At 38.6% G+C, this 130,994-nt stretch overlaps 1 protein-coding gene and 3 pseudogenes across 1 annotated transcript; all 4 read right to left on the bottom strand.

The window, feature by feature from the left end:
* Positions 1-19,570: 19,570 nt before the first annotated feature.
* SMC5 (structural maintenance of chromosomes 5) lies at positions 19,571-116,603 on the bottom strand. Its single transcript, XM_086684979.1, has 25 exons — positions 116,304-116,603; positions 113,782-113,923; positions 99,485-99,537; positions 91,576-91,738; positions 90,452-90,586; positions 88,578-88,718; positions 87,022-87,183; positions 85,953-86,024; positions 65,877-66,132; positions 63,328-63,482; positions 59,387-59,500; positions 56,809-56,903; positions 56,048-56,180; positions 53,480-53,653; positions 53,216-53,385; positions 41,561-41,684; positions 41,076-41,198; positions 28,611-28,736; positions 25,847-25,891; positions 25,333-25,428; positions 24,788-24,892; positions 24,466-24,585; positions 23,463-23,642; positions 23,288-23,383; positions 19,571-21,913 (listed from the first exon to the last, which is right to left on the bottom strand). Exons 1-25 carry the CDS (start codon positions 116,495-116,497, stop codon positions 21,773-21,775), a joined length of 3,315 nt encoding a protein of 1,104 aa, XP_086541105.1. The 5' UTR covers positions 116,498-116,603; the 3' UTR covers positions 19,571-21,772.
* On the bottom strand, positions 46,357-48,029 carry LOC147574718 (circadian locomoter output cycles protein kaput pseudogene; annotated as a pseudogene).
* On the bottom strand, positions 47,773-49,488 carry LOC112868512 (circadian locomoter output cycles protein kaput pseudogene; annotated as a pseudogene).
* On the bottom strand, positions 104,621-110,648 carry LOC147574717 (complement component 1 Q subcomponent-binding protein, mitochondrial pseudogene; annotated as a pseudogene).
* Positions 116,604-130,994: the final 14,391 nt, after the last annotated feature.

The raw sequence follows: 130,994 nt of genomic DNA, 5'->3' as shown, positions 1-130,994 counted from the left end.
TTGAGATCGAGCCCCGCGTGGGGCTCTGTGCTGACAGCGCAGAGCCTGCTTGGGATTCTCTGTCTCCCTTTCTCTCTGCCCCTCTCCTGCTCACTCTCTTTCTCAGAAATAAACATTTTTAAAAAATATTTTTAAAAAACTACATGGGGAGAGGAGGTAAGACACACTGTTGTAGGTGGACTCCCTGGGTCGGAAGGGAGGCTTACATAGAAGAGATCGCTAGGTTGCTCACTACTGAGGTACCAGTTTTGCACCACAGGCTGGCCTGTGTCTTGAGTTGTGCCTTTCTCTGTACTTGTCAGTGTACCTGCTGTGGCCTCCGAGTCCTGACTCCGGCATCACTCTAGGCTTGTGAGTGTGGATGAGCATGTGTAATCTCTGTGAATGGCCATCTTCAATGTAGAGGACATTCATCTTCTGGAGTTTGTATCAAAATTAAAGGAGATATGTGAAAGACCAAACATTACCTGAATGGGAAGCAGAATCAATATTTTTATGTATTCTCTGTGGAAATAACTCTTATGCTTTCCCTCCACTTCCTCTATTCTTAGCAGAGCAACTGTTCCGGCTTTATTATGCATCTACCTGCTTCCTGTATCTTTATCACATGTCCTTGTTTCCTTCCACCGAGTCTGATGGTCAAATGAATCATCTTGGATTTTAGTTCTAGTTGTGTTACTCTCCTGAGTTAACAAAATAAAAAGAAAGAAAGACCAACAGAAGGATGGATGGGCAGACAGAAAGACAGAAAAAGACAATATAAGAAAATTCTGTGCCTTATTCTGTGATCTAGCTCCACCCGACCCTTCCAAGCAATTTCCACCGCTGCCTTTGGCCACTGTTAAATATAGAAGTCCTTTGAAATGTTCCCACCCCGGCACAGTGATCTCCTGTTCCAGGTTAAATGATCCGTGCAGCCAATTGGCCTAATCAGTGTGTACCTGAACATTCTGAACAGAAAGCCCACACCAGAGCGGCAGCTATGAAAAGTGCATCTACTATCCGTATATCGATTAAACCCAGACAGATGCTTTGTTAATCAGCACAGAGTGTCAGAATTGGTTTTTTATTAAATTGATAGCTTGTAATAAACATGATGAGTGTTAGAAATGGGCTCTCAGTGAGAAATTAAAGGCATTCGGGATATGTGTTAATAGCTTAGCTAAAATGCTCAGATACTCGGTATTATTTTTATGGACTGGGTGTAAGAATTCAGCAGGTTCTAGATGTTTTACTCTCAGAGATGGTTCCCGAAGCTTAAATCCCCAGCAGTCTTTGGACTAGAAATTGGTCTAAGAATTTCTTGTTGGTTTCCATCGGAGGGAAGATGGCGGCGTAGGAGGACGCTGGGCTCACAGCATCCTGCTGATCACTTAGATTCCACCCACAACTGCCTAAATAACACAGAAAACCGCTAGAAGACTAGCAGAATGGATTCTCCGGAGCCAAGTGTAGACGAGTGGCCCACGGAAGAGGGTAGGAAGGGCGGAGAGGCGGTGAACGCTACACGGACTGGCGGGAGGGAGTCGGGGCGGAGGGGCGGCCCGCCGGCCAAGCAGAGCCCCCGAGTCTGGCTTGCAAAAGCGGAGGGGCCGGACGGAGTGTGTTCTGACAGTAAGCGGGTCTTAGCATCTGGGAGGTCATAAGTTAACAGCTCTGCTCAGAGAGCGGGAAGGCTGGAGGACAAAGGGAGGGAGAGTTGCTGAGCCCCGGGAGGACAGAGCTCAGTTTGGCGGGGAACAAAGGCGCTCGCCAGCGCCATCTCCCTCGCCCATCCCCCAGCCAAAATCCCAGAGGGAACCAGTTCCTGCAAGGGAACTTCCTCGCTCTGCGCAAACACCCAACGCTGTGCTTCTGCGGAGCCACCCCTCCGGCAGCGGGTCTGACTCCCTCCCGCTGCCACAGGGCCCCTCCTGAAGTGGATCACCTAAGGAGAAGCGAGCTAAGCCTGCCCCTCCTGCCCCCGTGCAACTTGCCTACCCACCCCAGCTAATACGCCAGATCCCCAGCACCACAAGCCTGGCAGTGTGCAAGTAGCCCAGATGGGCCACGCCACCCTACAGTGAATCCTGCCCCTAGGAGAGGGGAAGAGAAGGCACACACCAGTCTGACTGTGGCCCCAGCGGTGGGCTGGGGGCAGACATCAGGTCTGACTGTGGCCCCGCCCACCAACCCAAGTTATTCAAGACAGCACAGGGGAAGTGTCCCGCAGTCCCACACCACTCCAGGGACTATCCAAAATAACAAAACGGAAGAATTCCCCTGTGAAAAGAATCTCCAGGAAATAATGACAGCTAACGAACTGATCAAAAAGGATTTAAATAATATAACAGAAAGTGAATTTAGAATAATAGTCATAAAATTAATCGCTGGGCTTGAAAACAATATACAGGACATCAGAGAATCTATTGCTACAGAGATCAAGGGACTGAGGAACAGCCAGGAGGAGCTAAAAAATGCTATTAATGAGCTGCAAAATAAAATGGAGACAACCACAGCTCGGATTGAAGAGGCAGAGGAGAGAATAGGAGAACTAGAAGATAAAATTATGGAAAAAGAGGAAGCTGAGAAAAAGATAAAAAAAATCCAGGAGTATGAGGGGAAAATTAGAGAACTAAGTGATGCACTAAAGAGAAATAATCTACGCATAATTGGTATTCCAGAGGAGGAAGAGAGAGGGAAAGGTGCTGAAGGGGTACTTGAAGAAATAATAGCTGAGAACTTCCCTGATCTGGGGAAGGAAAAAGGTATTGAAATCCAAGAGGCACAGAGGACTCCCTTCAGATGTAACTTGAATCGATCTTCTGCACGATATATCATAGTGAAACTGGCAAAATACAAGGATAAAGAGAAAATTCTGAAAGCAGCTTGGGATAAACGTGCTCTAACATAGAAACGGAGACCGATAAGACTCGTGACGGATCTGTCTACTGAAACTTGGCAGGCCAGAAAGGAATAGCAGAAAATCTTCCATGTGATGAACAGAAAAAATAGGCAGCCGAGAATCCTTTATCCAGCAAATCTGTCATTGAGAATAGAAGGAGAGATAAAGGTCTTCCCAAACAAACAAAAACTAAAGGAATTCATCACCACTAAACCAGCCCTACAAGAGATCCTAAGGGGGATCCTGTGAGACAAAGTGCCAGAGACATCATTCCAAGCATGAAACCTACAGACATCACAATGACTCTAAACTCCTATCTTTCTATAATAACACTGAATGTAAATGGACTAAATGCTCCAACCAAAAGACATAGGGTATCAGAATGGATAAAAAAAAAAAAAACAAGACTCACCTATTTGCTGTCTAGAAGAGACTCATTTTAGACCTGAGGACACCTTCAGATTGAAAGTGAGGGGATGGAGAATATCTATCATGTTACTGGAAGTCAAAAGACAGCTGGAGTAGCCATACTTCTATCAGACAAACTAGACTTTAAATTAAAGGCTGTCACAAGAGATGAAGAAGGGCATTATGTAATAATTACAGGGTCTATCCATCAGGAAGAGATAACAATTATAAATGTCGATGTGCCGAATACGGGAGCCCCCCAAATATATAAAACAATTACAAACACAAGCAGCCTTATTGATAAGAATGTGGTAATTGCAGGGGACTTCACCCCACTTACAACAATGGATAGATCATCTAGACACACGGTCAATAAAGAAACAAGGGCCCTGAATGATACATTGGATCAGATGGACTTGACAGATATATTTAGAACTCTGCATCCCAAAGCAACAGAATATAGTTTCTTCTCGAGTGCACATGGAACATTCTCCAAGATAGATCACATACTGGGCCACCAAGCAGCCCTTAATAAGTATACAAGAATTGAGATCATACCATGCACGCTTTCAGGCCACAATGCTATGAGACTTGAAATCAACCACAGGGAAAAGTCTGGAAAACCTCCAAAAGCATGGAGGTTAAAGAACACCCTACTAAAGAATGAATGGGTCAACCAGGCAATTAGAGAAGAAATTAAGAAATATATGGAAACAAATGAAAATGAAAAGACAACAATCCAAATGCTTTGGGATGCAGTGAAGGCAGTCCTGAGAGGAAAATACATTGCAACCCAGGCCTATCTCAAGAAACAAGAAAAATCCCCAATACAAAATCTAACAGCACACCTAAAGGAAATAGAAGCAGAACAGCAAAGACACCCTAAACCCAGCAGAAGAAGAGAAATAATAAAGATCAGAGCAGAAATAAACAATATGGAATCTAAAAACAGTAGAGCAGATCAATGAAACCAAGAGTTGGTTTTTTGAGAAAACAAACAAAATTGATAATCTTCTAGCCAGGCTTCTCAAAAAGAAAAGGGAGATGACCCAAATAGATAAAATCATGAATGAAAATGGAATTATTACAGCCACTCCCTCAGAAATGCAAGGAATTATCAGGGAATACTATGAAAAACTGTATGCCAACAAACTGGACAACCTCCAAGAAATGGACAAATTCCTAAACATCCACACACTTCAAAATCTCAATCGGGAGGAAATAGAAAGCTTGAACAGACCCATAACCAGCTAAGAAATTGAATCAGTTATCAAAAATCTCCCAACAAATAAGAGTCCAGGACCAGATGGCTTCCCAGAGGCGTTCTACCAGACGTTTAAAGAAGAGATAATACCTATCCTTCTCAAGCTATTCCAAAAAATAGAAAGGGAAGGAAAACTTCCAGACTCATTCTATGAAGCCAGTATTAGTTTGATTACTAAACCAGACAGAGACCCAGTAAAAAAAGAGAACTACAGGCCAATATCCCTGATGAATATGAATGCAAAAATTCTCAATAAGATACTAGCAAATCGAATTCAATAGCATATAAAAAGAATTATTCACCATGATCAAGTGGGATTCATTCCTAGGATGCAGAGTTGGTTCAACATTCGCAAATCAATCAACATGATACATCACATTAGTAAAAGATAAGAACCATATGATCCCGTCAATGGATGCAGAAAAAGCATTTGACAAAATTCAGCATCCTTTCTTAATAAAAACCCTCGAGAAAGTCAGGATAGAAGGAACATACTTAAACATCATAAGAGCCATTTATGAAAAGCCCACAGCTAACATCATCCTTAATGGGGAAAATCTGAGAGATTTTTCCCTGAGATCAGGAACACGACAGGGATGTCCACTCTCACCACTGTTGTTTAACATAGTGTTGGAAGTTCTAGCATCAGCAATCAGACAACAAAAGGAAATCAAAGGCATCAAAATGGGCAAAGATGAAGTCAAGCTTTCACTTTTTGCAGATGACATGATATTATACATGGAAAATCCGATAGACTCCACCAAGTCTGCTAGAACATGAATTCAGCAAAGTTGCAGGATACAAAATCAATGTACAGAAATCAGTTGCATTCTTATACACTAATAATGAAGCAACAGAAAGACAAATAAAGAAACTGATCCCATTCACAATTGCACCAAGACGCATAAAATACCTAGGAATAAATCTAACCAAAGATGTAAAAGATCTGTATGCTGAAAACTATAGAAAGCTTATGAAGGAAATTGAAGAAGATATAAAGAAATGGAAAAACATTCCATGCTCATGGGTTGGAAGAATAAATCTTGTCAAAATGTCAATACTACCCAAAGCTATCTACACATTCAATGCAATCCCAATCAAAATTGCACCAGCATTCTTCTCGAAGCTAGAACAAGCAATCCTAAAATTCATATGGAACCACAAAAGGCCCCGAATAGCCAAAGTAATTTTGAAGAAGACCAAAGCAGGAGGCATGACAATCCCAGACTTTAGCCTCTACTACAAAGCTGTAATCATCAAGACAGCATGGTATTGGCACAAAAACAGACACATAGACCAATGGAATAGAATAGAAACCCCAGAACTAGACCCACAAACGTATGGCCAACTCATCTTTGACAAAGCAGGAAAGAATATCCAATGGAAAAAAGTCTCTTTAACAAATGGTGCTGGGAGAACTGGACAGCAACATGCAGAAGGTTGAAACTAGACCACTTTCTCACACCATTCACAAAAATAAACTCAAAATGGATGAAGGACCTGAATGTGAGACAGGAAACCATCAAAACCCTAGAGGAGAAAACCAGAAAAGACCTCTCTGACCTCAGCCGTAGCAATTTCTTACTTGACACATCCCCAAAGGCAAGGGAACTAAAAGCAAAAATGAACTATTGGGACCTCATGAAGATAAAAAGCTTCTGCACTGCAGAGGAAACAATCAACAAAACTAAAAGGCAACCGATGGAATGGGAAAAGATATTTGCAAATGACATATCAGACAAAGGGCTAGTATCCAAAATCTATAAAGAGGTCACCAAACTCCACACCTGAAAAACAAATAATCCAGTGAAGAAATGGGCAGAAGACATGAATAGACACTTCTCTAAAGAAGACATCCAGATGGCCAACAGGCACATGAAAAGATGCTCAACATCACTCCTCATCAGGGAAATACAAATCAAAACCACACTCAGATATCACCTCATGCCAGTCAGAGTGGCCAAAATGAACAAACCAGGAGACTATAGATGCTGCAGAGGATGTGGAGAAACGGGAACCCTCTTGCACTGTTGGTGGGAATGCAAACTGGTGTAGCCGCTCTGGAAAACAGTGTGGAGGTTCCTCAAAAAATTAAAAATAGACCTACCCTATGACCCAGCAATAGCACTGCTAGGAATTTACCCAAGGGATACAGGAGTACTGATGCATAGGGACACTTATACCCCAATGTTTATAGCAGCACTCTCAACAATAGCCAAATGATGGAAAGAGCCTAAATGTACATCAACTGATGAATGGATAAAGAAATTGTGGTTCATATACACAATGGAATACTACTTGGCAATGAGAAAGAATGAAATCTGGCCCTTTGTAGCAACGTGGATGGAACTGGAGAGTGTGATGCTAAGTGAAATAAGCCATACAGAGAAAGACAGATACCATATGGTTTCACTCTTAGGTTGCATCCTGAGAAACTTAACAGGAATCCATGGGGGAGGGGAAGGAAAAAAAAAAGGTTAGAGTGGGAGAGAGCCAAAGCATAGAGACTCTTAAAAACTGAGAACAAACTGAGGGCTGATGGGGGGTGGGAGGGAGCGGAGGGTGGGTGATGGGTATTGAGGAGGGCACCTGTTGGGATGAGCACTGGGTGTTGTATGGAAACCAATTTGACAATAAATTTCATATATTTAAAAAAAAAGAATTTCTTGGTGGTCCATTTGAAGAAATATTATCACATCTGGTACAAGTGAACCTTTCATGCAATGTATGATCAAATCACCCAAAACGATAGACCTAGAACTTCACTATGTTTAGAAAACAAGGTAAATGAACAGTTTTATGCTTACCTATAACAGATGCATAACTAATGTCTATGATTGGCAGAATTATCTAAGACTTTGATTGTATCCTGTAGTCAAGGTCGTGGTGGAATAGCTAACTCTTATCCATATTAACCTTAGTTTTTTTATGAACAAATCCCTGGGAGTTGTGTGTGACAGAATTAGCTTGGATCGGCTGAAAATAACTGGACATATACTTTTAATGACAGGAGTATCTTTCCATTTTTATCAACAGCCTACAAAAGCCTGCCTACATGTTCTTTTCACCTTTCTGGAAGGCCCACTGTGAAAATCAAATTCTGTATCTTCATGATATCCCATTTCTCAGATTCCATACCCTCTTAATTTCAGTAGTGTTCAATCTGCACGCCACTTAGCTCCAAAATACCTCTTTGTGGTACACTTTAAAGCATCTTCATAGACCAAGTTTCATATAGATAGATAGATAGATAGATAGATAGATAGATAGATAGATATAGATAGATAGATATAGATACAGGTATAGTTATATATAGATATATATTATAGATGTAATATATGTAATATTACATGTATATATGTACGTGTATATTATATAAATAATATATATTACATATATAATATATAATACATTGTATATTATATATGTAATTATATATATATTGTATATGTATTATATATGTAATTATATATATTATATGTGTATAATATATATATATATATATTTTACCTTTTGATCTCATTCTCCCATTTCTCCCATCCCCTACCCCCATCTGTAGCTATCGCCAGTCCTTTCTGTATATCCATGAGGCTGTTTTTTTTTTGTTTAAATTCCACATATAAGAGAAATCACACAGTATTTGTCTTTCTCGGTCTTACTTCACTTAGCATAATGCCATCAAGTTCCATGCATGTTGTTATCAGTGGCAAGATTTCATTCTTTTTAAAGGCTGAATAATATTCCATTATGTATATATACAATTCCTTTATCCATTCATCTGTTGATGGACACAGGTCATTTCAGTATCTTAGCTATTGTAAGGAATGCTGCAATGAACACAGGAGTGCGGATATCTTTTCAGGTAAATGTTTCAATTTTCTTCATTTTCTTTGGACAAATACCCCAAAGTGGAATTGCTGGATAATATGGTAGTTCTATTTTTAATTTTTTGAGGCGTCTCCATATTCTTTGCCATAGTGGCTGTGCCATTTTACATTCCTGCCAACAGTGCATGACGGTTCCCTTTCCTCCATTTCTTCACCAACACTTGATTCCTTCTCTTTTTGGATACTAGCCATTTTAATAGACTTGAGGTGGTCTCTCATTGGTGTTTTGATTTGTATCTCCCTGATGATTTATGATGTAGAGCATCTTTTCATGTGTCTCTTAGCCATCTGTACGTTGTCTTTGGAAAAAACGTTGAGTCACAACTTCGGCCCATTTTTTTAAACTGATTGTTTTCATTGTTGTTTGGTGTTGAGTTGTATGCATTCCATATATATTTTGGATATTAAACGCTAATTGGGTATATGATGTGTAAACACCTTCTGCCATTGCCTTTTCATTATGTGGATGGGCTGCTATGTAGAAGACTTTTAGTTTGAGGTCGTCCTACCTGTTTATTTTTGCTTTTGTTGCTTTTGCTTTTGGTGTCACATTCAAAGTATCACCACAAACACCTATGCCTTTGTTATTTGGGAGTGTGTTTATGGTTTCAGCTCTTACATTCCAGTCTTTAATCCATCTTGAGTTAATTTTTGTGTATGGTATAAGATAGTGGCCCAGTTTCATTGTTTTGCACGGGGCTGTCTGGTTTTCCCAATCATATATCCTTACCTCCGTCATAAATTAATTGATCATATATGAGTGGGTTTATTTCTGTTCCATTAACTTAGGTGTTTTTATGTCAATGTTATACTGTTTTGTTGCTATAGCTTTGTGATACAGTTTGAAATAAGGGAGCATGATGCCGTCAGCTTTGTTCATAAGAGTGCTTTGGCTACTGAGCGAGCATCTTTTGTGGTTTTATAACATTTTAGGAGTGTTTCTTCTAATTTTGTAGAAAATGCCATTGGAATCTTGATAGGTATTGCATTGAATGAAGATTATATTGGGGTGCCTAGGTGGCTCAGTTGGTTAAGCATCTGACTCTTGACTTTGGCTCAGGTCATGACCCCAGGGTTGTGGTTTCAAGCCCCACCTCAGGCTCCCCACTGGGCATGGAGCCTACTTGGGATGTGCGCGCGCGCTCGCTCTCGCTCTCTCTCTCTCTCTCTCTCTCTCTCTCTCCCTCTCTCTGCCCCTCTCCTACTTGTGCATCCACTATATCTCAAAATAAATGAACAAACTTTTTTTTAAAAGATTGTTTGGGGTAATATGGATTTTTTTATTGTTAATTCTTCCATTGTATGAACATTGGATATCTTTCCCTTTTTTTCCTGTGTCTTCAATTTCTTTCATTAATGTCTGATAGTTTTTGGTCTTTTACCTCCTGGGTTAAATTTATTCCTAGGTATTTCATTCTTTTTGGAGCAAATATGAATGGATTGTTGTCTTAATTTCTCTTTCCGATGGTTCATTATTAATGTATAAACATGCACCAGATTTCTGTATATTGATTTTACATCCTGCAACTTTACCGAATTCATTCTAACAGTTTCTGATGCAGTCTTTATGGTTTTCCATATATAATATCATGTCATATGCAAAGAGCTTAACTTCTTCCTTTCCAATTTGTGTGCCTTTGTTCATTTTTCTTGCCTAATTGATCTAGTAATATGGCATTTCCAGTACCATATTGAATAAAAGTAGCTAAAGCAATCATACTAGTCTTGCTCCTGATTTTACAGGAAAAACTTTTAGATTTTCACCTGGTCATATATGGCTTGTGTTAGATTGAAGAGAATTCCCTATTTATACCCATTTGAGAGTTTTTAATATAAATGGATGTTGAATTTTGTTAAAGGCTTTCTCTGCATCTGTTGAGATGATCATAAGATTTTTATCTTTCATTTTGTTAATGTAGTATATCACATCGAATGATTTGCAGATGTTGAACCATTTTTTCGTCCCTGGATTAACCTCCACTTGATCATGGTATATGATACTTTAAAGTATTGATGGGGGCCCCTGGGTGGCTCAGTCAGTTAAGTTTCCAACATCAACTCAGGTTGTGATCTCACCATTCATGAGTTTGACCCCCACATCGGGCTCTCTACTGACAGCTCAGAGCCTGGGGCCTGCTTCTGATTCTGTGACTCACTTCCCCTCTCTCTCTCTCTCTCTGCCCCTCCCCCACTCACACTCTGTCTGTGTCTCTCAAAAGTAAGTTTAAAAATTTTTTTAAATTAAAAAAAAGTATTGATGAATTTAGTGTGTTATGTTCATCAGGGATATTGGCCTATAATTTTCTTTAGTTGTGGTGTCCTTGTTTGGTAGTAGTATCCATGGAATGCTGGCCTCCTAAGATGAATTTGGAAGCATTGCCTCCTTTGCAGTTTTTGGGAGAGTTTGAAAAAGATTGGTATTAATTCTTCGTTGAATGTTTGATAGAGTTCCCTGGGGAAGATGTCTCATCTTGGACTTCTGTGTGTTAGGTTTTTGATTAAATCTCATTACTAGTACTGGCCTGTTGAGATTTTTTATTTCTTCATGATTTGGTCTTAGTAGGTTAGATGTTGCTAGGAATTTAGACATTTCTTCTGGGTTGTCTAATATTTTGGGATATACTTGTTCATAATAGTCCCTAATGATCCTTTGTGCTTCTGTGGTATCAGTTGTAACATCTTTCTGATTTTATTTAATTTCCTCTTTTTTTTAAGGATAGTTGACATACAATATAATGTTAGTTCCAGGTGTACAACATAGCGATTTGAGAAGTTTCGACATTCTGCTCTGCTCACCACAAGTGTAGCTACCATCTGTCACCATACAGTGCTATTATAATATCATTGGCTATGTTCCTTATGCTGTGCCTTTTATTCCCGTGACTTATTCCATAAGACGAACCTGTATCTCCCACTCACCTTTACTGGTTTTGCCCTTTCCCCCAACCCCTTCCCTCTGGCAACCATAGTTTTCTGTATTTACAGATCTGATTCTGCTTTTTCTTGTGTGTTTATTTGTTTTGTTTGTTTGTCTTTCAGATTCCACATATGAGTGAAATCGTATGGTATCCATCTTCCTCTGTCTGACATATTTCTCTGCTAGGTCCGTCTGTGTTGCCAACAATAGCACCATCTCCTCTTGATGGCTGTGCAATATTCCATTGTGTATGTATGTTTGTGTATAATATATAGATCGGCCATCTTTTTTTATCCATTTGTCTGTCAACGGACACTTAGGTTTTGCTTCTGTATCTCAGCTGTTATAAATAATTCTGCAATAAATACAGGGGTTCATAGGTCTTTTCAAATTAGTGTTTTCATTTTCTTTGGGTAAATACCCAATGGAGGAAATATAGGGTCATATACTATTTCTGTTTTTAATTTGTTGAGCAACTTTCATACAGTTTGTCCATAGCGGCTGTACCACTTTTCATCCCCACCAACAGTGCATGAAGTTTCCTTTTTCTCCCCTCACCAGCACTTGTTATTTCTTGTGCTTTTTATTTTAACCATGCTGACGGGTGTGCAGCGATCTCTCATTGTGGTTTTGATATGCATTTCCCTGATGATTAGTGAGGTTGAGCATCTTTTCATGTGTTGGCCACCTGGATGTATTCTTTGAGAAAAAATGTCTACTGAGGTCCTCTGCCCATTTTTAAATTGGATTGTTTGTTGTTTTGGTGTTGAGTTATATAAGACTGTTCTACATTTTGGTTATTAACCTTTTGCCAGATATATCATTTGCAAATACTTTTTCCAGTTCAGTAGGTTGCCTTTTTGTTTTGTTAATGGTTTCCTTCACAGTGAAAAAGCTTTTTATTCTGATAGGGTCCCAATAGTTTATTTGTACATGTGTTTCTCTTACCTTAGGAGACATCTCTACAAAAATGTTGCTATAGTCGATGTCAGAAAAATTACTGCCTGTGTTATCTGGCAGGAGTTTTATGGTTGCAGGCCTCACATATAGGTCTTCAAACCATCTTTAGTTTATTTTTGTGTATGGTGTTAGAAAGTTGTCCAGTTTCATTCTTTTGCATGCTGCTGTCCAGTGATCCCAACACTATTTATTGAAAAGACTTTCTTTTCCCCATTGCATATTCTAGCCTCCTTTGTTGTAGATTAATTGACCATTTAATTATGGGTTTATTTCCAGGTTGTCTATTCTGTTCTATTAATCATTGTATCTGTTTTTGTGTCAGAACCATACTGTTCTGATTACTATAGTTTTGTAGCATGTTTGGTAGAATTCACCTGTGAATCCATCTGGTCCTTTTTAATTACTAATTCAATTCCATTACTAGTAATTGGTTGATTCAGATTTTATATTCCTGATTCAGTTTTGGAAAATTATTTTCCTAGGACTTTATCCATTTTTTTCTATTGTCCAGTTTGTAGGCATATGATATTTTATTGTAGTCTTTGATGATCCTACATGTTTCTGTGATGTCAGTTTCAGATTTTATTTCTTGGGGTCGTTTTGTTTTGTTTTGTTTTGATGAGTTTGGCTAAATGTTTATCAATTTTATTTATCTTTCAAACAACCAGCTCGTGGGTTAACTGATTTTTTTTTCTTTTCTTTCTTTTTTCTTTTTTTTTTTGTCTCTGTGTCCTCTATTTCTTCCTTGATTTGGTTATTTTCTTTCCTTTTTAAAAAAAAAATTTAATGTTTATTTTTGAGAGACAGAGGGTGAGCAGGGGAGGGGAGGGGAGAGAGGGAGATGCAGAATCTGAAGCAGGCTCCAGGCTCAGCCTGATGTGGGGCTCAAACTCACAATTGGTGAGATCATGACCTGAGCTGAAGCTGGACGCTTAATCTGAGCCACCCAGGTGCCCCATGTTATTTTCTTTCTTATACTCATTCTGGGTTTTGCTTGGTCTTTTTCTAGATCATTTAGGTGTAGGGTTAGATTGTGAATGTATATTTTGTTGTTTTGGGATGGAATGTTCTGTGCATATCGGTTACATATATGTGGTCCAATGTATCCACTATTTCCTTATTGATTTTCTTCTTGGATGATCCATCTATCCATTACTGTAAATGGGTGTTGAAATCCATTATTATTGTATTACCATCAATTTCTCTCTTTATGTCCACTAATATTTGCTGTATGTATTGAGGTACTCCAAGGTTGGGTGTGTAGATATTTCCAATTGTTCTATCCTCTCGTTGGGTTGATTCCTTTATCATTATGTAATGCCCTTCTTTGTCTCCTGCTATAGTCTTTATTTTGTCCAATAAAAGTGTTGTTACCGTGGCTTCCCCCCCCCCCCATCTCCATTTGCATGGGAAATTTTTTTCCATCCCTTCACTTTCAGTCTGAACGTCTTTTTAGGTCTGAGGTGAATCTCCTGAAGGCAGGATATAGATAGGTCATTGTTGTTGCTTTCCAAACAATTCTGCCACCTTATATCTGTTGATTAGAGCATTTAGTCCATTTACGTTAGTAAATTGAATAAAGCAATTGACAGGCAGGTACTTATTGCCATTTTGTTATTTTTTTTCTGCTGTCATCTTTAAGTCTTCCCTTCTATTAACTGTAGACTTCATCTTTTTCTTCTAGTTCCTTGAGGTATAAAAAGTTTGGTTGTTTATCAGATGTCCTTGTTTCTTCAGGTAGGCATTTATTGCTGTGAGTTTCTCTATTAGTACTGTATTTGTAGCATCCCATATGCTATGTTTCCATTTTCATTTGTCTAAGGGTATTTTTTAAATTTCTCTTTTGATTTCTTCTTTGATCCATTTGTTGTTCAGCATCATATTATTCTTTACATATTTATTGATTTTCTGGTTTTCTTCATATAATTAATGGGTAGTTTCATACCATTGTGGCCAGAAAAGATGCTTGATATATTAATCCTTATTGTCTTGTTTTGTGGCCTAACATATGATCTATCCTGTGCACTTGAGAAGATTGTATATTTTGTTGCTTTTGGTTGGAATATTCCAGATATATCTGTTAAGTCTATCTGACCTAATGTGTTGTTGAAGGCCGATGTTTCCTTATTGATTTACTATCTGGATGATCTATACATTGATGTAAGTTGGGTATTAAAGTTCCCCACTTTATTGCTGTCTATCCATCTAATAATTGATGTATACATGCTCCTTTGTTGGGTACACAAATATTGACAAATGTTACATCCTTTTATTGAATTGATTACTTTATCATTATGTAATGCCCTTGTTTTTCTCTTACAATAGTCTTTTTTGTTTTAAAGTCTGTTTTGTCAAAGGTAAATATAGCTACCCAGCTCTCTCTTGGTTTCTGTTTGAATAGAATAGATTTAGTCATCTCTTAACTTCCAGTCTCTGTGTATCCCTACATCTAGAGTATCTTGTAGGCAAAATAGAGATGGGTCCTGTTGTTTAATCCATTCCATCATTCTGTCTACTGAAAGTAGAATTTAGTCCATTTACATTTAAAGTGATTAATGATAGGTATGTGTTTGTTTCCATTTTGCTATTGCTTTCTGGCTCTGTTGTAGTTCTTCTGTTCCTTTCTTCTTTTGTTCCTTTCTTGTGTTATTTGATAATTTTCTGTAGTAGGATGCCTAGATTCTTTTCTCTGTGTTTTTTGCTTGTGGTTACCATCAGGCTTACACATAACGACTTAAATCTATTCCTCTATTTTATGTTGGTAACACTTAACTTTGAATGTATTCTAAAGTACTCTCTTCCCCACATTTTAGGTTTTTAATGTCACATTTCAGGTCTTTTTATCTTGTGTATTCCTTAACTAATTATTGTTATCATAGTTATTTTTACTACTTTTGTCTTAACCTTCATACTAGCTTTAAAAGTGATTAATCTCCCTTACTCTGTATTTAGTTTTCTAGTGAGATTTATTCTTTTATATGTTACTAATTAGAACCTTTTCTTTCAGCTTTTAAAGAGGTCCCTTAGCATTTTTTTGTAAGGCTGGTTTAATGGTGATGAATGCCTTTAGCTTTTCTTGTCTGGAAAATTCCTTATCTTACTTTCAGTTGTGAATGATAACTTTGCTGAGTAGTGTATTCTTGGAAGGTTTTTTTTTTTTTGTTTTTTTGTTTTTTTGTTTTTTTTTCTTTTAGTTCTTTGGATATATCATGCCACCCTATTCTGGCCTGCAAAGTTGCTGCTGAAAAAAATCTGATAGTCTTCTGAAAGCTTCCTTGTACATAACAACTTGTTTCTTCTTCTGGCTTTGAAGATTTTGTCCTTACCTTTAACTTTTGACATCTTAATTATAATGTGTCTTAGTGTGGGTCTCCTTGGGTTCATCTTATTTGGAACTTATGGGTTTCCTGGATTTGGATGTTTGTTTCCTTCCCCAGGTTAGGAAATTTTTCAGGCATTATTTTTAAAAAAGAAGACTTCTGCCCCTCTCTCTGCTTCTTCTGGAATTCCCATAATGCGAACATTAACTCATTTGTTGTTGCCCTGTAAGGCTCTTAAGCTATCTTTACTTTTTTTAATTTTTCTTTTTGCTGCTCAGATTGGGTGAGTTCTACTGCTTTGTCTTTGAGTTCACTGATGCTTTCTTCTGCTTCATGTAACCTGTTGTTAAATGCCTCTAGTGTGTGTTTTAGTTCAGTGATTGTATTTTTCAGCTCTACGACTTCCATTTGGTACTTTCTCATACTGTACATCTCTTTGTTATATTTCTCACTGTATTCATCCATTTTTCTCCCCAGTTTAGTGAGCTTCTTTATGACCATTACTTCGAAGTCTTTAATGGGTAAATTACTTACTGCCATTTCATTAAGTTTTTTCCCTGAGTTTTTATCTTGTTCTTCAATTTGTAACCTACTTTTTTGATGTTTCATTTTGTTTAACTCTCTGTTGGTTTCTATGTGTTAGATGAAGCAGCCACCTCTCCTAGCTTTGAAGAAGTGAATTCATGTACAAGATAAGCCACAGGCTCCTAGATGTGTGTGTTAAATGTGATGCCAGGTTCTCAAGCTGGTGCTTTAACATAAGGAGATGAGGCTCTGCGTATTGTGTAGGCACAAACAGCTGTGTCTGAGCTGGGTCCTGGGGCAGGTGAGTGCAGGCACACAAGCCCTTGCACAGCTGTTTCTCAGATTGCTAGTCTTGTGTGTTTGGGGGATTGCAAGCCCCATTGGTTTACAAAGTTAGATGTCTTGGGGGCTCGTCTCTCAGGTGCACATTTTAAAATTTGGGGTGCCTGATGGGTTTGAGCTGAGCCCTTCACTACTCAGGGAGAAGCTCTGGGCTTGCAGTTCCGTCCTAATTGTAGGTCACTGCACCTGGGGTGGGGGGTTGTGGCAAGTTTGTGTCCCAGCCTCTCCTACTCTTGACTTGTTCTCTCTTTTGTCCAATGTGTAGGTGTTGCTCAGTCAACTTTTTTTAGGTTATTCTGAGGACATTGTTCCTTATGTAGCTGTAGGCTCAGTGTCTGTGGGAAGAAGGGAGTTTGAGATCTTCCTACGTCCCCATCTCGAATCAAATCCCTACCCTAGGCTGTTTCTTGAGAGAGGAATTGTATGCAGGTCTGATTTTTTTCCCTTAAAATACATACGCAAGTGTTTTGCTTGTAGTACATGCAAATGAAGATTGAATATATAAATAATGGAATATGCGCAAATCCATCAGTGCTGGGAGAGAGGGCATTGATTGGCTCATGATATTGTTACTGAGCCGTAGTCCTTCTCCCCTTTTTAACAGAGTGGCTGGAGTTTAACTAGGAAAAGAGACACATAGCTAAAGATGACCTAGTCCAGTGTCGCACAGGCCATGTGACTCCGTTCAGGAGAAGAACAAAAGTAACATCGGCCGCTTGCATGTGGTTCTCTTAAAAGGGGTGACTGTGTCTTCCTCTTACCCCTTTCTCCCTACTTGATCATTTGGATACAAATGGTGGCAAGAGTTGAAGCAGCTCCACCTTGGACCATAAGAAAGAACCCAGTTTCGAGGATGGCAGAGCAGCAAAATGGGAACTGGTTGAGGAATCCCAGACTGCTTATGCTCTGTTAAGAAAAGAATAAACTTCTACCTTATCTAAGCTCTATCTGGGTTTTTGTTACAGCAGAACTTGCACCTGAACTAAGGTATAAGTATTGATGGGAACGGCAGTGTCTTAGCCCTAACAACGTGCATTACATAACCGGAACAACTGTTTACGGGGTAGCTCCCAACAATCCAGAAGGCAAGGTATCTTGATAAAAAGGCAGCATGGTATCCTGGAAAAAAAATTAAGCCTGTTTCTTCAGCCTCACCTCTCCCATTTACCGATAGGAAAAGTTTGCAGAAGTCTTACCATTGCTAAGTTTCTGTTGATCTACAGTTAAAGGGTTGTTGGGTGGAAATACTTGGAGAGTACAATACAGGTTATAAACAGATTATTACTCCATCTAGTTTACAAAGTAACTTGAGGCTTACCAGGGCTAGCCTAATCACTCCAACGATTCCCCTTCATGATTTAAGACTGTGAAGAGAATGATCTAAGCCACTTGGAAGATTGTTTCCAGCCTAGCAGCTAATACTTGAAGGTGAAGAATGACCGGTCAGACAACACTGGCTCTACGTGAAGATTGTAAATAATATGAAGAGAACGTAAAATTTATTATTCTATCATAACACTGGACAGTTTGTCCCCAAACTTCTACACTGAAATGATGTGTCTCAACCTACTCCCCAGTGGGTATTTGGCAAGAATGAAGGGACCCCCTGGCACTGTGCCTTCCCCCACCCCTCTTCACATGTGGGCCTGGATGCCACCCGAGTGTGGAAGCTTGCTCCCAAGAGAATAAAGGAAATAACGAGTTTCTTAATGGGTGGCCAGAAAGGTGAGGCACAATTTATGGCAGTCTGCCCCCAAACAGCCAGCCTGCGTCTCAGTGTCTCAGATGAAGCTGGGGCCCAGAGTCCGAAAGCTGCTCATAGGCCCCTCTCAGCTTCTCCAAACCCTCTAGAATGAATCTAGGCAGAGCAGTCATGCTCTTCCTCTTTGGGGTTAAACAAAGCTGGCTACAAACCAAAAGAAAAACCTAAAAAAAACAAAATCTTCCAACCAGTCGCCAATTAACTAATTTCAGAGCAACGAGGGCATAGTCCTATCTCAACAACAACCCCCCCAAAATCCAAATTTTCCCCCGGGAATAAAAAATAAGCCCGAATGGTCAATAGAGTCAAATCTCCCCAATGTGCAAAGCGTATTATTAATTAGAAGCTTTCCAAAATAGATGGTGTGAGTATACAGTAATGAGACAGAGTGGAGTATCTTGAGGGTAGCTCATCGACCGGATTCAAATTTCATGAAGGTGTAAGAAAATAATTTTCTCTCTACATCAAAAGTCTCCCTCAAAGCGTACAGGTGCCTGTGTCCTTTGAAAAACTGACACAATCAATAAAATAGAACTCTACGTTAACTTCAGTTGAAAGGGAATTCTCAGACCTCGATGTATAAAATACACCGTATATTATGCTTTTTAAGATTTAAATTACAAAACTGCAATGAAGCTGGAGAAAAAAATGACGCTGATGAAGTGCCACTAGGATGCCGGGTGCCGTTGACGCCCCTCAGCTCATCTGCTCCCTCCCACAACTCTGTGCATGAAGTATTCTCATTTCACAAGGGAACTGAGTCGAGACAGGAGCTTAATGTATGAAGACAAAATGATTCTTGTGAACGTTTTTAGCAAATCTAGGGCTTCAGGCTAAAAACTGTTGCCACTCGTGTTGTAAGGTGGCTTCCTCAGATGGTTGAAACCTTTTTTCATGATGTTCATTGCTTCCGTTAGACTGTAATCTCCTTGCAGGCAGGCAAAGAACTAAATATTTGATGGCTTTTGAACACGGACAGGCAAAAGCACACCAGACAGACTGGTTTTTCACTAAATGCGAAAAACAAAATGACTTTTAATAAGGTTGAAAGTGTGAAAACAGTTTTCACTTAAAATAACCTACGCTAGTGGTGCCTGGGTGGCCTGGGTCAGTTGAGCGTCCAACTCTTGATTTTGGCTCAGGTCGTGATCTCACAATTTGTGAGATCCAGCCTTCTGTCAGGCTCCATGCCTAGCACAGGGCCTGCTTGGGATTCTTGCTCTCCCTCTCCCGTTTCCCCACTCATTTGCCCGCATATGTACTTTCTCTCTCTCTCAAATAAAAAACACTATACTCCAAAAGAATATGAAAATATGCATTTATTACCAACAAAGCGTTTCCCACAGAGGTCTTTTTCCCCAGTGATACACACGCACGCACGCACGCAGATACACACTATGGCAGGACAGAATTACATTTTTCACAGACTAAAGATTCATACTCCAAAGAAAACAAGCACGTGTCCAAAAGACAGTCAGAAAGCAAAAAATCTTTACTTTGAACACTAAAAATCTTTGAATAGAGACTCTCTCCTTAGGCAAATTAATGAGGATTTTCTCATTAAAAATACTTGTCACCTTCAGGTTTTGAATATTTTATTCATCAAATCAGACTTTCACTTGGCGTTTGTACAATTTGTATGTAATTAGAAATCAACCCTTGCAGAAAATATATGAAGTTTTAAGTGGCTGAGAATATAATGTGTTAGACTTATTCTCTTAATATGTTAAAATGATACATAATTTTTCATTTACAGTTCAAAATCCAATGTAAAACTAAATATTTGTCCAGTAGAGAAATATAAAATGCTTACAAACAAAGTATGGAATAATTACTGGCATATGTAAATTGCAATAAACTTGACCATTTGATTTGCAAACACAACTCATCTTCAAGCTCTGCCTGCTCACGGGTCACCTGCCTGCAGAAGGAACATGGTTGGCACTCAGACACAAAACACAGGACAGTAAGCGTGTATCAGTAAAGATATTTTGGTGGAAAGCAAAGTATTAAACAACAGAAACATTTGGGAGCACTGTCCCTTTAATAGGTTACCAAGTTTTTCAATGTTTACGTGAGTTGTTACACCAGTAAAAATGTTTTTTAAAATATTTTCATAATACATGCATTAGACTGAGAAGGCTCTTTTAAATTTTTTTCAAGAAAAAAATACCTTTTTAAAGAGAAAATGTCCAAGTGAGAGGATAGATTTGCAGTTCATTATTTTTTGACCTAATAAGAATATAAATTTCCATGGCTATTGATGAATATACAAAGCCCAAACTGAATGCAATTCTGCAATTTATTCAAGCTACCAAGTCAAAAAATAATTCTGTCATGACTGGCACGGATCCAATCCGTTGTTCAGAGAGACGTGTTCTTGGATTCGTCCATTATCTCACAAAATTTATCTTTTAAAAGAATAGAACTGTTTTGGCACTGTTAATTAGTGTAACTCAGAGATAAACAAATGATTCCCTAATTCTTCCCTGCTCAAAGAAAATAGTTCAAACTAGATTTTCTAGGACAGTGGGGTAGGATCAACATGGTAAGGAAGGACCTCAAAGCTTAAGTTCTAGAAACAGTATGTTTTGAAACAAATCAATGCTTTCCCTCACTCTTGACATAACACTGAGAAATTTCAAATATAAACTGTAGAAACCAGTATATGAAATCTTAAGAAAAAACCCTTCTAAAAATAATTATAAAAATGCTTTTAGAAATTGAAGATGTAAAATACAGTTGACTTTAAATTAAAAAAAAACAAACCAAACCCACCCCACACACACTTTACAGGGTTTTTCTTTAAAAACTTGATTTTCTTCTGTCAATCTTTTGCTGCATGTTGCATCATCTAGTGGCCACCTTGTGGCATTTCAAACAAGTCCTACCGTTTTTGAAGCCCAGCATGTTTTTCCCTTGAGATACCAATACAATTAGAGTGTCAAGTTTCATAAAGTTTTTTTTAAAGGCCCATAAAATCACATTTCCTAGTGGAGATAAGGTAATCCTTTTTAATAGGAAGAAATGAATAGACTTGTCATAAATTATTATACATTAGTCTAGACATTTCCGTATCAATTTTTAAAAAAATTAAATAGAACACTGGGAGCAAACTATGACTTGAGCTGCAGAGTCCTCTTTAGACTCTGACAGTAATTAAAGTTACTCTGGAATTCTAGCTGGAGGTTAGCAGGCCCACCACACTTCCCCCTGCACCTGTGATGTAACACAGTCAACACCTTTTATCGTGGGAACCCCGTGACATACGGCCAGAGGGCCAAGGACTCAAGTTCAACAAAAGCTGAAGACTAATTTCTACTACCGGATAATGTTCCACAGACAGAAGTTACTACGGTCTCCAATCATCAACCCGTTTGTGTTTAACAGGTTTCCAAAAATGACTGATCTCTTAGTCTTTAGTGAATCTCCTTTTATTCAAGCGAGCCACACTTAGAAACAGGATTTAACCAGAGAAATGTCACAGCTGTCGCCCTCTACTTTCACTGCGGTTGAGTGAACGTGATGCGCCGCCGCCGCCTCTGGAAAGCCTTTAGGTTCCACCTGTTAGGTTCCAACATATGAGGACCGTTGTAGACAAACAACACAGTCATCTTTTCAGAATAAGGAAGATTCTGCAGGAGCTGTGTTAAAACAAAGGGGCACATAATGCCGTATATTAAGCACGATTTACCGGCCTCACGTGGTGGGGTCAAGTCAAATGTTACTTTATTTCTAACATAAATGAAATACTTCTGAAGTTCTCAGTTCAACATAAATCCTGCCAGACTGTGATCCTTCCTTGAGCGAGCGCGCCTGAAGCCCGGCCTAATGAATCAACATGCCTTGTCAGTATTTCCCAGGCCAAATAAGATCCTACAGCTTCCTAGGTTGACCCTGGAAGTAAGTCCTTCAGAACATCCCTGGGATCCATTCTTTCACTCATTTATCCACAGACACTTCACAAGCAACTTGTACGGTCGTGGAAGATTGGTAGCCTGAAAAGTGTGTGACAGAGGGGTGGGTTTTTAAGGGCAGGGTGTTTGGTAGACAACAGAGCATTAACAGGTCTGGCTATTCCAGAGAGTATGTGCCAGACCCAGAAGACAGATTATACTCTTCAATAAAAGTGTGCATTTAAGATGGACTTGCCAATAAAATTTTTCATGCATACTTAGTTTTAAAAAGAAGATCCAGTAACGTTAATAAACACAGCTTTGAGTTTACTGGTCTTACAATTCACCTACAGCACAAGATGTAACAAAAGACAATTTCCTGTTGTAATGGTTCTAGCTTACGGAAAATTCTCTGTAAGGATGATTCTGCTTTTATCGAAGTTAATGTGAGAAAAGAAGACGTTGGCTTAATTTGCGATTTCCTCTGGGTCAGGGCAGTGGTGCTGGTGAATGGTGACGGGCAGTGCATCCCTGGACGGGCCCTTCTGGGGACATGAGCATCTCAGGTCTGAGTGTGGAATCCCCTGCCGCTTGTAAAAAAGTGCTAACAGAGAACTTCTCTAGAGAAGGAGTAAGTGCCAAAACCAGGGAGGAAATCTTGGTTCTAGAACATAATTCTATGCCTCCTACGTTTCTTCTTGCAATAATAAGGTCCCTGATTAAGTATGTCACTGGAGGGGCGCCTGGGTGGCGCAGTTGGTTAAGCGTCCGACTTCGGCCAGGTCACGATCTCGCGGTCCGGGAGTTCGAGCCCCGCATCAGGCTCTGGGCTGATGGCTCAGAGCCTGGAGCCTGTTTCCGATTCTGTGTCTCCCTCTCTCTCTGCCCCTCCCCCGTTCATGCTTTGTCCCCCCAAAAAATAAATAAACGTTGAAAAAAAAAAAAAGTATGTCACTGGAACTTGTCCCCTATAGTAATGTAAATACTACTGTAATCCTTGGAGTTCCTTTTGTGGGAGTATTTCTGCTCACCTTTATGTATTGGGCCATAAAATCTGCTACATGATGAAGCCACAGGGGACTTCGGAGTTACATGAGCTCTTTAAGATTACTGATTACCCACCTTTGGTGTAATAAAGAAGTACTGAGATGTATTTTCTTTACAAGCAGTATTTACAACCATTTCAAACACTCTCCGTTCATTGATCGGGTCCATTCCCTAAACAACAATGATACTGATTACATTTAGATCCACCACAAGATGCAATAAAACCCAGGTAAAGGAGTAAGCTCCACACCTGATTGATCTCATCAACTACTCTGAACGGACATCGATTGAGTTCCTGAAGGGCCATCAAGTACAACATAGTGGACACGCTTCTTTCACCCCCGCTCTGGTGGTGTGGAGTTAACTCATGCAGCTGCGTGCTGCTGCGGAACTTGACTCGAATCCGGATGCCGTACTTATCATAGTCCTCCTGTGAAACGTTCACATACTTGTTGGAAGGTTCCAGGTTTCTCGGGCACTTACATACTACTATTTGAAAAGAGACTGAATAAATCCATTAGAAGAGGAAAAGCCGTAAATTTAGTGACTGTAGTTTTATTTCAACAGATCTGCGAAGATGCCTAAAGGCCTGTAGACGGCAACTAGTTCTTTGATACTTTGTTGTTGCAGTTTATTTGTAAATAAAAAAAAAAAAAAAGAAAACTGAGGTATAGTACCTGCTTTACAAAATAACTGTGAGGATTAAACAATCATCCTGTTTCTCATCTATAATTCCCCCAACTCCTTTTTTCAATTATTTTAAAGCAAATCCCAGTTGATCACTTGATGTATTTCTGAAAGGAAATTATTTTACCTATACTTGCAATGCCTTAACTTACAACTCAAGAAACTAGTAACAAATTTGCAAATATTTTCATTCCTGTGTACTCTCTCTTGCTAAAAACGGAAACCACTGATAGACTGTATTTCAGTCAAGTTTGCCAATCTGCTTAGGAATGTTGTAATGTGGACAGTGGTGGATTTATAAATCAATTCACGCAGAGCCAAATAACCATTACCTCCCCGGATACAAAAAGTCAGTAAGATGCTAGCGACTGATCTCAAATGTCACACACACACACACACAAACACAAGTGACTGCGATGGACTCCCGCAGTGGTATTTTCCTTCCTTTGAACGATTTTTTAGTAAGCAAAACTGTCACAGGCCTCATTCTAGAATTAACAATTCACACGTACTCTCAGCACATAAATAAAACTACTCGCCAGGAAACACGTGAAATGCAGTTTTACCTCATTTTCTGTATGCAGATCAACTTCACCAGCACACTGCATGGAACTAAAAAAATTGCTGAATTTTTCATTAATTTTTTCTACGAGCTCTTTTAAAGGATTAAGCCACCTTTCTTTTACCTGCAAATAAATTCAATATAAAAACACAAAAGAAGTATTACTATATTGATAGAAAACTGTCCCTAAGAAATGTAGTATCAATCTAGCCACGAGGACATGTGTAACTATTCGTTCCATGTAATTTCACTTTGCGCCGTTCTATGTGCCCGTGGGATAAATGGTGAGCACGCAACAGAAGAAAAGATAAAGGTTAAATAACTACCTGTGAAATGTTTTCCCTGTATTTATCCAGTTCAACCTTCTTTATCTTTAGTTCCTCAGTTAATTGCTCTATTTCTTCTTCTCTTTTTGTGTATTCCTCAACGACCTGCCAGGGAAAAAGAATATTGAAGACAAATCTACCAAAGGATAAAATTACAGGGAATTGTGCATCAATTAAAACGTGAAGTGAAAATGCCCATTGTGTCACACTGTTTGTATGCAACTCATTTATGTTCTTGTACTGAAAGTGTTTTTCATCCTCAAAAAAAAATAGACGCTGCAGTATTCCAGGTTAGCCCCACTATTCTTTTTATAAAGGAAAGGCACAGAACAGTGTGTTCCTTAGGAAGAGTCTATTTAAAATTCTAATAGATTCAGAATCTGGCATTTAAAGCACATTGTTCCTGCTGTCTAGCTTATTATTACCAAGAGCTCTAGTACAGAGTGGGAGGCCGGCACTGGAGCGAAGTGTGTGCACGCGCGTGCGTGTGGGGTGTGTGGGGAGAGTGGCGGTGCCTGAGGGAGGCCAAAGGGGAAGAAGCATACTGTGGGATTCAGTCCTGTGAAGCAAGAAGCTCTTGATCTTTCTTCAGTTAATAAAGCATCAATTTCATCCAACGTGTTTGGAAGATCCTGGAAAGCCTAAAGAAGAAAAGAATGGTCTATTATTAGCAGACAGTACAGCAAAGGCAGTTCAATTTGAATAAATATTCTGCTGAGTATCTACTATGTGTTCAACAGCATGCTAGCATACAAGAAATCAAAGGAACTAAACAGGGCTTTAGGCCTTCAAATAGCTTACACTTTAAAAAATGCGAAACATATTGACTGAATAACACTGGGTAACACCTTAAGGCGGAGTATCAATGTTGAGTATTACAGTAAGCAGTACATATCATACAGACTAAGGGAAGTATCAGTTCATGCTAGAGGAGCTACAAGAGAGTTAAGAGAAGGTAAGAGGCCTCAACTTCATCTCTGGGCCTTAGAGCAAGTAGCTAGGGAAAAGCAAGGCAGAGGGGAGACAGGAAGCTTGGAAAAAAGAATGAGTGCTGCATACCATGGGGGGTGAGGAGTTGTGTCCATTTGGAATGGTGGGTACTTGCTGAATTGGTAGAATGGGTCCAGAATATGTGGGGCATTGAAAGAGAGCAAGAAGTTAGAACTTTATACTGTACTTATGAAGAACGACAAAAGCATCTTAAGAATCCGGTTACTTTGACGGCAGAATCTCACCGTAGTACAGCTGACCCTCGACCGACACAAGGTTGGGGAGGCCGACCCCCACTGTGAGTCAAAAATATACGTATAACTTTTGACTCTCCTAAACATAACTACCCACAGCCTACTGCTGACTGGAATCCTTACTGATAACATCAACAGTGGATCAACACATACTGTGGATAATACATGTTTTATATACTGTACTCTTACAATAAAGGAGGCTGGAGAAAAGGAAATGTTAAGAAAAACATGAGAAAAACATAGCACTGTTATTTACGAAAAAAAAATTTACACGTAAGTGGACCCTCACAGTTTAAACCCTGTTGTTCGAGGGTCACCTGTACGACCTTTGGAGTCCAGGCGGTAGAGACAAGTCCGGGCAGCCCCCTTCCTATCTGGGAGGAAAATGGTACACTGTGCTGTAGCACAACCTGCAATGATCGCGTGGAATGACGTACAAAATGAACCTTAAAACTCCGAAAAAGACCTTGAAATGATACATTAATACCTATGTCTTTTAGATATTGTTGAACCGAAAGCAGTTCAACATCTACAGCCCTTCAGATAGGAAGTATCCGCTGTCGACGTGACTTGTCCGCTGGGCTTTCACCCTGTGCTTGACTTAAATGTGCTGGGTGTCTTCACCTGACTCCCTAACGGGCATCCTAAATCCTAGATGGTCACGCAGAAATCTTCACTTCACACACCCTCCCTACCAATGTGAACAAACCTATTTCTCCTTCAATCTTCGTCATCTCAGTCAATGGCAGAATGAAGGGGTTGGTCTTCTCTCTCACCCTCCACCTCCAATCCATCAGCAAGTCCTGCTACTGTCAGTAACAGATCCGCAGATTGGCACGCTTCCCTCTTCTCCAGCCTCCTACCCCGATCCCTGCTGCTATTATTTCTGGCCTGGTCCAAAGCAATAATCTTCTGAACGGTCTCACTGCACTAGTTCTGTGTCCCTACTTGATTCTTCACCTGGCTGGCAGTTACAGTGCTTTCCTACATGCCCGTCAGCCACATCCCTCTTCATAATCTTCCAGTGGGTGCCATCTCAAAATACAACCCAAACTCCTTCTGTGGGCTGTAAGACCCGACATGGTGTGACTTGTGCCTTCGTTTATGCCTGGATTACCAAGTTTCAACCGACTGAGATTCCTTCCATACTGACACATGACGCATACACTTCTGCCTCGGGGCTTCATGAGGAGCAATTTCCTCTGCCTGGAACACTTTTCTCCCCAAACACTCACTTGACTAATTTCTTCTCTGCATTCAGGAATCATCTAAAATAGTTATCTTCTCAAAGGAACCTTCTCTGACACTCTATCCTCTTACCTTGTTTTATTTTTCTTCTCAGCACCTCTCGATAGCCGACATTATCTATTTGCTTTTTAATTCGTTTGTCTGCCCCACCCTCCACCCTCGGATGTAAATTTCAGTAGAGAAGTATCTGTCTTGTTCAAGGCCTGATAGATCAGTAACATTTTTAATATACGAATTATCTTCTAATTTTGTTTCTTTCGAAAACAGTACAACTTATCAAGGGTAGAACTGTACTGCTACTCTGAAAGAAACTACAGACATTGGACTAATATTTACTTCTTTTGTAACTAAACGTACTTAGGAAAAGTTCTAGTATATTTTTATAGAAACAACAACCACACAATTTGTCTCAGAGCTACTAAATCCCCATTATGTACCCTAATCCGTTCTCTGTGGTGTCTGTGTCTGATACAGTAGAGTAAAATCTTTGAGGATTTGAAAATTCTAATCTAAATGAGTTTTTTTCCAGTTCTATTTATATCTTTAGTAGACATTCATTAGTTATTAAAATAGAGATTAGACATTAATTATTTAAATAGGGAAATACATATTTCACTACCTACTGAAATTAAGATAAAGTATTTTATCTAAATATTTTAAAAGTAGTTTTCTATTTTATTTAGACATTACTCTGCAAGAAGTAGGTATGTTGGACAAGGTGTGATCCCTACTTGCCAGATAAAGCTTAGGGTCACGGGGCCCCAAGTCATGGTAGAACGTGAACTACGGGCAGCGTCTCATTTATTAACTGAACTGAACAGTATGTTAGCACATAAAATACAAGGAGGAAAGGCTCTTTTCTCCTTTTCTTACCAACAGATGTTAGCCCTAAAGATCAAACCATAAATAAGCACCCTCATTTCCAGAAAAATATGTTCACTTTGCCTTTTTCTAAACATCCTCTATTTACTGTTTCTTATAAACTAATTACCAATGGTATGTGTCCATAAAAAATTACACCCCACCTCCTGCCCCCACCTCTTACAGGTAGGTTGGGGGAAAAAAGCCTTTTGTCGCAAGAATGAATGTTCTGGTAGTGGTAATTGGGCAAGGAGACAGCAACAACCGACAACTGGTGCCCAAGTTTGAAGACAGTAAAGAAAATCCATTAAGCTTGATGACATACACATTCAGCTTAAAAATGGGAAAATCCCATTATTTCTTTCAGCACATTATGTTTCTTATGGCACATTACAATGACTACACACTTTGAGCTTAAAAATAACGTGTTGAGTATATAACTTGTAGCCGTATATACTTTTTATACTTACTGTCTGGTATTCTTGAGGAACCGTCTGCTCTGCGCCCAGGTTACATACTTGCCTAGCTCTCTTCATCAGCTCCTTGCATTTCTGCAGTAATCTCTGTCTGCTTTCATCCAGCTCAATGAAATGTTGCTAAATGTAAGGAAACATTTTTGACAATTTGTAGGTTACTGTTAGAGGATGACTTTATGAAATGACCACATTATACATGTATCTGGGAGGCACTGTGGATTCAGTTCCAGACCACCTCAATCAAGTGACTATCACAATAAAGCAAGGCAAATGAATTTTTTGGTTTCCTATATAACCAAACATATATATATATATATTATATATATACACATATAAACATGTCATATATATAAAAGTTATTTACTATACTGTAGTCTAGTAAGTGTTCAACAGCATTATCTAAAAAAACAATGTACATACCTTATTTAAAAAATAATTCTATTGCCAAAAAAATGGTAACTACCACGTGAGCTAGTAGCAAACCCTTTTGCTTACCACAGGTCACCATAACAAATATAATAATGAAATATTATGCAATATCTGAAGAATTGTAGCACGTAAAGAAATAAAATGAGGTATGCCTCATATGAAATAAATTAGGGAATTTCAACTGATAAATCATCTGAAAACCATACCTCAAAAATCCTGACAGCTTTTGTTAGAGAGTAAATTTGAACTTAAACTTTAAAATTTATCAGCACATAATGTGACATTTCTCTAGTCCTTAAGACCTCTGAAATTTAAATTCGCTTTCTCCTGAAACAGTTTAACTTAGCTATATATAATCATGCTCGAATAAAATTTGAAATACACAGTACATAGGTTTCCTATCTGAAAACTCAGTACTCAAATGTAAAGAGAACCTTTCAATAGTGTTTGGTAGTCTTCCAAGTGCCTTTCATGTACTTATCATTTATTCATGGACCCATTCATTCCTTCACCAGATAATTACGGGGAATCCATTATATAAATGTCAGTATTTTATTATGCACTGAACAGAGAGAGGTGAATAAGGAGAAAGCTACACAAAATTATTATCATAAAAGAAACAGCTACTATTTATTGAAAGCTTATGTGCTGTGCGCTTCACATAGGATTCCCTCCTCACAATACCGTACAATGATATTATTTCCCATTTTGCACATTAAAAAGAGAATTAAAGCATCTTGGCCAACCTCACACATTTAGTTGCAGGCTGTCAGGATTCACATCCTTGCCTGCTTCTAGAACTCCTGCTCCTTTCATTATGGCACCATGCCTCTCAGGGGAAAGCAAAGCCAGCATGTGAGAGGGGGGAGGGAGGGGAGAATGCAGGAAGGGCAGAGTGGTCACAGAAGCTATGACAGGTGAATGGTCTTCAAGGACAAGTAAGAAATGACTAAAGAGGAAGCAGCAGAAAGCATTCCTAGGACAGCTGATTACAAATGATGGAAGGAAAGCCTCCTTAGAGGCTTATTTAGGGAATGACAAAACTACCATAGCTGGAGAGGAGGTAAGGTTGTAAATATCAGAGTGGTAAGGTAGGCAAGAGCCAAATGTTAAGTTTCTGGGTAACGAGGAGGGCGGAGTGGAATGCCTTCTGTGGGCCAAGTTGGTTATAACCACTATCCTGTGTGTTAATTGATCCAATCATCCTTACAGTCTTAGAGAAATGCATTATCTTTTTTACATGTGGCTCAGAGATACTAAGAAACTTGCTCAAGGTTATAGCAAGCAAACAGGTTCCTAAGAAAACCGGTCTAGTTCGCTCTTTCCACTAAACCTCAAACTTTGGTCTGCCCACACAAAAAAACTAGAGGGGTGAGGGAGGGGGATGGTGAAGACTGTTAAAACAGTATTGATGCCCAGCCACGAGACGGATCTCCTGATTAAGATCTCTAGGGCAGAGGCCTGGACATTTATATTATTAACAAGGTACTCAGGTGATTTTTGTGCATATAAGTTGGATAGCAGATAAATTCAGGAGTACATACTGAACAGAACTCAAAATACAAAGCCAGCCTGACACGAATCAATGGTACTATGGTCTCTGTATCTGAGAGAAAAGAAAGAGAATGTTAAAGACTCCCTATCACCCTTGCTTTGCTCTCAGGGCAGATCACACTGAAGCAGTATAAACAAGGGCCAGGTGGAAACCAAACACTCCTCGAGTCTTCCACTCCTTTGTATTCCTCTGGGCCTTGACAAAGGATCGCAACAGTACAGCAAAGAAATACAGGAGTCGAACATCGAGGACTCTGGGCTTCAGAAGACAAAACCTCACTCAACAGTTGCCTAATTAAATCTTTCCCAAAGAATAATGTTCTTTCTGGACATACATGCTTTTGACATACCTCTACATATAGCACCTGTTTTTCCCCCACTCCAAACCAGAATTCATGGTGAGCTTTTTTTGTGGGGGTAAGGGGCAGCAAGAAAGAGAGCATACAATTATGTAAGATAATGTCAAGTCAGACTAGTGAAGAAGGCTTTATTAATAATTTTGCTTAGAGTCTACCCTTTAACAGTTAATAGGCAACAAACTTCATCTGTGTAAGACCTAGGGAGAGAAAAAGGCAAATTTACCAACTATGGCTCACCAACATCTCAGAAAGAACTACTCTGTGGGTATATATTCTGAAAGAATAAGCATTAGCTTTTCTCTGAAATTCTTTTTGAGAAAGTCCAATGGTCATGAACCACGGCCAAGGACATTTCACAAGGAAAAACCTCTCTAAGAGGGCCCTCTAGTGGAACAAATCAGAATTGTTCACAGCATTTCTTGTAAACTATAAATAGGATGTTGCACACAAAATCAACACAGTTAAGTATTCTACTTGACAATTTATTAAAAGAAGAGTCAAAACGAACAATTTTCTGTATGAAAAAAATTGGAGTTCTAGGTCTTATGGATTTCTACTAGAATATTAGTAAATAAAAACATTTCTACCTCAATTTTCCTCTACTGTAAATATAAGCATCACATTTCATAGCAATTTAACAGATTCAAATTTAAACATTAAGTTTTAGTTCATATCACATAGAATACATAACTTAGAAATATGGAAAGAAAAGATAGTGATCTTGACTAATATACAAGACTACAAGTTGTATTTCAATCAAATAGTAAAAACAAATGAAGTAATGGCGATAATACTATTGACTTGTTAAATGATCCCCCCTGGCCCCAAAAGAGATCTCCCTTAAATAAAAAAAAAAGTCTGAAATCGTTTTGCAGGAGAGGTAAGCAGGTAGCCACAGAGGGCAATATTAGATGAAAGAACAGAATTTCTAAATTTAGTAGGAGGCTAAATACATTTAACAATTTCTAATTCTTATCACTAATTCTGATGTAAATCTATATTTTTTAAGGAAACTGTCTTTGTGCTAGACAGTATATTTAAGCATCTTGATCTATATTCAAGTGAATGAGGACGCCTGGGTGGCTCAGTCGGTTGAGCGTCCAACTTCGGCTCAGGTCATGATCTCACAGTTTGTGAGTTCAAGCCCCGTGTCAGGCTCTGTGCTGACAGCTCAGAGCCTGGAGCCTGCTTCAGATTCTGTGTCTCCCTCTCTCTCTGCCCCTCCCCTATTCACACTCTGTCTCTCTCTCTCTCTCTCTTAAAAATAAATAAACATTAAAAAAAAATTAAAGTGAATGAGCACAATATTCCCACAAGTCAGTCAGGTATTTTAATACCTATGGCTGTAAACAAACAAGAGACATGGAGTAGAGTTAGAAAACCAGTGCGTGGTTTAAAAGCAACTAAAAACCCAACCAAGTAATAGGTATATCCATTGTGTCCACCTCCACATTTAGACGTACAGCTTACAAACTTGTCCTGACGATACTCCAGACGTCATTACCAAACAGGCTCACCACCATTCGCCTCCCTTGGGATGTCTGACAGGTCCGGAATCCTGCTGCCCTATTTGCCTTCCAATAGTTTGAGGACTTCTCAAACTACATGATGGTTAAGTCACCTTGGGTTCCCTCATGGACACAATCTCTACTGAAACTCTGTGTCAATATTCTTTTGTGAACATGTTTTCATGAGGAGGCTAAAATGGGAAGTGGTACTAACGGGTCCTTGGTGTAACCTGCCATGTGTTCAAGGGGACAAGCAGAAAAAACACCCCACTAGTTCTCCTTGTTTCAAATGAAGGAGGAAAGCAAGACAGAACGGTAAGAGCATCTGTGGGTCAATGACAGCCAGCAGAAGAAAGAGAACAAGCGAAAGAGAAGGTGCACTGCCACACATCGTACCACATATTCTCTCACTCATTGGGTGATTCAAGATGTGGGCTCAGGGAGCACGGTCAGTCAGCAACAAACAACTACTACTGAGGACCCAGCGTAAAAAAATCAAACAATCTTACAAAGGAGATGGAGAAAGCAATTTTCAGATCAACTCGTTACAAAGAGAAACAGAATGGTGCAAGATACTGCTGAGGAAATGCAAACTCAAGTTGGCTAGCGTCGAGTAAGATCGGTGTGGAAAAACCTGTGTGCGTGCAGGCATGTCTGCGAGGGGTGAGGAGGCTGACGGCTGAGTGGCTAGTTCCAGGTAACAAAATCTAAAAGGATAAGCAACAAACCAGAGATTATCTGTCTGGACGGTATAATGGGGCCATCTTTGTAAAAAATTACTGACTCAAGGACTGAAAATAAAACCTCCTCCCAAGAGGCTTTCCTATTCCCTAGAGTAGTCCACTCTGCTCAAAGTATTAACACTGCTGCTGCTACGAACACAGAAAACCCTGACACAGAACGAAGGCTGGAAGAGCAGCTCTATGTCAAGAGTAGGGTGAAGTCTGGGAGAACGCTTCCCCCAAGCCATGGTGATTTCTGATGCTTCTGTAAACAGGACACAAACCCATAGGTTTCTTCAGCTCATTAATGCTTAATTCGAAATTAAAACTTGAGGCACAAGGATCCAAGACTGTATTGTGTGACTGGACTCTGTCCACACAGCACTGGCATGATGGGTCAACTTCTTCATGATACCATCTATGATACCACTTCCCATCCTGAACAACCAGGTTCACAGGCTCACTCAGCGTAGCACGGGCTCTATAATTATTTATCGACAGAACACATGAGGGCAGATGACTTCCCTCACACTCCATGAAATAAATACAGATGAGGCGAGTTCCATATCCAGTCCCCCACCCCATTTGGGTACTATCTTTGTTTTTGTCTTTTTTCTCCTGGATCCCTTCCACATGTTCAGAATGACTATGGCTACTCCTGCTGCCTTCCTCCCCCTTTTTTGCTTGGGAGGGGAAGAAGGGAGGGAAGGACTTTCCCATCTTTTAAGACTCTGGCTTTGGCTCTAAGTGAACTAATCAATCCTACTATATCAAACCTGACCTTTAGCTCCTTCTGGCTAGGTGTGTTTATGCTTGCTTACTACTCTCAGATGCTTATCTGCTAGCAAAATCTTGTTTCTTCTGATTTCTTTGAGCCATAAGCTTTTTCAGGAAGTGGAGTCTGAAGAAGCTGCCTTCCAAATAATGAAGCTGCAAGTCTGCTCTGATTTAATGTTCCCACTTCTCTGTGCGGTCCTGTATTTCTTAAAACCTATCATCTCAGGCTGTTGCTGCTGACCGACACTACAACACTTCACTACTGCACAACACGAGTGTTCTTCAAGAGACAGGCGTAAAGTGAATCATCTACAGACCCCGCCAGAGCGTAGCAGACCCTGGGAAGGTAGGAGCGTGGATGACAAAGGGCACAAGGGGACTTCAAATACATGACAAGCTTTCAAAAGCCGCAACAAATATGGCAGTGTTACATCTGTCAGGGATAAGGGGCACATGGAAGTTATGTTACTCCTCCTACCCTGGTGTAGCTTTACAATTTCAGACTTGAAAATATTCGAAAAATAGACTTTCTTTAAATGTGTTTTCAGAGTTGAAGTGTAATTGGTGAACAAACTACACGTCAAGTGTACAACCTGATGAGTTCTGATGAACATACACAACAGTGAACCTGTTACCCCCAAGATGACAAATATATCTATCACAGTCAACACCTTGTCCTGCTTTGTAATCCATCCCCTCTGACCCTGCCCAGGCAACTGCTGACTGATTTGTTACTGCGCATTCTACGTTCCATAGAATTCGTACAAATGGAGTCAGTTTTTTTGGTCTGGCTTCTTACACTCAGCATTAACTGAGAACCATCATGCTGGGTCTCAGTAATTCATCCCTTTTAATGGCTGAGTAATATCCCCTTATGTGGACAGACCATAATTTGCAACCACTTACCGCTGCTGGACATTTGTTTTCAGCTTTTAGCTGTTACCATACTGCCACACGTTCCTGTACCCATCTTTCATGGATGCAAGCTTTCATTTCTTTTGGGTAAATACTAGGAAAGGAATGGCTGCATCATATGGCATACAGACGTTTAGCACTTATGAATCTCTCCAATGATTTTCCAAAGTGGTTACACTCTTTAAGTCTCTACCAGTATGTATGTGAGTTCCAGGTGCTTTACTTCCTCACCAGCAATTTGGTATGGTCCGTCTTAAAGTCTGTCATTCTAGTGCATCTGTGGTAGTAGCTCATTATAAGTTTAATTCACACTCTCTAGTGACTGACAAAGCTGAGCATCTTTCCCTGTGCTTATTTGCTGTCTGTGTATTTTCTTTAGTGGAGATCATGCTAAAACCTTTTGCCCATTTTCTGAGTAGGTTGTTAGTCTTCTTAGTATTGATAGTTGTATAAAAGTTCAGGGGTCAGCAATCTTTTTCTACACAGGGCCAGCAGGTAAGTATTTTAGGTGTTGAGGGCTTATATATAATCTTTTTAAAAAAAATGGAAAAACTATTAGCTTGTAAGGACTGTGTATAAGCAGATGTTAGGCTAGATATGGCCCCTGTGACAGCCCTTCATCTTGATACACTTCATTAGTTGTATGTGTTACAAATATATTCTCCCCATTTGTAGCCTGCCCTTTAACAGCATCTATTGAAAAGCAAGTTCATTTTGAAGTAAAACTTCTGATTCCTTTTCCTTAATGTAGTTCATGCTTCTTGTGTTCCATTCTATTTTGCTAAAACTAAGATCACTAAGATTTCTTTTCTTGCCTTCAAAAAGCTTTTAGCTTTAGTTCTTACTTAAGTCTATGACCCATTTACATGTGGTATGAGGTAAGGGTTGTAGCTCATTTTTTGTATATGACTATTCTATTGTTCTAGCTCTATTTGTTAGACTATTCTTTCTCCATTGAATTGCCTTGATATTGCCTTGCCAAAAAACAACTGACTATATATGTGTGAATCTATTTCTGGACTCCCTATTCTGTTCCACTGAGCCATATGGGTCTATTTTTACCCCAATACAATGATGTCTTCATTACTGCAGCTTTCTTTATAAGAAGTCTTAAAATTAGGAAGGGTGAGTCATGGAACTTGTTCTTTTTCAAAGTTCGAATAAGCTTGTCAATTTCTAAAAAAAACCCTGCTGGGAATTTCATTAAATCTATAGATTTGGGAGAGAACTGACATTTTAACAAATCCTGATTCTATTATCCATGAACACAATGATTCTCTCCACTTACTTACATCTTATTTTAACTTCAGCAAAATTTTGTACTTTTCAGTATACAGACAGGTCTTATAAATGTATCCCTAAGCATTTCATATTTTTGAAGCTATTAAACACAGTGTTGTTTTTAAACTTCGATTTCCAACTGTTCATTGCTAGTAGACGGAGCCACAACTGATTTTGAACTTCTGTATTGAACTTATCAACCTTGCTAAATGCACTAACAGAACTTACAGCATTTTTGTAAATTCTTTAACATTTTCCACAGAAATGATGTCTGTCTGAAATAGGTTTTTGTTTCTTCCTTATTGCATTGGCTAGAACAGTGTGGAACAGAGGTGAGTAGTGAGCATTTCCTTGTTCGCAATCAGTAGGAGAAAGCTTCCTTCCATTCCTTCGCCAAGGGGTACGGTATCAGCTAACGGTTTTGGGTGAATGCCCTTCATAAGCTGGATAAAATGTCCTTCTATTCTTAGATGCAGAAAGTTTCTATCATAAAAAGGATGCTAGATGTTGGCAAATATTTACTCTGTATACACTGAGATGATCATCTGGTTTTTGTGTATTGTCCACATAATGAACTACACTGATGACTTTCCAAACGTGAGATCAACTTTGTATACTTCTGGGATAAACTCATTTGGTTAGGATGTAATACTCTTTTACATGCTGTTGGATTTCATTTGCTAACTTTCTAAATCTGCTCACCTTTTTAAAAGAATTTTTGCATCTAAGGTTCATGAGTGATACTGGTCTGTAGTTTCCATTGTGTGGTTTTGATACTGGGGAATGCTAGCCTCATACAATGTGTTGAGAAGTATTCCCCTCCTCTTCAGGTAGAATTGCTATTAATTCTTCGGTTACGTGCTTGGGCCTGGAGCTTTCTTTGTGGTAAGGTTTTTAAGTACAAATTTAATTTCTTTAGTAAAAAGAGGGCTATTCTAATTGCTCTTCAGGAACTTTTGATAGTTCATGGCTTCTAAAGTTTGCCCATTTCTTCTGAATTGTCAAATTTACTGCCAGAAAGTTGTTCACCTATTCTCCTGACACCCGCTTACCACATCTAAGAACTGCAGTGCTATGTTAGATCTCCCGCCGGCTTCCTTTTGCCTACATTGTGGCCTGGAAGCTCTCCCTGAAGTAAGCTGAGGGAGCCACAGGGCTCACCTCGCACTGTTCCTTCTCCCCAAAATCACTGTCCTGTGCTGCCTGTTATCCAGTGTCTGCACATCACTGTTTCATATATTTGGTCCTATCTTTTAGTGGTTTAAAGTGACTGGGTACATTTGGCCCCTGCTATTTCATCATGGCCAAGAATGGAGGCTTTTTGGTTTTTATTGTGGAAAATTTCAACAATGTACGAAAGCAGAGAGAACAGTATAATGAACCTTCATGTACCTATCGTCCAGCTTCAACAATTATCAACCCGTGACCAAGACTGTGTCATCCATGCTCCCTTCCTAAACAGCCCCCTTTCTGGAAGATTTTGAAGGAATTCCAACATTCTATTTCCTTCATATGCCTTTCTTAGAAAAAAAAAATTTTGCAATTGCTTTGTTCAAATCAAGATCTAAATTATGTCCACACATTGTATTTGGTTAATGTTTTAAAATACTTTTTAACTTCTAGGTTCTCTATCTCCTTTTTCCTTTTTTTCTTAGATACTGCACTATCCAGTAAAGAAGGAACAAGTCCAATGCAGCCATTAAGCATTTAAAATGTGACTAGTGTGACTGAGAAACTAAATTTTTAGTTTAACTTAAAAACAAATACTCCAGCTATGAGAAAATGTTTAGTTAGAACAACTTGAGTATATACATTTACTTTTTTAACTATAAACTTCTTTTGAGGGGAGGGGAGAGGCAGAAGGAGAGAGCGAGACAGACAAAGAGAGAATCCAGCAGGCTCCACGCTCCACACGGAGCCCAAAGCAGGGCTGGACCCCACTACCCTGGGATCATGACCTGAGCCGTAATCAAGAGTCAGATGCTCAACCGACTGAGTAACCCAAGTGCCCTTCAACTGTAACTTTTATAAAATCAAAATACGATCAAATATTTCTGATGACAATTTATCATCTAAATTGAGATGTGAGTATTAAATGGATTATTCTGAAGACTAAACTGGTAGTTTTAGGGCGGTGGTTCTGAAATGGGAGCCATTTTGTTCCCCAGGGTACATCTGGGCAATGTCTGGAGACACATTTGGTTGTCACAATGGAGTGGGGAGGGGTACACTACTGGCATCTAGAAAGTAAAGGCCAGGGATACTGGGTTTAAATTTCAACATCCTACAATGCACAGCACAGCTCCCACAGTAAGAATTTTCCAGTATAAAATGTTGACCGTGATGATGTGAACACACCCTGTTCCAGACGCCTAATCAGAGTGGAATTTTTTCATAAAATAATTTCATATTATGTCTTTTCATTGGCACATACATAAATATCTGGGTATTTTTCTGTGATGTCAGCAGCTAATGTGAGCCACCGATTCATAAGCAGCTGCAAGGGGGATATTCTAATACTATCATTCCTTCTGCATTTATTTTCTGAAATGCTTCTGTAAAGAGGCACTTCTACTTGTTTAACCAAGACAGTAGTTCACACAGGGGCACCTGGGTGGCTCGGTAGGTTGAGTGTCCAATTCTTGATTTTGGCTTAGGTCATGGGACTGAGCTCAGAGTTGGGCTCCAAGCTGTGCGTGGAGTCTGCTTGGGATTCTCTCTCCCTGACTTGTGCTCTCTCTCCCTCTCTCAAAAAAAAAAAAAAAAAAAAAATCACCTAGGAAGTTCTGGATAAATGCTTGATTTTTTCTTTGCCATTTTTCAAAATAATGAGCTAGTTCTCCAGTATCCTCCAAAGGTGACCAATATTAAGTATCATTATGATTTCATAAATTTAGATATTTTTGAGCCTTTGTGATTTAAAAAAAATTCCTTGGGCTCTTCGTCTTCCTTTTTAAACCTTTATGAATCCCTTTCTTTTTTATGTCATATTTATTTTCATGTCATATATGTATATATATAAAATATCTTCAGTGACATGATCTGTTCTATTATCTCCTTCCCCTTTTCTATCTTTTGGTATTTAGGAAAGTTTACACAAATACCTTATATAATACCCTTATGTCCTTTATATCTTTTTTAGAATACTGTCTGTTGGTTCCCACTGTAAGTAATACTGAAATTCTCCCTTACTTCCATCTCCCAAAGTACCCACTTTGAAGTAATATCCTTTTATTTCCTTACGATTCCTATAGGACAATCAGGAAGTATATTCTATTTTACTTCTATTGTCTCCCTTCCCCCATTTTAGTGTTGTGTGTTACCTACCCTGTCTGCCTTATAACCATATAAATACCAATTCTGTGGTCTTCCTAGTCTATCACTTCTCAGTAGAAGTACTGAGTACTCAGTAGAAGTATAGGTCTACTTCTCAGTAAGCAGCGTGCTTCTGCACAGCAGTCTAGGCTAATTTGAGAGTTCGCCAAGCCTGGACCTCCACAGCACCATCGACCTTCCTAGAGTCGACAGTCGCCTTCAGCGGTTTTCAAACTGATCTGCAGAGCTTTCCACACCTAGTGGGGCCTCTTTCCTTTAGAAAGGAGAACCTGCTGGTGACCTCATTTTTGGCTTCTCTGAGCTTTCCCTCTGCTTAGCACATACTTCCTGATACCACGCTAGCTTGCTGCTGACTTAATCTTACCTGCTGATATTCTGGAGTTCGCAGGTGTTGTGTAAGAAAGAATCAGGCCTTACTCCCTGGTTCTTGGGAAGGAGACTGTAAAGCCCTAGGAATTTTCTGAGTGATAGGAATGTCTTTGTTATTCACGAGGAGCTACACTTCTCCTTCAATCACACCTACACTCAGGCTTAGGAGATGACTCAAGATGGGGATAGGCAATGCCAGAAGGACAAATCCTGTGGTTAGAGGGTTGGGGTTCTGAGTCCTACGACTGTCTTACCTTTTTTTTTTTTTTAAGTTTATTTATTTATTTTGAGAGAGAGAGTGCAAGTGGGGGACGGGCACACAGAGGGGGACAGAAGACCCAAAGTGGGTTCCATGCTGACAGCAGAGAGCCTGATATGGGGCTCAAACCCACAAAGTGTGAGATCATGCCCTGAGCTAAAGTCAGAAGCTCAACCAGCGAAGCCACCCAGGCACCCCCGGACTTATTCTTGAGCCTTCCGGGTCTTGCTGAGTCTTGCTGGAGACCGTGCCCTTACCTTGTCCAGTCGGACGCTAACTCTGGGCGGGTGGTGGGAGAGTGTACTGTGGACCAGCAACAGGGATACTCTGAAACTTAGTTTTGCTCTATACGCTGTCCATGGGCTTGTGGCTGCTATCCTAGCTGCTCTTCTATTTTCTGGAAAAGGATTCCGAAGACTCAAAAGACGATGCCACTGTCACCATCATTTTGTTGCCAGTTCTTCTTGGGGATTTTCATGACCTTAGTGCATCACATTTCACCCTCTGCATGCTATTTTAATATTTATCATTTCACAGAATGATATTAACAGAAGATTAAATCACCAAAACTGTACACTAAGGCCACTCTCAGTGTTGATTATAACTCACCTGCAGTTGACTTTATGAGACGTACAAACCGTAATAAAAGCTACTAGTGGCTACGTGGTGACAGAATGACTGAAGTTTTTATGGGTTAAGGGAACAGATAGGAGACTTTGCCTGTCAAGTGACTAAGATGCTCTCACTTCTCACATTACCACACCTCCTCCAATCAATAACGTAAGATGCATCGTACAGTGTTTCACACAGGGCTTCCTCATCAGCAGAATGCATTAAATTTGTAAATTAGAGAGCATAGAACAAAATGCATATTTCAAATGATGATACAGGTTTTCAAACTGGTCTGAGGCTGGCACCCCATAATCAAAAACTAAAAGCAAAAATTGTACCTCTGTGAGACGGAGCTGTGATGAAGCAGCCATGTAATCTGATTCTAATTTGTTCTTCTCAGAGATCACTGTAGTATTTTGAAGAATTAAATCAACTTTTTGTATATGCAAAGAAGTACAAATCTAGGAACAAAAACCCCTGAAAGTTTAATTTGTTTTTCAACTAAGGAAAAAAAATATATAGTTTTTAAAAAATTACAAACCAGGAGAAAAATAACATTTTTCTAATCTGATACCTCAAAGAGTTCTTTTTACAACTATTTCTTACAAGAGACTTTTAAAATATCTTTCTCTGGATTTAATTGAATCATCTGGAATAAAATAATTTAGCTTAATGAGTGCTTTTAACCAAATTATTGACCTATAATGAGAAATATCAAGCAAAGTTAAAACTGTCGATGGTAAAATCTTAGCAAGAGTTTTTTTAATCTATGTACTTATCTACCTGCCATAATAAAGTGACCAAAATTAAGAAAATGCCTTACCTTTACAAAGTTTGTTAATTCAGTAACAAGTTTTGCTTTTTGAACATTGATTTCCTTGATTTTGGTACTTGCTTTTCGCTCTTCCTCCTCAAGGTTGCAAGTATCCTGTTCCATCAGCTTTAAACTATATGAAACACATAATCGTGTAGAAATCGGAGTTAACACAAGGACTGCGCCCAGGTCTCCTGCCGTTTCATGGGCTTTTTAGCAAAGCTACTCAGACATAAACTACTGGCTTCTGGACTAAACAATCATGTGACCATGCAGGATCAAAATGTATCTGTTGAGATACTATGTGCCCAGCACAGTTTAAGTAATGATGCCATAATGGTGTAGGACCTAGGGTCAAAAAGATGGATCTGAATCTCCTTTTGCCAATAATGAGCAGTGTAACCAGACAAGTTACTCTTCTGAACTTTAGTTTCCTTATCTATAAACTGCAAAAAATAATACTTCTCCTATAGGGCAATGGTGAAGCTTTAAAAAAGGTAAAATATGCAACACACTTAGTATACTGCCTGGCCCTGAACTGATTGATAAATATTATTTACTACTGTTGTTATTAATGTTGTTTACACACAATCACTCACCTTAAGGAGCTTAACTGGGAGATTTGATTAACAGATTCAAAATATATAGTAAAAGGGTAATACAACAATCCTAAAAATTAATACTTTGTTATCTGAGATGAAACTAAGGATCAGAAATTAATTAAGTTACATAAGATCATGTATAGTACGTGGTAAGAGGTGTCTGACACCAAAGTCCAAGTACTTTCTACTCCGCCGCGTTGCCTCCAGGGCAAAAGTAAGGTAAAGGCAAGAACACACTTTGGAAGCAATAATAAACAAGGATGAACAAGTTCAGCAGATGTGGCAGAGAGGGGCTTCAACAGAACATGGAAGAGAGTGTGGAGGAGGCTAGGGAGCTGAGGTGAAATAGGTCAAGTGAAAGGAGACTGGGAAAATTTGAAAGTCAATCTAAAGGAAAGGAGTGTTGTAACTATAGGTGGCGGGGTGATGGGTATGAAAGGCCATTTCACTACAAAAAACAACATTATACAGAGAAAGTTGAGTTTTAGACCATGGGTCCGACAGAACGGTCAAACAGAAAAGGTTAAGTGTCTTATAGATGATTAAAGATAGAAATGATGCCAAAGGTGAAGGCTGAAAAGAGGCGTAGAGATGAAAAACCTGGGCAGCCAGACTAAATAATATCTTGCTTTAAGCAACCAAGGTACATTATTTGTCCAGTAATAGTTAATGGACAATTGTTTACTTAAAAAAAATTCTCTTAATGCATTTCATATATGATTCAATTTACAAATGTATTTAAAACCACATACTATATTAGGTCAAGGTAAACAGATAACTAAAGGCAACGAATGGTCACTTACTATCAAAGATTGACTATGTCAGTCATATCTAAATCTTTACAGAGAAAGTCATAAAAGAATAATCACAAAAAGGTCTGAGGCAGGACACGGGGAACACCTTTAAACTGGAAGCCATGTTCCTTTCCCCTAGAAAGAACCCCCAATAGCTTTTATACCCCCTTCTATATTCCACTTTCTATAAAATATCCAAATACAAAACAAAATATATAGTCAGTTCTGAGAACGGTTGCAGGGACATTCACAGTAAGCTGGCAGTTATCTTTTAGGAAAAGACTTGTGAAGACTATTCACATCTTTTTATAGGATTCTGTGGAATCTGTGTCCATTAAGGCCAAGCAAACGTAATTCTACTTGTAATAAGGGAGATTACAATTGAAGGAGATACACGCCCCAGTTGCCCATCCTCTTCTGTGAAAATCAGCATATTCTCCTCCTTGCCTATTACCACTTTCAGAATCGGTGAGAAGGCGCATAGCCTAATAGCTTGGATTGATAATCTCCCTGCCTGTACCTTCCTCTCTCCTCTCCCACCAATCCAAATTCAATGGATACAAGTCTAGGTCAGTGGTTCTCAAAGCGTGGTTCAGAGACCTCTGGGGATCCCTGAAACCATTTCAGGCGAATCATGAACCATTTTCACTGTTGTAAGATGATCTCAGCTGCCCTTTTCACTGTAGTAATATTTGTACTGATGGCACACCAGCAGTGCTGAATAAAAATGCAAGCACTCTAGAATGAATCTGGGTAGTAGCCCCACAGTGTACTTATAGTTAATAGATATTTTAAAATGTCAAATTCATATTCTTGATGACAGTAAAAATTAATTTTATTAAATCGTGTATTTTGAGTATGTTATTTTTTTACTTCAAGTATAATTGACCTAACGTTGTATTAGTTTCCAGTGTACAATGTAATGATTTGATATTTGTATACATTGCAAAATGATCACCACAAAAATCTTGTCAACGTTTGTCACCATAGTTGTAAGTTTTCTTTCTAGTAATGAACACTTTTAAGATCTACTCTCTCAGCCACTTTCAAATATGCAATACAGTATCATTACCCGTAGTCACATGCCATACATTACATTCCCATGAGTTTTTATAACTGCAGGTGTGTACCTCTTGATGACCTTTACCCAAGTAATCAGCCCCCCAACACTCCTCTCTCTGGCAACCACCAATCCCCTTTCTGTTATCTATGCATTGTTTTGTTTGTTCATTTGTTTTTTCAACTACAGGGCAATCAAATGGTATTTGTCTTTCTGACTTATTTCACTTAGCATAATACCCTCAAGTTCCACTTCTGTTGTCACAAAAGATTTCATTCTCTTATTTTTTTTTAAACGCCCCCCCCCCTTTGTTTTAACATTTATTTATTTATTTTTGAGAGACAGAGAAAGAGTGGGAGAGGAGCAGAGAAAGAGAGAGACAAAGAATCCGAAGCAGGTTCCAGGCTCTGAGCTGTCAGCACAGAGCCTGACGTGGGGCTTAAACTCATGGACTGTGAAATCATGGCCTGAGCTGAAGTCAGACGCTGAAACGACTGAGCTACCCAGGTGCCCCAAGATTTCATTCTTTTAATGGCTTAGTAATATTGCAGCGTGTGCACGTCTCTCACATCTTCTTTACTCATTCATCCATCAGTGGACACTTACGTTGCTTCCATGTCTTGGCTTTTGTAAATAATGCTGCAATGACCACAAAAGGTATCTTTTCAAATCCGTGCTTTCATTTCCTTGAATGAACAGCCCGAAGTGGAATTACTGGATCGTATGGTAGTTCTATTTTTAACTCATGTGCCTCTTGGTCATCTGTAGGTCTTTGAAAAAATGTCGATTCAGATCCTCTGCCCATCTGTTATAGATTGGTTTTTTTGCTATTGACTTGAATGAGTTCTTTACAGATTTTAGATATTAAGCCCTTATCCAATATATGATTTGCAAGTATCTTCTCCCATTCCATAGGTTGCTTTCTTGGTGTGTCGATGGTTTCCTTTACCGTGCAGAAGCTTTTTAGTTTGATACAGTCCCATTTGTTTATTTTCGCTTTGTTACCGAGGCCTTTGAAGTTGATTCCAAAATAATTACTGCCAACATCCATCCATGTCAGGAAACTTACCGCCTGTCGTTTTCCAGGAGCTTTATGATTTCTGGTCTTACATTCAAGTCTCTGAACTCATTTTAAGTTGATTTTTCTGCATGGTGTAAGAGAGTGGTCCAGTTTTCCCAGCACCATGTATTGAAGAGACTACCCTTTCCTCATTGTATATTCTTACCTCTTTTGTCACAAATTAATTGACCATAGATACATGGGTTTATTTGTGGGCTCTCTGTTCTGTGGTAATGATCTATGTGTATTTATGTCAATACCCTAACTGTTTTAATATAGCTTTGTGATATAATTTGAAATCAGGGAATGTCATGCCTTCAGGTTTATTTTTTCTTAAGATTGCTTTAGTTATTTGGTATCTTTTATGGTCCCCAAAATTTTTAGGAGTTGTTCGAATTCTGAAAAATGCCACTGGAATTTGGAAATGAATGGGACTTGCGCTGAATCTACAGATGGCTATGGGAAATATGGACATTTAAACAATCTTCTGATCCATGAGCACAGAATTACTAATAATAGTAATAATAATTACTAATTATTTATGTCCTATTCAGTTTATTTCCTCAATGTGTTACAGTGTTCACTATACAGGTCTTCTACCTCATTGATCAGAGTTACTCCTTTGCATTTGCTTTTTCATTTTCTTTTGTAAATGGGGCTGTTTTTTTCTTTTTTTTTAATTATTAATGTTTTTTGTTACCTATTTTTGAAAGAGAGACACACTGAGTGGGGAAGGGGCAGAGAGGGAGACACAGAATCTGAAGCAGGCTCCAGGCTCATAGCTGTCAGTATACAGGGCTCGAACCCACCAACCATGAGATCATGACCTGAGGTGAAGTCAAGACGCTTAACCAACTGAGCCACCCAGGTGCCCTGGGACTGTTTTCTTAATTCACCTTTCAGAGTACCTTGTTAGTATATAAAAATACAACAGATTTTTGTATGGTGATTTTGTACCCTGCAACTTTATCGAAGTTGTTGATTAGTTCTACCAGTTTGTTTTGGTAGAGAAAGGTTTAGGGTTTTCTATGTAAAATCCTGTCACTCACAAATAGTGACAGTTTTACTTCTTTTGCTTTTTCTCTCTTGCCTAATTGTTCTAGCTAGGCTTGCTTGCTTTTTTTCAAGCAGAGGGACAGATTTTTTTTTTTTTTTTTTTTTTTTTTAAGAGAGCACAGGACGGGGAGAGAGGCAGAGAATCTCAAGCAGGCTCCACATTCAGCACAGTGCCCAACAGAGCCCCAACGTGGGGCTCAATCTCAGAGTTCAGTTCAGCACAGAGCCCCAACGTGGGGCTCAATCTCACAACCGTGAGATCATGACCTGAGCTAAAATCAAGAGTCTGATGCTTAACTGACTGAGTTACCCAGGTGCCCCTAGCACTTCTAATACTATGCTGAATAAAAGTGCACAGAGTGGCCTCCTGGCCTTGATCCTGATATTAAAGGAAAAGACTTTAGCTTTTCACTGTTGGAATATGAGGTTTGCTATACACTTGTCATATACAGTCCTTACTATAATTTCTGACACTAACTACTGTTCTATCCTTATCTGGAAAAGGAGAGGAAGAGAGAAAGGGCCTACTGAGTCTTCTAGACTACCTTCATGGCATTATTGTAAGCAAACCAAACACGACAGTGATGTGTCCTCTAACACCTGAAAACAGGCACAGAACCACTAAATTACTAATAATGTTGGTGCCTTTCTGATGACTGAAGATCATGTTTCACAGCTGAGCTTGACATTTGGCAATACACTTTTCTCCATCGAAAAATAGATGGGCAAGTAGAACACTGTCAGAATTGGCTATGGCCCCAAGATCATCTCCTGTTGGCTGGTATTTAATGTGTATTTGGAGCAATAGGCAGCATTTTCCCTGCTAACTAATTCCAGGAACTAGAACATTCAACACTGCTGCTTGCGAAGCTGCCAGGACTTCTCCTAGCTTCAGACCATCTGAGCAACTCTTGATGGCCAATCCCCTCCTTCCTGGAGGTCAGAAGAGGCATATGTGCTACCGTGGGTGAACCCTAGAAGAACAGGTCAAACTGTCAGTCCTGTGCCGACTCAGATATTGCTGTTGCTGAGACCGGTATTGCTGGTAATGTGATCGTGGGGAAAGTGCTCTGTTGTAGTGGAAAAGCAGCAGAGAGGATATGCTGATTTCAAGGATGCTCCCTGAGGATCCTTCAAGTCTGTAAAAACTGCTGCAGTAGTTGGGTGAGCTGAGCCGGAGATTCCTGGGAACTGTGACGCGTGACTGACAAAGTCTGTGGCTGTGGCTGCGGCTGCTGATGCTGTGTAGCCAAAGTAGGGCAGGCAGTCACCACCTGACCCGTAAGCATAGTGCTAGGTACCAAGACGGCCCCATAAGCTACAGGAGCAGTTAGTAATTTAATCTCTAATCACAAACTGCTGACCTTGAGAAAATCTTGTCTGTCCTGAGTGAATGCAGTTACTGCAGCACTTTGGGTACGGTTTTGTGGCATACTAGGTGGAATGGGGACCATGCTTCTAGCTACGAAATCATAATAGTGTCCATACAGTGGGGCTGTAAGAGTGCTGTGACTGGAAAGAGGTGTTTACGTTCTGTGCCAGCTCAGTATATTCTGTTGACTCTGACTTGATGTACTTTTTAAAGGCTGCTGTCGTGTCCTATGCAGAGTGGAGCCAATGTGTCCAGTATTCATTCCACTTTGATTTTGGTTAAACAACCTGGTCATTAATATTTATAGATACAAGCTGCAAGATGTTAGATGAATTCAGAAGAAAGCTGAACAGAATCAATATTCAACCCAGGGGCTGATCACTTTAAAAAAAAAAAACAAAAAAAAACTGCAGCCCTTGGGGTGCCTGGGTGGCTCATTTGGTCGAGTGTTCTGCTCTTGATTTTGGCTCAGGTCGTGGTCCCAGTGTTGTGGGATTGACCCCTGCCTCGGGCTCTGCACTTAGTGTGAAGCATGCTTAAGATTCTCTCTCTCCCTTATACCTCTCCCCTGCTCACTCCCTAAAATTAAAAATTAAAAAAAAAAAAAAATCTGCAGCCCTTAACCATGGACCGTTTGAAGCTGTTCTTGAATTTTTCTTTTCTTATATCTTCTGGCTGATGAATATTTGCCTCTATCATCCAAGTCTGTTGCTCTGATTGGTCTCTCCAGATGCTGCATGGCTCATAACTGAGCTAAAAACTGACACGGAGACATGTTTTAAGGAACTGGTACAGATGCAGCTTGAGACATCAAGCTGTATTAATGACTGAACAACAGATGGGGAATTTATGGACTAAACAATGACCTCCTTTGTGTCATCTTTTTAGGAGCTAGTACATACTGTCTGGGAGGAGTGCAACTATCTGCTGGGTCTTGGTTGGTGTTGAGGAGTGGTCTGAGACTGCTGCGTGAGATGATTTTCTTGAACTCTGGAAGGAAGCAGAAGGGGCTGGGCTATGATCACACTTTTCCAATACTTCGTTGAGACTGGGTCTATAGGATTATCAGACACAGAATCTTGGCCTTTGTCAGCAGTTGTCTCAGAAAGAGACTCTTCAATGCCAAGTACTCATCTTCCAGTCCCACCTACTGAGTTAATTTACTATGGTGTGACTACCAACAACAAACTCTGGCCTTGAATTCCACTGATGATAAACGATATGATGACTGTGAAGCCAAATCCACTGTGGACCTTTGATCAGTGAGCTATAGCCACATGACTTGCCTTTCCCAGACTGCATTAGGTGCTCATGACAGTTTTGCCAAATGTTCTAGACCATCCACATGATGTAATCCTACCCTGATGTCCCGAGAGCTTCAAATGACAAATGCCCTATCACAGGTAATTCCTTGTAACCTAGAAATAGAATTCTAAACTACGTCTAGATGTCTAAAACTCTTCATTAGGCTCTTCAACAGTACACATCCTTGATGAACTGAGGTGTAGCTCATCTGACAGTAGTTACAATACAATCTCAATCATCATAAGGCCTATGACAGCTTGTATAGTTCCTTCAAAACCCTTCCGTGGTGAAGTGTTTAATGATTTGAAATTTCCTATAAATTCCACATATTCATAAGTGTATTACTCCTTTGGGTCTACTGTTCCTCAAAGCATATGAAAAGAGAATTCTAACTGATTTTAAATATTCAGGCATTAATGAATCACTTTCAAGCAGATGGGTAGAGAGCATTTTATAAACCAGTGAATGTTCCCTCTCTGAGATAAAATACTTTGATTCCTAACATCAGATGGTACACATTAAAGTGATGAAGTCACATACTCTCAGACACAAATAATATGCTCCCATCTATCAGGGATGCTTAAAAATGAAACACCAAGAGCCCTGAACATTGTGTAAATTCTTCACTACTGAGGAATGCCGGTTTCCAGTACTGTCAAATGTCACTGGCATCTGACTGTAAAGTGATTTGTTTTCAGTAAAAAAAAAAAAAAAAAATCATTGCTCTTCTGCAGAAGAGATTTCCTCTTGTGCTCATGTGGAACTCTCTGGGCTTCCTGGATCTGGATGTCTATTCCTTCCTGAGGTTAGGGAACTTCTCAGTTATTTATTTCTTCAAATATGTTTTTCTGCTCCTTTCTCTCTTTATGCTTCTGTGACTCATATAATGCAAAAGTTACTCTGCTTGATGTTGTCCCTTAAGCTATTTTTACTTTTTAAAATTATTTCTTGTTGTTTTTGGATGAATTCTACTACCCTGTCTCCCACATTACTGATTTTTCTTCTGCTTCATCTAGTCTGTTGCTGGAATCCCTCCAGTGTATTTTTCGTTTCAGTTACTGTGTTCGTCAGCATTGTGAAGTCTGTGTGGGACTTTATTTGTATTTCTCCTTAGCAAAGTTCTTGCTGTATTCATTCCTCTTGTTTTAGGACCATTACTTTGAATTCTTTTTTAGGTAAACTATCACCATTTCATAATGGTTCTTGTTCTGGTGTTTTATCTTGTTCTTTCATTTGGAACGCACTCTTTTGTCTCTTCATTTTGCTTGATTCTGTGTTGATTTCTTTCTTTCTTTCTTTCTTTTTTTCTTTTTTGGTCCTGTGTTGATTTCTAAGCAGCAGATGAAACAACCTTCAACCCTCTCAAGCTTCAACAAGTCTTGAACTGGCCTTATGGAGATGAACCCTGTCATTCAACTGTGCTTAGCTCTTGGTTGTCACATGAACCTTTGTGGTCTAACCAGCCTGATTGATCCTCGATACAGCCCAGTTGCTGAGGGACTGCCAAGCGCTGTGAGTGTTCCTGAGGATGGGATCTCAGTCTGCCCCTGGTTTCAGGCTGAACAGAAGCTAGAATAGAAGCCAGAACTTCAGGCAGCAGCTTTTAAGCTATGCAAATATATAGAGAGAGTCCTACGGGACCACAACCATAAACCCTGTTGGCTTACACACCACACAATCTGGAGGGGTCTCCTCGGAAACTGCTGCAAAAATGAGGGCTCCAGAGGAGCCCTTTCTCGGAGGTACTGGTGGGCTTTGGCAAGGCCAACACACAGTATGACAGAGATGACATCTCCTAGACCATGTTGCCTGAGGACAATTCTGTAGCCTCTAGATGTGTGGTAGTCCTGGAACCCCTGAAGCTGTGGTTCTAGGACGAAGGGGTCTTTTCCACAAGAAGACTGGAGAGTGTTTCTGATTGCTGTCTATGCAGGGCCATGGGATAGTAGCTTGCCAAGAACTGTCTCTGATCATTTCAGAACCTTGGCCACCCAGCTCTGGCGGGGATGTGGGCATGGCATACACCCACCAGTGCCAGCAGATTACAGGCGGAGTGCAAAAATGGTGCCCACCAGTGCCTCTGTCCCAGGAGGAATTTCCATTAGGCTCCTGCCTCTTGGGTGGATACTTTAAGATTAGCAAATGAGGGGCGCCTGGGTGGCTCAGTCGGTTAAGCGTCCGTCCGACTTCGGCTCAGGTCACGATCTCGTGGTCCGCAAGTTCGAGCCCCAAGTCGGGCTCTGGGCTGATGGCTCAGAGCCTGGAGCTTGCTTCCGACTCTGTGTCTCTCTCTCTCTCTATCCCTCCCCCGTTCATGCTGTGTCTCTCTCTCTGTCTCAAAAATAAATACACGTTAAAAAAAAAAAAAATAAAAAGATTAGCAAATGAATCTCCTTCACATACGGGCTAACTACTTTTCAAACGGTTACTTTGCCCAGGGTCCTGTAGTCTTTGAATGAGCCCTTTAAGAGCAGAACCTGTATTCTCTACTGCTGTACCTTTCTCCTAGATATAAGACCCTTGGTTTCCAAAGCCAGATGTTTTGGGGACTCATCTCTCTCGTGCAGGTCCCAAGGGTTGGGGTGCCTGCTGTAGGCACAAACTCCTCAGGGAAGAGCTCCATATTTGTGATATGGATCACAACACTACCCGAGTATTGGTCACCACACTAGCGGCGGGGTTTTGAGACCCTATCTCTGTAGTTCCTACCCCCCTTGATGTGGACCTTACATCCCTTGTTACAGAAGAGCAGTTCAGCTAGTTTTCTGATCTTTTTCAGAGCAAATTGTTTCATATGTAGCAGCTGATGTGCTGTGTCTGTGGCAGGGGGGGAATTCAGTATCTCCCTATGCTGCCATCTTGAACCACCTCCCCATGGTAACTGACTACATACATCTTTATAATAGCGTGATGAAGTATACAGTACACAGTACTTCTAATGTATACCAAAGTATGATGGCGGCCTCAAGGAAAAGCATTTGCATGACTGAGTTGGGAGCTGGACTACTTTTTTCATGAAATACCAGTTTTTCTTGAAAGAATAACAGACAAACTATGGTTAGACTCAGGTATTTGGCAGACTGTTCCTCCCAACCCAAAGTGAATGAAGTGAGCCTATCACTTCAAGAAAAATAACTGATAATATTTGCCCCCAATGATAAAATTCAACTTTCAAGTGAAAAGTAGAATTTGGAAAATCTTTATCTACCACTGTAAGCTTGATAGCTTCCCAATTCTTAAAGATCCTTCTGATGGGATTGGAAATCAACATAATTATTTTCTTTACACACTAAAATGTCAATATTTGAAAGACCTATAAATGACCAATGCATGATGGAACAAGATCACTGGGTAAAAGATCCAATTACAATACAATGAGTTTTAACATAAGAATAATCTACCTCACTAATTGCAGACTCCACAGTGCAAATAAACTTTAACAAACCACAATCTTGGCAGGTTTTGATGCAATATTAAACAAGACGATATAGGTAACTATCTGAAAATTCTACCAATCTACTTCAAAGCAACCTCTCACAATAGACTGAAAGTAAAATAAACAAGTAACTTTATCAAAAGAGGTTGATAAAAATGCAAAACAATGCCACTCTTCTTGCTAAATGTATTTTGTTTGGAAAACAGTGGTTTTCATAAATATTTTAAACATTCTGTTTTAATTACTAATGTGGTATAAATATCACTAGATATATAAGTGAAACTTCCTCAAGGTCCTCAATAACTTTTAAGCATGGGAAGAGGTCCAGCGGTCAAAACAGTTGATCAAAGGACAGAAGAACAGCACTTAAAATTCACCAACCTTTGCCCTACAATTTTATTTTGGGCAGTAGGATTAAAGTTTGAGGGAAATTATTACAAAACGTGTTTTTGGGAATTGCATCAGCCTTACAGGGTACAGGCATACCTCAGAAATATTGCAGATTTGGTTCCAGACCACTGCAATAAAGCAGGTCAAAAGAATTTTGTGGTTTCCCAATGCGTGTAAGAGTCATGCTTACACTATGCTATAGTCTATTTAGTGGGCCACAGCGTTGTATCTAAAAACAATGTACGTACCTTAATTAAAGAATACTTTGCTGCTTAAGAATGCTAAGTTATCTGAGATTTCAGAGTCCTAATCACTGATCACAGATCACAACACATAATCAAATAGTTTGAAATAATGTGAGAATCGCCAAAATGTGACACAGAGGCACAACATAAACAAAAGCTACTGGAAAAATGGTGCCAACAGACTTGCTTGACACAGGGTTGCCAGACCTTCAATTTGTAAACAAAACGAAAGAAAACAACGCAGCATCTGCAAAGCGCAATAAAACGAGGTATGCCTATGTAACTCATAATAGCCTCGCAGTGCTTTGTGCCCGCCCCCTCTACCCAAAGGGGCTGAATGGTACCTTCCTAGTTTGGAACTAATTTTTTGCTCCAGTTGTCTTTTCTTGGTTTTCCTTTCAAGAAGCTCCTTCTTCTTCTGTCTAAGTTCATTGTCTTTGTGTTCTAGATGCTTGTTTCTCTCATACAGGGCAATCAGCCCTGCTTCCACGGCTTGCAGTTTTCTATTAATTTCCTATGAGATATTCAAAATTATTTTAAAAACAGATCTACTTAAAGTATTACAAATCCAGTTAATATTTTCTAATACAGTACTCAAAATAACCAACCTTTAGCTGTTCTTCTAAGTGTCTTCTTTGCTCTAGGTCCACGGTGACTGTGAGAAACTGGGCTACTTTCAGGGATGTGTTGCTAGAAATAACTTTGTTTGAATAAAAGGAAGTTTTCACTACGTACTTTTCTTCTGCTGTGTACATTTGTTTTAACCGGGTTTCTTGTATTACCTGTCAAACAATGTCAAACAAGTATTAGTGCACATGTAATAGTAATTAAATATTTTTAAAAGGATTAAACCATTGAAAACACAGACCAAGTCCATTTTAGAAGATCAAAATATATTTTCTTTTCTTTTTTTTTAAAACTTTTCCAGGTACATCTCTAAAAAGGTGGCTGATACACTTCAGATTATTATTATGGAAAACACTGAAGAAGAGAGAAGGGAGAAAACCAAAACATCTGTAGCAAAGGTGGCTACGTTTCTACCTGACTTTACAATCTCTCCTATGTAAGTGTCCTTTTGGAGTTTTGCTAGATCTACGGAGGAGATACGAGGAACCAGCTGCCCGAGAGACAGAAATGTGGGGAAGCTCAAGTAAATCATTTACTCTCACCTTCCCTCAGTTCTACTGTTTAGAGACACATGATCATATTCAATTCCTGTATATTTGGAAGAATACTTAAATGGAAACACTTTACTTCAAACTTTTTCTTTGCATTTTTTGGAGATCTTGTCTCTCAAGAACTTATACAAAAAGTTCCGTAAACTAAAGCACGTTCTAAACACAAAAGTGTTACTATATTTCTGTATATTAGTTAAGAATAGCCTTTTGTAGTACAGTTTTTTCTGATCTCTGCAGCCTCACCACCAATACTCTTGTGGCTTGCTTCTAACCAGAAGTTTATAGTCTAAGTAAAGAAATTAGACATACTTAAGCACCCTCAGTTCAACAAGGTATAACGTGGCATCTATAAACTGCTGAATACTCTGGAATGAAAGGAAAGCCTAGAAGAAGTTAGCCTACTCTAGTTCTAATGAATTTAAACTGATAGAGATGGTGAGGGAAGGGCACTCCCAGCAAAAAGGACACCCTGAGTTAAGGCTGGCGGGAGATCCTTTAACCAAAGGGGAGAGTCCTGGAAATTAATGAGAACAATTCCATGTATGGTCTTATCCTGTTTTCATAAGATAGAAAAGAGGTGTACCTACATGCAGAGTTCTAGTATTCATGTCCCCAAATATTTCCCAGAATGTAATTTTTAATCAAAGACACGGGCAGCTTACTATAATTAGCTTGGTGAGGTGTCCACGCCCCCTGGCAAAATGCATTGGTAAGGAGCCCTCATTTCTTATCTGCTGTCAGTAAAGTACAAAGAGTCCCTATATTACAAATAAATTGTCTTAGGGATACTGATACATGAGGTGTTAAAATTTTAAAACATATTTTTAAATAAATCCAATGTAATAGTAGTTAGGTCTCTAGCTGGGTCCTAGATACTTACAAGCAAAAATATGCAGCCTGGTGTTATGAAAAAAACCTGTTTTGAATGAAGAGATTTCTTTCCTGTTTCTGTCTGTAACAGAAGCAATGAATGTATTTTGGAGTCTTGGAGATTTATATGAGGAGTAGAGAACTCCCAGCAGCATTAGCAGAATATGGGAGCTATGAGTTTGTGTGCTATGCTAGCCAGGAAAATGAGATCCTAAAATGGAGGTCATTCATATAGAAGATAATATTTTTTTTAAGTTTATTTAGTTTTGTGAGAGAGAGACAGAACGAGTGGGGGAGGGACACAGAGAGAGTAGACAGAGATGCCCAAGCAGGTTCTGTGTACTGACAGAGCAGAGGGCAATGTGGAACTTGAACTCACAAACCGTGAGCTCATGACCTGAGCCAAAATCAGGAGTCAGATGCTTAACTGACTGAGCCACCCAGGCGACCCTCATATATGAAATAATCTTAAGCAGCAGCTTAAAGAAAGGGCTTACCGAAACAGTTCTCTATCCCAGCCTATCATCCTAAAGTGTAATGTATCTGAAAAATAATCTAGAATACGAGAACTTAAATGACAAAACCATTAATATAATGTCTCAACATAGGTTTGTCAAGCAGGAAAAAAGTAAGGTAAGAGTGACAGGTGTCTCTTTACAGGCCTCAGCTTTCTTCAATAAATACAGATCTAGAGTATTTACTCTAGGGGCCTGCACATCACACCTGTCATAAAGTATTAGTCAACAGTTTTCTGTTGTATTAAAAATGTTTTGTGTTGTATTAAAAATGTAAAATACAAAGAATCTGTGTGGTTAAAAACAACAGAATGACCTACTTCTTGAATATGCTAAGAAGTTTTTTTTTTAATTTTTTTTTTAATATTTATTTTTGAGAGAGCATGTGAGAGCATGCACACATGGGGGAGGGGCAGAGAGCGAGGGAGACAGAGAATCAGAAGCAGGCTCCAGGCTCCGAGCTGTCAGCACAGAGCCCAACACGGGGCTCGAACTCACGAACAGAAAGATCATGACCTGAGCCCAAGTCGGACGCTTAACCGACTGAGCCACCCAGGTGCCCCAAGAAGTTTGAACAAAACAAGGTTTGGGTACTGATTCAGTACTTCCTTACCCGTTCAATTTTTTCTCTGGTCCTTTCAGTTCCTACAGGAACTTCATGAATATGATAATGGCAGCAAAGAAAGCTCATGACGGGATCAGGTGCATCAAATAACTCTCGCAAGTAAGAGAAAAACCCATACTGTCTGAAATGAAAAGCACTTCTTAGATTTTTCTTCTTAAAAATCATTTACAGAAATCTGACAGTCGAAAAGTGGCAAATAAATAAAATGTAATTTAATGATAGTACAGAAAAAGTTTTTCTTGGTGTCTTTTAAAATCACTTAAGTGATTAAGACTTCTTTGTCAGAAAAGTTTATTAATATATTCATGATTACAAACTATTTTAATCTTTTTCGTTTCTTCCATTGTGTTTACATTTAGAATGTCTACTTATATCCAGAGTTAATTACTTATAGCTGTTCTATAATTGCAAATTTTCCATTTAGTCCTTCTGGAATTATTTCTGCGTTATGAAGTGATGATTTGTTTTATTTTCCCAATACCTAACCAACTATTTTAGGATCTTTTAGTAAACAGTCCAATATTATTGCACTGATTTGAAACATCACCATCATATAGTAAGTATTCCATGGTTTGTCTGTTCTTAGATATTTCCTTATTTTAGACTTAAGTAGAGATCCTAAAAAGGAATAATACAGCCTATAACATCCATATTTATGTGAGAGATAATTAAAATATATGTAAGAGCTAAACATGGTTATTCAATTTTCAAAGTAACAGGTTAGTTCTAATAGTATTTTTAAGACTTACTTGAGGTCATTCAGAGATCTTGAAGGGGCTTTGTCTGCATATGAACTCTTGGGAGCAATAACAGCATTTACTCTTAATTTTTTATTGTCACGAATCTGAATATAAGGAAAAGAAAATATTTTAATTACCATATACTATCAATCAAAATGATTTTTTAAGTTACATTCCTCCTGGCATCCATGGGATGATCAGAAGCTGGATATTTAACGGTACTTACTTTTTTTTTTTTTTTTAAAGTTTATTTATATTAAGAGAGGGAGCATGGGAGGGGCAGAGAGAGAGAATCCTAAGCAGGCTCTGCACTGACAGTGCAGAGCCTGATATAGGGCTTGAACTCATGAACTGCAAGATCATGACCTGATCAGAAACCAAGAATCAGAGGCTTAACTGACTGAGCCACTCAGGCGCCCCTTTAATGGTACTTACAAGGAATTTTTTGTGTGAAAATGATTATTACACTTCCATGTTTTTAAAGAGTTTATCAGTGAAAATAGTGAAAGAGATATGCTCTAACAGATAAGCAGTAATACCAAAACTCGTTCAGACACAGGAAGAATGGAACAGGCATTTCCCAAATCCTTTTTATAATTCCAGCACAATCCTGACACCAACACCTGACAAAAACAATATCTCTCATGAATACATATGCAAAAAGCCTCTACAAAATATTAGTACACCGAATCCATTAATGTAAGAATAGTACACATGACCAAGTAGAGTTTATCCCAGAAATTCTAGATGTAACATTCAAAACTCGATCTAATTATATCAAGGGACTAAAGTACAAAAGCCATATGACCATCCCAGCAGATACAGAAAAATAATGATAAAAAATTCTCAGCAAACCAGAACTAGAAGGAAACTTCTTTAACCTGATAAAGGGTGTCTATGATAGATGTATAGCAGACATAATACTTATACACAGTATTGGAAATGGTACTCTAGTAGATATGAGTACAGGAGGCGGTTAAATACATTTCACAATTTAAAATACAAAGTCATACATGTATGAGGGCGTTCTGGTCCTGTTGAGGAGAAGTTATGGAAAGTTAATTATCAGAGCACACACACAAAAATACAGGTCAAAGTTTTAGGAACCCACGTCACATTATCGATATGAGATTCAAATCCTTAGCACAGACGAAGCACTGAGTTTTTGACTCAAAAAAGGTATTCAGTGTAGGCTAAGCTGGTCATTTCCAACAGAAAGCATCTAATTACACCCGACTGAATGCCCTTTGCAGTGTGTCCTCCACTTGTAATCCAAATGCCCTACTTCTCACACTGGACCAAAAACTCACTGGTTAAGCTTAAAGAATTCTAAACTATACACATGTCTAACTTCTGGGAGTCCATTCTATAATTTGATACATGCGACTTCTCATCCAGTTACCATATATTCACATTCCCTGCCAACTCCCAAACCAGGAGGGCACTTCGATAAAAGCCAAAGAAAGTAAGGGATTCTTTCCAATCACTAGTGTACCACACAAAGAGGACCACTGCAGCTGATTCAGGATCCTGTCCTCGCTCACACTTGTAGCGAAAGTTTAACCAAAACAAAATCTAAACATGATCTTTAGGGCTTTTAAAAGAAGCAGAAGGTGTATGTAAAAGGAAAGAAATCTTACCATAGCAAATAACAGCTAACAATGTATGTTTTATAGATAACCATAACCCGGGTGGCTCAGGCAGTTAAGCATCTGACTTCGGCTCAGGTCATTTCACATCTTGCGAGTTCGAGCCCCATGTCAGGCTCTGTGCTGACAGTTGGGAGCCTGGAGCCTGCTTCAGATTCTGTCTCCCCGTCTTTCTACCCCTCCCCTGCTTGCACTCTGTCTCTCTCTCTTGCAAAAATAAACATTAAAAAAATTACTTATAGATACCCATATATAATAAAAATATTTGCAAGCACTGTTCTAAATACTTTTCCATTGATTAATAGAATTAATCCTCACAACCATCTTGTAGATAATGGATCTGCATTTTACAGATGAGGAAATTATGGCATAAAACATACAGGAAACTTGACCAATTTAGTAGCAAAACCAGAATTCAAATCTTGGCAGCCTACCTGTATGTAGGTCTATGCTTCTAACTACTAAGCCATCCACATTGCCTTTTAGTGCCTTAGATTCTCAGTGGTGTTTCTGTAGCCAGATACAGAATTCTCATCCTTTTTGAAGAGGTTTTATTGAAAGCAACAACATATTGATTCCCACGCTCCCGGCCAAAGAAAAACCGAGTTCATTCCAATACATTTCCAAAAAGGATTTCTAAGACCAAAGGCCCTTCATTACATTTTTTTCTCTTAAAAGAGTGTGACAGAATTATTTTTACGAATTCCAAATAACTTCAAAACACGTTTCAGGTGGAATTATGGGCTGTTTTTTCTCTTGCAAAACAAATTCATTCCCCAGTAATGACACAGATTAAAAAAGAAATTAACAAAATTGAATGATTTTACACAAGAGTTACTGCTGGTATTAGTCACTATTTTTGTTGTAGTTTGAATTTAAAAACTTAAGCACTAGAGGGTAAGCACCAGATGAATCAAAGTATTATGATGGTTACTTGCCTCTCTGAGGAAAACCTCCATATCTTCTTGACTTTCAAATACAAAAGCTCTTAAGTCATTTGATGAAATATGATTTTCAATATATTTGGCATTTTTATTATCTTTCATATTGATCTAAACAAAATGAAAAGAAAATATAAATTGATTTTCATGAAATCCAAACTGATTGAAAGAACATTAGTTTTACTTAGATGTATTTAATCAGATTAAATACTTAAGGGAAAAAAATGAAAAACACTTTGTACTGAGACAACATTTCAACACCTCTATAAGTTAGTACCGGGAAACATTCAATACATAGTAAAACAAAAGCCAACACACGAATGAGTACCTGAAGCTTATCAATTTGATACTATTCAAGAAATAATGAAGTTCCTTTCTAGTCCACTCATTAAAAACCTCTGCAATAGGCTTAGATTGTAATCTAAGAGTATAAACATTTCTCCTCTATCCCCACACTTTTAGTATTTTTCTTCTTAATCTTCAAGAGGAATTCACACTATACACGGCAATAACCAATCAGTTCAAAAACAATGAAAAAAAAAACTTGCTCTGAATGAATTTTAACAGTGTTTGCAAGAGAAATCCTAGGCTTGTACCACTAGAACAGAAACTTTAAGATTTATTTTTAAAATATTAACAAATAAGGCACTTCTGCATGTGACACTCAATGCTATGGAAAATACTAAGATTGGTCAAGAAAACATTATTTCAAAAAGACTACGCTATTATTTTTTGCAGATGGTAAGTATGTTGAAAAGCAGAACACAAGATAAAGCTCTATAACAGAGGTGCATAAAAAGTGCTATCTATGGAATTTTGGGAGCTGGGATAGATTACCTTCAGCAGATGGAAATCAGTGTTCTTGAAAAAATAAAGATTTATGAAAGAAAAAGTATATGTACTATATATAAAATATAGCATACTAGTTAAGAGCTAAGTCTCTGGGGTCAGACAGATGTTGCTTCAAATCAGGTACAACTTAAATTTCTTAAAATTTTAGTTTTTTACCAAAATGGGTATAGTAAAATAGTCTGTATCTCAGGAATAAAAGGATTAAGACAGAATAAAAAATTTAGTGCAATGCTTATCATGTAAATGTTGGCAAATATTAGTATTTTAAATTATAAAATACCAATTAGCATAAGAATGGGAAAACTGATGAACAAAAAAATTAATACCATCACCAGGACATAGACACTATACCAAGTTAGTGTTTACTGTTTCACAATATTTTTTGGTACCAAATTACTTCATTAGAAGGAATGGTATAAATGAAAGAAAATTTAAGTGGGCGTTAGCTATAACTTTTAGAAAGGGTTAAAGTAACCCCAATGTGACTGCTGGAAGTCACCTTTTTAAAATAGTTGTGGATAAGCCAGCCTAAGACTCAGCTCTCCTTATCACTCTCTCCTGTAACAGATGTCACATCTTTGGGCCTCCGTCTTGTGTGAGTTGGTTACGTGGTCATTCATTTCTTTGAAGAATTTCACTTGTTCATTTAGACAGCGAGTCTCAAAATTAAGTCACACAGGTCGGGGGTCATTTCTATCCCCACCCAGTTGGTGCACTTCCAGGAGTGACTAAGTCACACGTTTCTCCCCAGGTAGAATGCAAACTGCATTGCACTCATTCTGGCCTCGTGACATCCTGAAGGAAGATTTCATCATGTTGTCACTAGCTTCTTTGGTAAAGAAGATACCTGGCTAAGTTCTTCAAGGCCACGTCTTTGCGACGTAGTAAAGACACAGAGAGGTAGACAGAGGAGGCACAGCACTCCAAGGTGATGTGGTGGCTGATGGCAGACTTGTGTTTCAGCTCTTTAAAATGCACTCTTTTTCAGGGTGCCTGCGTGGCTCAGTTAAGTATCTGACTTCAGCTCAGGTCATGATCTCAGGGCTGGTGGGCTTGAGCCCCTCGTTGGGCTCTATACTGACAGCTCAGAAGCTGAAGCGTGCTTCAGATTCTATGTCTCCCTCCCTCTCCCTCTGCCCCTCCCCAGTTCAAGCTCTTTCTCTCTCTCTCAAAAACAAGTGAACATTAAAAAAATAAAATCTTTCTATACATCCTATCTTATAACCTGCTTTATAATTCATTAATAAGTCATAAATGTCCTTTTATATCAAGAGACCTAGAACATTTTTAATGGCTGCATAGTATTCCATTCAATGGATGTACAGTAATTTGCATGACCAAACAACAGCTTTGGGAATCTCATTCTCTGTCCCACCACCATTACAGTATTATAAACACTGCTGTGAGGAACAGAACTATAAACAAATCTTTGCACACTTCTCCCATCGTAGATTGGAATGGTCAGAAATAACGCTTGGAAATGGACTGCCAGTTGACAACTTCTATGACTAAAATTTTAAGTTGATATATTGTTAACTTGCCTACCTTGATGACATTTCAACTAGATATTGGAGGGTTAGGTGTGTGTATCGGGATGGGGCTAGGGGAGCAACACAGTTGGAAGAAGGTGGTAGGAAAGGTGAAGGGTTATTTCAGAAAGGATAAAAAAAAAAGAAGGGTATATCTTTTCATCTCAAAGATTCGAATGTAATTTGTAATGTAAATATATGCCTGCTAGTAATCCCTCTTGGTGACAGGCTACTGATAGGAGATGAAATGATAGAAGGATGGCAAATTTACTAACGTTGTGAATTATAATTTTGAGGTTGACATTTTAACAAAAATCTGTTGACAATTATTTGCATTATAATTTATTAAGGATCAAAATATTTTCTTATATTTTCTTTCAGTCCTTACCAGATTAATCAAAACAATAATGTCTGCATCCAAAACAGATATTCCCTTCTTGATCTGGCAAAAATACTCTAATAATACATACCTGAGCAAGAAGAGAATACAGTATTATGCATATTAATTTTGCTAACATAATCTAAGATATAAAAAAGAAAACTACATGAAATGATTTTAAATAAAGGATAACACAAACGAATTACAGAAAATAGAAGTTTTCATGAATCCTGCAAGGATCTAAAGAAAAAAAAAAAAAAATTACCCAGCAAAAACAATCCTTAAGTCATTTTGGTGTAAGTTTTACATTCATATTATACCTAATATATCGCTACCAAAGACTGTGGTGTTTACTTTCTTTTCCCTTTCCACGGCCAAAATTATTATTTTAAATATTTTAGATGGAAATTGTCCTAGCCATTCCATCTAAATTCCAATGAAGCCGGGGCGCCTGGGTGGCGCAGTCGGTTAAGCGTCCGACTTCAGCCAGGTCACGATCTCGCGGTCCGTGAGTTCGAGCCCCGCGTCGGGCTCTGGGCTGATGGCTCAGAGCCTGGAGCCTGTTTCCGATTCTGTGTCTCCCTCTCTCTCTGCCCCTCCCCCGTTCATGCTCTGTCTCTCTCTGTCCCAAAAATAAATAAACGTTGGAAAAAAAAAAAAAATTTAAATTCCAATGAAGCCACACTTCATTAAATGATTTGCTAAATATAGCTTACCTTCTTCTTAATGACCCATGATCATCAAAAAGAGCTATCAAAGGTTTATGCTGGTTTCATTCTCAGAATTCTCAGAGTGCTAATATTTGTAGGTAATTCTCTTCTGTCTTCTATCAGTTCCCCCATATCAACATAGTTATTTACAATAGTTTCCAGCCCTTTGGCAGCATTTAATCTATTGCCTGCTACCTAACCTAAGAACAACAACAGCCAGAAGGAACTAGCTAACCAAACTAATTTTATACATGATTTCTGGTCAATAAGCTAAGTTTCCTACTTTTCCTATTGTTGGTCAAGGGCCCTTTAGAAAACTCAGGTATGGATTCAGCAGCCTACCAACTGCCACAAGTCTGATAATGGAAAAGCATGTTGTTAATAAAACTAAGAATTCTTAAAACAACAAAAATCTATAACGATTGCAATAATAAAACTAACAGATGCTACCAAGACAAAATTTCTTACCGTGAGCATTATAGGTTCACAGACCCTTTGCTTAAATTTGTCCCGGTTATTTCTTAGCCATAAAACAGCATCATATGTGTCACGGTATCTCTGTCTCAGCTTATCTTCCTTTTGATTCATAAGATTGTCAAATCGTACAATATTATCACCCACGCCTAAAAAAGGAAAACAAAGTGTATCTTTGAAAACCTGCATTAAATAATACAAAAGGGTATCTTAGATCTCAAAGTTAGCACCACTCAGCAAGTACCCAACACAGTGAGAAAGCAAAACCCTGGAGAAATTATTATCAAATTTCCAAACACTTGGGATAAAAAAATGATCTTTAAGCTATCAAAAACAAATAGGCCACATAAAGAAGATTAAGAAATCGCTATATCTCCTAACACGAGGTGATTGCAATAGGCCTTCAAACTTCAGAGAGAAAAATTATTTTCAACCTAGAGTCATATATACAACAAAACCAGGTTAAAAGGGGACCATGAAATGAAGGTGTTGTCATTAAATCCCAGATATCTGTAATTAAATTCCAAATATCTCTTCTTACAAGGTTACCCAAAGATGTATAATGGAGCAATGCAAGAAAAAGACCCGGAATAGTTTTATCCAATACAGACAAGGATCTGTGATAAATCCCAGATGGCAGACACACGGAGGCTTTGAAAACAATCCATTTAGGTGGAAGGAAGGGGATAGGGGGGCTCGAGAACTCACAAGAATGCCTAATTGTTTTTGTTTTTTAAGTAGGCGGCACACCCAACATGGAGCTTGAACTCACAACCCTGAGATCAAGAGTCACATGCTCTACTGACTAAGCTAGCCAGGCACCTCAATTGTTTTTTAAGGAAACGATACAGCAAATGTTTTTCTGTTTTTGTTTTTGTTTTTGAAGGAAAACTAAAACCTTTAAAAAAGCTATCAGGGTGCCTGGGTGCCTCAGTCAGTTAAACATATGACTTTAGCTCAGGTCATGGTCTTGTGGATCACGAATTCAAGCCCCATATTGGTCTCTCTGCTGTTAGCGCCTAACTGTGCATACATAGCCTGCTTCAGATCCTGTCTCCCTCTCTCTCTCTGATCCTCCCCTGCTTGCACTCCCTCTCAAAAATAAACATTTTAAAAAATAATAAAATAAAAAATATCAATAAAAGGAAATCAGATCAAAATGTACTACCTGGCTCTTCTGTGAATAAGTTTCACTGTTGTAGTAACAAGTAATACTTGATATTTCTAGCTTTTAGAATTAACCCATAAACAGAGCCCATAAAACTTGATATGGTGTTCAATAAAATGTTTTCAGCCTTGAAAGAAATTTCAAGAGACCAAATTAGAGAACTTAGAGTGTCAGAAGGGTGAAAAGTAAACAGGATGAAAGTATCGGTATTTTTAGCTGACAAAGTGTGCACTCAAGCAATACTGACAATTGTTAAATGACAAAAGATTTAAAGATACTACAGTTAACCGATAATAAATGTTAAAGATTAGTAATTAGTATTAATACAATAATGCCACTTGAGGAATTACAATAGGGACAGGAGATGTTATGAGCAGGAATCTAAATACAAAGTACAAAACATCAAAAGATAATGTCTAAAGTTGATTCATCTAGCCAGGGCAAAACAAGAACATGATAAAAATATAAATGAAGGTCTATTAGAAAACACTGCCGAGGGGCGCCTGGGTGGCTCAGTCGGTTAAGCGGCCGACTTCCGCTCAGGTCATGATCTCGCGGTCCGTGAGTTCGAGCCCCGCGTCGGGCTCTGTGCTGACAGCTCAGAGCCCGGAGCCTGTTTCGGATTCTGTGTCTCCCTCTCTCTGCCCCTCCCCCGTTCATGCTCTGTTTCTCTCTGTTTCAAAAATAAATAAACGTTAAAAAAAAAATTAAAAAAAAAAAAAAAAAGAAAAAGAAAAAGAAAACACTGCCGAGGGAGTTAAACATGCTTTGTCCTGAGAGCAGGTCTGGAGGTTTGAAAGAGGTTGGGCCACACTTTTGTTCTAGTTTTTCTTTCTTTTTTTTTTTTTTTAACCACACACATCTCGTACTTTGATAAACAGACCAAGTTAGGGGTTTTTGTTCTTTTTTACTGATCTTAGTTGTATACACTGAGCAGATAGAATTTAAGACCTGTTTTATGTGACTCGTGTTATAAATCTATTTTCATGGTCTACAGGAAAGAAAAGCAAAGATGATTTGGGACAGGTTTGAAGGGGCAAAGTTAATGGAAGGTTATGAAGACTAGAATGAAGAGCTTAAATCTGATCTGATAAACAATGGTGGAGGACTTTGTGAAGAAAATAAAGGAAAGCATTTTTGGAGAATTAAATCAACCACCATTATCTGACATAAGACAGTGGTAGCCAGTGGCAAAGCACGGTATATAATACATCTAGGTAATTAAGGCATCAATTTGGAAAACCCTAAGGGAGATTCCTCAACAAGGGGATTTGAGCAGGTAAAGACCTGGTTCCAGGGGAAGAAGAAAGTCCATCAACAGAAACAGATCTCCATTTTATAAACATCTTTTCACACTAAGTTTAATAAAACTTACTCTTTTTCTCCTTCTCTAGGGTTTCCTTCTCTCCTCGCTTATCGATCACCTCGCCTTCACATGATGCCTTTTCATCTTGAATTCGTCTCAAATCATTTGTGATGGCATCAATTTGGGGCTGAAGATTCTCACAGTTTTCTGCGGTCTTCAGTTCATTTTGCAAATCTTCGATCATCTTCCGAGTGTTACTTATCCTCCTCTGGCGATCGTGTTCTTCATTCTGTTTTACTGTTAAAGCCTGCTGCAGTTCCTCAATCTAATAAAACAAAAGTAGGTTAGTACTGCTTTACAACACTTTTATAGTAATACAGTCTTTAAAATGCAAACTAAGTACATAGGTGTTTTCTTCACTAAAAGGTATTGTGTTGTGGGCTGTTATTCCTACCAGACCACCTGGGTTATCTTTATTTGTTCACTAATACATCCTACCTACCTAGAGCAAAGCTTAGCTTACAGTCAGCACTCATTAAATATGTGCTCAATGAACAAAATATTTATAAAGCCAATGAGAGATTTCTAAATACAGACAGAAAGTCAATGCATACTACACACCAGAAGACTGAAATTAAAACAGCATTTGTATGGTATATGACAGACTTTCAATTAAGCAGGAATATAAATGATGATTATGATTATGTAACCCTTAATTTTAAACTGAAATTAACTATTGTCTTTCAACAAAATTATTTACTACTATTACTTGAAAATAATATTTTGAGATTTTAATTGTCAATCTACATGTTTACATTTGCTGACTTATATTCAGGGTAAATTATTAAAAAACAAAAACAAAAAATCTGCTAGATTTTTATCAAAACCATATAAAGCCTACCTAGAGCTAAGATTTTTAAGACACACACACATGTACATGTATACAACCTATTGTTTTTTTACAGAAATAGAATTTCATATTATAGTAATTAAGGTTAACATATCACATAATTTGTTAGCTTGCTTTCCTTCCAAGTCATATTTACTCCCTTACCTCCTCCCCATTATAAAAGTAGGAACATATTCATTATAGAAAATATGGAAAACAGAAACTTAATAAAAATCATCTATAATCTCTTTTTTTTTTTTTTTTTTTAATTTTTTTTTTTCAATGTTTATTTATTTTTGGGACAGAGAGAGACAGAGCATGAACGGGGGAGGGGCAGAGAGAGAGGGAGACACAGAATCGGAAACAGGCTCCAGGCTCTGAGCCATCAGCCCAGAGCCTGACGCGGGGCTTGAACTCACGGACCGCGAGATCGTGACCTGGCTGAAGTCGGACGCTTAACCGACTGCGCCACCCAGGCGCCCCAAAATCATCTATAATCTCAATGTCCTTAAACACTTCCATTTTAATACCTACTTATTTACATGTTTCTATAGAACATGTTTTATTAAATGACACCACTAAATATGTATTGAGAACAGTTTCTCATTTCTCCCATGTCCTTGGCAAAACAAAATTTTGGTTTCTGTGTAATGTTCATTGGATATAATATCTATGGATATTTTGTCCTATTCCCTATTGTTGGACATCTGGGTTGGTATCAACTTTTTCCTTTCTAAAAATTTAACTTTGACAGTGTCATGATAACAAACTGAAATATGCCAAAATCACCTCTCCATAACAAACATGGAGAAGATGGAAATATATGAAAAAATTAAGAGACATATCTGTGCCTGAAAGTTCACAATGTTCAATAGGATTAAAAGAAGGAAGGAGACAAGAAGCCACACCGTTGGGCTGGAAATCCATGAAGTCCAAGGCAATGAGAATTAACAGGTACAGAATTAAGAATCACCAAATACATGAGGCAGTCCAGCTCCATGAAAAAGGGACAAGAAATTTAACAAAACCTTTGCACTCCCAGCAAAACAGACCCACCAAGCTACCAAAAATCACTGGACTACTAAAGAAATCTGTACCAAGAGGTCTTTGTCTGACTTGAAAAACTGGGAAGCAGCCCAATATCCCTGCCCTTCCAGCTAAGTTTTCTGAACTCTAATTCATGTGTCACTCTCATCCAAGAAACTTCCATGCTAATCCCATACTCATCATCTTCAATTTCCATGAATGTTCTCTATTGTTCCAACTGACACTTGGCTATTCCTGAAAGACACTTCTAGAGCCCTCTCTAGACCTTCTCCTGCCATAATCCTTCAGACTGCTTCAGGACTCAGAGGTGGGGAGAGGGTGTTAATCTTCATGAATCCCCATTATACTATTTCTTCCATTAACTGAGCCCCACTGGAATTCCCTTCAAGACCATGGTATCAGGCTTTACCACCCTTATCTCTGTTGCTGTGTTAACTTCCTCCCTCAAAAAACCTTCATCACTCCATTCGTTGATGATTGTAGCTCCCCACTCACTGCTTTCCTATCATTATGCCCATCACATATATAGAAAATCAATCTCTTTGGTCCTTGTGTTCCTGGACTTCAACTTCAACCATCTTTTCCTAAACCCCTCTGCAGCTATCTTCTCCTATGGTTATACTTCAAATCATGTAAATCACCCAAAATCATCCACCTGAAAACCATTTCTACAATCCTGTTCTTCCAGTCCCCTTTACTTGCATTTTATTTACTGTGGTATTATTCACACTATTCTTTGACCCCGCAGAGTCCTGTAATGCAGTGACCCTACTATCTTTTCACAATCCATCATCCCCTTCATTTCTTTTTTTAACCTCCTGAGGTTCCACAACCCAGTACAGGACCCACTGCAAAGACCTGTTGTTCCTCCACCATTCCTATGTCACATCAGCCAGGAAAAAAAAGCATAGTCTCTATCAAACCTAACTACATACCTTCTGTCTATCTCTATCCAAGAGGCTGAACTAATTGAAGAAACTCTCCAAAAAGGCATCTCACTTTGAATTGACGGCCACAAAACTTAAATACAAACTCAAAACTACCAGACACACCTATCACATTTCTCTAATCAATGTGTGCTATTCTCAAGTGACTTCACATCTTGTCTTCCACCTTCCTCAATCCTTTATTGCTGCAGGCCCTCTGCTCACTCAGCTGATGACCTTGCCTCACACTTCATTAACAGCATAGTTAAAATTCCTGCTTTAAAACCCATCACCGTATCTCCATCTATACTCACTCCATTTTATCTTGTACAAGGACAGTCCTTGTAGCTACCTACATCTAAAGGAGGCCATTTCAAGCAGTGTCTTCTCTAATTACTTATGGTGAAGGACCATGTTTTAAAAATTCCAAGCCATCAAAAGTCAACTTTTATCAATGACAACTACAATAAATTACAATCATTTTGGAAAACAGGTTGTTAATTCCTTCAAAAGTAAAATATATACCTATGATATTCTACTCTTAGGAAACTACCAAAGAAAATTAAAGCATATATTTCATACAAAAACTTGCACAAGAATACTCATGGCAGCTTTACTGGTAATAGCCCCAAACCAGAAACAATCTTAATGTCCATCAATAGGTGAATAAATTGTGGCCTCAAGAAAAGTGAAAAAGTACATCAAACTAAACAAAAATAATAATACAAAGTATCAAAATTTGTGGACACATCTAAAGCAGTGACGAGAGGCAAGTTTATAGCATTAAGTCCATACACAAAAGTCTCAAATCAGTAATCTTGAGATTTCACCTCAAGAACCCGGAAAAAGAGCAAAATAAACCCACATCAAGCAGAAAAGAGGAAATAATTAGGATATGAACAGACGTCAATATAATTAAAAAGAGAACAACAAAATCTATGAAGCAAAGAGCTGGTTCTTTGCAAAAACCAATAAAATTAATAAACTTCTAGCAAGATTGCCTTTCCTCCCCAAAAAGACACAAATTACCAATATCAGAAATGAAATAGGAGTATGACTGTATCACTACAGGCATCAAAAGGATAGTAAAAAACTCTGCACAAATTTGACAACTTAGACACAACAGATCAATCCCTCAAAAAACACTACCACAACTCATTAAGTATGAAATAGATTATTTGAATAGCTCTTAATTAAATTTAATTCATAATTTTAACTCCCCTCCCTCCGCCAAAATCTTAAAGACCCAGATAGTGTAATTTAGAATTATTCAGAATGTTTAAAGAATTAACACCAATTCTTCACAGTCTCTTCTATAAAAAAAAAAAAACAAACAGAAGAGGTGAAACACTTCCGAATTTATCTTATAAAGCTAGTTAGTATTCTGACACCAAAAACAGATGGTACAAAAAGAAAACTACAGAGCAATATCCCTCACAGACACAAAAATCCTTTAACTGTTAGTCAACAGAATTCAACAATTATAAAATTATATACCACAACCAAGAAGGATTTTCATGGATGGAAGGTTGATTTGATAAAAAAAAAAAAAAAAAAATCAAGGTCAAGGTAATGCAATGCTAAAGGTGAACATGAACACTATCATATCAACAATGCCAAAAAAAAAAAAGCACTTAACAAAATCCAACACTCCATGATAAACACTCCCAGAAACATAGGAATAGAGTGAAAATTACCAAACTTGATTAAAAAAATCTATAAAAAAACCTACAGTAACAATACACTTAATGATAAAAAACAAACTGCTTTCCTCTTAAGATCATGAATGAGGTAAGGATGTCCACTCTTGCTGTTCTTATTCAACACAGTGCGGGAAGTTCTAGCCAGTGCAGTAAGGCAAGAAAGGAATTAAAAGGCATACAAATCAGAAAAAAAAAAAAAACAAAAAAACAAAAAAAACTGTCTCCATGTGTAGATGACACGATTGCCTATGCAGAAAATCCCAGGGACTCTATTTTTTAAAAAGAGAAAGGGAGAGAAAAAAATACTTAGGTGTAATCTCACAAAACACAGAGAACTTGCATGCTGAAAACTACACAGTGGTCACTGAAGAAATAAAAGATCTAAATAGATGGAGACATACCATGTTGAAAGACTGGAAGACCCAATAAAGTAAAGGTTTCAATTCTCCCCAAACTGATATACACGTTTAATGCAATTCCTATTAAAATCCCAGCAACATTTTTTATAGATACAGAAAAGATTTCGAAATCATCAGGAATGGCAAAATCTAACTGAAAATCCTCTCCTCCAAAAAAGCAATGAAAGCACTGACAAAAGTTGTCAAAATTAACTTTTTTTGAAATTCTGGAATTTAATCAAAGGCTTATAATAACCTGGAGACTGTTTATTCAAGAAAAATGCCTGAATCTTGGTAAAAACAGCAAGATATATGGGATTAAAAAAAATTTTTTTAATGTTTATTTTGAGAGAGCGAGAAAGAGAGAGAGAGGGAGACACAGAATCTGAAGCAGGCCCCAGGCCTCGAGTTGTCAGCGCAGAGCCCGATGTGGGGCTCCAACTCACAAACCCTGAGATCATGACCTGAGCTGAAGTAGGACGCTTACCCGACTGAGCCACCCAGGCGCCCCAAGATGTGTGGGATTTTAAACATGTCCTATTCCCTTCCAGTTTGCTGGCAGCCCTGAAAATCAACTGCCCACCATCACAGTGAAATCAAATCAGCTACTTAACGGCCACTGTAGAGGTCAGAACAAGGTTAGAAAGTTTTCAAGCTCTCATTCTCAGATAGGTGCCATTATCTGATCCGTCTGCACTTACTCGAAAACCTTACCTGCAAAGGTTGTCTTTTTTTGATGTGACTCCACCACAGCTGGAAGTCTTTCCCCTGAAGGCATTTGTCAAAGACAATCAGTGGCCAGTGTTTTAACACCACAGTTGTTTCGAATAACAGTTGTGGCAAAGCTAACCAAAAAAAACTTAAAAAGCTGGAGAGGACACCCATAGGAAACTCTGGAAGCTCCTGAGAATCTAGAAGGCTATATGAGTAGGACAGTGTGCATGCCTAGGATGGTACACATTCTCCAGAAAGACTGGAGGAGATCCTAAGATCTCACAGAGGCTCTGTGCAAAGAATGTTTCACCTTGAGGCTATGTGCAAGTAGGAAGTGAAACCCAAAACAGAGCTGTAAACTAGCACTGGATATTAACCAAAGTTTGCAACAACCCAGGGAGCATTTACTGAATCTTGGTGGAAAGTAAAAACACTGCCCTGCTATGTGTTGAAGGTGTGACCCAACATGCATGAAGAGACACTCAACAAAGACTGGGAGACATAGTGGTTGCAATCATTTAAGGAAATATCTGCCCAGTATGCTAACTCAGCACAGACTTCCGTTGTCACACACAACAAAAACTACAAATTTCAAAGCATCAGTTAGGAAAGTAACTAAACCAACAGCAACAAAAACATCATCAACAAACAGCAACAAAAGCCTGGGGAGGGAAGGACAAATGATTTCAGTTGCCACATCATGCTATTTAAACTGCCAGTTTCAACAAAAACAAAATATAGGTCATACACCAGAAAATTAGCAGTCAATAGAAAATATCCCCAAGGAAGTCCAGAAATAGACTTACAAAGTAAAAACTTTACAACAACTATTTTAAAAATGTTTTCAATGAACTAAAGAAAACCATGTCTAGATTACTAAAGACAAGGAAATAATGTCTCAATGAATAGAGGATTAATAGAGGAATCAAGTATAAAAAAGAGCCAACTAGAAATTGTGGAGTTGAAAAGTACAATAACTGAAATAAAAAAATCACTAGTAGAGCTAAAAGCAGATCTGAATAAGCAAAACAAAGGGAAACTGAACATCAGTCACTTGAGATTCTCCAGTTTGATGAAAAGAAAACAAATGAATAAAATGTGTATCAAAGTGTACCATCATGTAGATCGAAATACGCAGAATAGGAATCTCAGGAGAGAACAAAAACAGGCAGAATGACTACCTGAGGAAATTAAAAATCCCAAACTTCCCAACTTTGATCTAAAACATTAATCTGCATATCCAAAAAGCTAAATAACTTCCCAGTAGGATAAAGTGAAAAACATCATTGTTAACTGCTAAAAGACAAAACGTTGAAAGCAAGATAAAAGTAACTCATCAAGTACAAGGGATCCCCAAGAAGATTAACAGCTGACTCCTTCCTCATCAGAAACCAAGGAGGCTAGAGGGCAGCAGGATGTCATATTCAAAGCGCTGGGGGAAAAAAAAACAAGAATTCTGTATCCAGTAAAACTATCCTTCAGAAACAAAGGATAATTTAAGACATTGCTAGATAAATGTGAACCGGGATAATTCATCACTAGCACACCTGCCCTACAAGAAATCCTAAAGTCAGTCTTTCATGCCAAGATGAAAAGACACTAGACAGTAACTTGAATCTATACAAAGAAACAAAGAGCACCAGTAAAGGTAACTACATAATTAATATAAAAAATAGTTAAAATGTATCTGTTGTTTGTAACTTTTTTTCTCTTTTCTGATTTAAAAGATAAATCAGTCCTGGTACTGATAAAAAAGATACAGTTGGTCTTACTCCCTAGTTCCTGGTTTGGAGTTCTTAACATCCTTGAAATTGCCTGAGTGACAGGAGTATCTTTTGTTATTGATACTGAGCACGTTTGAACATGCCTGATTTTATGCCAATAAGAGGATTCTTGGAAGGGCCCCGAGATCGCTTCAGAATGAGGACTGGTTGTCTGAAGAATCAACCACAAGATCAGAGGGCTGGAACTTTCAGCCCCATGCCCTGACCTCCTGGAGGAGAAAAGAACTGGAGATAGAGTTCATTTACCAATGGCCAATAATTTATTCAATTATGCCTACATAATAAAATGTCAATAAAAACGACAAAGTTCTGGAGCTTCCGGGTTGGTGAAGAGGTCAATATGCCGGGAAGACAAAGCACCTAGTAGAAGTGAACGTAAGCTCTGAACACCCCACCCCCATACCCTGTCCTACGCATCTCTTCCATCTGGCTGTTACGGAGTTGTATCCTTTATAATCAACCAGCAGTTGTTAGGGCACCTTGGTGGGTTCAACTGATAGAGCATGAGACTCCTGATCTCAGGGTTTTGAGTTCAAGTCCCACACTGGGTGTAGAGATTAATTAAAAATTTAAAATTCTTGGGGCACCAGGGTGGCTCAAACGGTTAAGTGTCCGACTTCAGCTCAGGTCACGATCTCACGGTTCAAGAGTTTGAGCCCACGTCCGGCTCTGTACTGACAGCTCGGAGCCTGGAACCTGCTTCGGATTCTGTCTCCCTCTCGGCCCCTCCCTGGCTCACTCGCTTGGTCTCTCTTCCTCTCTCATAAGTAAATAAACATTTAAAAAAATTTTTTTAAATTAAATTTTTTTAAATTAAAATTTAAATTAAAAATTTTTTAAAAACCCCAAAAAACAAAAAAATGGGAATTGTTAGGTGTAACATTTTCCTGGGCTCTGTGAGTCACTGTAATGAATGTAGAACCTAAAGGGGGACCGTGGGAATCCCTGCACTTGTAGTCAAGTCCAGCAGAAGTGCAGGTATCAATAACAAAAGATACTCCTGTCACTCAGGCAATTTCAAGGGTGTTAAGAACTCCAAACCAGGAACTAGGGAGTAAGACCAACTGTATCTTTTTTATCAGTACCAGGACTGATTTATCTTTTATCTTGCCCTGGGTCCTGGGTCCTTGAGACTGATATATGAAGCAAAGGCTGTCCTATGGGACCAAGCCCTTAGCTTATAGTCTGCTCTAATTCCAGGTAGTTAGTATCCAAACTGAATTGAATGTAGGACACGGCTGGTGTCAGAGAATCAAACATCATTACAAAAACAAAACTGCATGAAGAAAGAATTATAAACTGTGCTAACAGGCTTATACTAATTAAAGTACAATTTGTAGGACAGTAACAGCACAAAGGAGGGAAAATGGAATGGAGCTATATATAGGGGCAAAGTTTTGCATACTACTGAAATTTAAGTTGGTATTAATATAAATTAGATTACTATAAATTAAGATACTGTTATCCTAAAGGCAGCCACAAAGAAAATAGCTCAAAAAATACATGGTAAAGAAGGGAATTTAAATGGTACAAGAGAAAATGCTTATTAACATAAACTAGTAATGGAGAACTAGAGGAACAAAAAAGTCCTAAGATACACTGGAAACAAATTAGCAAAAATGCTGCCTTGCCAGTAATTACATCAAATGGATTAAATACTCCCAATTAAAGGCAGGAAGAGGCAAAATGGATACAGAAGATGGCTAGGTAGGAGGATCTTGAGCTCATTTTGTCCCAAAGACACATCAAGGTGACAGTAACATCTATGAATCCAACCCTGAAAGCAATCTGAAAGACTAGCAAAACACATCTTCCACAGTCAACTGAAAAGAGGAGGCCACAGAGAAAATGATGGGAAGGGGACACGTGGGTGGCTTAGTTGGCTAAGTGTCCAACTTTGGCTCAGGTCATGATCTCACAGTTCATGGAGTTCGAGCTCCCTCGTTGGGCTCTCTGCTGTCAGCATGGAGCCCGCTTCAGATCCTCTGTCTCCCTGGCTCTCTGCCCCTCCCCCACTCGTGTGCATTTGCAAGTACTCTCTCTCTCAAAAATCAACAAACATTAAAGGAAAAAAAAAAAAAAAGAGGAAGGGCAGAGACACTTCTGGGAAGTAAAGCCCTGGAGGGAGTAACCACAAATGGCAAAGACCCTACAAGCACAGAGAAGTGAGAGGATCAGACTCCACACGAGCCAATCCTGGCACTGGGAAGACCGTAACATGTGGCTTTAAAAATCAGCAGAATTTGGGGCACCTGGGTGGCTCAGGCGGTTAAGCGTCCGACTTTGGCTCATGATCAAACAGTTCGTGGGTTTGAGCCCCATGTTGGACTCTGCGCTGACAGCTCAGAGCCTGGAGCCTGCGTCTGATTCTGTCTCCCTCTCTTTCTGCCCCTCTCCAATTTGCGTGTGTGTTAAAAAAAAAAAAAAAAACAGCAGAATTTAACTCTGAAAGAGCCAGAGGGCAAGAGGAAATTCAGCCTGTGCCCTTAAAGAGCCAACATAACAAAAAAACTCTGCTCAAGACAGTACAGAAGCAGCAGTTTGAGAAGTACCTGGGATGTAAGACAAGTGAATTTACTGACCAATCTTAGAATGTGTACCAAAGGGGCAGGGATCTTCAGGAGATCTCTCCAGGAACAAAAGTGCTGGCGATGCCGCAGATGACGCTGCCCTTCCATTCCCTCCTTTTAGGTAGCTTGTCTGCTGGCATTAACACTCCATCTACCTTGCTAGCATCACATGCTCCGCCCAAGCAGTCTCCTGGGGGCCAGCCCACCCAAACAACTGCCCCTAACCCACCATATGCTGCAGACAGCCCCAGCAGTTAGTGGTGCCACTCCAAAGTGACTCCCGCCCTGGGGGGACATAACCCCACACACCCGCACATCCGCAGTTCCAGCAACCCAGACTCTTGGCTGGCTGTGCAGGGAGCCAGTTATGGCCTTTGACGCTCCTGCAAGTATGGCATCGAGGCTAACTGCAGACAGCTAGGCTGCCGGCAAGTCCTGCCCACCAGCAAGCCTGAGGCAACCTCAGGCCTCAGCGCAGGGACCAAACCCCGCCTAGTGCACCCACACCAAATATCTGGGGTCACTGCAGCCAGCAAGGCCAGAGGTGAGAGAGGCTCAGTCACAAGAGCAGGGCATACACAGCCCACACAGAGGGCACTCCTGGAACACCAAATTCTGGAGACCAGTGGGTGACTACGCTATAGGGTACCACAGGACCACCTTCTACACAAGGCCATGACTTTCAAGACTAGGAGATGTAGCTGACCTACTTAATACATAGAAACAAAAGACAAAATGAGATAGTGATATGTCCCAAATGAAAGAACAAGACAAAATTCACAAAGGTAAATGCAGAGGAGATAAACAACATGCCTAATAAAGAATTTAGGGGCACCTGGGTGACTCAGCTGGTTAAATGTCAGACTCTAGGTTTTTTTGGCTCAGGTCTCATGGTTCATGAGATCGAGCCCGGCACTGGGCTCTGCACCGACAGCATGGAGTCTACTTAGGATTCTCTCTCTCCCTCTCTCCCTGCCCCTCCCCTGCTCATGTCTTTCTCTCTCTCAAAATAAATAACTTAAAAAAAAAAAAAACCCTCAAAACAAAGGTAACAAAAATTGGGACTTCAGAAAACAGATGATCTCAATGAGAACTTCAACAAAGAAAATATGACAGAGTAGAAGAATTTAATAACTGAAAAAATATACTAAAGGAATCAACAGATTAGAGGATGTATCAATGATCTGGTGGGGTAATGGAAAGCAATCAAGCTGAATATCAAAAAGAAAAAATAATACATAAATGAGGCTAGGTTAAGGGAATTCAGCAACATCATTAAGCATAATAACATTCACATTATAGGGATCTCAGAAAGAGAAGAGAGAGTGGGGCGGCTGGGTGGCTCAGTCAGTTGGGTGTCTGACTTTGGCTCAGGTCATCATCTTGTGTTCTGTGGGTTTGAGACCCACGTGGGCTCTGTGCTGACAGCTCGGAGCCTGAAGCCTGCTTCAGATTCTGTGTCTCCCTCTCTCTCTGCCCCTCCCTCACTTATGCTCAGTCTCTGTCTCTCTCTCAAAAATAAGTAAACATTAAAAAGAGAGAGAGAGAGAGAGAGAGAAGAGAAGAGAGAAAAAAAGGGGGCAGAAAACTTATTTTAAAAAATACTAGCTAAAAAATTTCCTAATCTGGGGAAGGAAAAACATTCAAGTCTAGGAACCACTGACAGCCCCTAACAAGATAAATCCCAGGAGGACCACACCAAGATACATAATAATTAAAATGCCAAAAAGTAATGATAAAGAGAAAATTTTTAGAGGAGCAAGAGAAAAGTTAAACACAAGAGAAACCTCCTAAGGCTATCAGGTGATTTTTCAGCAGAAACTCTGCCTGCCAAAAGGGAGGGTCAGTGATATATTCAAAGTGCCGATAAGAAAAAACTCACAACCAAGAATACTCTACCCAGCAAAGTTATCATTTAGAATAGGAGGAGAGATGAAAGAGTTTTTCACACAAACAAAAGTTAATAGAGTTCTCACTAAACTTAACAGGAGCTCTTTAAGTTGTAAGAAAAGGCCACAACTAGAAGAAAATGATGAAACGAAAAAGTCTCATAGGTAAAAGCAAACATCTACTAAAAGGTAGATTAATCACTTATAAAGTCAGTATGGAAGTTAAAATACAAAGGTAGTAAAATCAATTACACCTACAAAAATTAGTCAAGGGATACCCAAATAAAAAGATGTAAAGTACAGTATCATATACATAAAATGTGAAAGGGGGAGCAAAAATGTGATTTTAGAATGTGTCTGAATTTAAGGAACCACTAACTTAAAATAGACTGCTACACACATATGATGCTATACATAAACTCAGTGGTATCCACAAATCAAAAACCTAAAATAGATACACAAAAAAACACAGAAAGGAATACAAGCATAACACTAAAGAAAAATTTCAACCATAATATAAGAGCAAGAGAAGAAATGAACAGAACTACAAAAAGAACCAGAAAACAATATAAACAAAACAACAATAAGTACATACCTGTCAATAATTACTTCAAATGTAAATGGATTAAGCACTCCGGTCAAAAGACATAGGATGACTACATGGATTAAAAAAAAAAAATACCCATGTATATGCTGCCTTTAAGAGACTCACCTCAGACATCAAGACACCTACAGACCAAAGTGAAGGGATGGAAAAAGATATTCCATGCAAATAAAGCAGAACAACAAAAAGCAAGGGTCGCAGTGTGTATATCAGACAAAACAGACATTAAAACAAATACTAAAGCAAGAGACAAAGAACTACAGCACTACACACTGATAAAGAGATCAGTCCAGCAAGAAGATATAACAACTGTAAATAACTATGTAACCAACAAAGGAGCAACTAAATACATAAAGTAAATATTAACAAACAAAGTGAGAAATCAATAGTAGAGGACTTTAACACTTTGATCATCCAGACAAAAAAAAAAAAAAAAAAAAATCAACAAAGAAACAGTAGCTTTGATCAACACTTAGATTAGCTGGATCTAACAGATATATACAATACATTCCATCCAAAACCAGAATACACATTCTTTTCAAGTGCACACAGAACATTCTCCAGAATAGATCACATTGGGCCACAAAGTCTCAATAATTAAGAAGACTGAAATCATATCATATCAAGCACCTTTTCTGATTACAATGGTATAAAGTTAGAAATCAATTACAAGAAAAATCTGGAAAGAACATAAGCACATGGAAGCTAAACAAAATGTTACTTAACAATGAACGGGTCAACCAAGAAATTAATGAGGAAATAAAAAAATACACAGAGGCAAAAGAAAATGAAAACACAATGGGCCAAAATCTTTGGGACGCAGTAAAAGCAGTTCTAAGAGGGAATTTCATAGTGATACAGGGCCTATCTCCACAAGGAAATCTCAAACAACCTAACCTTACACTGCAAGAAGCTAGAAAAAGAACAAAGCAAACCCAAAGCTAGTAAAAGGAAGAAAATAATAAAGATGAAAGTAGAAACAAATGAAATATAGAAAGATAAAAAAAGATAAAAGAAACCAAGACCTGGTTCTTTGAAAAGATTAAACAAAATCGATAAACCTTTAGCTGGACGCATCAAGAAAAAAAAAAGGGAGGACTCAAATAAAATCTCAAGTGAAGGAAAAGAAATAATGGACACCACAGAAATATAAATAAGAAAATATTATGAAAAATTATAGGCCAACAAATAGGACAACCTAGGAGGAATGGATAAATCCCTAGAAACCTATAACTTCCCCAAATCAGGAAGAAACAGAAAATTCAAACAGACCAAATACTAGTAATGAAATTGAATCACTACTCAAAAATCTCTCAACAAACAAGGCCAGGACCAGATGGCTTCACAGGTGAAATCTACTACACATTTAAAGAGTTAATACCTATTCTCAAACTATTCCAAAAATTGGAACAGGAAATAAAACTTCCAAATTCATTCTATGAGGCCAGCATTTCGCTAATACCAAAACCAAAGATACTACCAACCAACCAACCAACCAACCAACCAACCAACCAAAAAACTACAGGCCAGTATCTGATGAATACAGATGCAAAATCCTCAACAAAGTATAGTATTAGCAATCCAAATTCGACAGCACATTAAAAGGATCATTCACCATGACCAAGTAGAAGTTATTCCATGGATGCAAGGTGGTTCAATATTCGCAAATCAATCAATGTGATACTCTGGTATAAAAATCCTATCACCATCTCAATATATGCAGAAAAACACATGTGACAAAATACAACATCCATTCATGTTTAGAGAGAAACATAACATAATAAAGACTATCTATGAAAAACCCATATCTAACATCACACTCGATGAAGAACTGAAAGCTTTTCCTTTAAGATCAAGAACAAGAAAAGAACATCCACTATCACCACTTTTATTCAACATAATACTGGAAGTTGTAGCTGCAACAACCAAACAAGAAAAATAAAAGACATCCAAACTGGTAAAAGAAGTAAAAATTGTCACTATCTGCAGATGGCGTGACACTAACATACAGAAAACTCTAACGCCTCCACCAAAAAACTGTTAGAACTGATAAGTGAATTCAGTAAAGACGCAGAATACAAAATTAATATAAAGAAATCTGTTGCATTTCCATACACTATTAATATAAGGGCAAAAAGAGAAATTAAGAAAATGATCCTATTTATAACTGCACCCCCAAAATAAAAAATACCGAGGAATAAATTTAACGAAGGAGGTGAAAGACATACACTCTGAAAACTACAACACACTGATAAAAGAAACCAAAGGTGACACAAATGAAAGACAGACCATGCTCATGGAATGGAAGAATTAGTATCATTAAATTGTTCTGTTGTCCAAAACAATCTACAGATTCAATGCAATCCCTATGAAAATACCAAGAGCATTTTTTCACAGAATTAGAATAATCCTAAACTTTGGATGGAAACAGAAAAGATCTTGAATAGCCAAAGAAAATTTGAAAGAAAGCAAAGCTGGAAGTATCTCAATCCCAAATTTTAGGATATACTACAAAGCTATAGTGATCAAAACAGTATGGTACCAGTCCAAAAAAACAGGCACACTGATCAGTGGAACAGAACACAGAGCCTGGAAATAAACCCACACCCATATAGTCAATCTACAACAAAGGAGGAAAGAATATACAATAAAGACAAGACAGTCTTTTCAATAAATGCTGTTGATAAAACTCAATAGCTACGTGTAAAAGAATGAAACTGGGCTGCTTCCTTACACCATACACAAAAATTAACTAAAATGGATTAAATTCCCTAAATGTAAGACCTGAAACCATAAAACTCCTAGAAGACAGCATAGGCAGTAATTTTTTTGACATTGTCCTCAGCAAGGTATTTATGGCTATGTCTCCTCAGGCAAGGGAAAACAAAAGCAAAAATAAATATTGGGCCTACTGGTATACCAAAATGAAAAGCTTTTGCACAGTGAAGGAAACTATCAACAAAACAAAAAGGCAATCTAGTGAACAAAAAGATGTTTGCATGCAATACAAGGTTAATATCCAATCTGGTAAGAAGTTAATATACAATATATAAAGATCTTATGCAACTCAATACCAAAAAAAACTACAAAAAACAACCAACCTGATTAACACATGGGCAGAGAACCTGAACAGACATTCTCCCAAAGCAGACATACAGATGGCCAAAAGATAAATAAAAAGGTGCCCAACATCTCTCATCACTGGGGAAATGCAAATCAAAACCACAATGAGTGAACACTTAGCACCAGTCAGAAAGGTTAGTATCAAAAAGGCAATTAACAAGCGTTGGCAAGGATGTAACCATTGTGTTCTGCTGGAAGGAATATAAAATGGTGCAGACCATTTGTCACTGTGGACAACAGTATACAGGTTCCCTGAAAACTTAAAAATAAAAAACAGAAATGCTGCAAGATCCAGTAATTCCACTACCCAAAGAAAACGAAAACACCAGTTTGAAAATATATATGCACCCCTACGTTTACCGTAGCATTATTTACAACAGGCAAAATATGGAAGCAACCTAAGTGTCCATCCGTAAATGAATGGATAAAGAACACACACACACACAACCAGAATATTACTTAGCCATAAAAAAGAATGAGATCTTTCCATTTGCAACAACATAAATGGACTTAGAGGAATTATGCTAAGTGAAATAAGTCAAAGACAAATGCCATATGATTTCACTTATATATGGAATCTAAAAAACACACAAATGAACAAAGACTCTTAAGTACAAAAAACAAACTGGTGGTTGCCAGAAGGGAGTGAGTGGGGTGATGGGTGAAGTAAAGGGGATTAAGGAGATAAAAACCTCCAGTTATAAAATAAACCAGAGATGAAAAGAACATAAGGAAACAGTCAATAATATTGGAATAACACCATATGATGATAGGTGATGACTACACTTATGATAAGCAAGGAGTAATATACAGAACTGTTGAATCAGTATGTGGTACACCTGAAACCAGCATAACACTGTACGTTAATATTTATTTCAATTAGACAAAGGAAAAGCCGTGATCCACCAGAAAAACATTTTAATTTTTTTTTCAACATTTATTTTTGAGGGACAGAGAAAGAGAGACAGAGAGAGAGAGACAGAGTGTGAGCAGGGGAGGGGCAGAGAGAAAGGGAGACACAGAATCCAAAGCAGGCTCCAGGCTCCCAGCTGTTAGCACAGAGCCCAATGTGGGGCTCAAACCCACGAACAGTAATATCATGACCTGAGCCGAAGTTGGATGCTTAACCGACTAAGCCACCCAGGTGCCCTAGGAAACACATTTTAGATTTGAAGACACAAACAGGTTTAAAGTAAAAGGATGAAACTTTCTATAGTCAAACAGAACTCTTCATTTCCCCCCTCTTCACAATCCTCATTTCAGTACAAGGAACAATTATCCATCCAATTGTGAAGTGAAAATGTTAGATATGATCCTTGATTCCTCCACAATTCAATCCTTTTATCTACTCCCTCAGCAAATTTTGTGGTTCAGTTTTCTAATTAGCTTGTCAACTGCTACCACGTGAGGGGAAGCCACCGTTCTCATGTGCCTAGCCTACCTCGGCAGCCTCATAACTGAACCCTCTACTTTTTTGTCCCACATGGTCCATTCTCCATAAGGCAATCCTGGGTGTTATTAAAAAAATATATGAAATACTGTTTCTCTCTGGCTTAAAAACCTCCAACACCCTCTGAGTTTCTCACAGCATTTAGAATCAAATTTAATTTCCCTTCTTTTTTCTTCAAGGGCCTATCTCTCATATCTGCTGTTTCTCAGGAACAATACTGGACCTCGTGGGACACACAGGAAAGATTGTCAAAGTGTTAAGAAAAAACAATTTAGAATTTAGAATTTGATTCATCAATATTAATATTCTAGAATGAGTGCAAAAGATGTATTTTCCAACATATAAGGCCTCAGAAAGTTCATCACCCAAAGCGTATTTCTAAAACACCCACAGAAAATATCCAGCAAGAAAAAAAAACAACAAAAAAACCACCTCCTAAGAGGCAGAAGGATGATATAAGAAGTACTAAGATCGAAAAAGCCGGGGCACCTGGGTGGCACAGTCGGTTAAGTGTCCGACTTCAGCCAGGTCACGATCTCCCGGTCCGTGAGTTCGAGCCCCGCGTCAGGCTCTGGGCTGATGGCTCAGACCCTGGAGCCTGCTTCCGATTCTGTGTCTCCCTCTCTCTCTGCCCCTCCCCCGTTCATGCTCTGTCTCTCTCTGTCCCAAAAATAAATAAACGTTGAAAAAAAAAAAAATTAAAAAAAAAAAAAAAAGATCGAAAAAGCCAATAAAACATTGTTAAGTCTAAATAACCACAGATGGTAAAAAATAACATTTTAAATAACTGACAAGTAAAATTTCTGAGTACAGACATGGAGCGGAGGAAGAGAAAGTATCTTAATTAAATGGAAGAATACAAATGCTGATAACTATGAAAAACATGTTATTTAAACTTTAAGAGTAATCAGTAGAATAGGATTAGAATATATAATTTTAGGGGAAAAATGGCGTAAGAAAACCTTTATCAACAGCAACAGAAAGTAGGAAGGGAAGCAGGAGAAATCAAACAAAAAGTATAGTAAATAGAAAACAACAGTAAATGGAACTGGTTCAACTCCCTTACTGTATGAAAAAGTGTCAACACACGAAATTAACAAAAACTACAAAACAAAACCCAGTATATACTACTCATACCAGATCAAATAAATCAAAACATGATGCAGAAGTAACAAAACACCATAGTTTTAAAATCTAGGAAGCAAAAACTAATATAATTTTGAGGCAAAATAGACATATCTACACTCACAGAAAGTATTTCACTTTAAAAATGGATAAATCAGGTAGGTAAGAAAGTATGTAGAACATCTGCATAATATAAGCATGGTAAACCTGTTCTAACACATATGTAAGTATATTCATACATACATACAAATATATATACACACACACATATAAAACTCCACACCTAAAGACTGAATACACATTCTTTTTGAATATATATAAAGAACATGTATAAAACCAAATATAAAAGTCCAAAGAGATCTCAAAATATCTATAATAAAGTCGACATTTATTAACCATCAAGGAACAGAATTAGAACTCTACATTAAGGTTTTGAAATTACATATTCATAGACATTAAAACAGTATGAACTCCTATATAATCTTAAATGAATAAAAATATTAAACTGAAAATATAAAATCTTAAAGGGAAAAAAAAGAAATGCACTTATCAACACATAGGAGATACAACCAAGTGATAACGAGAAAAGTATTTATACCCTAAAATGTTATTTATTAAAAGTTAAAAATGAAATAACTTATAAAAATGACAAGCCCTAACAAATACATTAGGGGAAAAAAAAGACAATATTGGTTCAAGGAGCATTAAACTATTTAAGAAGTCAGCATAACACTGAAAAACCAGTTAAGGATGAAACAAAAGAAAATTTTAGGCCAATCTCACATGGTGCGAAAAATCCTAAATACAAGATTTTCTAGTTGAATCCAGCAATATATTAAAATACCAAGTAAGATGTGTGACAGAAACATAAGGATGGTTTAATTACACAACTTATCAACCTGTATTCCTGTTCAGGGTTTTAAAGATGAAATCTTTATGCCTTTTCCCTTCTAAACTCTAAAAAAAGGGTTCACTCCCACAAGGATAGAGGGAACAAGGGAGGAGACACCAGCAATTGGGAGATTTCAATAACATTCATAAAAGGAGAGACAGCACAGGGACAACTAATTTAGCAGCCTAGTTAGTCTAAGAGCTACAGGGTAAAAGGCATGAAAGGACATGGAAAAGACTCTTCCAAAACAAAAACCAAAATACAAATCCCAGAGACTCTCAACAACTAGGAGATGGCAAGTACAAAAGGACTGCCCTGCCCTACCTCCTGCACCCCATCTGTACAGACAACCTGAGCACCTGACACGGACAGCCTAGCTTCTGCCATGGAAATGTGAGGTTTATTCTCTGGAGAAATTAGAGAGGTGCCTGCCTGGGCTTTGAAGATGAAGGCACAGAAAAAAGGGTGAGGCTGAAAACTGGAAGATTAACATAATGCTTCAACTGCCAGGAATGCTTCAGGTTATACACCTTTCCCTAAGAGAGGTAATTCAAATTTTAGTTTCTGAATGGTTCTAAAGAACAAAACCCCACATATAGCTGGGGATGTCTTAGCTAAAAAGCCCGTCTTCTTGCATAGTCATCCTAAAATAATTTTGCCATCAAGCCCCACACCTGTGCACAAAGAATCTGCATTAGCTTTGTAATGTCCTATCTTAACATAAACAGAATCTCTTAAAATTTAATTTCTGCTACTGAGATAACTAAATCCAATTTTACCATTAAAAAACTATAGCCACCCAGTTACAAAGATCATAATGCTTATTGATAAGTAGTTTTGAGAATTTTTCCTAATTACCCTCTGTGCAACTTCTCTACTTCCAGATCTTAATATCCCTCACAGATTAAGAGGCAGAGAATGAAGAAAACTTTAAACAACTCCCGAACAAAAAGTCGTCCCATAATCCAGACCCGAACACAAAAAAGTTAGGGTAAATTAGCATCATAAAAATGTCAATACAAAAATCTTACCTGTTTATCTTTCCTTTCTATAATATCTTGCTTTTGTTTGCATTTTTGAGATGTCTCTTTAATATCTGTTGCCTGTAAGATTGAACCAGAAGGAGGGGAATTTAGTTAAAATCTCAAGCAAGCAAATTATGTGGCCCCAGCCATCAAAATGTTAAATTAACCCACCACGCTTTTTCATGATTTCTTTCAAACCAAATTCATAATCATCACCAAAAATACTAAGTTACCTGCAAATCTATAAAAGGTTATTCCTATTGATATTAACAACAGCTGTAGCAATATGCATACATATGTTTTCTTTATTTCTTCACATTTATTATCTCATGTTATTTCATCTGATCCTAAAAATAATCCTATTAGGATAGCAGGAACCCATAGTTTAAACCATTCTTAACATCTGATTCCAAAATCTCCCTAAAGTTAACAGCCATGACCATAAAAATTTTTAATTTAGGTTTAAAATGTTTAGTTTATTTGTTTTGAGAGAGAGAGAGAGAGAGAGCGCGCGAAAGAGAGAGAATGCGTGTGTGTGCGTGGGAGGGGCAGAAAGAAAGGAAGAGAGAATCCCAAGCAGGTTCTGCACCGGCTTAGAAACCCCAAGATCATGACCTCAGGCAAACCAAGAGTCAGTTGCTTAACCAACTGAGCCACTCAAGCACCCCTTAGGTTTAAATGTTTTAAATACATTTTTTAAAAAATAGTATATTCCATATGCCACAGAATATGGCATAGAATACATAGAATACTATGTATTCTAAGACACACAAGGTTTTCTACAATGCACTCACAAAAGGAGTTCAATGTTTCTAGGAACACTACTCTGAATCCTCTTATAATTAAAACAATCACATTTCAGTTTTCCCTTTTGTATCTTGGAATTTCTATAAAGTAGCAACTGTCCAAATGTGACGATTAGACCCTAAGAACCCCGTGGTGGCCGAATTCAGTCAGAGAATGTAAACGATGAAAGCTACAAGTCCATCTACAAAATACCTTAAAAGATGGCAAAAGAGCTCTTGTATTTGCTAAAATAAAACACAGAAAATTCAAAAATGAGCCAGAGAAGTACCTTCTCTTTGATTCGAGCCTCCAAACTCTGACGCTGCCTCTCAATTTCTTCAATTCGACGTGTCATAGGGATCTGCCCTTCTTTAAGTTTTCTGACCTCTTCCTTCACTCGGTCTCGAGCTAGCTTTACTTCTTCATACTCCTGACGGACATTTTCATATTCCTTGCAATTAATTCAAAAAACAGAAGTTAATGCACTACTAGCTTAAGCTAAGTCATATACGAAAATCAAGGTGCAGGAAAAACCAAATCTATGAAAAAACCCTTTTGATATCCTTTCGGCAGGTCCACGAGTCTAAAGTTTGCCATAAAAAACAACGTCAGATATAGTGAATTCCAACAATGACGTATAAAGAAGCTTGACACTCTCTTAGTACTTGTCTCTATTACGAGGTCAGACTCCGACTTCCATCCCTCCCGGGTTCTGAAACTTACACACTAATTGCTACTAAAATAAGGGTTTCCTCTAGTCTCTCAATAGAGGAAGGATATCAGAACTTACAAATAAACACAAGAAATTCAATTATGGTAAAAGTAAAAATGAAAAACAGTAAAATGTAAAAAGTAAAAATGAAAAAAAAAACGAGGAAAATGGGTCAAAAGGAGAACAAAAAGCAGCATGCAGGTAAAAATGAGGCTTGTCATGTCACAGGAATTAATAAATATTTGCTAAAAAATAACAAAAGTAAGTGGAGTACTAAGAGAGCATACAGTAAGAATGAACGGGAGGAAGAAAAGATTATAAACATGTGAGTAAATTTTTAAAAAACGAAAAAAGATTGAAATCAATCTTAGAAAGAAAAGGATTAACCAAAAGACTTTAAAGGAGAAACATAAAGTAGGTTTAAGACTAATAATGGACACAGGAAAATGTAATCAAAACAAGCTAAAGAAAGGAAAAAGTTTAAGAATAATGGGATCGTGGGACAGGAGAGGGTGATGAGGTGGGGGGAGAAAGGCCACAAATACAGCCACTCATTTTTCCATTCTATTAACAACTATTTCCATCCTAAGCCTGGAACAAACATTATGAAACTTCCTCAATCTGTTCCGCCCATCAAAAAGAAATGCACTGAGGGAACGGACTCTTGAGTCCAAACTATGGTCTGGGACACTATTCATCATAGGGTGATTAGGAAGAAAACAGCAGCATCAATAAGCTTATGAAGCAGGAGTAGAGAATTACAGCACATAGCGTGCAGCTCCTTCCAGACCAAAAATCCGTTATCAGCAGTACACGCCAAGTGAATGCTCAGAGACCTAAGGACACTCCAAGAGTTTATTTTTATATGTGTAAACATTTTTAGATCATTACATTTTATAAAACAAAACTACCTGTTGAGGACTCATATCCAGAAAAATAAAGAGCACAATCAACTGTTACCCGCTATACAAGTATACAGCTACATCATACCACAGAGACAAACTTTATGATGATTTTTATGGCAAAAATGAACAAAAACACCTAATCTGAATACAGAGCAATTAGTGCCTTCTTCATAGCTTTTCTGCCAGTAAAAAGAGTCACTATTTTTGCCTCTGATAATTAAGACTTACCACCCATGGTCTTTTCGCTTCAAGCATCTCGATCAAATCTAAATGTCGCTTACGTTCATAGAATCTCTCCACATCTTGTTTATATCTTTCATTCCTCTGAATCATTTTCTCTAGATATTCAGTTTTCTCTTTGCACGAGGTCTAAAACAAATATGTAACAAGTCGCTTAACTGAGAAGACAACAGGTCAAATCTTTTAATAATGAAAGACAATGCTAGCAAAATTTCACAATAAAGAATTTCACAGGAGTTCTTAAGAACTGTGTAAAACTAACATGCATGCCTGAGTTCTGGTCTAGGCTCTACAATTTATTAGTTGGGCAACTGTGAGGAAGCCCTGCCACACCTGAGCCTAGAGTCTTCCTGCCTAAAGAGAAGACAGGTATCTGCCCCACTCGCCTCAAGGGCACAAGTGATGTACTTACTATAAGTGCAAGTTCAACAAAAGCTGGAACGTGAAAAGTAGTATTATTAAGGTTTGTATGTTATGAGTTATTAAGATTTGTATGTTATGAGTTATTAAGATTTGTAACTCATGAGTTAAGGACTAAGAAATGAGACGAAGGAAGGTAAGATCTGGCTTTCATACTGCGAGTTCACAAGCACAAAGATGTACTCAGAACCTAGTACAATACATGCTTGCGTTCTTTCAGAGGATGGCAGCGGTCTCGGTGAGTGTTTCAGATGGAGTACAGTAGTCCCTCCCCTATCTGTGGGGAATACAGCCCCAAACCACTAGATGATGCCCGAAACCACAATAGTACCAAACCCTACATACCTGATTTTCCCTATACATGCATACCTATGATAAAGCTTAATTTATAAATGAGACACAGAGACTGACAATAACATGACAGAATAACTGTAACAATATGCTGTAATAAAAGTCATGTGGATGTGGTCTCTCTCAAAATACTGTACTGTTGTCACCCTTCTGCTTGTGGTGACTGACATGAGTGATAAAATGGCACGTGAAGTGAGGTGACCGACAGAGGCACTGTGATGTAATGTCAGATTATTGCTGTACTTGTGACAATATGTCAGGAGGATCATCTGCTTCTAGACCGCGAGTGACCGCAGGTAAATGAAATGGCAGTAACTAAAAGCATGAAGGGGGGCGGTGGGGAAACTAATGTATGAGACTGGTCCATGGGGGCAAAGGTAAAAAGACTTAATAAGTATCTAGAGCAATATAAAATAATTACTACTCCTTGGGTCATTCAGTCTGATTAAGTAGAATATTAAATTACAACAATATGCATATTATTAAGTATGGGCAGTTACGGTGTAAGAGAAAGCATTTGTTTATAAGGCGTCTGATTACAAAAATATACTGGATTTATTTTAGTGGCTGGGACATGGAGAATGATTCATTACACAAAACACCTTTTAAAAGGATATTCTATAAAAGGACTCATAAAGTCTAACCTACCTCCTGCAACTGAAAAAATATAGAAATGGTTCAAAAGAGACACTGTGTCAAAAGCTACAGGGTATCTGCTGTACTCCCCCAAAGCCTTTTGGGTCCTGACTCATGGCAGGTGTTTAAGAAATGCTAAATGAGTAAAAGAATAATATTGAAACTTCCTGAGAGGTAAAAACATACTTTAAAATAATATGATTGGTTCTTTAGAAATTTAATTCATAACATGTGTTTGATGAAATGGTAGTCAGATTTTTCAAACTTTCCATGATCAAATCCATTTCTCACTTTTTGTCACCTAGTTTCATGTTAGCAATAAAATCCTACGTGAGAAAAAAAAATCACAAATAAATGAAGTCACTCAATGAATCAGAGCTCCTATTCACTCTCCACATTATGAAAGACAAAAATCAGTGAGGAACAATAGAAATGAGTTGTCTATTTATAAATACCTCTAGTTGTTTTTCTTTCTCCCTGAAGTTTTTGAGTTCACAGTGGTATCTGTGCATTTCTGGAGGTCCAATGGACTTCTCTGTAGCTTCAAGGAGTTCAATTTTACTCAGTTTAGCAAATTCTCCAACTTTATCCTAGAGCACAAAATTTAAATATCAACAACTATTATCACTTATAAATATCTTCAAAACATATATCATTCAATGATCGCGCCTGTCAAGATGAAACTTTGAAAAGAAAAAAATTATAAGATGTGCCAATATAAATGTCCCTCATACACTATTCTTTAAAATGATAAATATAAACTTAGGGTATGAACTCTCATCTTTCTGAGAACCTTTTAAAAATTTCTATGCCAATATTTCTAAGGCAAAGTGTTTATATACACATAATAAATAGCTTGGGAATAAAAGAAAAAACAGTCCCCTGGATTGAAATGATCATTATCTACCACTCATCAGTTGGAATGTTAGAAGTTAAGAAAAAAGACATTTCAAACATCTACTTCATATCAGACACCAGCTAACAATGCTTTCAAATTTTAAATCTGTATTTAATTTGGACATATGTAATCAAATCATTGTTTCCGAATGGAAAATATGAACTATGATTCAGACACTAGACAGCACTCAAAGATGTAATAACATTCACTTCAACATTTAACATCTAATGTGCATTTTCAGGATATTTTTACTAAAATTTAAAATATGACAAAGTTTTAGAAGGCACACGTACCGATTTAAGAGTTTTAGTGTATCAAGTATACTTGATGTATTTATACAAAAACACGATTAAGAAGTTATTTATTAACAAAATTTTAAGAGACTACAAAGTGTAAGCACATGGCCATCCAAGTCACTCTACTTCAAAACAATACAACTTGATACCCTTTACAATATTCTGCAATTGAGACTTTCAACTTATCACTTGAAATCACTACAATAAGATCATAATAGGAGATGAGATGCTATCTTTTACAAAGAACAGTGAGTATTAACATTACCAGGCTGTTAGTTTAAATAGCACCCATGAGAACATCTCGTGAAAAGCATTTCTATTCTCATATGGCATGAAGAGGAAGAAACATGCAATTTTCCCATCTGTACATTGATTTCTCTCATACCTGAGGTAGAAATTGGCAAAGATTGCCCACTTGAATATTTAAGGCTGCAACTTGCTCTTCCACCACTTTCTGGGTTGTAGATTTTTTGTTGATGAACCAAGATGACTGATTTTTTGCCACGTCAATTTCACGGGTGATGGTAAGATTTCCAGAATTTCTGAACCTATTTAAAAAATAATTTAAAAATCCTTACATTCAAAATTATATGTATCACTTTAGAAATAAAATTTCCAAAATTCTCTTGCAACAAAGGTTGCCAGGCAGGATTGTTACTACAATTTTTATTCCTTCTGATATTTTGGCCCCTCCAAAGAAGGAAATCTTGATATTTTATTGGTAATGATACTTAATTGACCACACGTAAGTTACCAGATTCAACATCACAATTATTTAAACTGTTACAGCAAATGCCAATACTAATTTCCAAACACTGACAGAGAATTTATATATCTGAAGTTATTTATCCTTTAAATTATGTTATTCTCCAATCACATGCGTTGACTGCAATTCAAAACAGGTTGGCATATTAAAGCATATAAAAACTAAACGCTGAAACTTCCACTACTTGGAAAATATATGAATAGAAACCAATTCTTGCATAAGCACTTCCAGACATCAGAACTAGCCCAGTCATACAGGTAGCCCATGCCTTCCTCATCACGTACTCTACTCTGAATTCAGAGGAGACCACAACATACAGCCTTATAAAGGAACATTAAGCAATACAGAATCTGAAAGAAGGGTATTTACTTATTTCTTGCTTTTAGAAGTACTACTGCTCCACACCTCCCATCCATCTTCTTCACTGGGAATCAGCAGCATGTGGTAGAAAGATAAATTATTGGTATTCAATGGCTAAATGACAATGATAATTTGTAAATGTTGTGTATATAGACTATATTGTAATCAGAACACTCCAAACATTAAGATTTCACAACTTAAAAAAAAGTCGTTTTAAATTTTCATTTCCAGCAGAATGACTAATGAAGTACCCTTCCTGAGCTTCTTGCTGTAAACTACAAATAATGAAATATTAAAATATGTTCACAAATGCATTTATGAGTTAGCTTGAAAGTAAGTAATTCTGGCCAAAATCCCAGTGCAGGTGGAGATCCAGAAGTGGAAAAATGAAAATGGCTTTTACCCTGGGAGCATGTATTCCACCAAACAGCCTTACACATTTTCATAATCACCCAGCAGAGGGGCTGCAGAGGAGGCCTACAGCTACCCAAACTGGAGGGCCTAATAAAAACCAGCCCCAGAAGACTACACCCTCATGGAAGGGTAAACTAGAAGTACACCACCGCCATCACCAGACCCAGCGAAGTGCCTGTCGCAAACTATGGCTTGGACGGAAAAAGTCTCTCCTGACACGCTTATTAACCACAAGTCAGTCTCAAACAGATTAGTATCTTGAATTTAGTTACATGACATACCTAAGATTCAAAATGCACCAACTGAGAATTGTGTGTATTTTGATCCTGGTTTGAAAGTATACAATGATCTGCTGCAGAAGTCAGTGAAAATGCCCTCAGCAGGAATCTACCTTTACCCTCAAAGAATTAACACGAAGTTCAAAGAGAAAGGAGCGGCTTACTGGAAACACACACAAAAACAAAGCATCAAGAGTACGAACTAGCAGAAATAACAAAGAATCATACTGGAAACAATGGGCAAGTACAGAATAAGTATATTCACTGTATTTCAAGAAATAGAAGATGGAAAATATTGACTTATATCTAGGATCTGAAAAAGAACCACAGGGAAATGGACTAGAATGGAGCACAAAGACATAAAAAAATGAAAAATATGAAGGATGTAAAGAGACACAGATGACTTAGAGCCCAATATCTAATAAGAGTGCCAGGGGAGCCTGGGTGGCTCAGTCTGTTAAGTGTATGACTTTGGTTCAGGTCATGATCTCACAGTTTCTGAGTTCGAGCCCCACACTGGGCTCTGTGCTGACAGCTCAGAGCCTAGAGCCTACTTCGGATTCTGTGTTTCCACATCTCTCTGCCCCTCCCCCACTCATCCTCCCTCTATCTCTTTCTCAAAAATAAGCGTTAAAAAAAAAAATACAGTTCCAGAAGGAAGAGAGACAAAGAATGGATCAGAGGCAATATATGAAGAGATAATACATAAGAATTTTCCAAACCATAAATTTAAGAAGCTCACTAAATCCCAAGCAAAATAAACAAACAATAAATCCACATCTAAATATATGGTGTAAAACTATAAAACACCAAAAACTGAGATAGGATTTTAAAAAATCACTTCAGAAAAGGAGAATTACTATGAAAGAAACTAAGATCAGATTCACATCTGAAGACAATGGAATAATACTTCACATATGTTGAGAAAAGACCTATTGGGGCACCTGGAGGACTCAGTCTGTTGAGAGCCCAACTTTGGCTCAGGTCGTGATCTTGAAGTTTGTTAGTTCAAGCCCCATGTTGGGCTCGCTGCTGTCAGTGCAGAGTCCGCTTCAGATCCTCTGTCCCCTTCTCTCTGCCCCTCCCCTGAATGCACTCTCCCAAAAATAAATAAACCTTAAAAAGAAGAAAGAAAGAAAAGAAAAAAGACCTATCGATGTAGACTTTTATATCCAGCATATACACCTTTCAAGATTGATAGCAAAAGATCATCATTTTCAGACAAAAACTTAGTGTTCCACTAGAAGATCCTCATTAAAGAAAACTTTAAAAAATGTCCTCTGGCAGAAAGAAAGTAATCCCAGAGGAAATCACAAAAATGCAAGAAAGAATAAAAAGCAAGGCAAACCAAAAATACACAGGATAATTCTAAACAAACAATGAGAGTTATTTATAGTTATTATGTCTTAAAGACTTGATAAGATAAAATTAAAATAGTTCAGGGAAATTATTCAAATAAGAGTAATCTAAGGTCTTTATTCAATAGGAAAATAAAGACATCTAAGTCTAGACTCAAATTCAAATATATATATTAACAATTCTAACCACTAAAACAAGAATGACTAATTTTCAAAACAGTAAAGAAAATATTAAGGCAAACAAAAATCCAAACAAAGGCATGAGAGAAAAGATATACTGAAAAGTAGAACAAATAAAAAGCATGGAATAAGGCAGTAAAAGTAAATCCAAAAATGTAAGTCATTCAATACATGTAATGGATCATATGCATTATGTAAAAAGCAATATAAACAACACCAGCTATCCTTGTTCAAATGAGATATTAAAGGTCTTAAAAAACTTGAAATAAATGAATAAAACCTGAAAAATACTTAAAAAAGAAAGCTGCCAACTACATTAGTGGCAAGTTAAACACATTCTAAGGGTGATGCATCAAAAGACAAAGAAGTCAGTATGCAACAACAGAAAGTTCAATTCACTCGGAAGATCAAGCAATGTGAATCTTAGCTGCAACTAATAACGTCCTGAAAATACATAAAGCAAAAACTGACAGGATGAGGCTAACTGACAAATCTACACAGAAGTATAATGTAAAACACCTTTCTCAGTAAAGAATCGATCTGATGACTAAAATCATAAATTTACAAGATTTAAAAATATAATTAATCGGTTGAACTAATGGACAAATAGACAATACTGCACATAACAAGAGCAGAATACTCATTCTTTCAATCCAGCGGGTAACATTTATGAAAGCTCACTATGATAAGTATACCTTGACAAATGTCAAAGGGTTGGTAACATGACCATATATATATGACTCTATATAATATAGTAATGTTATATATTATACAATAGCACATATATAATTTAACATATCATTTATAATATATATTTTTTCTACTACAGTACTATCATCAAAGTGGAAATCAATAGCAAAATATAACAAGAAAACCACTACATGAGAATTTTAAAGAACTTCTAATTATGAACTCATAAAGAAAATGAAGAAAATATTCAGAACTGAAAAATAGGAAAATGCTTTATATACCAAAACTTAGGAGAAACAGCTAAGCAGTATTGACAGGGAAATTTTTAACCTGTTTATATTAAGGAAAATAAAAGACTACACATTTGTACAATAAATATCAATTTCAAGAAATTAGAAAAAGCAAAAAAAAAAAAAAAAAAACCCAAAAGTTTAAAGAAAAATTAGTAAAGATATGTGTAGAAATTAATGAAGTAGAAAACAATGATATAACAGAGAAACAACAATGCAGAAGTCAATTCACTGAAAAGACTAACAAAACTGACAAATCAAATCCTTCAAATTAAGGGGTAAAAAAACAAAGGAGGTTAATACTACTACAGAAGACATTTAGATCATGCCACGTCTCTGCTCAAATCCTGGTGGGTTCACAGCTTACTGAAAATAAATAAATGCAAAGTCCTCACAGCAGCCTACAAGTCCCTAGGAGCCGGCTCCTTGATCTTTTCAGACCTTACCTCTTACTATTCTCTTGTTCAATGCAATGCGGTCACACAAGATATCACTTGAGTCTTAGCATTTGCAGACACCAAAATGCTATTTCCCCAAGCATTTCCATGCTCATCACCTTATCTCCTTTAAGTCTTTGCTCAAGTACCATCTTCTGAGTGAGAACTTTCCTGATCACCCTATTTAATACCATAAACTCTACTCTGGCACTCCCTCCCTGTCCTCCTTTCCTGCTCGATTTTCTACGTTAGCACCTATCATCACCTAAAATAATATTTTACCTATTTATGTATCCGTCCCTCTCCTCATGCCCCTAACCATAAATTCCAGAATGCTGTACGCCCCTCCCCCTCAATGTATAGGTACTCCAGAATTACTTGAAAATGACTGCATCAGTGTGTGCCAGAGATTATTCTATCCACTGTTCCACTCGACGAGTATGTGACCAGTTAACAGATTTGTTCAACAGGAGTAATTTCAACTAATGATGAGCGATTTTGTGTTTGGTATTCCCAACAAGTGACCACAATGTAACTACAATGACTTTGGGGAAATGGAAACTTCCCCCATGTCAGATGTGGTAACAGAACTCTGGTTCATGGTCACTTGGTTAGATTATAACAGCTAGTGGCTATTGCATGCCAGCATGTGTGCCTCTTCAGAGAAGTAAGAAAACAATTGGGCCATGGTGATGGAGTAGAAAATCAGGAGTGCTTAACACCTGCTGCCATCCGTAAAAGTCACTGAAACTTAAGTATTAACACTTCCTCTGTATGTCAGAAATATACCTGGCTTCATATATTTATGTCAGTTGCAATATCGAAGAAACCACTGTGACCCATCAATGGTACCAAGGTTAACACAGGAGTTATCTTTGGCTAATGGAGATATAATTCACATACCATTTTAAATATACGAATCAATGCTTTTTTTCATTGTGGTAAAATGTGCATAACATAAAATTTACCACTTTAACCATTTTTAGGTGTATAGTTGAAGGAAGATGTGCTTCAACAATGGTCTTTAACATATTCACAAGGTTGTGTCACCATCACCACCATCTATTTCCGAAATCTCTTCACCACCCCCAAAAAGAAGCCCAAACCTGTTAAGTCGTCACTCCCTATTCTCTCCACTCCTCCTTCCTAAGCAGCCACAAATCTATTTTCTGTCTCTGGAGATTTGCCTACTCTGGACATTTCATATAAACGCAGTGATACAGTCTGTAGCATTTGTGTCTGGCTTCTTCCACCAAGCACGTTCTCCAGGTTCACCCATGTCGCAGGATCCATCAGCACTTCCTGCCTTTCTGTAGCTGAATAAGATATTGTGTGAATGTATCACATTTTGTTTAGTCATTTACCAGACGACAGACATTTGGGGGTGTTTACAATTTTTCACTATTAAAATTAAGAAAAGGCTAATTTTGTGCAAATGAGTAAACAATGTCTACAACAGTAACCGGATCAAAGATTTATTTAAAACCTGATAATATACTCCCAAGTAAGATAAAGTGCTTACATTCCCACAGTACATGACAGGATTCACTTCTTTTTTTTTTTTTTTTAATTTTTTTTTTTTCAATGTTTATTTATTTTTGGGACAGAGAGAGACAGAGCATGAATGGGGGAGGGGCAGAGAGAGAGGGAGACGCAGAATCGGAAACAGGCTCCAGGCTCTGAGCCATCAGCCCAGAGCCTGACGCGGGGCTCGAACTCACGGACCGCGAGATCGTGACCTGGCTGAAGTCGGACGCTTAACCGACTGCGCCACCCAGGCGCCCCCAGGATTCACTTCTCTATACCTTCATATTACTAAATTTTATTTAAAAATTTTTCTAAGCTAAAAGGAAAAAAGTCCTCATTTTGATTTCCTTGATAACTAATGAGTTATATCCTTTTTATAATTTTGGCCACTTATTTTACTTGGTGTTAAATTTTTTTGTTTGTTTCTTTTACCAGTTAGTAATTTTACTGACTTGCATGAGACTTGGTATTTTAGTAAATTTAAGACATGTACAGGTTATTTGTGCTGAAAATGTTTTCTCCCGTCTATTACTCATTTTTAATTACAGTATCATTATTTTCAGCTGCATGTGGATGCAATCTAAATTTCCTATCTTCCGGGGCGCCTGGGTGGCGCAGTCGGTTAAGCGTCCGACTTCAGCCAGGTCTCGATCTCGCGGTCTGTGAGTTCAAGCCCCGCGTCGGGCTCTGGGCTGATGGCTCAGAGCCTGGAGCCTGTTTCCAGTTCTGTGTCTCCCTCTCTCTCTGCCCCTCCCCCGTTCATGCTCGGTCTCTCTCTGTCCCAAAAATAAATAAATGTTGAAAAAAAAAATTAAAAAAAAATAAATAAATAAAATAAATTTCCTATCTTCCTTTTTATGGTTACTGGGTCCTATTGTGCTTGGAAGAGCCTCCTTCTCCTAAGACTTAAAAAAATCCACTTTTCCCTATTATTTTCAAAGTTACATATTTTTTCACTCAGCCTTTAACACATCTAGGTTTTATTCATGAATATTTGATAAACCTCTAAATTTATGTTAACAAAATTAATAGCCAATTAACTTACTTCAATTTGCGTAATTTATAGCCTAAGCTTAAACTGCCATCTTTACAATAAATCCTGTTATATATTCAGGTCTGCCCCTACTTTTTCCATTCTGCTCCTCCAATTTTCTGTACTAATACACCACACTATCAACAGCATTATAGTCCACTCTAACATCTAGTACACAAATACCTTATTCATGACTCTACTTTTCCAAAATCTTCTTGGGTTTTCCAGCACATTTATTCTCCCAGATAAACTTTAGAATCAAACTTACCTGTTGATACTCTGATTGGAATTGTGTCAAATTTATATATTAATTTGGAAAGGACTGATATGTTAATAATGATATTAACTATATGCTTCTAGGAACATAGTAAGCTTCTCCATTTATTCAAGTCTTGGTTTTATATCTTTCAGTAAAATACTATCATTACATTTTAATGAACTGAGTATAATCTTTTGTGTATGCCTATTTCTCATTGCTATATAAATATAACATCTCCCCCACAGTTTTTGAGTAAAAAGATCATATCCCCATATCCTATAAAACGATGAGGCTATCAGATAATTTTTAAAACCTAAAGCTAGAAATTCCAGGACTTTGTAGAACATTCCAAAAAACAACACTAAAAATCAACTAAGCAGTAAACAAACCTGTGTAAAAAAGACTGAAAGTATATACACGAAGGAGGGTTAACTGGTGTCATCTTGAATACTAACTCTGATCCATCAGAAATGGCTGCCAAGAGGTAATTTCTTTAAGAATTCTATTGAAAAAAATTCTTACAATTTAGTTTTTAAAAGACACCTTAAAAAAATAACTTCTCTGGATAAAACATCCTTGAAATAGTAGTTCCAACATTTACATCATAACGTTATGTTATTACTGTTTTCTAAAGTCATGAGGAATGCATGAACATCAAGAAATTGTACAGAAAACGGTGGTTTCAGTACTTTTAACACTTACAATTCAATTTCAACCATTCCTTTGGAACATCCTCTCTTCACAAAAAAGCCAACCTAGAGTAAAAAAAAAAAGCAATATGCACTGAGCGATGACATTCCCAGGTTATCCCAGATTTAGTGAAGTCATTATTATTTATCAAATTAAAATTCTTTCATTAAGTATTTTCTCTGTCCACTCCTATCACTTTCCCAGATTTGAGTCCCTCCGTTGTTTCCACCCACCAGTGACAAAAATTAGTTACCATTTACTGAACATTCTATGTGCCAGACAGCCTCTTAAAAAACTCGTGACAAAGCCAGTAAGTGATACAGAGCAAAGAACTGAACCCACATAATCTGGCTCCAGAGTCTGTGTGCTTAGCCTCTCTACTAAAAAACTCTCCTTACAGGCAAAAAAGCCAGTGGGAAAATAGGTTCTACAGTTTAACTATAGAGCCATACCAAATCTCCTTATTACCATTGGAGACTTCTTTGGAGTGGCACCGATAAAATATCAACAATCACTCTAATATTACCCATCCTGTCATTAATGAAGATATAATTGTCATTCTCTTAAAAAGAGCAATACACATAGGAAATACAATTTAAGTACAATCTATGGGATAAAACAGACATATTTCATATTTAAGCTAGTTTGTATACATGTATGACCAAAAACCTGAGACGGACCCTGGGCCTAAAACAATAAATCAGACTGGATCTTGAATCAGGCTATAAATAATTCTTAAAAAAAAAAAAAAAAAAAAAAAAGTGAAAATATACCTTGCAAATAATTATCTTTTTAATAGTGGTAACGGCAATGATGACAACTGAAACCACAACAGTGAACATTTATTAATATGCATTACCATATGCTACTCTGCTAAGCAATTTATAATTTCCTTTTTTAATACTCATAACCAATCTCATGAGGTATATATTACATCCCTTTTACGGATGATGAAACTGATGCCCAGAAAGATGAAAAAGGAGGACTTGCCTTGTAACTAGTAAGTACAGCTTAATGATTAAGAGTACAGGCATTAATATACACCACTCAGGTTCCAATCTCAACTCTGCCATAAACATATAAGTTGTTTGATTCTGACAAGGCTACTTAAACTGTTTTAGTTTCTTCATAAACATGAAAAAACAATAGCATCTTTGTAAGAGTGCTATCTGCTCACTGCCTTGCATCAGTTAAAATAATTGGTACCACTAAGAAGGAAAAAAATCATGAGGCAGTTCTTATTATCAAGTGTACATATGGATGATATAGAAGATGCTAGTGTTAAATTTTCATACCAGGATTTAACTGTAAATACAACATTAAACATGTTTTTAGTGAGAACTTGTGCAGCCCCTAAATATATCTAGGGATACCCAAAGGTCTGCAATGTGCCACCTAAGAAACCCTGCACTCCACAGTCTTCTTCAAAAACCCTACCACTCAAGGGGCATCTGGGTGGCTCAGTTGGTTGAGTATCCGACTTCAGCTCAGGTCATGATCTCATAGTCTGTGAGTTCGAGCCCTGCGTTGGGCTCTGTGCTGACAGCTCAGAGCCTGGACCCTGCTTCAGATTCTGTGTCTCCCTCTCTCTCTGCCCCTCCCCTGCTCATGCTCTGTCTCTGTCTCAAAAATAAATAAAAACATTAAAAAAAATTTAAAAAAAAAACCAAAAACCCTACCACTCAGGGTAAGATCTGTCTTCTTCCCTTCTGGCAACCACCACTTGGTTCTATATTGGAGTCTGTTAGTCTGTTTGTGGGTGTTTTATTTTGTTTTAGATTCCACATACAAGTGAAATCATATGGTATTTGTCTTTCCCTAACGTATTTCACTTAGTATAACACCCTCTAGGTCCATTCAGGCTGTTGCAAATGTCAAGATTTCATTCTTTTTCATGGCTGAATAACATTCTACACAATGTCTTAACTTCATGTTAAGTCTTGATACCTGAGAGGGCAAGTTTTCCCATTGTGTTGAATTTCTTTATGAGTATCTTAGCTATTCTTGGCCCTTTGCTCTTCCATCTGAATTTCAGAACCTGCTTGTAACTATGACTGGAACGATGCTGATATGTACATCAATGTGAAGAATGAAATTTTTATATTAGGTCTTCCAGCCTGTTCATACTGTACATCTCTCCATCTATTATAAACTCCTAATATTTTCAAAAAAGTTGTGTAATTTCTACATTGTGTGTAAGTCTTACATATCCTTTGTTAACTTATTGCTATGTAAGCTGCATTTTTGTTGCTACTGTAAATGATATCAAGTTTTAATTGTATTTTTCTGTTCATTGTTAGTGTACAGAAATGCAACAGATTTGTTATATAATCTTGTATTTAGCAATCTTAATAAATTTTCATATTAATTCATCAGAAGGCTTATCTGAGGACTCTTTTGTGGTTTTCGTTGCAAACATTCATATAACCTATAAATGACTTTTCTTTCTTTCCAACTTGTATCTTTTGTTTTACCTTCCTGTTCTGTCTAGAACTTCGAGTACAATGCTGAATAGGAGTGATAGATAGTAGGCAACCTTTACTTGTTCTTTAACTTGCTGTATATTTTAGCTGTCTTTTATGCAATTAAGAAAGGTATCCTTGAAGGACGGGCCAACATAGAGGACAAGTAGGGGGATCCTAAGTTCCCTCATCTCACAAACAAAGCAGTGTTGAAGCTAAAGGATGCTGAACTCCAAAGTCCGGGAGGAAAAGAGACAGTTGCTTACAGGGACCCACAGGGACAACCTGACCAGCCATAGGTGGGTGATTGCGAACTGGGAGAGAGAAAATGAACAGAGGGGAGGGTTCCCCTTCTGTGGAGAGACAAAGGGAAGAGAAAGAGCAGCTGGGGAAGCACAGGACTGTATGTGGACAAGAAAAAAAACAGGGACCAGGACATAGAAGGAGCCAATCTCTGAAGGGCCTTCTCCAGACTGGGGCGGGCTGCCCGGATCGCACACCTGGGTAAGAGGGGAGCCAGCCCCAGGCTAGCTGCCTAGGCCAAGGGCACTGTCCACAGTAAGAGAAAGCAATCCCCTCCCTGGAGTGCAGTGGGACAGGCCAAAGCCTGCCTGCATCTGCCAGCCAGACGACTCATGCAGCGGTGCTGAGAGGAACTTCCCCAGTACCTGGGTGAACGGAGCAGGAGTTTGCCAAACGCCAAGGCACAGGAGCTGGCGGAGCAGGACAAACCGCCTCACTTGTGCCCATGGCACAGTGAGACTGCTCCAGAAGAGTGGTTTGGGACACCTGGTCCATGGAGGAGAGACTTCGGTGTCGTCATTTTTCTTCCCATCACCAAGGGGAGACTTCAGCAAAGGACAGCGGGGCCCACAGTGGAGGCAGGACCTGCTTACACCAAACCACGCCCCTCCGTGACTGGTAACTGCGTGTCTACTGGAGTGGGATTGAAGCTGATGAACCAGAAGGCCCTTCCTCCAGACCAGCGCTGTTGCACTGATTTAATTGCCTGATTTAATTCTCAGACAGTTCTTACTGTATAGATCTATTCTTCCTTCCTTTTCTCCTTCTTATCTCTTCCCTCCTCTAGTCTGGTTACTCTGGTTGTCGGTTCGTTTAAGCAGACACATTTAATCCATTCTCTTGATACATGTTCCACACCTCCTTCTTTATTCCCCTTTCTCACTCTCTGGATTAAGCCCTATAGTTTTTCTGGTCAATTTTTATTCGTTCTTTTTCCCCGCTCCTGTCATTTCTCTCTTTGTTAGGGGCCAAGGCCTCTTCTACCAACACCTCCTCCACCCTATTGTTTACTTGTGGCTGATGTTTCTGGATTTTTGTTTTTGGGGTTTGTTTGTGTGTTTGGGTGTTTTTGTTTTCTGTTTTTTGTTTTCCTTTCTAGGACACTTCAAGGAACAAATCAAAGCACACCTAGTGGAGGGTTCAAAACATCACTACAAGTAGGGAGATAAAGTAACTACACTACAACAACAGAGGGCAAGTGACACTCTCCAAAAAACACCTCCTGAAGGGCCAGGCCCTAGACAGTGTATGACCCCACTTTAATATAATAGTGCTCGCAGGTGTAGGGCACATAACAAGCTTTTAAAACACATAAGGGACAAAAAACTACCCAAAATGATGAAATGGAAGAATGCCCCTCAAAAGAAAGTCCAGGAAGAAATGACAGCTAACGAATTGCTCAAAACAGATATAAACAATATAACTGAACAAGAATTTAGAACAGTCATAAGATTAATTGCTGGACTTGAAAAAAGCACAGAAGACACCAGAGAATCTACCACTGCAGAGATCAAGGAACCAAAAAATAGTCATGATGAATTAAAAAATGTTGTAAACAAGGTGCAAAATAAACTAGAGGTGGGGACAGCCAGAATTGAAGAGGCAGAGGGGAGAATAGTTGATATAGAAGATAAAATTATGGAAAAAGATGAAGCTGAGGAAAAGAGAAATAAAAACATTCTGGATCACAAGGAGAGAATTAGAGAGCTAAGTGACTCAATGAAATGCAGCAAATTCCGTATCACAGGAGTTCCAGAAGAAGAGAGAGAGAAAGGGGCCAAAGGTGTGCTTAACAAATCATAGCTGAGAACTTCCCCAATCTGGGGAAGGAACCAGACATGGAAATCCAGGAGGTACAGAGAACTTTCAGATGTAACTTGAATCAATCTTCTATATGACATATCATAGTGAAACTGGCAAAATATAAAGATAAAGAGAGAATTCTGAAAGTGGCCAGGAATAAACAGCCCTCACCTACAGGGTGAACATATAAGGCAGACACAAAAGGGTAGTGGCAGACTTGTCTACTGAAACTTGGCAGGCCCAAAAGGAGTGGCAGGAAATTTTCATCATGATGAACAGGAAAAATATGCATCCAAGAATCCTTTATCCAGCAAGTCTGTCATTCAGAATAGAAGGAGAGATAAAGGTTTTCCCAAACAAAAACTGAAGGAATTCATCACCACTAAACCAGCCCTACAAGAGATCCTAAGGGGGACTGTGTGAGTATTGCAAAGACCACAAAGGACCAGAGACACCACTACAAGCATGAAACCTACAGATAACACAATGACTCTAAACCCATATCTTTCAATAACAACACTGAATGTAAATGGACTAAATGCTCCAATCAAAGACACAGGGTATCAGAATGGATAAAAAAAATAAGACCCATCTATTTGCTGTCTACAAGAGACACATTTTAGACCTGAGAACACCTTCAGATTGAAAGTGAGGGGATACAGAACCATCTATCATGCTAGTGGAAGTCATAAGAAAGCTGGAGTAGCTATACTTATATCAGACAAACTAGATTTTAAACTAAAGACTGTAACAAGAGATGAGGAAGGGCATTCTATGATAATTACAGTGTCTATTCATCAAGAAGAGATAACGATTACAAATGTTTATGCACCAAATTTGGAAGAACCCAAATATATAAAGGAATTAATCACAAACCTAAGCACTTTCATTGGTAAGAATGTGGTCATTGCAGGGAACTTTAATACTCCACTTACAACAATGGACAGATCATCTAGACAGAAAACCCATAAAGAATGATACACTGGACCAGATGGACTTGACAGATATATTTAGAACTTTTCACCCCAAAGCAACAGAATACACATTCTTCTCAAGTGCACGTGGAACATTCTCTAAGACAGACCACATACTGGCTCACAAAATAGCCCTCAATAAATACAAAAGAACTGAGATCATACCATGTACACGTTCAGATCATAATGCTATGAAACTTGAAAACCACAGGAAAAAGTTTGGAAAACCTCCAAATTCATGGAGGTTAAAAAACATCCTACTAAAGAATGAGTGGATCAACCAGGCAATTAAAGAAGGATTAAAAAATATATGGAAACAAATGAAAATGAAAACACTACAATCCAAACCCTTTGGGATGCAGCAAAGGCAATCCTAAGAGGAAAATTCATTGCAATCCAGGCCTATCTCAAGAAACAAGAAAAATCCCAAATACAAAATCTAACAGCACACCTAAAGGAACTAGAAGCAGAACAGCAAAGAAACCCTAAACCCAGCAGAGGAAGAGAAATAATAAGATCTGAGCAGAAATAAACAATATAGAAACAAAAAACAAAAGAACAGACCAATGAAACCAAAAGTTGGTTGTTTGAAAAAAACAAACCAAAGTGATGAACCCCTAGCCAGACTTCTCAAAAGGAAGACCAAAACAGATAAAATCATAAATGAAAATGGATTTATCAGAACCAATCCCTCAGAAATTCCTAGACACCCACACACTACCCAAACTCAAACAGGAAGAAATAGAAAATTTCAACAGACCCGTCTGTAACTAGTGAAGAAACTGAATCAGTTATCAAAAATCTCCCAACAAATTGAGAGTCCTGGACCAGATGGGTTCCGTGGGGAATTCTACCAGACATTTAAAGCAGAATTAATACCTATCCTTCTCAAGCCATTCCCAAAAAACAGATATGGAAGGAAAACTTCCAGACTCATTCTATGAAGCCAGCATTATCTTGATTCTTAAACCAGACAGAGACCCCACAAAAAAGGAGAACTACAAGCCAATATCCCTGATGAACATAGATGTAAAAATTCTTAACAAGATACTAGCAAATCGAATTCAACATCATATAGGAATTATTCACCATGATCAAGTGGGATTCATACCTGGGCTGCAGGGCTGGTTCAATATTTGCAAATCAATCAGTGTGATACATCACATTAACAAAACAAAGGATAAAGAACCATATAATCCTGTCAATAAATGCAGAAAAAGCATTTGACAAAATACATCATCCTTTCTTAATAAAAACCCTCAAGAAAGTAGGGATAGAAGGAACATATTTAAACATCATAAAAGCCATATATGAAAAGCCTGCAGCTAATATCATCCTCAAAGGGGAAAAACTGAGAGCTTTCCCCCTGAGATCAGGAACATGACAGGGATGTCCACTCTCACCACTGTTGTTTAACATAGTGTTGGAAGTCCTAGCCTCAGCAATCAGACAACAAAATGAAATAAAAGTCATCAAAATTGGCAAAGAAGTCCAACTTTCACTTTTCACAGACAACATGATACTCTACATGGAAAACCCACAAGACTCCACCAAAAGACTCCTAGAACTGATACATGAATTCAGTAAAGTTGCAGAGTACAAAATCAATGTACAGAAATCAGCTACATTTTTATACACCAATAATGAAGCAACAGAAAGAGAAAGAAAGAAAGAAATCGATCCCATTTACAATTGTACCAAGAAGCATAAAATACCTAGGAATAAACTTAACCAAAGATGTAAAAGACCTATATGCTGAAAACTACAGAAAGCTTATGAAGAAAATTGAAGATACAAAGAAATGGGAAAATATTCCGTGCCCATGGATTGGAAGAATAAATCTTGTTAAAATGTCAATACTACCCAAAGCAATCTACACATTCAATGCAATCCCAATCAAACTTGCACTGGCATCCTTCTCAAAGCTAGAACAAACAATCCTAAAACTTGTATGGAACCACAAAAGACCCCAAATAGCCAAAGTAATTTTGAAGAAGACCAAAGTGGGAGGCATCACAATCCCAGACTTGAGCTTCTACTACAAAGCTGTAATCATCAAGGCAGCATGGTATTGGTGCAAAAACAGACACACAGACCAATGGAATAGAATAGAGAACCCAGAACTGGACCCACAAATGTAGGGCCAACTAATCTTTGACAAAGCAGGAAAGAACATCCAATGGAAAAAAGACAGTCTTTTTAGCAAATGGTGCTGGGAGAACTGGACAGCAACATGCAGAAGAATGAAACTACACCACCTTCTTACACCATACACAAAAATAAACTCAAGATGGATGAAAGGCCTAAATGTGAGACAGGAAACCATCAAAACCCTAGAGAAAAAGCAGGGAACAACCTCTTTGACCTCAGCTGCAGCAATTTCTTACTCGACACATCTCCAAAGGCAAGGGAATTAAAAGCAAAAATGAACTACTGGGACCTCATCAAGATAAAAAGCTTCTGCAGTGCAAAGGAAACAATCAACAAAACTGAAAGGTGACTGACAGAATGGGAAACAATATTTGCAAATGACATATCAGATAAAGGGTTAGTATCCAAAATCTATAGTGAACTTGCCAAACTCAACCCTGAAAAACAAATAATCCAGTAAAAAAATGGGCAGAAGACATGAACAGGCAAACAGCCAGATGGCCAACAGACACATGAAAAGATGCTCAACGTCACTCATCGCCAGGGAAATACAAATCAAAGCCACACTGAGATACCACCTCACACTGGTCAGAGGGGCTAAAATGAACAAATCAGGAAACCACAGATGCTGGCAAGGATGCGGAGAAACAGGAAACCTCTTGCACTGCTGGTGGGAATGCAAACTAGTGCAGCTGTTCTGGAAAACAGTGTGGAGGTTCCTCAAATAATTAAAAATCAAGCTACCCTATGACCCAGCAATAGCAATGCTAGGTATTTACCCAAGGGATACAGGAGTGGTGATGCACAGGGGCATATGTACCTCAATGTTTATAGCAGCGCTTTCAACAAATTATAGAAAGAGCCTAAATTTCCATCAATTGATGAATGGATAAAGATGAAGTTTATATATTCAATGGAATACTGCTTGGCAATGAGAAAGAATGAAATCATGCCATTTGCAGCAATGTGGATGGAACTGGAAGGTATCATGGAGTGAAATAAGTCAGTCAGAGAAGGACAGGTATCATGTTTTCACTCATATGTAGATCTTGAGAAAGTGAACAGAAGACCACAGGGGAAGGGAAGGGGGAAAAAATAGATACAAACAGAGAGGGAGGGAGGCAAACCACAAGAAACTCAAATATAGAGAACAAACTAAGGGTGGATGGGGGGGTGGTGGTGAGGGAGAGAGAAAATGGGTTATAGGCATTGAGGAGAGCACTTTTTGGGATGAGCTCTGGGTGTTGTATGTAAGCCAATTTGACGAATTATATTCATAAAAAAAGAAAAAAGAAAGAAAGGTATCCTCTACTCCTAATTTGCTAAGAGTTTTTTAAATCATAAATTACTGTGGAACTTAATGCTTTTTCTCTACTGAGATGCTCATGCAGTTGTCCTTTAAAATGTGACATGTAAAAAATAAAAATAAAACGTGATGTGTTCATTTTTTTCTAATGTTCAATCTCTCATTCCTTGAATAAATTCTATTTGGTCACAACGTATGATGCATTTTATGTATTAGATTCATCAGACTATAGTTTCTTTTTCTTGAGATTTTTGCTCCTATACTCATGAGTAAGACTAGCTTATAGTTTTCCCATTCTTTCCTTGATGGATTCTGGTACCTAAGTCATGTTCTTTGTGTAAAATACAAAATGACCGTTGTTAAAACTAATGGTCTTTGATGTCCTAGGAAAAAATTTAACAGCTGATTTTTTTCTACTAAGAATCAGCTTGAATCATTTATACAGTGGTAGAAACCTACTATACATTTACAACTTTAAGAATTTAAGCTTTACTAGCATGAAGTTGTTCATAATAGTCTTTTTTGTTTTTTTGGAGGAGATAAATCAATTTTATTGTCCATCATTATATTATCCAAAACTCCAGGAACAACAGATTTATAGAGAGGACATAAATGAGTAAGTAAGAGGGCAAGGGAAATAATTTAAATTTGAATGATTTTCCATGATATTAGCATGAAAATTATCTCAAAGTACATGTGTGTCTGGCTTCGGAGTAGCTTTGTTCCCTGGCCAAAGCCGGCCATAAAATTAAGGTGTTCAACATCTTGCCTGCTTTACTGGCTCTTGACAAACCTTAGAGATCTTTGAAAAAAGTCATGTATTCCTGGTGCTCCAGGGCTGTGCTGAGTCTACCAACTCATCTGCCAAAGTGTTATCCTCAGTCCACTGGGAAATCCATCAGGTGGTCATATAAAGTTCAGCCCAGGGGACCAGTGTTGAGTGTGTAATTCATATCCTTCCACGCAGACTTGCCAATGGATCAATAGCTCACTTCCCTGATGAGAAAACATCACTCCCAACCTCCTCTTCGTGCCCAACCTCATCTTCTGGATAGTGACAGTCCAGCACTAAGCCATTCTTTGTAACTTCCAAGAAATTGAGAGTGGCCATCAATTCAGACTGTTCTTCAACCTTCTGCTCCCCCCCATCAAATGTTAGCAGCATGCTATTGTTAATGTTGAAGTGATAGTGACCTTCTCTCCAGCACCTTTCTGCAATAATTTGGCTTCTGTCCCATACATTTCCAGCTCTCAACCACGAGACATCTTGGGGAGGAATTTATGCTTCCAGATCTTCTTTTCCTCCTCAATTTCATCACTCACGAATTCAACAAAAGCTTTGTCCCCAGCAGGGCAGGCCCGGTGGGCAGCAGCCGCTGAGCCCAGTGCACAAGGCACACGGCCCAACAGAAGCAGCACCACAGTGGCAGACACATGCAGGCACCATGATATTCTCTTATAATCATTTAAATCTTGACTGCATTCTGATAATGCCCTGGTGGTAGGCATTACAACAGTTCATGAAAACTCCAGCTCTGCTCCAAGCCCACAGGAGGACTGCATTTGCTCGTTCCCTCTGATGCAAGGTGTGGTGTTTTACCTGGCTCTGTCCAGTGAAAATGTGAGAATATACATGAGTTTTTGGAGGAAATATGAACAGCCAGTTCCCTTTCCCAAGGTGGCCATCATGGAAGTATATATTGAAATGAAGACCTCATGAGCCTAGGTACCCAAGTGACCACAAAAGGGCCTACACTGGGTAAGCAGCAAGAACAAGAATTAACCTTCTCTATTTTTAAACCACTTAAATTTTGGAGTTGTTTCAATCACAGCACAACATATCTTTATTGCATTTTTACATTCCTTTTTTCTTTTCCTTTTTAAATGTTTATTTATTTTAAGAGAGACAGAGTGTGAGCAGAGAGAGGGGGAGGGGGGAAGATCCACGCTGTGAGCACAGCCCAAAGTGGGGCTTGATCCCTCTAACTACGAGATCATGACCAGAGCCGAAATCAAGAGCTGGACACTTAACTGAGTGAGCCACCCAGGCGCCCCCATCCCTTTTTTCTACTTTATCTACCCCCAACACCTTTCTTCTCAAAAGTTACTGATTTGGGTATTTTTTTTTTTTTAATTAATTTCTGCTCTTATTTTCATTTTCCATTAAGATTTCTTCTTTGACCGGGGCGCCTGGGTGGCGCAGTCGGTTAAGCGTCCGACTTCAGCCAGGTCACGATCTCGCGGTCCGTGAGTTCGAGCCCCGCGTCGGGCTCTGGGCTGATGGCTCAGAGCCCGGAGCCTGTTTCTGATTCTGTGTCTCCCTCTCTCTCTGCCCCTCCCCCGTTCATGCTCTGTCTCTCTCTGTCCCAAAAAAATAAATAAACATTAAAAAAAAAAAAAAATTAAAAAAAAAAAAAAAGATTTCTTCTTTGACCTATATATAATATAGAAGCATATTTTTCATTCCAAACAAATGGGAAAACTTCACTTATCTTATTTCTCTCTTAATAGCATTATGATCAGAGAATATGGTATGTGTGGTAGCAATTCTTTTGACTTTTTTTATATTTGCATATGGCTCAGTATGTGGATTTAGTAATGTTCCGTTTGTGCCTAAAAAGAATGTGAGCTCTCCGAGCGTTTAGCGCAGTGTTTATAACCTGACCACCAGCTCAAGCTTAACTGTTGTTCAAATCTTCCGTATTCTAATTTTTATCTGACCGATCTGATTACCGATAGCTCTCCAACCACGATTATGAATTTGTTAACTTGTCAATAGGAATTCTGATTTTGTTTATATGTTTTAGACCTACATTAAGTGAATTCAAGTTGAGAAATGAATTACCTTCTTGCTGAACTGGACCTTTCATCAATATTTAATGACCGTATCCTACTTCCATAAGTACTTTTTGCTTAAGGTCTATTTTGCCTGGTATCAAGTCAGTTATCCCTTTCTTTCATATATTTGCCTATGTATTTCTTCATCTTTTCATTTTTAACTTTTCTGTTGCTTTATTACTTTAAATAGGCTTGTTGTAAACAGGAGAACTGAGCTTTCTTTCTTTATCTACTCCAGCAGACTTCCAAATTAAACATGAACTTAGACCACTAATAATTATTGCGACTATTCAACCATTTTATGTTTTGTAATAATCTCCTTTTCTATATTTGTTTCTTTTCTCCTCCTCTCTAAAGGCTTCTTCTGTCTTGTTTGGGCATTGTTTCTTCCTTCCCCTCTCTCTATGTTTTTATCTTTGTTTGGAGGATTTATAAATTTCAATTGTTTTAGTGGTTTGTTTACCTACGTAACTTTAACATGCATATTTAATTTAATAAACTGGAAGTTAACCAATTATCTTAACTTCTCCCTGAAAATACAAATCCATGGAGTGTTTTAACTCTGGTTACTACCAGAAAAGACAACAGTTCTATCTGGTTTGATCTAAACTTCACAAATTAGACATTATTTTATGCAGTTTCCATATAATTTCCCTATACATTTGCCTTTTTTTTGCTCAACATTTCTTCTCACTTCTTAAGAGTTTTCTTCCAGGATTATTTTTTCTTCTTCCTAAATTATATACTTTCAAAAATATTTCAGTGAGAGAATTTCAGGCTTTCTTTTTTTTTCCACTTCTTTCATTCTGAGAACAATACTTTTGTGCCTGCTCTTCTGTAATTCACTACAACATGTCTGCTTGTGTATTTCTTTTATTTATCCTGCCTAGATCAGGCTTCTTGACTCTGAGGATTTAAACTTTAAGGTTTCTAGAAAATTCTCAGTCATGGTTTCTTGAAATATTGTTTTTTCCTCGTCTATTGTCTTTCTTTGGAAATACTCAGACATACAGTGGATCATCTTCCTTTACCTATCATGTCTTAACCTTGATTTTTCTCTTTTTACTTCTATAATATTTTAAGAAATATGTTCAAGTATTTTAGTTACAAATTCTTTTCTCAAATATGTCTGCTTTGTTTCACCTGTCCACCAAATTTCTATCTTCAAGGAACATATTTTTATTAAGTTCTATTTGATTCTGTGTCGAATTTACTTCATCTGTTACTTACTCCTGTTATTCTTCCAAACTTCTTTTATTTCCTTAAACAAATTAAATATCCCTAGTTTATTTTCTCCATCTACAAGCTTTGCATGTCTGATGATGCAATCTGCTGTTTGTGTTGGCATTTCCTCCTATGTTTTGATTGTTAAGTATGGATTCATGAACTCCTCGGGACTTTTACGTTAGAATTTTTAGGACTGAATTTCATGTATTTTTCTTCATAGGATTTGCCCCTGCTTCTGCCAGGTGCCTGGAGATATTACTAACTGGGACCACTTTAAAATTATCATTTATGATATCAGGCCACAGAGGTAAGATGAATCGTGGCTCTAAACATGTGTTAAGGCTTGTGGTTAAGAATTCTTTGGAAGACAAAACAGAAACAAACTCATAAACACAGAGAACTGATGATTGCCAGAGGGGAGACAGGGGAGTGGACAAAACAGATGAAATGGATTCAGAGGTACAATCTTCCAGTTATAAAATAAGTAAGACATAGGGACGTAATTATAGCATAGGGAATATTGTCAATAATATTCTAACAACTTTGTATAGTGATAGACAGCAACTAGACTTATTGTGACCATTTCATACATATATAAATATTGACTATATTGTATACCTGAAACTAATACAATATCGTATGTCAATTATTTTTCAATAGAAAATAATAGTAATTCTTTGAAGATTTTTTTTTTTTCTCCACCAAATTCAGAGCTAACAATCAGGGTAAGTAAGTAAGTAACTCTGTATCTCATTCTGCAGTGTTTATTTTTCCTACTAAATACAGTGCTTGACTTCAAGTTTCATCTTCTAGCCCTCCTCTACCTTCAGGACCCCCAATCCAGAGCAACCAATCAAAAACTAGGCTTTAGGGTGCAAAGTAAGCAAATGCCCCTGGGGAAACAACTCCAGAGTTTAAGTCTTCAGATCCACACAATTTTGTTTCCGCCCTTGGTAAATTTACTTCACCTTTCCACAAGCCCAACAATACACATTTAAGAAGACATTTTACCCTACTCCTAAGAATTTTAAGTGTCACATACTTGGAGAATTCTCTAGATTCATATATAGTACAAAATACCTTTACAGTGGCAATGTCCTCCAGCCATCTCTACCTGCCAACTTCATTCTTTATATTCAAGCTCTATATGTTTGTTACACCCGAGGAATTGAGATACAGGAAGTGATTCGATACTAAAAGCAAGTCACAACTCCAAATTTTTTAAAAATACTGCTGTTAACTCACCTTGTCTGCCCGTCCCATGAAAGCGGGTTTGCCTGCCAACCCAAGACAAATGGCACACACGATGCTCGACTTTCCTGTCCCATTAGCTCCAATAATCATATTCAAGTGAGGTCCGGGAGATACTTCACAGACATCATACGTCCTGAATTATAAAAAGGCGAAATTACTAAGACATAAGAAGTGAATATTTTCTTTGCCAAAACATTTATTCTTGCTTTACATTACCTACAGGCTTTTCTTGAATTCCTTTAAAGGCCAGCTGACCTTACCGTCTAATCCAACTGGACTTGGTTCACTCATAGGAATTCTTCCAGTAACCACTGTCTTCCAGGCCACTTCGGTTCTCTAAGCCTACCTCTCCTATCTCCTACCTCATTCCTAAAACTCAAAGTCCACTCATCCTGAAAATAAAACAGGCTAGCTCTACACTTTGCAGCCACCTTTTTCGTTCTCTTCACACCCAAGCTTTATTTCCTCACATTCATTCATTCTTCTAGGACTTGCAAAATTTTCTGCTTCCATGGCTTCAAAGGGTAAAAGATTTTCTACTTGCTAAACGCAGTGGGCTCTTTTCATTCTTATTATCCAACTCCGGTGCAGCAGATATTTTTGAAACACTTTTTCCACTAGGCTTCTGAGAGAATACTCTCCCATGGTTCTCCTCTTGCCTCCCTGAACATTTCCTTCTCAGTCCGAGGTCCTCTTCTGCTCATCCTTAAATGTTGGCATTCCTCCAGGGCTCTATACTTGGCCTTCTATTCCTCCTATTAATATTTCCCTTTGGGCAATCTCAAGCATTTCTGCAACTTACATGCATGATTTTCAAATCTCTCACCTGTTCACTTTTCCTGACCCTTAAAAACACTGCCTATGTGAGATCTTTTTCAGATGTCCCACAGGAAACTTCAAATCACAGGATCCAAAAAGCATTTACTATTCTTCCCCCCAAATTGTTCCTTCTGCTGAATAGCATCACATCTGACCAAGAACCAAGGCAGAGACTTGAGAAAAATGCTGCATAACTCTCTTGCCCTCAGCCTCCCAGTCTAAAGCCAAATCCTGACAAATCTCTTCTTTCTGCTCCTACTTCCCACTGCTACTCCAAGGTTCAAACTCTGATCATCCCTTACTGTTGTAAGTCTTCTTGCCTCCAATCTTGCACCCTTTCTAAATCATCCTTCACATTGCTTCCAGAGTAATATAAATCACATGTCATTTCCTGCTTAAAATGTATCCTGGTTGCCAACAGGATGAAATTGGAATTCCTTAGTATAGAAAATGCAGATTCTCAATAGCTGCCTCCCTCTTCAGTATCAGCTCTGTTCACATATTCGCTCACATCCTACGTTCCAGCCATACTAAAATACTAGACACTTCCTAAATATACAAACTGTTGCAGGTGGTTCCTTCTGTCTACAACACTCTTCCTTCAAGACTTTTATAACCTCCCGTACAAAGCTCTTTCTCACAGTTGTGGATGAAATTAATCACTTCATCCTTTGTGCCCCATGGCACAAATACATACACACACACACACACACACTCATCTATATTATTATGGTAGATAACTCATTTGATTATATTTATCTTTCCTGACCTGCACTCAAACAGCAATTCAGCTACTTACTAGCAGTGTAAACATGGGTAAATTAACCTTTCCAAGCTCATCTCATCAATGGAGATGAAGAGATGTTACAAGAATGAGAGCACTGTGTAAATAAAGCATCTACTTCTATACTTGGCACAGGATAGATACTTGGGGGTAAGAAAAACACACTGGTATTGCTACCACAATTCTGTTACCCTAAGCCACTATGTGCAAGCTTTAAAGAAAAAAAAAAAAAAAGACTTCGACCAAAAGAAATGTAAGATGCTAGAGAGATACACAGTATTTGTGCTAAAACATACTAAATTCTAAGACGATTATTATGATTATTAGTTGTCTGGAGAGAAAGAAAAGGAACCAGGAAAGATAGCTGGATTTGGAGGGGTCAAGGGTCTGCTGGGAGGTCCAACAATTGAGAGTAAGGCTTAATTTTCTGGTACATTTCAACCTCCATCCGCGACAACCTTCACCATTTTGTCCCCCTGGCAACTGCTTACTCTTCACGATTCTGCCACAGCGTCACTGCCCCTCTGATTTAACTGTTGCTTCCTGTGAGTTCCCAGCGCCCATACTTTGGTCAATTACAGATTATGTCCTCCGTCTGTAGGCCGTGACTCCCTGCCGCCAGAAATCTATTCCCTACCACGTCCACTGCCCGCCATATGACGCCTTCAGAAAACGCTGGCTGAATGAATAAAATATCCGCATCACATCAGACGCACACCTACCACACCAACACCTACGTCAATCCCCACGGCCTCTCAGTAAAAATCCTCACGGTAACGCCGGCTTGAATTCACGACCAGACCCACAGCCGGCCACACATCCACCCACCCTCACCCACCCACGCAGCTTGCGCCCCCGCCCGCGCGGGCCCGCTTGCCTCCCCGCCGCGGCGCGGCCTCCGGCCACTCACAAGAAGTTCTCCATCACGATACGGACGATCGAGCCTTCCACGAAAGGCCTGGACGACTGCAGCGGCAGTGGCAGCGGCGCCGGCGGGGCCGAGCTCTTTCTTTTGCTCGGGACCTCCGACGAGGGGTCTCTCGGGAGAGCTCTCTTGGAGGCCAGGGAGCTTGGGGTCGACGTCTTCCTACTCGGAGTCGCCATCCTAGCTTCCCCTCCGCCCCGCAAGCGCTTCCGTTCCCACTGAGCTGCAGCCCCGACGCCCCTGCGCCCGGCTCCCGCGCGAACTGCCCGGCGCGCGACACCGCCCGCGAGCCCGCCCCCGCGCCTGCGCAGTCCCGGCCGGGCGGTGTCTGCGGGCCGCCCCGCCCCTCGGCGCGCGGCCTAGGAGGCGGGAGGCAAAGAGAACGCGGGCGAGGTTGAGGGTCGCGAGCGGGTGGGGGCGGCATCCTCCCGGGAGACGGCTACCTCATCTTTCTCTACGAGCGTTTGTGCATTTTTCAGAGTTGGGTGTTTGTTTTTTTTTTTAACTCAGAGATGTCAATGGCATTTAGTACTTTGAAAGTCCTTTCAGCCTTCTGAGGAAGCCCATCCGCGAGGGGACAGAGGGAGGCGTTCGCGGCGACACCTGAGAGCGAGGGCGGGCGACCTCCGACCAGCTGTGTCGGGACACCGACCGAGCGCACCCGGGCTCGCCGGTCTTTGGCTCTTCGTCTTCTCACTTGGCTCCCTGTTTGCCTTCAATCAGGTCCCCGCGTCCCAAAAAGAAACTCTTGCGATGACCCTATGCCCATGTCTCCCCTAAAAGCGTCGGGCTAGGTCCCCTGCGCGCTCCCACTTGTGAACAGACTCGGCAGAGACTCTCTGCCCCCCTGGCTCCCTCCTTGCCTTTTAAGGCTTCCTCTCCCGAAGTTTCTAGAAATCCACGAGCTAGGCTTCACTGGCTTCAATGAGCGCGTGCTTTCACTGAAACCTACTCGCACGCAGGTGGTTAACCTCACTGAAGAAGAGGTGCACGGAGGGTTACGCAGCTCCTCATTTACTCGGCTAATAATGGGCAACCTACAAGAGGCTGGGGCCGCGGTACTGAAGGAGCCAGTCAAGCTTGGGTGTCTGAGCGCTTTCTGATGCGGGAGGCAGAAAAAGAACCAGTGAAGCAAGAAAGGATTAGGACATTTCCAGGCTATGCTAGGTGCTATGAAAAATAATAACCAGAACAAATGTGATGGGGGGAGGCGCAGAGGCGATGCTTGAGTTAAACCCAGAATGAGGGGGAACTAAGGTAAATGACAAAAGAGTATTCCGGGCAAGGACAAAAGCTCTGGAATGGGAATAAGTGGGATGTTTGAGGAACAAAGGAAAGGCTGGTGTGGCTGCAGTGAAGTGAACAGCGTCGCAAAGCAGAGCCTTGCCCACCAGGAAAGAGCTGAATTTTATTTTTGAAGCACTGGGAAGCCATTGGATGGTTTTAAGCAGGAGAAGGACATAATCTGATTAAAGATTGTGTGGGTGTTTTTTTTTTTTTTAATGTTTATTTATTTTTGAGAGAGGGAGATAGAGCAGGCGCAGGGGAGGGGCAGAGAGAGAGGTAGACCCAGAATCTGAAGCAGGCTCCAGGCTCCAAGCTGCGAGCTGTCAGCACAGAGCCCAGTGGCAGGGCCTGACGGGTTTCAGGTATTGGGAGGTCATGACTTGAGCTGAAGTTGGACCCTTAACTAACTCAGCCACCCAGGCGCCCCTGATTAAAAATTTTAAAGAATCCCTCTGGTTGGTGTTTGGAGGGGCTTGAGCATGGAGGTGGGGAGGCCATGTAGAAAACTATTGCAGTAGAGGCGCCTGGGTGGCTCATCCGGTTGAGCTGCTGACTTGGGCTCAAGTCATGATCTAGGGTTTGTGTGTTTCGGGCCCACATCCGGGTCTCTGTTGTCATGGAACCAGCTTGGGATCCTCTGGTCTCCCCCTCTCTCTGCCCTCCCCGCCTTGTGCTCTGGCTCACTCTCTCAAAAATAAACATTAAAAAAAAAAAGAAAAGAAATCAGGAACCCTGATTCCTGACTCCGAGGAACAGTGTTCCTTTCCTAGGCGCCTGCTTCTTCCTCTCACACGAGTGGAATCAGTGCTCTCTAAAAGTTTTTACCAAAGAACATATAATGAGAAAGAAAGCATATGAACTTGTCAGGGTTACTAGAAATAAATACAAATTATAATACAGAAAAGAATTTTAAAACTGCCCAAATGCTCAGTGTAGGAGAGCGCTAGACTGTCGCTCCCTAACCACGCTACTACAAAGTTTTTAAAAAGTAATTTGTTACCGCACTTCAAGAGCCTTCGAAGAGTCAAATTCTTTGAAGAAATTACTACATTTGGGGGACTCTATCCTAATGGAAATATAACATAGGCAGAGTAATGGTAGTTGAGGGCAGGAACTCATTTCTGTGCCATTATTCTTTAGTGGATGAATCAAATTGTGCTTATGACCTTGAAAGTTGAGAAGGGGTCCCTGAGCATATGATGACCCACAAATGCACACAGGCTATGAGTTCTTATCTAAAGAGCCAGCCAGTCATGCTCTACGACCACCTTTTAAAAAGGAAAATATTATTGCTTTTGCTTCTAATTACAAAACCAGTATAGGAACTGGTTAAGTTCCTGTAGGAACTTTGGGAGCACACAGAAAAACATACACAAAAGGAAAATTTTCTCCTAATTACTCTACCCAGACTAATCACTGCTAAGGTTTTAGTGCATTTTTTAAAAATCTTTTTCCTTGTGTATGTATGATATATATACTCCTTTTGTTCCCCTCTGCCAAAAAAAAACCTCAGGATGATGCTGCATGAATTATATTATTTTATAATACTGTTATTACACCCTCTTTTTCTCACATAATATATTATGGTTGTATTTCCATGACATTAAATATTTTTTCTGTGATATAGGTTTTTTTTTTTTTTTTTTAAGTCTATTTATTTATAGGGGCACCTGGGTGGCTCATTCAGTTAAGCATCTGGCTTCGGCTCAGGTCATGATCTCATGGTTCATGGGTCCGAGCCCCACATCGGGCTCCTCACTGACAGTGCAGAGTGTGCCTGGAATTCTCTCTCTCCCTTTCTCTGCCCCTCCCCCACTTGCTCTCTCTCCCTCTGAAAATAAATAAATAGTAAATAGCTTTTTACTAATAGATCTACTAAATAGATCATGGCTCAGGTCATGATCTCATGGTCTGTGGGTTCAAGCCCCATGTCGCGCTCTGCACTGATAGTCGGGATCCTTCTCGGGATTTTCTATCTCTCCCTCTCTCTCTCTCCGTCCTTTTCCTGCTCAAACGTTCTCTCCCTCTCTCCCTCTCAAAATAAATAAACTATTTACTGGCAAAAAGCTAGCAGAAAGGGGCAGGCTCAGAATGCCTGGATAGATCAGTAGGTTAACTGTCTCACTCTTGGTTTTGGCTCAGGTCATGATCTCACTGTTCACGAGTTTGAGTCCTGCATGGGGCTCTGTGCTGACAGTGCAGAGCCTGCTTGTGATTTCCTCTCTCTACCCACCACCGCCCCCCCCCCCCCGCCCTCTGTCCCTCCCCTGCTCATGAGCTCTCTCTGTCCCTCTCTCTAAATAAATAAATAAACAAACTTTAAAAGGTTAAGAAAGGGGCAGGGTCAAGGACCATGAATATATTTCACCTCCCCCTCAAAATGCCACCTTCTGTGTTGTCTTTCTTGGCTTTACTCCAAGCCCTTGATAATGGTGCTATAATAGCAAGAAGGTGGGGCAAGATACACGAACTGAGACTCTGCAGAGGCTACACGGACTAAGATGGTTTACTCTTCCAGTTCTGATAAGAACCTTCACAGAATGACAGAGATGATCTCCTGGTTTATATACCAAGTGAGAGGAAATGCTACCTTTGCTTCCGGCAAATTCGTATAGTGGAAAGTGAGCCCTCAAGGCTTGAAAAGGAGGGAAAAGGGTGCTGAAACGGAAGTCCTTGGGACCCAGAAACAACCCCTCTTCCCCAGCTCCCCCTCATCCACACTTTCTGATTAACCCTGTTAAAGTACAGCTGGGGAGGATGTAGGCAGGGATGAGGGGTCCTGAGGAGAGTGAACGCCCTTGGGGGGGGGGGGGGAGGGGAACTTACACCACAAACAGCAAGCTTCTGCTAGAGATAAGGACACTTTCTCTCTAGATTTTAACTTCTAAAAAATTTGTTTCTAACGTCATAGAAAAGCTCTAAACAATCAAAATATCTGCTTCTTCTTCCCGTGGTGTTATTAGCCTTGGAATTGGTTGTGGTAATAGCTATACCATTAGTGGTAATAGCTAATACTAACAGCATATACCATATATACCAGCTACTGTTCTAAGTACCTTTTCATAACTCATTTTTCTATTCTGGATCAGTATCTCAACAGATTTGCGTCTTTCTCAATTTTCCATCTCTTGGATACAGAAACCAATGGAAAGATCGAAAGATCATTAGGGATTAATATCAGGTTTCACATGTGCTTTGTAATGTGGCATGACAGAGTCTATACAGCAAAATGGGCCTTCATTTCTTTTAAGGATATGAAATGGGAAGAACGGTATTAACTTGCTCTGAGAGGAATTTGCCTTCAATTTCGGAAAGATCAGGAACAAGGTGCTAGGAGCAATCCCCTCCACCAGTCCTTGCAAAATGATTTGATGGTCCTCGTTCAGACTAGGTCAGGGGTCTCCAGGGGAAGGGCGAGTGTTTCCCCCCCGCACCGTGTTACTTCCCAAAGGAAAGAAAGTTGGTGACTGTCAGAACCATGCTAAATCTGTTGAAATCGGCCACACAAATGATAAACTCTCCCAGGAACTTGTTGGTTTTAAGTTCTCACCTCCAACACTTTGACTAATAGCCATCATGTTCCTTTCACAATTAAAATTGTACTTGTGTTTTTGTTATGATTTTAGGAAGTTGGAAAACCCAAAAGAACTCAAACCAGAAACCAACAACCATGCATTATTCCTGCAATCGAGAATGAACACTGTTAACAATGGGGCATGATTTCATTGTCTTTCCATTGTCTACTTTTTAAACAATAACCCACGAAACACATGTATACATTCTCTTCTTAAAAATTAGAACAACACAGATCAAATTAGTGTGCACTTGACATTTTTTTTCTCAATCTTGTTGCTGTACTCCTTATTCTCCAGAGTTAGATACCTCTATACACTTGTTCAGGGTGTAACATGATGTCCTTTAAGGCCATTTTTATATTTACATGCATTTTACCTACTGAAAATATGTAGTATTATTTTGAGTGTGAATGCATTACATAAATGTATTGTATAAAGATATAAGATATTACATGCATACATATATAAATGTATTAACATTCAAAATATGGTAAGAATAGTTATGCAATTTTGTTTTTCATGAAAAAATGTATTTTTGAGATATATCCATGTTGACACATATAAAACTAGTTCCTTTATAACTGCTGTAGGGTTTTTGTATGACTGTATCTCACTTTATTGCTCTGATTTGACATACAGATTGCTTCCAATTTTTCATTTTTACAAACATTGCTTCAGGGAATATCCTCAGACACAACTTTATGTATATGTGCTAGCATTTCTCTAGGATAGATACCAAGAATTAAAATTGCTAGACTATATGCCATACTGATGACTTTCCTTCAGTTTCTTGACATTGTTACATGTGGCCAATTTCTTACTAACTGTGATTGAGAATTATATGAAGACAAAAATCTCTCTCTTTTTCCACCTGTTTCTCATATTGGCTTTGGCCCACTAGCTGGCTGTTCCCTGTCTGTCTCTCTTGCTTACACACACGCGCGCGCGCGCACACACACACACACACCTGTCCTCTACACAGCGCGCGCACACACACACACACACACCTGTCCTCTACACAGTGCTCTCTCTTTTTCCCACAAGATCTAGGTCCTAGAAGCTTATAAAAGTTTTGAAGCCCCTCTCAAAAAATACAAAATTACAAATTAGGATGGTGATGATTTATTTCAGAGTGAGAAGAAACCCCCAGCCTCAGCACTGTTGACATTTGGGGTAAGATAAAATTCTTTTCTGGGGGAAAGAGGAGGCAGCTGTCCTGTGCATTGTAAGATAGCAGCATCCTTGGCCTCTGTGCGCTAGAAGGCAGCAGTGTCTCCACAGATTTGACAACAAAAAATGTCACCAGACACTGGTAAATGTCGCTGAAGAGGTAAAATTGCCCCCGTCCCCCAGGCTGAGAAGCAGCACTCTAATCCTACCCATACTTTCTGAGTACAGAAGAAGAAGGAAGCCTTTCCAACTCCTCTTATGAATCTTACCATGTCTAAATCTCCTAATTTCTTGGTAAATTAATGGAAATGAAAACTTCCTATCTATCTTACTCATGGACATATGTGCAAATATATAGCAATGCTCGTAAAAGTAAATATATCGTGACCTAATTGGGTTTTTGATAGGAATTCAAGGTTGATTAAATACTAGCAAATCAAATAAATCACTATGATTCTCCAGATTAGAAACTTATAGGAGAAAGATAAAGGCAGAAAAAGAAAAGCATTCAATTGTTTTCAACACACATTCATGGTCAAAATTTCTAGGAAAATACAAGTAGAAGAAAACTCCCTTTGACCAGGAAAAGGCAACTTCAGAACCCTTCAGCAAACTCGTGTTCAATGATGGAATGTTTAGCAATATTAAGTTCTGGAACAAGTTCAGGACAATTCTATTACTCCTTCTATTGAGCACTTTATGGAGATCTTAGCCTGCCAAATCACTTAAGAAAATAGAGCAGCTGGAGGAGTTAAAAAAGGAAAACCAAAATGGGCCTTATTAAGAAATCTACAGCAAAAGAAAATTGCTGTGGGCAGCATAATGGCTCCTCGAAAATGCCCACATTATAATCCCTGAGACTTGTGAATAGGGCAGCTTACAGGGCAAAAGGGAATTTGTAGACGTGAGTAAGTGAAGAGTGTTGAGATGGGGTGATTATCCTGGATCATCCAGTGGACATGTATAACCAGAAGTGTCCTTCGAAGAGAGAGGCAGGGGGTCAGAGTCAGACAATGAAAGCAGATGTCAGAGCGAGGGCATAGCTGGAGATGGGCCATGAGCCAAGGAATGCGGGAAGCCTCTAAAAGCTGGGAAAGACAAGAAATGGATTTTCTACTAGAGTCTCCATTAGAAACAAAGCCCTGCCGAAAGCTTAATTTTAGCTCCATGAGATTCATTTTTGGGACTCTGACTTCCAGAACTGTGCGATAATGAATGTGTTGTTTTGTGCCTCAGAGAGCGTGGTAATGTGTTATAGCAGCAGTAGGAAATGAATGTAAATATAGAGTCTGTTCTGAGAAATAATAGATAGCTTAGCAGGTTGGCTGGATATAATTCCAGATAAATCACACACTTAAAGGGAATAGGAAAAAGTTTACTTTTTTAGAAGAAACCATGTGGGAATATCTTTAAAAACACAGGGTAGGGAAGAGTTTCTTAAGACAAAAAAATACATAAATCATAAAGAATGTAAAAAGATTATGAATTCATACATATTAAAAACTAAGACCTTTCATTAAACAAATTCACCACAATAGGGTGGGGAGAGAAACCACAAGGTTAAAAAAAAAAAAAAGAAAGAAAGAAAGAAAGAAAGAAAGAAAGAAAGAAAGAAAGAAAGAAAAGAAAAGAAAAGAAAAAGAAAAAGAAAAAAATGGTATTTGCAACACTTGCAATAAACAGAAGCTTAGGGGTGCCTGGGTGGTTCCATCAGTTAAGCACCCAACTCTAGATTTTGGTCATGATCTCAGGTCATGATCTCACGGTTTGTGAGTTCAAGCCCCACATCAGGCTCCACACTAGCAGTGTGGAGCCTGCTTGGGATTCTCTCTCTCCTTCTGCCCCTCCCCAGCTCTCTCTCTCTTTCAAAGTAAATAAATAAACTTAAAAAAAAAATAAACAGAAGCTTACTATCTGGAATATTAAGAGAATTCCTACAAATCTGTAAGAAAATGATACACAGCTCACTAGAAAAATGGGCAAAATAAACAGGCATTTTGCATAAGGTGAAATGCAAGTGGTCATAGAACATGTGATAAGAGGCTCAATTTAACTTGTCACTAGAGAAATGCAAATTAAAACCTCAATTAAATGCCATTTCAGAATTATCAGATTGGCAACAATTAAAATCTGACATTAGCATGTTGGGGGCTCTCATCTACACCGGTAGGAGTCGTGCAGTCTACACTGGTAGGAGTTATGTAGATTAGTGCAGCCAGCTGGGAAGCAGTTTCTCCTGATTTAGTAGAGTGTACCTATCGTACAAAACAGCAATTCACATGTTAGACATGCAGCCCAAAGATATTCTTTCCCATGGGTACCTGGGCCCTTATACAAAAAATATTTTAGCAGCATTGTCGCCACCGACTCAAATATTCATCAATGGCAGAACTAACTAATAAATTGCAGTATAATCACTTAATGGAATACCATACCGTAATGAAAATGAATGAACTACAGCTAGAAATTCAGCATTGCTGACTCTCAGAAACATAATTTTGAACAAAAAAGACAAATGACGATGAATTAATATGCACTGATTTCCTCTGCATAATTTTTAAATGGCAGTAAAACTAAGCCATATATATTAGGATGCATACACATGAATGAGGACTACAGAATACAAAGGAAAGGAATGATTAACATGAATTTGAGGATAATGGCTATCTTTCTGGGCAGTGGAAGGATATGTGACTGGGCCGCAGTCCACACAGTGCCTCTAGGTTATTGACAGTGTTCCGTTTCTCATGCTGTATCAGTGCGAATGAGTGGTCATTTTATTATTATCCTTTAACATTTACAAACATGCTGTATGCTGTTTTACAGTGAAATTATGTTTCACGTAAAAATCAAGTCATTTCCTTCTTCTTTTCTTAAGAAAATTTTTTTAATATTTATTCCTTTTTGAGAGACAGAGAGAGACAGCCTGAGGCAGGGAGAGACAGAGAGAGAGAGAGGGAGACACAGGATACAAAGTAGGCTCCAGGCTCTGAGCTGTCAGCACAGAGCCTGACACGGGACTCAAACTCACGAACTGTGAGATCATGACCTGAGCTGAAGTCGGACGCTTAACCCACTGGGCCACCCAGGCACCTCAAGACATTTCTAACTGAGAAAAAAAGAATCTACACTGTATCCATGTAATTTGCATGCTAAAAGATTAAAGGGGAAAAATCATACTATCTCATCATATGCAAAGAAGCATCTGATAAAGCCCAATGTCTATTTGTAATAAGTTCTTAGGAACTTATTACATTCTTATGCATGGCACTGAAGTTTCTTAACTTGATAAGTGCCGCTGATCAAAAACCTAAAGCACACATGATAATTAATGGAGAAACTGTTCTCATTAAGATCAAAAGAAAGATGCCATAATCCCCACTATTAAAGATTCTAGATAATGCCCTAAGATGAGAAAACACATTAAGAGATTTAAAGATTCGGGGCTGTGTTTTTTTCTGCTTGTTTCACTATATCCTTCATCCACTCCTCCACCCTGCTCTGTGGCTTGAGGGATTCATTTCTATGACCTGCATCATCTAGGCTCATTTGCCCTCTGACTTTTGATTGGGTTTACCGGGGGGATTGGAGAATAGCTGTGTTCTTCCACCTCTGGCCACAGTCCCTCTCATACAACCTTTCCCCAAGACCATAGCTCTTCCTGGGCTTGCTAACAGTCCCTTTGGTCCTTCAGGCCCACCTGTTGGCTGCTTCCATCGGCGGTATCAAATGTAAACAATGAGACACATTGATAGCCCAGTATTCTCAACTCACAGCACCATCTGAGAACATTCATGGAATGTTTAAAGCCCTACAACAGGCCCCAGGGTGGGTTGCCTGGGTCTAGGGCAGTACTTTTAGGTTTAATTTGCTAGTCTAATTCTTGAGATACTTGCACAGATTATTAATTCTTTCCCTACTTGTTGTTTGTTTCTATTGGATTAATGTATGCTCTTTCTGTTTTCCTTCTTACGTTCTTTAGATCTTCTGTTCCTTTTCCAACTTCTTGAGTGTGTTACTTGGCTCAATAATTTCCTCTTTTTTCAGCTTTTAAATGAACTGTTTAAGGTGACAGGATTCTTTTCATGTATCGATTTAGCTACATCCCATCAATGTCGATATGTGGTACTTTTACTATCACTGATATAGATATGGTTTGATTTACAATTTTTCTGCTTGACAATGGTGAGAAAGCAACGCATAGCAGAAAGAGTACTTCAGATTTGGACCGTGGATCTTTTCCTGGGTTGGCGACATACAAAATTCCTTTCCGGTGCTGTGCGGGGGGCAGTGCCTATAGCTCCCAGTCAGTCCCAGCGCCACAAGGGTAAAGAACTGGCCACCATTCTGTACCCAGACAAGCATTCTCCTTTTCACAGTTTCAAGAAACGACATACAACATTCAACACTTTGTTATAAAATAGGCTTTGTGTTAAATGGCTTTGTCCCACTGTAGGCTAACGTAAGTCTTCAGAGCATGTTATTTCAAGTTTATTTATCTGGAGAAGGGGAGGGATGGAGCAAAAGAAAGAGAGAGAGAGGGAGAGAGAATCCTAAGCAGGCTCAACACTGCCAGAGCAGAGCCTGATGCGGGGCTCAAACTCATGAACTGTGAGATCATGACCTGAGCTGAAGTCAAGAGTTGGATGTTTAACCTTACTAAGCCACCCAGGTGCCCCGTGTTCTGAGCATGTTTAAGGTAGGCTAGGCTAAGCTCTGATGATCAGTAGGTTAGGTGTATTAAATGCATTTTTGACTTATGATATTTTCAACTTACAATGGGTTTGTCAGACATAACCCCATTGTAAGTTGAGGAATACCTGTATTTGTATATATACCTGCATATATATATTATATATAATGCATATATATATGCATATATATGCATTATATATAATATATAATATATAATTATATTATATATATTATATAATTATAATAATTATATATATTTATATATATAATATATAATTATAATAATTACCTGTATTTGTATATACACCTGCATATATATATTATATATATATGCATATATATATGCATATATATGCATATATATAATATATAATATATATAATATATAATTATATTATATATATTATATAATTATAATAACTATATATATTTATATATAATATATAATTATAATAATTATATATAATAAATTATATAAATATAATTATATAAATATAATTATATAATTATACAATAATATTATATATAATATATATAATGCATATATATGCATATGTATAATATATATGTACATGCATATGAAAAATACAAGATTTCTTCCTTGTTTATCTGAAAATGTCATGATTTTGTCCTTCTGAATGCTAAAATTCCCAGGTGACATGATTTTCTCTCATCGTGTTAAAGGTATTATTCCAACTTTCCTCATTGTTGAGAAGTTTGATTTTGTTTCATTTTTATTCCTTTGTAATTCATCTGTCTTTTTCATTTGAATCTGCTTCATAATTTCATAATGATGGATCGAGGTGTGGATTTAGTTTCACTAATTGCTCAGATTTGTTAGACTTCCTGATTTTGAACATTTTTATCTGTCACCAATTCTGAAACCGTCTAATATTCCCTTTGAATATTCCTTTCCCCCATTCTCTCTCTCTTGGAAACCTCATTGTATACACTGGATACTGTCGATCTCTGCCACCTTCATATTTTTCATTTCTTTATCTCTCTGTATTGCATTCACGGTATTACCTTATATTCTAGTTCACCGGGTTCTCTTCCATTAAATATGTCTAGTTAGTATGTCTAGTTATGCCTTTTTGTTGAATTTTTAATTTTAGTGACTATATTTTTCATGTGCAGCATTTCCATTTGGTTCCCTTTAATCTGCCTGCTTGTTTTTTCATAGAGTATTTATTGCCTTTTGTTAAGTGCTCAATACTTTTTGGGGGGCAGGGGTGGTCTCCATTTTTTTTTTTTTTTTAATTTTTTTTTTTTCAACGTTTATTTTATTTTTGGGACAGAGAGAGACAGAGCACGAATGGGGGAGGGGCAGAGAGAGAGGGAGACACAGAATCGGAAACAGGCTCCAGGCTCTGAGCCATCAGCCCAGAGCCCGACGCGGGGCTCGAACTCACGGACCGCAAGATCTTGACCTGGCTGAAGTCGGACGCTTAACCGACTGCGCCACCCAGGCGCCCCTCCATTTTTAAAATAGTTATTTTAAAGTGTCTATCAAAAACTCTTATCCTATGAAGTCTTGAGTATCTAATTCTGCTGTGTGTTGACCACTGACCAAATGTGTTGTAATGTTGGATTGTGAGGCCTCCTGTGCCGTTTTATATATGGGAAATGTGTGCTGCCTGGTTGGAGAGCACATGACCCTCTAAAGAAGGCTTAAATTTGTTTTCACCAGTCGCCCCAACTATCCTCACTGACCAGGGACACAATTTCATGTTAAATATTTAGAGTGTGGAGGGGCGCCTGGGTGACTCAGTCAGTTAAGTGTCTGACTTCGGTTCGGGTCATGATCTTGCTGATCCTGAGTTGGAGCCCCACATCGGGCTTGCTGCTGTCAGCATGGAGACTGCTGCAGATCCTCTGTCTCTATTTGCCCTTCCCTGCTTGTGTGCGCATGCTCTCGCTCTCTCTCTCTCTCTCTCAAAATAAATAAACATTAAAAATTTTTTTTAGAGTGTGGATTTCCAGGCTATGAAATGTTCATGGACAGAAAGAGAATGTTTATATCCCTTATGATGCTTGGAACACACATACAGATTCGTATTAAACTACTTTTATTGAGCATTTTCTTATTTAATGCAGATATATTTGTTGAGCATGGTAGGCAGTGGGGATACAAAATTGGAAAAGCAACCATTCTTGAGGAGATAGGCATGAAAACACGACTTTAGGTTTAGCATAATAAATCTTCCTAGGGTATATATACAGAGTGGGCAGCCCAGAACCAGGAACAGTGGATGGAACAGGGAGAGCAAAGGAGAAGGCATTTACCCAGCTGCTGGTTAAAATGAGCCTAGGATCGCTAGTAAAAAAGAAAAACGTGATAAAATAACAAGATTATATGGTTGTTTTATCCTTAAGATGGCACTATAAACTCACAGTTCTTTGTAGAGAAAGAATACATTAAAAATAACTACAATTTATCAAAAAAAAAAAAACCCAAACCCAAAACCAAACACCCACTCAGACCTTTCAGTATAAACTAGAATGGCATGTGTTAGACACTAAGCGTTGATAGGTAATATTTTCATTTCATCTTTACAGCAACCTACTAAGAAGTAGACAAGGAGTCTCTACTTCTCTCTCTTCTAAGAATAGGGATCAGAGAGGGTGTCAGTGACTTGCCCCCAGTCTGAAGTCGGAAAAAGGCAAGGCCGGGATTTTAACAGAGACACCCTGAATCCAGAAACCCTGTGTTTAATCACTATGCCGTATCAATCTGTAAAGCAATTAGCACGTAGAGAATGCGACACTAGAATGATTGATTACTTATGAAAACTCTCCCCACCTACTGCCCCAAGTTCTGGTTAAATCACCCTGGAAAACACGTCTCCTATAGGGGAATAAGAAGGAAGAGAGGCCAGTCTCCACCCTGAGAGTCACAGAGGACATCCGTGCACCTGGAACGCTGCCTTCGGAGGTCTCCTTTGGTTCTCACCTCAGCCTGGGCTGCCGCGGGAGGCTGGCCCTGCCCTTCCTGGTCAGATGCCCGTCCGAGACCCTTCCATAGCACCTGGGCATATGACCTCATTGGATTTAGCACTCCAAGTTGTGCTGATCGGTTTGGACCTGTGTCTTCCTCACTAATCTGTGAGTATCTTCATAACCTCCATGCTTGGCAAAATGCCTGGAGTGTAGATTTCTCACTGAATCTTTGCTGAACCCTTTCTTCCTCCACATTAAACCAGACCCTCTATCAGAGCTACTGTTTTCTCCTCCACTCCCTTCTACACACAAATAATCTCCAACCCACACAGCAAATTGTAGGGGAGAAGGCAATCTGTGTGGAGAAAGTAGCTTGTTTTCGAAGCACTTGTGTGTTTAGAGAAGATTTAAAATCAACGCAAATACCGCGTGGTACCTATTAGTACGCTTTCCCACAAGGCATTTCTAAACCTGAGGAAACTATACTGTGCTAAGTAGCCTTTCGTATTTTCATCCAGGCGAAGTATAGTTAAAATGAATGCCATGGGTAACCTGGGCAGGAAGAGAAGCATCCAAAATCTGAATCCTCCAAAAGGAACAGAAGTGAGGAAGGTACATTAATCCACTCACCTTCTACCTCCTCTCTTCTGTATGAACTTCAGGTTGTTTCTTAGCAACAACTGGTAACAATTACTCCTTTCCTTTCTTCCCTAATAACTACTTGCCAACCCTCATTTTTTTTCTCCCCAATTACCAAAGCCGGAGGCCCAAGTAGTATTTCTAGTTTGGCAACCTTTGGGGTAATTTTGGTAGCCAATAAATCCTCTGGAGTGAGAGAAACCTGGAACTTTTGCCTGAGGTTTAAATTGGTATTGGGGGTGAAGTCAACCGGAGGGCTGGCAGGTTCAGGAGGCAGTCAAAGATCAGAACGCAGGTTTGGCAGTGAAACACGCCCAGGTTCAAACCCAAGCCCTACACTAGCTGCTGAACTTGGACAAATTCAGTTTCC

Source organism: Puma concolor, chromosome D4 (genome assembly GCF_028749965.1).
Source record: "Puma concolor isolate L17-30 chromosome D4, mPumCon1.1.hap2, whole genome shotgun sequence".
NCBI classification, from domain to species: Eukaryota; Metazoa; Chordata; class Mammalia; order Carnivora; family Felidae; genus Puma; species Puma concolor.
The sequence above is the reverse complement of the archived record's forward strand: the minus strand, read 5'-3'. Positions and strand labels throughout refer to the sequence as shown.

Excerpts from the sequence above, each read along its gene's own strand:
- SMC5 (XM_086684979.1), bottom strand. The coding sequence starts at position 116,497 with ATGGCGACTCCGAGTAGGAAGACGTCGACCCCAAGCTCCCTGGCCTCC. Across the intron at positions 99,538-113,781 it reads TCATGGGACGGGCAGACAAG|GTTGGCTTTTTTGTGAAGAG; the intron begins GTGAGTTAACAG and ends TTTTTACTCTAG. Across the intron at positions 56,181-56,808 it reads AGATCTCTGAATGACCTCAA|ACAGTATGGGTTTTTCTCTT; the intron begins GTAAGTCTTAAA and ends TTTTCATTTCAG.